Source organism: Oenanthe melanoleuca, chromosome 2 (genome assembly GCF_029582105.1).
Source record: "Oenanthe melanoleuca isolate GR-GAL-2019-014 chromosome 2, OMel1.0, whole genome shotgun sequence".
NCBI classification, from domain to species: domain Eukaryota; kingdom Metazoa; phylum Chordata; class Aves; order Passeriformes; family Muscicapidae; genus Oenanthe; species Oenanthe melanoleuca.
This window is the reverse complement of record NC_079335.1, coordinates 107,892,652-108,030,975: the sequence shown is the minus strand read 5'-3', so window position 1 is coordinate 108,030,975 and position 138,324 is coordinate 107,892,652. Positions and strand designations below refer to the sequence as shown.

The window sequence follows — 138,324 nt, the reverse complement described above, 5'->3', positions numbered from 1 at the left end:
TGCTGCAGCTTGGATGTTTCAAGTTCATTAGCTCTTTACAAAGCCATGCTTATACTGATTTGGAGAGAAAAGTATCTCCAGAGAAGGGATGCAAATCTGCCATCATGGTCTAGGGACCATGGTTGCCCCTTGCCTGGTTGCCCCTTGCCACAGCACAGGTGCCTGGGTGCTGAGCTCCGCTTGGGAACACAACATCTCACTGCATGTCATGGCTGAGGACACTTTATTGCTTTCTGTCAACACCCCAGCACTGAGCTAGGAAGTAATATGTGCTTCTAGTGGTGTGATCCCTCCGACAGCACTTTAAATCAAGCTTCTGTCTGTGGGGAGGCATGAGAGATCCCGTGACACCATTTTTATTTCAGGAAGAATAACGGCATTCATCTCCGCAACGTTGGATAGATTCACTGCCTTATCCCAATAGGGCATCTTCACATAAACAGCTGAATTAAACTGCAGTCTGGAATAGCAGTCAGGGGTACGAATCTCAGGCACTAATTTTACTTCTTCACTGAAACTATCCATGTTTTATTGGTCTGAAGGAGGGTAGCCAGCAACTTGTGCTATGTCTTCCAAATAATGGCACTACTTTTCCTCCGAGTTGTTTTTGTTTGAATGCTGATAACTGGTATTTATATTTTCAAGCCCAGTCACAACCAGAATTGTGAGAAGAAAATCAAAACAAGTTCCAGCCTTTATTTTCAAGGAATCTGACTGAGCTGTGGAGGTCAAACTGCAGTTAAAAATTTTTAAATGCAATATTAGTTCTAGGACAATTGCACTAAGACAGCCAAAAGAGGAATGGTGATAAAAATTTTATTACCAGTGGGGACAGCTGATTTGAATTAAGCCTCTTCTCTCAAGTGAGAGACAGCAGCCCTTATAAGGACCACAAGTCTGCCATGGTGGAGCTTTTCATGCCCATTCATAGTCATAACCTTCCTGAATGTCATGTAAGCTTTGAAAACATTATCCCAATTTTACACATGTGGGTCTGTGGCCCAAGATTTGGCCTGGGACCTCCCCTGAGAGTACTCAGCAATCTTGCAGTTGAGCTGTAACTTGTGAGAAACACTCCCATGCCCTTCTCACCTTCCTTGCCCTACACCAGCATCCTCCAGGCTGGATCTCACCCTCTGCCCCTTGGGTTGATGACAGCTGGACAGATGGATGTTCCTGCACTGCCTAGCTGCTTTCAGGCAGGGCAGAAGAACCAGCAAGCTCCTCTGGTCTTTGCACTGATTTCATTCTCCAAGCAGTAGAAAATAAAGATAAGGAGAAAAAAAAAATCAGTGTGCAGGGTAGAAAGCAAATCTGATAAAGGTTATAGAGTTGTATGCTCAACATATATGCTATGGTGTACTTAAATAACATAGCAAGGATTTTAAAAATCCAATCCTTTTATTTTAAAAGTAAGCATCGCTTGTGAATATACAGCTGTGTGAGTTAATAACTTGGTGTTATTTTTAGTTCTTTGATTTATTTATGCATTTCAAAAGTTGTCTCAGCCTCAGTGTCTAACAACCCCAGAGGACAGGAAAATGTAAAGTGTGTTGTCCTTGTATCTTTTCTCCTTTTTAGGTTTCGCATCAATCTGATGTTTTTGAGTCAGGTTATATTACTGTTGGATCTAAGTGTGCCCATCACCACATTGTAAAGATGCAAAGCCACGAATTCACAGAAGGTGAAGAAGGCCTTATCTCACCTTTTCACAGACCTGGCAATTTTCCTTATCGTTGGCAGCAACTGGGGATAAAATCAGCATGTGAACTGCCTACAGCAGAACCTACCCTATTCACCCTGTGGGATAGGAGTTCCCTGCTTTCCCTCTGCCTGCCCTTTGCAGAGTTTTTAGCAGCATCCTGGCTTCCAGCAGCTCAGACTACTGGGGTAAGGGAAAAGCTCTGCTCCAGGCAACCACTTCTCCCAAGAATTGCTGCTGGAGAGACACAGAGGCTTAGCATCTCCTACCTGGCACCAGGGTTATTTATGCAACATATTCCCTCTCCTTTTTTCCAGAAAGTTGCATCCCTCTCTCCCCACGACTGGGGTGACTTTGAGGAGCAGAAATCCAACCTCAGGGCTCCATCCTGCAGAAACTGTACCTTGCTGGAGACAAGTACTGCAGATGGCTGCAGCTGCTCAAGCCAACTGGGACGGCAGCCGCCGGCCCCCACGCACAGCCCCGCGGCTCAGGTGTCCCCAGGAAGGAGAGAATTAGTGAGGACTTTAATGCTGGATTAGGCTGCCCCAAGTTTTCCCTTTTTCTCCTACCACCAGCTCAACCCATGGAAGCAGGCGGTCTCCGGTGTGGGTTACAGCCTGGGACTGCCCCTCGGAGTGGCCATGGCCTCTCCTTGACCCACAACCCCCCTGCCTCTCCAAGCATTTTGAGGTGGCTGATGCCTTGGGTGTGCCCCAGGGCATCCCAAGGGGTGGAAGCTGCTTGAGGCTACAACTTACAACCCCACTCTGTCCTTCCCTGTGCAAAGTTTGGAGCTGAAATGGAGCGTTTTGCAAAGAAAAAAGGCTTTTACCTCTTCACTCTGTCTTTTTCAAAACACATCCACCTGAATATAGGTAGAGCCCCCTGCACCACACGTTCAAAATATTCTCCCCTGTGTTTTTAGGCATTCCCTTTTTCAATGAAACCTTTGGGATATCCCACCAATCTGCAGAGAAATCTGCAGCCATCCTGACAGACTTTAATGGCCCTTAAGCCCTGGAGGACTGAGCAACCCAACACTGTGGCCTTGCTCTTGATCCACAGAGAGAGACACATCTTCCCCCTGTGGTCAGAACTGCAACCATTAATACAACTACTGGGAAACTGGAGCTGATGACTTGTTGAGTGGCAGCTGGTGTAGGCTTCTTGGCTGGATTTAGACAGTCCAGGAGGCTGCCCTTTCACAGCAGTCATGTGGAAAGCCGCAGAGAAGATCAGGATATTGCAATAACGCTGTTTTTCTGAAAAGCCAGTTCAGTGGCTGAATGAGCTCATGTGGATTCAGAACAAAAATCCCATAGTCATGTATCACAGAAATAAGAATTATAAAAGATTTCATGTATAATTTATCCCTGGGACTTAGAGATTTGCCAAAACCACTGTGTGCCGAAAACTAAAAGAACATACAAGGATATCACTTTTACCCCATTTCTCATTTTTCCTTGAACATCTGCTACTTGTTGCTAGAAGGAGGTTTGGGATGAGGAGACACACCAGATCTGACCCACTACCATAATTCTTTCACTTTCTGCCATGCGGTATTCACTTTTTAACCCCAGCTGACTTTGAACAGCTCAGCAAGGCTTATCTGCCACCCTCCTTGGGAGCTGCTGCTCACCTTCTGAGAACTGCCCATCTGAGTTTCCTCCTGATAATTCATAGGTATTTCCAGAAAGGTAATTAAAAAGCTTCTGTTAACATCTGTCAGGTCTGCCTGCTGAATTGAACACACCTTGGAGGGTGCTGTCCTCCCATAGACTGATTAGCAGCAGGATTAACAAACCAGAAGGAATCCAACGGCTTTTTGTTGAGACACAACCTTGGAGAAACCTCTGGCCCTGGGGATTTGTTTTTCATTTTCTGCTCTACAGCTGCAAACAGAGCAGAGAAGCTGCACCCAGGCTGATGATTCCTGACTCTCCTCCTGCTCAAGATGTGAGGCAACAGGAGCCTGAAAATCATGGTTGTGATACATTAAGCAACTGAATTCCATGTGCTACAGCAGGAGCCACACTCTGTGCAGCACCACTTGGCTGCTGGCATATGAAGTTTCTCAAGGACAGCTGAAGCAAAATTCACACTTTGGGAAGCTGGTGGAGTTTTAGGAGTTCATGCAAAACTGCCACAGGAATCCATGGTTTTCACAAGAGAAGTTTTAAAGTGAGCCCAATTGTCCTTTAGTCACTATGATTCACTATGATTATCCCTCAGTATTTTCAGTCTTGTCTAAACCAGGCTTCAGGAAGGTTTCATTTCCAACAAACATTTTTCTTCATAGGATGAGTCAGAGGAGGTGGGGCAATCTCATGGTACAGACCCTGAACTGAGCTACAGGGTACAGAAACAACTCACAGCTCAGGCCACAGACTCTCCCTGCATGTAATTGTGCCACTCTGGGCAGAAACTCAAAGGAGATGGGGCACAGGCATGTTTGGCTTCTGTTGAATATGTCAGAGGTCCTGGCACAGATTTTGCATCAGATGCTGTGGGCACGGGCTTTGTGTACCAAAGCCCAATTCACTGCACACTGCCCATGTTCCTGCTCCTCTGCCATGCGCTCTGCAATGCTGCTGCTGTGCGTAAATGGCCAATGTCAGCCAAAGCTTTGGGAAAAACCTCAAGAAAAACATCCAGAACTCAGCTCACCAGCATCTGCTGGAGCAGTCACACTGCACTTCAGAACTCTCATCTGCTTGGAGGAGTCACACTGCAGATCAGAAGATTTGGGTCCAGCCTTCTCAGCTCGTCTTGGTGATCCTGTTCAAGCTGCTGAATATGCTCAGCTTGGGTGGATATAGGAGCAAGTTTTCCTTGCACCAGCAAGTCAGTTTCCTGGGAAAGTTTTCATCAAATTTCAGGAGAAGTTGCAATCTGTGGTAATAAAAATTCACAGATTTTTTCAGCCTGACATGAGGTAATCCTATGACTTCCAGGACTAACACATCCCCATACATTTCAGCAGTCATGTGGCTGACCGGACACTGTTAGGTGGACAACTCCTTACTACTCCAGTGGGAAGAGTGAGCCTTGACAGCCCCCTAAAACAGCATTCCTTACTCACCAGCAGCATGGGGCTGCTGTGCCAGGGTGTTCTAAGCCAGGACACACAGTGTTCAAGTCCATAAAACCAATTGTCGAAGCCTTTGGGGCGCCACTGTCCCTGGAGGGTCCTGGGAGCTCACAGGCATCTTGGTGGCAATGTCCCTGTCAGCTGAGGTACAGTTTGTGTGAGCTTGGGAACAGCAGCCCCTGAGCTCCCACATCCATTCCTGGGGCTGTGTGTGGTCTGGCACTGAGTGCTTTTAATTCTGATGCCCCAGACGTGGATCTGGAAGAGCAAGGGGGAGATGTGTTGGCATCTACAGTTGCAGCAAGAATTGACCAGTATAAAAGAATAAAAAGAATGATCAATCGATCCCATTTTACAAAAAGCAGGTTAGAGGGATATGAGTTCATTAAACTTGGGGTCACACAAGGCCTTGCCTTTCCTCCAGTGGGTCACAAAGGATGTTTTGGAGATGGTGGCCCACACACATCCTTTAGGACTGTGAGTAGGGATCCCTGCTGCCTGGAGACACAGTACACATTTGAAGATACCAATGGCCAGGAACTTCCCTGTGCTCAACCAGGAGTGCCAAGGGCTCATGCAATACCTGGTGTCTTCAGGTACCACTTGGCACCACTGGCCAGGCTAAGCCAATCTCCTACAAAAGTTTTTCATCAACTGGCATGAGCTCCCATCTGGGTCAAGAAACTTCGTACTGGAAGGGCTCAGTTTTAACTCTTTTTTTTTTTTTTTTTTTTTTTTTTTTTAAAGCAGCTGTTTGATTTGTATTTTGAGATAAAGTTTTTAAGAATCCTGAGGCAAATCCCACCTCAGATGACAGATCCTGGTATTGCAGATGAAGCAAATAACCAGTAGTAAATAACATGACATGCACCAGGTTTCCCACACATCATTATGGAGGAAGCCACGTGCCCAGAAAAGATTTACGACATCCAGAAGCAGAAAACTGCAGAAGTAGTGAACATTTGAAGCAGAGTTTAATAGATAAATCTTCTTAATTAAGGAAAAGGGAGTGTTATTCTGAATATACCCTTTCAAAGTGATTTTCTTGTATCAATATTTTGGATTTAAAAAAAAAATCTGCTATAGATCCCCATGCATCCATCCAGGATATTGGCTGATGGCAGGACAGGTTGTGCAGTGTGTGCATGCAGCTACTGGTGGGTCCTGGAAAACACTTGTTTTCTGTGTGACAGCCACCACCTCTCTGTGTGCCATGGTTATTTTGGGCAAGGTTGGGTGGACTGGTACAGAGATAAACAGCTTTGAAATCCTCCGCTCTGCTTTATAAGGAAGGATCCCAGGGATGCAGGATGCAGGAGGAGGGCTAAGGCACAGACAAGCCAGAAGGAAGCATTGGGAACACGGAGGTGAGAGCTTAATAGGATAAAAGTAGAGAACAAGGACAAACTGAGGGGACAAGTAAAATGCTAAAGACAGAGTGCTACATTGCTGGATACTTCAGACAGAATAACCATTCGCACCTCAGAAATGCCATGGTTTATTTAACATGTCATTTTTTTACCCTTTTGCCCCCAGCCCTGAAGAGGAGGGAGCAGCTGCATGTCATCCTCAGAAACCCAAATCCTGCCCCCTCTGCCTTCTGCAGAATAAATGGGTTAAGGGAGCTTTCCCTGCAGTATTTGTGCTTTGCCAGCTCCTGTATCTGCAGGTCAGGACATGGTGCAGATTTTGTCTGCCCCTAGGATGCTCTGAGCTGATGGCACCCACAGATTGGTTTTGCTGCACTGTTACACTTTCCTGCTGCAATAATAATTAAACCATTGAGTAAAATACTCCCAGTAGGAAACATGAAAATCTGCAAATGGAAAGCACGGGAAAAAGTTTTGTTGCCATGCCAGCCCCATATGTACTGATGAACAATGAAATACAGTGACTTCTGCAACATTCACAAATACAGAGTGCCAGGGCAGACTTAGGGCTGGCAGAGGCAGACAATAGTCTCTGTGAATCTTTGATTGGATTCAGAGGGTGGACTGTGTGCTCTTCACTGCACCAAAAGGAAAGAGAAGGCAGAATGTGAGTCTTGACTCATACCTGCACTGAACACATATGCACAAAAAAATCTTCCAAAGTTTTTCAATGTTATTTGAGCAGGGAAAAAGCAAAGGAGGATGGAGGGATTTCTCATCAGTTGGGAAAAATGATAACATAATTGCAAAGATGCAATATCCTCTATCTTCCCTGCTCCAGGTCTGGAGCTCCTAGCATGAAACGTGCTGCTTTTTTCTGTTATGATGAAGACAAAATCAAACAGAGCAGCGCAGCCATGTGGGCCAGCCATGGAATGCCAACACTTGTGGGCTGATGAAAGGCACCCACCTGTACAGAGTGGGGCTTAAGTACCCCAAAATCAGTGTGGCTCTGGCAGCTGCCCCCATGGAGGGCACAGCTGACCCTCTGAGTTGACTGCTGCAAGGAGAGGGATGGAGCCCTGGGGGCCCACTGGTGCTTTCCCCCAGCAAGGCAGGAGCTGGTTGCAGGCGGCAGGAAGGCGGGTGGGCAGGATAAAAGGAAGAACCCCCCGAGCAGAGGCCACAGCTGATGGCCGTGCCCAGGGCGCGCGCCCCGGCTGCTTCTGCTCCGGAAACGCCATCGGGGGGCCCAGCCAGGGCGAGCTGGGCCAGGAGAAAAGCAGCCTTAGAGCATGTCTAAGGTCATGGCACTTGACCTTTCCATTTCTTTTCCTTTTTGAAACCCGATTACATCTATTTTTAGGCCGGTGGTCGGGGAAGGAGGGGGAGCAGGAGTGGGCTGACCCTGCTCTGCTGTGTTCCCTCCCTGTGCCCGCCCCTGTTTGCACATGGCAGTGATGGCCCCATATACCCACGCACACTCCAAGCCACTGAGTGAGCCAAGAGTGGTACCAGGGTGCTGTCACCACCCCAAAACCCTGCAGACTGAGGTCTGCTTGGCATGTGAGGAACAGGGATATGTGTTACAGCTGGTTTAGAAAGGGAGTAATGCTCCATAGTGAGCAGCTTCTGAGGGAATTTGCTCTGGGTGCTGGGGGAAGACATGGTTTGGTACAAAGGACTGAGGTTGCTGCAGACCTGTTCTGAATTGAGATTACCCTTTGGGTGCTGCTGGTGAGTGAGGAGCTACTGGGAAGGTACGAGAGTGGAGGAGGGATGTGAGGATGTCAGAGTCAGAATACAGAATTTGCCAACTTTGAGACAGTTTATTGCAAATCAAGTTAGGCTTTGGGTTTTTAGCTTTAGGGCAGGCCAAATCACACTTGAAGCAACAAGGAAAAGGGTGTGAAATAATCATGGATGGTGAGAGGAAAGCTGGTTCCCAAGAGAACATTGTCTTCATCAAGTATAATGTCTATTTTATGTTATGATTTTAGCTTGTCTGAACAATAAGAAAAAAAAACAACCCTCCCCCATAACCTTCTGGCAGACAGTTTTGCCAGGAAGAACGTTTTTCTTCCACTTCAGCTGCCTGACTGCCAGGAGCACAAAGGGAGAAATCCAGGAGTTGGGAAGCCAGCAGCATAGTAGGTGTCCTGAAGTGGGGCTGGGCTTTCCCTTCTCTCCCCAGGACCTGGTGTTACTTCGCCCAGTATGAGTTTTGCATCCTGCCTTTCCCACAGCTCTGGCCAAAAGCAAGCTGGGAACAGCAGTGGTGAGAGTAAGGGGTGGGGGCTCTCCACTACTTTGTTCTGTTTTATACATATGGTGTTTGGAAAAAAATAATGGTAAAGTAGCTGATGACAGTGGCTGGGAGAGGGGTGGACTTGGCTCCCCAGGAATCAGTTCCTGTGATCATCAGCTTTTTGCCCTGCAGCTTTTCAGGGGAATGCGAGATCGTGCCCTAAAGGCACTCTTGCATGGAGAAGAACTGCTGCTTGGTCTTTCTGTATGGCAGAATCCCTCTCTCTCTCTCTCTCTCTCTCTCTCTCTTAATTTTTAAGCAAAGGTTATCCTGCCCACCCAAGGGCCTGACTTGTTTCACATCACCCATGCAGCAGCATCCCACAAACATTCAACAACAACAAAAAAATTGGTATCTGTTTTCCAATACGTTATTTACATGTTATTTCATATACCAAACACACACACACACAGACACAGACACACACACACACACACACACACACAGACACACAGACACACACACACAGAGCTTTCTGCTTTGTTTTTTTTCTTTAAAAGGCCCAGGGTATGGTCAACCAATTCTCTTGGCTGCTTAGCAACAGGCAATTGAGCCTGCCTATCAATTCTCAGTTTATAATAACCTGAGGCAGACCTAGATTTTTGTTTTCCCTTGAGCTTTTGTCTTCCCTTCCCTCTGTAATAAATACCAGAAATGTAGGGGCAGCATGTGTCAGAAATCCCGCAGTGGAATATCTTTCATCGCGCTGGCAGGGCTGCTCCTCTGGCAGGACAGAGCTCCAGATCTCACACACCCTACTCTCCTTTGTTAAAACATTTGAGAGATTCATCCTGCATTAGACCACACCCCATCATAGATTTATAATTTAAATTGCTAAGTTAAAAATAGACATTTTCTTCTTTGTGTGAAGAAAAAGACCCAAAGAGTTCTCCTGGACAGAGACTGAATGCAACCCTCAACGTACACAAATAACCTGGATATCTCTGTTTTGGAAGGTGCTATAAAAAAAAGACAGAATATAATTAATTTTACTGGCCAATGGAGCCCTAAACAGCATGTCCTGCACTATGACTTAAGGGGCTGGAGCTGAGGGGCCTGCCCCTGGGGGAAATGGCAATGGCAGAGCATGAATGGGTTGGGAACAGAGTTGTGCTGAGGAACTGCTGCCTTGTGTTGGAGGAGGGCAGCACGTGGTGGTGATGGAGAGGTGGGTATCCAGCCCATCTGACGGGCAGTGGGTGGAATGTGGAGGGGTCTCATGGCTAGCTTTGCTATAACAGCACACTTCTTCTGGAATGCTCTTGTTCTCCACTGGCAGCACCTTAGGGATGCTGCTTGCTGACTATTACTGCACATACTTGGGAAGGAAAAGCAACCTGCAAGGCCTTGAGATAAGGCAAACCTCTGGAGATAAAATGTGAGCAAATGGGAGGAGCCTATTCATCCACCTCTGCTCCATGAGCAGGCCTGTTCATAGAACTTGGGGTGGGAATTGTGTGGTTTTTAGATGCGACCCGTCCATACTGGCATGACTACAGCTCTCACAGTTATCCTGTACCAAACTTAGGCATTTCCATCACAAAGAAGCATTTCCAGGAGACTGACACATTTTTTACATGCAGGTGAACAGGAGTAGCCTGGCTACCCCACATGTCCTGGATCACTCTAGAAAGAATCAACATCCCTGGGGCTGGTCCTCAGGCTCAGCCTCAGCACAGCTCCTGTGCTCACACAGCGTGGTGCAAAGCTGCTGCCTGCAGCACTCCTGCCCACAGCCATGCTCTTCCTGCCCATGGTGTTCCTTGCCCAACCTCCAGGTAGCCTCCAGCTTTTCTGGCTGAGTTCCCCACAGAGGACAAACTTTTTCCCTCACGTGGGGAGTCCTGGCTCTTGGGGAGAGGCTTTGCACCATCCAGCCCCTCACGTTACCAAGATATCCCTGCCCAGTGTGGGTCCCTGCGCTCCCCAGGCATTGCTGGCCTGTGACCCACAGCAGCAGCAGATGCAGCATCAGATGATAACCAGTGTGACAAGAACATGGCTCAGTCCCTCATGACGTCCCAGCCTATCTGAAGGGGATGTGCAAACAACCTGTTGCAGGGAGAACTGAAATGTTCTCCTTTCACTCAGGTCTTTGCTAGTCCTGCAGGCAGACTCTGATCTTTACCTGGCCTCCACTGTAGGCACACCTGAGGACCAAGTGCCCAGAGCTCATGACCTGAAGGATGCTCAGAAACTGCTGGCACTGCCTTTGCTTTCTTGACCTTTCTGTGTGGACCAATGGGTTCTTCGAACTCAGGTTCATGCTGATTCCTGAGCTGGCAGAGATTATGTGGATGGAGAAATCCAGTCATATGCATGGATCTCCTCTCACCAGGCACCAGACCCAGAATGTTCCTCTTGTAGCATGAGTGGAGGTCATGCCAGGGAAGGAGAATGGGGGATCCTCATGGTTCCAGCACAGCTCATGTGCTCACAGTCCTCCCATCCAGGCTGGGAATTGTTCTGAGCTGCTGGATTATGTAATACCATCACTCATCTTTTGTTTGCTAGCAATTTAGCAGAGGATCCAGCTTTTTATAAACCAGAATGTCTGGAAATGAAACATAGGCCAGCTATAGAAGAGGACTGGCCTAGGCGTTCCTTAATTGTAACTTAATGGAAACAGCACATCCCTGAGAATGCACGTGGGCAGGACCTTTCTCCAAGAGACATCCTACAGGAAAGCTACATCCCTGCATGATGAAAATGCCGCCAAGTGAATTTGTCAGTGTGAAGCTCTTGGTATGGCTCTCCTCAGAACCTTCTTATAGTGGAAGGGAAATGTCACATTGCTTTTGTTGAAAGTTCAGTTAAAATTGTGCTGAAGAATGTACCAATCTATTGTCTCCTTCTTGTTGTCTCCTGTTAGGACAGTAAAATTACAGGACAAAGCAAGCTCTTCCTTTCAAAATAGGATATTAAGGAAAAAAAACCCAAACCAACCTTTTCACAAAATCTCTGCATTTGACCTGTTTGTAGCAGGAATTAAAAATCTACAAAGAAATCCAGGACACTTGATGCACTATTGTTGCAGCAGTAATTTCTGGATGCAAAGCATCCAACAAGGATTACAGAAGTACTACACAATCCTTCAGGAAAGGGGAAATATTATAAAATGAATTAGCTGGCTGTTATGTAAATGAGAATGAACTGCACTGAAGTCATACAAGGGCTTGTCACCACGAAATTAACAGCATTTTGAGTGTACATTTAGCTTACAGTAACTCTGATGCAATTCTCCACTGGAAACCCACTTCTGCAACAGTTAATAAACTTCTAAAAGTTCAATTATGGGTAAGAGTTTATGTTTAAGAAAATAGAACAACTAAAAAGAAAACAAAATAAGGGAACGAATACTCAGACGAGTATTTTAGCATCCTGAATTCAACTCTGTCTCTCAAAATGTTGACATTTTCCTGGACACACTCTTCCCATAGACCCTGGTATACTTATACACCTGTACATCTGGTGTACAAAGTGGAGTGAGACCCTTTCCCACAGCAAGGATGCAGCACTGGCAATATTTGAGGGAAACAGCTTTGCTTTACCAAAAAAGAATCAGCAACAAAGTCAAAACCAAAATAACACTGAGGACAGAATAAACACAACTGGGAGTGCAAACTGCTGAGAAAATGGTTCCAGTGTACAAGAAAATACTCCATACTGAAGCTTTGTGTGTCCTCAACTATTTATTATGCTCACACACATGGTGATAAATTAAAATCCTTGTTGGCAAAATGTCTGTTCAAAATTAAATGATGCTGTAGCCTCACCGCAAGGATTTTTGTTGTACCAAGTCACGTTTGTAATAAACTTTATTAAATGCGATAAAATATTACACAGCTCAATCAGAGAAATCCAACAGGGAAATCATATCCATTTTTGTTAAACTAAGTAGCAGAGCTTTGTCGTTGGCATTAGAACAGCTCTGAGCTCCACTAGAGATATGTTCTAGAAAATCTCCCCATAGCTCTTAATGAATAATTGAAAGCAATATATAACTGAGATGCTTGTTTGCTACCTCCAGAGTTGGATCCTAGAGGACCATTAAATTAATTTTTAATAACCTATGCTATGGCTAAAGTTATAGGACACAAATATTCATTCTAAACATACTAATCATATAAAGAATAATCCTGAGGTTATAACCTGGCTAGCAGGAGGCACACAATGACTAAGAAAGCAAAATAGGGAAACATTAGCACAGCTTACAGCTATTCCAAGTTATTTTTCAGATATTGTCTGTGCCTCTTAACCTACATGTCCCATGACTCTAACAGTGCACCATGGTGTGAATGCTCAATTTTTCCAGTGCACTTCTTGCTTTTGTGGTCACCTTTTCCCTCCAGAAGCTGGGAACTGATGAGGCCTTCTGAGTGTACGGGGTCTGCACAAGATCTTACCCATCTAAATTATTTATCAGTGAGGAGGCAATTTCTGTTGGTGCCTCAGGGTGATGCTGCAAATGTTTCACAAATTTATTACCCAAGAAAAATTCAGTATAATAAGTTGTCTACAAAATAAATTTGTAGAGAACAATGTACTCATTAGGAAATCCAGCCCATTTTAAGTAATTGCTAACTGCACCTAGGCCTCCATTAATCACTGCATAATTGAGTTTCACCTAATATTAACTCCATCCTCAAGAAAGGCTGGTTTATCTCCGGAATAAATGAACATAATAAAAAAAGGGAACAACAAGGGAATGACCAAATCAGAACAAACTTTACACCAAAAAAGAACAGAGGAGTTGCCAAGTATCCTGTGCCATGGATGACTCAGTATTTGTATCTTCTACAGTTTACCACCGAGATGAGCAGCATGCAAGACCAATTTGAAGGCAGGTAGAGTACATTTTGTGGGGCTATGATGGAGCATGAGGGTTAAGAACACTGTGTCTGTGACCAGCAAAGCTTTTGTTTTGTCAGAAGCAGAAAGCAGTTTTGGAAACCCTGGTTTGCAATTTCTTGTATGCAGATATACTGTGTTCCCCATACCGACTCACACAGTTTTACTTGGATGAGAGAATATCTGTTCATTTTGCTATTTGAGAAGTTATCTTCAAAAGATTTTTCAAATAAAGACACGATTAAATTTCAAGGCTTCTAAGAGAGACCCATGAGCTGAGAAGGTGCTTTAGGACTCCTTAAAGACATCTGAAGATACCTGCAAATGCAGTAAGGTCTGTATAGCTTTCCCCTGCCACTCAGTTAGGGATATGTTACTAAATTACAAGCAGAAATCACAGCTGCATTAGGAAGGAGGTGGGTAATAACTCGGAAATGCCAAGCTGAAACAATCCTAAACTTGTTCCTTTTCCTCATTTTTAGGCCAGAACTGAAGTGTGACTCCTGCCAGAAGATTACAGTTATGGTTTCTATACCCAGTAAAGAGGAAAAGAACCATAAAGTATATGTAATATTTTTATTTTTTTTTACCTCCTGACTTTGGCCATGAGGGGTTTAGACCTGCAAGGCCCGTTGTTCCACTCACTTTTCAACATCTCAAAACGAAGCACAGATTTTTGGCTAAAACCAGAATGCACATATATCCCTCAATTTACAGCACAGCTTATTTTCCCTCCAAAGTCTGTCATGCCAGGGCAACAAAGACCTGAGCAGTGAAGAAATGTTTGCAGCCATATGGACTTTTAAATTCTTATTAATTAATTTGATTTTTTTTTTTTTTTGTTTGTTTGTTTGTTTGTGGTAATACAGAGTGCAAGAGACCGAGCTATTCCAGCCATCATACAAATACTGACCAAGACAAGTTTCCCTCTTACTAAAACCTTGTGAACTGGTTAGTCACATCTAGATTAACACTTTGTGACCTTTTAGAGAAAGGTCTCACAAGCTCAAAGATTAAACAGAGAGGAATGTGCATCTGATCATTCAACACACTAGTGGCCCTGTGTTTAAATATCACCTGGCTGGAGGGATTGTGTATTTTGAAGACGGCAACATCATTCTCTGGGAATCTTCCCTAATTTGATTTATGTAAAATTGAATAAAAGAATTGACTCAAAACACCATAAAGTGTTCTCTCAGCACTGCTACAAACTTGGATAGCAATTTAAGAAAGGCCATTCCTCACTTTTGTTTCTGTGGTTATTTTTATTTTACTTATTTTTTTATCTTTTGTAGACAAGCAGGGCTCCTCAGGCCACTCTACCTGGAGGTTGCTGTGATCAGATGTCCTCCCCTGGGGCTGCACAGGCAGTCCTGATGAAGACAACATCAGCTTGCCCTTGGTAGCTTTGGCTTTTCTGAAACATCACCTTTACAGCATCCTGCTAGCAGGGTGAGCCCCAAATCACACAGTCCATGTTCAGCAGTGACCTGGCTGCCAGTTGGTGACAGAGATCAAATTAAAGTCACACCTAGTGCTCCTTGTTAAGTACTTTATAGCACTTTGAATTGCGTGAAATAGAACAATTTGCATTTATTCAACTCAATTTTTTTTCAGCACTGCTGTAAAAGTTGCAGCTGTATCTCAATGGACTGCCTGAAATCAAAGAAACCTGGAAACGGAAGTTACCCGTGCTCTTGGATGATAACACAGGATTCAAAAATTCAGTCTACAACCACAACCACTGACTCAATGAACTTGAAACATCCCATTAAAAAAAACCACAACTCTGAAGGAGTTCCCAGGAGCATGACAAACCAATAGGTAAAATAATGTGTGGGCTGGACAAAGCACTATCAAGGAAACGCCTTGATCTTGAACTGTGGCCACCAGATCACAGAGCAGTCTTGAGGGAGGACATCAGGTTCCCATCCGATTGCTGCTTTTATTAAATGGTCCCAGAATATCCCATTACAGAGAGAGGGTGCACACAGCTACCACAGGCATTAGCTGACTACTCAACTATGTCCCTGCAACATAAAAAAATCAAATTACAAAGGAGATGATGAAAGAGAAACAATCAAAAAGGAATTCAAACTGACTGGTATCTTAATCTACAGTAAATTGCCTTGAGTTGTACTGAGTAGGCAGGTAGGGATGCTGGTACTAAATAAGAAGAAAATGAACCTGTTCTTTTTATTTAATCTTGATGCTAAGAACTATTCATGTTGCCATTGCAGCTGCTACATTTGGCACAAACTTGGGCTGCTCTCACTTTTTGGAAATCTTATTCCCTGTTAAAATCCTTTACAGAGGGGATAAGCAGCTCAATTTTAGGCATGTTGGGGGAGTCTATAGTTAGCACAGTTCACAGCATAGACATTTAAACCTGTGCTCTTTTGGCAAATACATTAAGAAAAGCAGAAGGGTTAAAAATAATTTAAAATCACTAAAATACAGAGCCATATAATAGCCAAAAGCTGTGGAAACAGAAGATCCCAGAAAAGACAGTTTCAAAATATAAGAGCTGGCAAGAAAATATTAAATTTCAGCTCTACTAAATATCTTCTAAAGGTTTTTTGTCTTAAACACATTACTGAGCTCATAATCAATCAGTCTGGCTATTTAGACACAGCGCCCCACTGAGGATTTAGCAAAAATGAAGTACTAAATTATTCAGCATTTAAGCAATTGTATAAGGAATATGTAGCTGAAAAGGACAAACTGCAAAACAAGATTATTTCCCTGTTACACCAGTATGTGCTGTAGTTTTAACAGGGTTTTCCAGGGGAGAGATCTAGACATTTTTTCCATGCACAGAATTGAGATCCCAGCTTTTCGTCTAGTATTTTGAAGTCAAATTACTCTAGTATTTATATGCAGCTGAAAAGGATCACCTCTCTCTCAACTTATAAAATTAACATTTTGACTGTATTTACAACTATGTTTTCTCTTTCTCAGTTAGGCTACCTTTTTATAAAAAGTTGACAAATACTTCTGCCCTTCTACATTACAAATTTGCATAATATTAAGCTTATAAAGAAATACTAGGAAAGTCTCATCTTTGTATACATGTACTAGACACATATCATACATTAATCTGTCCAAGGAGTCACAGAGATAACACTTTACAGACAAATACTATATATTTTCAGAAAGACAACTGGAAATTACGAAGTAAAAATTTCAGTTTCCTCAGAAAGGTTTTTCAAGCTGTCATTGTACACAAACCAGATGAGATTTACATTTTCCATGAAGAGTTTTGATGAATTTTGGATATGCTTTGATACATCAGCTCTAATCTTCTGAGACACTTACCCTTTTTTTGTCTTCCTCAAGATTCATTATCAACCTTTTGAATGCTTTACAAAACATGAATACAAGACTACTAGTGCTGAGGACTGCATCCCAGCTGTTAACAGCCGTAAGAACAATGACAAAACGGGCACTATTGCACGTAATTTCATGCAATTTTCATACACAGCTGTTAAAACACAGGCAGGAGTTCTGTAACACTGGAATTCACAAGGAACTGATACTGTAAAATGTTACACCAACACCTGACAAAATGGAAAATGTTGTTTGCCAGTGCCTGCATCTCAAGGTCACAGTATTAAACAGCATCAAAATAACTTGTTAAGGTGATAAATTTTGTCTCAAGTCCCCATCTCTTTTATTTTAGCATTGAATTTCCTTCTGGCAGCTGCACTAAAATACTAAACCACTCTCAGAGGCTGAATGACACGATCTGGCTATCACAGTTTATTGACTCATGATGGATAACCAACAAACATTTCAATTCTTTGATCAGTGGTAGGGTTTCTTACTTACCTTTCAAATGTATGCTGCAAACTTCTGAACAGTAGAAACACTCAAATCTAAGCCAAACAATAATGATTAAAACAGCAAGAGATCAATTCCACCGGATTTAATATTAGGATTTTTTTAAAAGAGGATGCTTCTTGAAACTTCATAATAAATGTTTTTAGTTGTTGCTCACAGAGCAAGTAGGAGTGCTGTATTAGATAAAACTGCAGTAGATGTCAGTACTCATTCAAAAATATTTCCACAAGGTGACAACACTGCCTGTTGAACAGAATTGAGGTGTTCTGCACTATTTAAAAACACAAGAGTATTAATTCATCATCTGTTTCCATCCTGCCATAGTGACAAAGATTTTCAGATTTGTAACCCCTTGTATTTCCCCTGCCATATATAAAATGTTAGAAATCAAAATGTAATTCTGACAGATTTAACCCATATACTTTTACCTAAATGGATAACAGAAGTTACTTTTGGTCTTGAAAATAAATCAAACATGACCAAATAAGCACCTACAACATGCTTTCTAAGCACTGTTTTTCCAAGTACATTAAAGAATGTAAAGAGGCCCATATGTCTGTAAAAGCAATTTGATCATTCAGCAGCAAAACCAACTTACAGAAAGTGGGCTATAAAAAACCAGTTAAAACCCAGACCTTTCACTGCTGAATTACTGACCTATACTCAAACTTCATTTTTATATTGCTAGACCTCAGAGCAGTTTTAGAGATTTCATAATCATTACCTTCAGAACTCAGGAAAAAAAAAAAAACAACAGATGAGAGAAGGCACACTCCCATGGCATGTGACAACCATCTCCCTGGTGGGAGGGTGGCAGCACTGCAACTCTGGTTTATTGCACTGACCCAAGACCCTAGCCTGGGTCAGGAAAGTTGTCATGCTACCCTTTAAGGACTGACACATTCTGCCAAAGGATTTTGGCTATTTTCCCTTAGAAGGAACAGTGAGAGTCTTCAGATGCATCCCAGACCAGAAATGCTTTACAGCAACTGCCTCACTGCTTCTATACTTAATATCGGTCCCATTCCCTCTTGTCAAGCTTCACCTTCTTCAACCCCCATTCAACATCAGGGTGTCCATTACTTGAGAAACATTCCATGCTTTATTTCATAAAGGTTCTTTATGTCTTCTTCTCCAGCCAGTTCCAGTTGTCTGCTCTGTGCTGCAAAGAGAAGGTGCAGTCACTTCCAGTGACACTAGTGTCAGTCCTCACAGGATCACCTCAGGCTCGTTGCATCCACTCACCTTCCCTTAGACCTTTTATCACCTACTCTACAGTCAAACTGGACAGATGCTTCTTCCCTCAAGATCTATAAGGGGTCATTCAACTCAAGCAAAAAAAAAAAATCAAAACACTAATACAGTCTTTTTATTCCCAAAACCACCCTACTTTCAAAGAGCTGAACAAGGGAATATTGCTGGGCTACAGCTGGTGGGACTGGCTCACTTGCTTAGCAGAGGTAGGACACAGAGCATCAGCAGTGCTAGATGGACTGAGGGAGGGCATTGCCATGGAAGTTAACTACTTAGAAGAAACTGTCAATTCATCTTCAAAACCTCTCCAGGCATTGCCAGTAAATCCCCTGGATTGAAGGTCTGAGGAAGTCACAGCCTCTGTCCTGACATTTTAAAACAGACATTTTTGAGAACACAGTAGGGTTTTTTTCTTTGACATCTTAATGAACAACTTGATACTGAGTCTTCTAACAGGAGAAAACAGAGAACCACACCAATTTCCCCATTCATTACGAACAAAAATAAAAGGCAGGTAAGCATTCAGTAATTCTTTTTCTTTTTGCCAGTTATGGTAAATCCAAATCCAGAAATGTTAAGCAGTTGGTCTTTCTCAAATGATATGTTACAAAGCAGTAATCTAAATATGCATCTTGGCATATATTAAAATGAAAAAGCGTTGACATGCATTCACACTTTATTTCATTTTTTTTCAAGGAATAAAGTACCAATAAGGATCCACACATCTGCCATATTGCAAACTCCTTTTGTTCTTACTGAGAAGTACTTTACTCTTGCAGACAATCCCACACAAATCAGTGCTTCCTTTCCTTAGATGTCACATTAAACTCCTCTGGGTTTAACTGTTGTGTATGGGATTTGCAACCTGCTACAGTGTAAGTAAAGAGGATTGTTGGTATTTATGGAGCAAATGCCGGAAAACAAAGAAAATGACATCTGCTTTAAAGTAACTTTGAAGTACTTTAAAGTATAACTGATACATTTTGGAATTCTAAGGCAACAGTGTTGGACCAGCATGTAAAATTCTGCTGTAGACTCCAAGTTAATGTACTGCTGTCTTCTGTAAAGGAGAAATATTCCAATGTTTTTTCCCTTGTTTTTTTCTAATTTAGGGATAGGCAGCAATATGAAATGCCAGCATTGCTACCAGATAACTTCTATTCTTAACTTTTGCATTCAATGAACCCCTTAAGATACCATGTAATGTCAGGCTGGAGTAGTAAACTCTTTATTTAAGATGATCTATCTGGCGATATTCATGTACATTAAAAACACACATGCACATTTTTGCAGACTTGCAATTTAATGTATTTTCAGAATTCACTACAAAAATGCGGTTTCACAACTGTAACCATAAACTGGGACTCCTACAGTAGTATGGATAATGTACAGATGTCTTTCTCAGGACTATCAATACTGTGCATTGTGCAAATTGTCTAGGACTGCAATCCTTTCTCAGCAGCAGTTGGAAGAAAATTTGTGAACTGAATACTGATATCAAAATACAGATTTCAATAATTTACTCTCAAAAACAATTATATTTATAACCTCTTACAGAAAATAAAACAATTCATCTGATTATCAGATACACCCCTCAGTTTTTCCAGTTCCAAGGTATACACAGGTCTCCATCCTGCAGCACAGAGTAGAAATGTGAAACACAAAGGTGCATGCCTTGCAGGTAGGGCAACGATTCCTCCAGCAGCCTTTTACAACAATCTATCATCTGTGCACTGGAAACACTGGGCTCCTTATACAACCGATCCAAAGAAAATCTTTCCGTGGAAGTATTGATTAGCTCTTTCTCTGTAATCATCATCCTAGCAAATGGAGACAACACACAGTGGCAAAGTTACAACTTCATCTCTTAAAACCCCCACTTTGAAATAAGCATTTCAGTATATATTGAACATGTATTAAAACAAGAAATACTGAAATAAGTAGATTATATGCTTGTAAAAAAAAGTGCCAATTCATATACAGCTATGCTGGAGCTGAGATTTTTGTGCAGGTTGACACATGTGTCTCATCTCAGAAGTCAGAGTGAACATTCTTCCGTGACTATGGGCATCCCACGCCCATGGACTCACATTTCAAAGCCTGTGCCATGACATCTTTTTGCTCACTAAGTAACTGGGAAAAACACAATAATAAAAATTCTGCGAGGCTTCATTTTTAAAGTAAGGAATGAAAATACTTAAATAATATTGAAAGTTTAGGTTTTAAGCATAAAATCATGCTCATAATTACTCTTAATTAAACCAGTACTCCTTATGTAATCAAAACCAACAACTGACAGGTAAAGTAAACTAATGCATAATAAGTGTGTTAGTAACTTCCCAATTGCAGAACTTTGTTGATGTGTTAGGACTGAATGATCTTAAAGGTCTTTTCCAGCCTAAATGATTCTATGAATTTTGAATGCAAAGCTTGTAAATGATTTCTTTCCTTCACCTCAGAGAAACAAGACACCACCTGGCAAACCCAAACTACTGAGAAAGAAAGTTAATGTGTAGATTTAATTAAGTCACTGGAGCTGTGACTGATCAACTGATGAAGAGACAGTTCAGGTTCAGCCAGCCCCACCAGCTCGGGCACTGTGCCACACGAACACAGCTGCACTACCAAGCCAGCCTGGCTGCAGACACAGCACCACTGCTGCCCTACACACAGACCCTGAGCTGGACAGGGGAGGAGCGACAAAGCAGCAGCACCACTGGGCTGTGAATCAGCCCAAGCTAAGCACAGACGTCACTACTGAGGCTATCTGCCTGACATGAAAATGCTACTGTGTGGCCTTGCCACTACTCTCCAGAGCTCAGGATGGGACCTCTGTGTACTTGCATGGCACTGAGCTCTGCTGAGGCACTCAGATCACTGCCCAAGAGCCCAGCCCACTCTGGCAGTCAGCAATAAGCCAAGCCAGTGAGTTAACCTTACAGCAAGCCTGTCCTCTCTACAGGTAATTTCCATGCCACCTTCCTGAGTGCATTCCCAAATACCTAGGCACCAAGCTTTCCAGTTCTGTGAAATCCTAGGCTCCCTTGAAGGAATTCCAGTTAGCTGGAGAACTGCAGGTTTGTTTTCTGTCACTTCCACAGGGAGGTTTACACCTTTATCACCACACAAACCTGATACTTGAAAGAAGCATGGGAAGGAGAATCCTGCATGACTAGAAGACTGACATTAACCACAAAGACAACAGAACTTTGTGGAGCAGCACTGTTTGGATTTCCTTGTGCATGCAGGTCAGAATTACAGCCACTCTATGCTGTTTACTGCATGCAAAACATTCAAGTCCATGTGCAAAGTACAGCCAGTACATCTCAAAGTATTTTCCTTTATCTTAGGGCCTTTTTAACCACCATATGAGGCTAAGAAAAATCAGAAGGACGTTAATGAGTCCAAGGAAGCATTAAGTGGAAAAGGAGTTTCCAGCTTTGATAAAAGGCAAGTAAGAGGAAATATGAGACAGCTACAAAACAGAAGCAGAGGTGATACAGAATGACTGTTTTGTATCTCCTATCACATAAGAATAAAAGAATGACAAATTAACTCATCAGGCTGTGGGTCCATAAATCACAGAACACCTCCTCCCTCTTTCACATACAAATGCCTTATGTGATTCAAATACGCAATTTGCTGCCATTGCTATTTGGAGCCACAAAATGCAAATTGGCTCAAAAAGTAATAAGACAAGAGGGGGAGAAATAAAAAGTCTATTGAATGCTATTAACATGAGATGTTTCCAGCTTCAAGTATTTTCACAAGTGCAGTCAGACAGAAACTGGGAAGAAGTATTGAGTAAACGCCCACCACATTTTTTGCCCCATCCATAAAGACTCTCTGTAAGCTAATATATGATGGGGACAGACATTGTCACTCAGTACAGTTATTCTTTACTATTTCACACAAACCGGCAATCATCCAGCACACAAGATATGCATCTTGGCTCCTACATTCTTACAACACAGCTGCTTGTACTCTGAGGGCATGGTTTTCCTGGATTAGTGTCTTTATGAAGTGTGGTAGTGTGAGGTTTTTTGGAGAGTGAGTTACCCAGATGCAAATGCATACATTTGCTACAACATCCCTCCCAAAATCTACAGACAATACTTTCCCAGCTGTCACATGTGGATAGTTACACAGAGAACTATTCAGTAATTACAATTTATATGGCAAAAATCTAATTTCCAAGATGGACTAGGGTTGTGGAAAAATCCCAAAAAATCATGTTTACTGAAGTCCACCTGCAAAACATATCTTTCCAAGTAATGAGGTCTTAACAGAGCTAAAATCACAGTGCCTTCAGCAAGACTCATGCCTAAAACAATTTCACAGAAACATATCTGGATCTATACATCATGTATACATTCACGATAGTTCAACAACTCAAGAAAAGGTCTCCAAAGCAGAAAAATAAAGTTGCAATAACGTCCTCTGAAAGAACAAGTACCACCCACTTACTTGTAACAGTATTTTATTAAAAAAACCCAGTATCTCTACTTCATTCTCAAGGACACATACCGGGTACAAGGTCAAGAAACAAATTCATAGTTCTGATGGATATTCCAGAGCATGGCCCTAATATTTAGTGCTGTGACTCTCTATCATAGTCGCTCTTGTCTCACATCTGTGAGAGAGAGTACCAACAAGGTGTTTCTCTCACCATTCTTTCCCATTTTTTTTTCTTCCCCTTGTTAGGTACTAATTAATAGTTTTCTCAATTAACTGGCCAACAACTAGAAATAATGATTCTCTAGTTGGTCTCAGTTATTTTGAACTTAGATTTCACTGCTTTTTTGTCATATTTTAATTAACCTTATTAAAGATTGTTGCATTTCTTATTCATTAAGAAGGTGTTTTCCACCTCTTCTTTGGGGATGTGATTGTAAAAAGAATTATGCAATTTTGTCTTGTAAGCAAAGATATTTTACTTCTGAATGACATACAATTGTCTCTCCAAGTTGAAAGAGGGTATTTTCTAATAACTTTGCATTTACTAATGCTGTAATTCTTTACTTAGTAAAGCTGATGGGTAAAGTATAATTTTAGAAACAAAAGGGGTTTTTCCACCAAATGGTATGAATCCTTAAAATTCTGCTCCCTCTCCAAATAAAAAACAGAACATGCAAAGATTTTAAAGAGCTAAATGTATACAGTCACATGAACACTTACTCCTCTTTTCTTTTCAAATTCTCTCTTGCTTCCTGTGCTTTGGCAAAAATAAACCATTGAAGAGCTGCTGGATCACAGACCGTTGGGATCATAAAGTGTCCAAATTCATGTAAGCTTGGTGCATATCTGTCACTAATGAACCATGGAAGTAAAGAACAAGGTATATTTTTTTTAATGCAATTATTTATATAAATTACTTTCAGAAAAAAATCTAAAGATAAAAAAATATAAATTAATCATAATAATTGGTGAAGCTATGAGGTTTGGTTAATGAGAACAGATAAATATAGTAGGTTACTCTTTTTTAAAATTAAATTTTGAAAGCAGCTGGCAATAATAGTCAAAAAATACGAACATCATAATGACAGCACAAAACTTTTGATTTAACCCAGTAGAACACTCTAAAATAGACAGAACTCTGAATCCAACTTGAATGAAATTAAGCAGGATTTTCTTCAGTCTGATCCCTTTGTAACCCAAAAAATGCACTTAAAACCTTCAGAAACAAAAAGACTTGACATAATGAAAATTTGAGACTATATCACTTTTCTTCTTACTGAGAGCAATGAGCAGTGTAACAAAAAGAGTAAAAGAAGAAATCAACCTTCCCTGCCAATACCTACCTTTCCAGAATCATTTGCAAGCCTCGCAGACTGCGAGGATGAAAAGGTAGTCGGCTGTCACGTAGTTTATTATAAAAAGAGTTCAGAAGCTCAAAGTACTCTTCTAGAGTCAACAGAGGTTGCAGTTCTTCAATATATATTACTTGGATGCCTCCCAGGAGTTGGCTTATCCGATCTTCCAAGAGCAGCAGCCTTTTTTGAAGCTTATAATAATTTGGCAGTCTCTCAAAAATCTATGCATACACATGAACAAACATTTTCTATGTTACAGAGCTTAAATGTTAATTCTAATAAACTAAAAAATAACAAGAAACTATAAAAAAGACACTTAACAATGTAAACATGGAACCCAGGGGGAAAAAAAAAAAAATCAAAGAATACCACAGGTGAGAAATATCAAGTATATACATTTTGGGACACGATATAATCCAAGAAGCTTTTAAGTAGTTTCTGTATTTATAAAATAAAGGTACCAAAAGGACATAAAACCATGGATGGATGTCCTCTATATATTCAGAAATTAATAATCTCAGATAGAAGGTAAATATATAACCTCATGCTTATATAAAATATTTATCACCACAGTTACAGTGGTAAAGTTATTCCTCATACAGTAGTCACTACCTACCATCTACTCTGTTGATATTATTTTAAAGTAGTTTTTCATACAAAAAAAAGCTGCTGCTGCAACAAGTCAAGTGATTTCAGAACTATCTCTTTAGAAACCCAGAAAAAGAGCAGAATAGACAGTAGATAGTTCTGATAGTAGAATCAGAACGGTTTTTGGCACAAAAAAATTTGGTTTGGCATTTGCATTTGTTAGAGAGAAAAACAGTGAAATTCCTTTAAATATTGTAGCTCTGAACAAGCATTTTACAGACTGACTTGGACAATATTGTACTGCTTCATTCTTCTAGTAATTAGTAACAAAAAGCAATAGCACTTAGGACTACTTTCTAAAATGAGGCGGAATTGGACAAATATACTCTTTAGAAACTGACTCACCGACCTCATCAAGATCTTCGCTGATTTTCTGTGTAACATTTCACATGATCTTCAGTGCATTTCAAAATAAAAAGCCTTTGATTTCAGGTTCTAATATATACCACTCTTTTGTCTTCCCAAGCAAATACAATCACTATAACTAACTACACACATTGTTCCATTTGCATGGCACTTTGTGTGGCTTTATGATGGCTTTGGAAAAATCCGTAGCAAAGGCTAGCAAGATGAAGCATTTATCTTTTCAAGGAAGTCAACATTTATTTTAGTATGATCAGAACACTTTCATTGCAATGACTATCAATACTCAAATCTCAGGAATTTTTCTCTTAAATTCTAGTTTCATAGTTTAAATTCTTAGTAAATTGTTCACACTAACAAGCCATGGTTTGTTTTCCCCCCCTAAGCGAAACATATAAAGGCAAAAATTCAAACCACAACCAAAAAAAGATTGAGTGTTAACTTTTCATACTATTCACTGACTGGAATACAGAAATAGAATATTCTGATATTCCAGCAGGGTGAAATTTCCAACTATTAAATTCCACCAATAATCTCCTTTATGAAGAAATATTTTTTGATAGAACTATCAGTAATGTTTCAGTAACCGAGATGAAAGAAAAAATTCCTCAAGTGACATGTTGATAATGCTACATATTTAGTTTTTGGTCCTTTGCATACAATTTAGGATGTCAGAAATCTTATCAACTCTGAACTTTACACAAGCAGCAGCAGAATTGACATAGTTACTAAAGATAAAATTCTGCAACATTAGCTGCCTAAAAGAATAAAAGGGAGTGACAGAGCTGGTTAGCAGCATTGACTGAAATCATCAGTTCACAACTCCCTTTAAATCTCATATTTACAAAAGATCGGGAAAAAATCCATTAGCTCTTCATGGGAATGAGCTCTTTATGGATCACCAAGTATTCTGCCAGGACTGGAACAGTGCATAACAAATTAGTTTTCTTTATATCTAATCAGAAGTAGTACTGACTTACTAATGAAAGCAAAGATCTAGCAAAGACTGTTATTAGTAACTGCACACACAGATTAAATTTCAAATGCAGTGTACACCACTATGCTAAACACATTAGCTAAGTGTTTGCTTTAAATCACTCAACAGTTATTTGCACCTATTAACATTTTTGTTTATAGTTTTAAAAAGGATGTCCCAGCAAAGGGCAATTGCATTTAATCTGAAATCTTCTTACTTTGGTCCAGTGATGGTGAACATCCATGGTCCCCAGCATTATGTGACCTGCTGCACTCATACCCGAGCGGTCTGTAAATACCACCGTGCGTCCTAGAGATTGAACAAAGCTCTTTACTGATTTGGGTTACTGCAATCATTCTTTACTAAAGACTTAACCAGGCTGCTAACACGTCACAAGCAACACATTTCTGCAGCACAAACACATATGAGCAGGTGCTTCTCCTATTCTCAATATTTTGAAAGGTTCTTAAAAAGTCCAGTTTAAGAATTTTTTACATACAAACCTGACGCAGCATTTGCCTTCTCTCTGTTTGAATTCGATAGATTTTTATTTACTTGAACTTCTTTCTTATGACTGATTTTAAAATATGAGAAAATCTCATCAAATAAAAAAATCTCAAAGAATCTGTACAAATCATGTATAAAGTGGACACACATGCTATATGCTTGAAGCATACATAAATTAAAAGTTGCTGAATTAACTATTAATAAGGTTATTCAACTCTATTTCAGAACTCTCAGCAACATGCAAGCTGTAAGAAACACTTGGACATTATGTTTTCATTCTTTTTTAAAACAGAGACAACATAAAAGGCTAATTTTAGGTGGATTTTTAGGGGGATAAATCAGTTTTGAATGTATGTTTTTTTAAGTTGAGTACAAAGATCCTCAAGAATTCTTTAGGGTAAAATCACAGGCAAATATTTATCAAAATAAGCTTCCACAAAAGTCTTCAGTGTGATGTATTAATCCACAAGACAAGGCTTAAATAGAAGCACTTGCTCTCAAAAATCAGTTTTCCACAATCTCAAAGAAAGAGCAACACTGACTTCAATGCATCTAGTCCATCCTTGTACCCTAAGGCAACATCAACTGTACTTGTATAATTACTGACAGGTATTTATCCAGCACATTATTAAGTATCTTCAAAGATGGAGACTACGACAGGTTCACAAGACAGACTTCTCTAATACTTTCAATCTTTAGCATGCTCAGGAAAAGAAATTCATTTGAAATCTGATACAATTTGAAACTACTACTCATTGTCCTTCCTGCTCTGTCTTTTGGTAAAGGATTAGGTGAACCCTCAAATGAAAGCCACTCAAAACTGAGTATCGGCAGACAGGTATAAAATATGGAATTACAATTAGAGGAAACAGCTACTGCCACAGGTCAAACAGCTGTATGAGAAGAATGGTAGGTCAGGTTTACAGAATTTTAGTTTTTCCTGAGAAAATACCGACATTAATATAGTTATTTTATGGAACACACATGAGAAAAGAAAGCAGTAGCATTTTAAAGGTATTCTAGTAAATCCTTGCTAGGGTTAGAGACCTACTCACATTTTTGTCTTGGATCTATCATGGGCAATGATCTATTGCTATCTCCTCCCTTTGAGAGGTTCAGTTCAGATTTTTTTACTTTCATTGCTAATATTAAGTCTAGTGCCTTCAACAGACTCCACTAGCATTTATTAAGAAGTAAACTAGAAGCTGAGTGCAGTGTATAAATTCTAAGGAAAGACCACTTTTAAAAATACCTTGTAGCTTTAAATGTAAGTGTAACCAGCTTTTCAGTAAGCCTGACAAGTTTGTTTTTGCAGTTATCAAAAGAATTTGTAATAAGAACTAGAGCTCCCTTGTCACAGAAGGCCCATGCTCATTTCTGAATCAATACTATACTAGGATACATGAAACAAGCAACAGAAATACCTTTAACATTCTCTAATACTTCAGGTCGCTGCTGGACCAAGCGACCCAGACTGTGTAGCTGGCTACAGCGGTGAGCAATGCCCCAGCTCCTCTGCCACCTAAAAAAAAATGTAATTGAAAGCATTTAATCCTCAATATTATTAAAAACAAAATCACAGAAGTTGAGATGCAGCTCAAAGCCTTATAACACAAGCAAAGTAGCATCCCAAAAGCAATAAAAGCAAAGGCTACTCAAAAGCTGTCCAAGTCATATGTTATTTAAACTCATAAAAAGCCTAGATAAAATTCCAGTGTTTCTTAAATCGAGTCCCAAAGAACAAAGAAAACCAACACCAGGAAAAATAAATATAAAACTAGGTAGACAGAACTTGTAAATCTCACCCCCAGTAAGAGGGGGTTAGTAAGAAAACAGCACCAGACAATCCAGTATTTGATTTGGTCATGGAGCATGCAGTTTGTTTGGACACTGTGCAATGTTTGTCCAGAGGAGCAAATACAATATGTAAGGACATTGTCTTATTTTCTTTTTTTTTTTTTTTGGTTTCTAGCCCAAAACATTACTACGATTCCAACAGAAACTCGCTATGTATTATTCGTATTTTACAGGGAGTAATTTTTGTTAAACCATTCAAGAGCCAGGTGTTACCTTGCTGGCTGTAATACACACAGTTTTGACATCTTTTCCATCAAAGACTGATCAGACTGATTGCTAACCAAATTTCAAAAAGCATCTGAATTGCAAAGTTGCAAATGTCCCAGTGTATTGGAAAAATACTTTTAGTTGATATAAAACTGTCTCCAAGCGGAAAATTCACATTTTATTTTACTGTGTGTGCTTGGAATTGAATAAATTTTCTTCACAACACCCATATTTTATATTTTATTACGAGTGATCATAACACATCAGTATTTTGGCTATTGTGCAGTGCTGGCACAGCGTCCAAGTCTCATTTTTTCCTCCCACTCTGCCCCCCCACAATCAGCAAAGTAGGCTGGGGTGGACAAGATGCTGGGAGGGGACACAGCCAGGCTGGGTGACTCCTATTAACTAAAGGGATATTGCAGACCTTGTCATGTTCAACAATAAATGCTTGGAAAGGAGAAGCAAGGGAGACCTTCATGGTTATGGTGCTTGTCTTCCCAAGCAAGCATTACACATGCTGAGGCCCAACTGCCCAGAAGTGGCTAAACACTTGTCCATCAATGGGGAACAGAGAATTAATTTCTCCTTTTGCTTTGCTTGAACTCAAGAGTTTTGCTTCGCTTCAGCTATTAAACTTCTGCCTTAACCAACAAATTGTCTTGCTTGTGCCCTTCCTATTTTTTTCCTCCCATTCCACTGGGGGTGTATGAGCAAGTGGTTGTGAGGGTGCTCAGCTGCTGGCTGGGGTCACCCACATCATCTAATTTAGGGAAACCTAACTGGCAAAACCTCACTCATTGAGAGAATAGCACTATGCCACAGCATTTGTGAGGCAATTTAATATAATATAAGTAATTCAAATTATTTACTGTTACCTAGCAGTATCATTTTGCTTTCAGCAGCACCAGATGGCAGCTGAAAAAGGTGGCCATTTCTTCATCTGACCCAAACTTATACATGGAATAAAGCCAGTGACCCAGTTATTTTTCAGATCTCTGTGAACACTAGCACGAGACTCCAGAATCACAAGTAATAGTGTCCTATTAAGATACTGGTTTGTCAGATTTCCAGCACTCACATCCTTTTCTGAATTATAACAATGTAACTCATGGAAGATTAATAACTCTTCATGGGACACAAAAATTTTAATGTATTTTGGAAGAACAAACTATTTAAGAAAATTAAACCATGAATAAAATCAAACCTACGCATTTAATACTGAAGACTGTTTCAGAATGTTAAAACCCTCACCACAGCACAGTTACAGAGAATTAGAAATTGTGTTCAAAAAACCTGGCTTCAGCTTAAAGGAAACCAGGGTCTTTTGCAGGGTGAAAGGACAAAAGCAGGATTTTAGAAGCTCCAACTCTCTTTCCTGGTTAAGAAAATAGAACCTAACAGACTAGCCCTTGAAATAATCCACCAAAGTTTATTTTTCTATTTGTGAATACCTTCGCTGCCACTTTTCCCACCCTGAATATCTCACTTCACAACATCCTCACTCAAAGGCACAAAGACTAAAAAAAAATTTGCTAACTATTTTCTGGCAAATATTCTGAAGAATCAAGATCTCCAACTGCACTCATATTTTTCAAACAAACAAATCTCCTCTGGAGAGTGAGAAACTAAACACTAGAAGAAAGAACATTTTTATTAAGCATTCACAGGATGTCATTATGCACCATGTGCAAAGTTGCATTTTCACTGCCTGTCTAGTTATCTTTGTAGATATTAACTTGAATTCAGGAAATGCAATTTTAACCAGCAAAACACCCGAACTAACACATACACACCAGTTCTATTGCTGTGTATGCTTCAACTGAAGCCCATGTTTTCAGTTACAAACAGGAGGTCTCTCAGAGCAGATTGTAACAGGAAACTTTTGTCCCAGGACAATACTTCTAGAAATATACTCAGTGCAGTAACACTTCTTCATATATGAAATATAGCTGTTTTGCTGAAATAAGCTTTTAAAGTTCACAGCATAGTATTAGACAAAAACTTCCTTGCTTTGACTGTCTTAATCCAAGTTCAACTGATCTAATTAATTACCTGATATCTGAGAGCTGGAGTTCATGAGAAAGTTCAATTTTTAAACGTTCTAATTCTTTTCTAAGCGGCAAACTCTTTTTCAGCTTTTTTACTGCACTTGCTTCATTATAATCTAGCCAGGACCTGAAAGAGGAAAAATACTCAACGGTAGAAGCATGCTGCTATATGATCTATTATGTAAGCAGTACAGTTAACTCAATTCTTACTGCTAATGTAAGTGCTTCATGTCAAATTATCAGGTAAAGGGATTTTTTAAAAACAGGATAGAAGATGGAATGGCTAAACACTTCACCTGAAGATATCTACAGAGGAAACTCTGGCACTTAATGTCTTTGGAGGGGACTAAGAAATGAAAATCAAAACCACTGACAGTGTTAAAACTGTAAGACTTAGATGCGTGTGTAAAAGGCATGAAACAAGTCAGTGTGACTTCAGTGAAGATCTTCAGAAATCTGTGATTTAATTTACGGAATTTCCACATATGTGCCTTTAAAAAAACCCAAACAAACCCAAACACACCAAAACCTAACAAATAACCCCCAAACAAAGTGATAACAGTAGACTATCAAATATGGGAGGTGGTACTAAAGGGCTAAGTTAGGTAACTTTTACAGAGCTGACATGAACATAGATCAAACAGGTCAAAGTTTTATAGTTTTTTTGCCAATAATCACAACCAGACAAACATGACTCTTTGAGGACGTCTAGACTTTCAGTAGGTAATTCTGTTTCTAGGAAAAGGTTACTATTTAAGAGATTTAGTCTTTGTTCACAGTATAAACTGATTTTCATACTCTCACTTTTGCAAACAAATAACTCAATTCTCATTTGTATTTGAAGCAAAAAAATTCAAACTCAATTAAAAAGGGAGGCCTGATGCCAGCTGTCTATGTATTACAACTAGATTGTTAATATGTAACTGTCTATGGTATTTCTTGTAAATGTGTAAAAATAAGTAAAAATATTCTCAAGCTGTTAAATTTCAGTTAAGTGTTTTATAAGTATGTGTATTACAGTAGTTTTATTTGTGAGGTGGTATGCAGGACAAGGTGCATACTTTGCTCTGATGATCCTTCCAGCACTCATTTCAAATGGCACCTAAATTTCATTGCTCCAAAAAATTGTTCAAGGCCCCAAAATGTGAATGTGTCCCAAATAGAGCATGTATAAATTTTTTTAAATCACCAACTTTGCTACAAAACATACTACAAGTAATGCAAGTTCAGCATTTATAATTACATCGACATAAATATTAAGGTTTTCCTGCTGAACAGCAAATGAGAAGCACAACAGTAAAATACTATATATATTAAAGCCTTTTACCCTTAGTTTTCATGTATTATCTCTCACCCTCAACAGAATGTGATAATGAAATAGGAACAATAAAGTTAACAGCCATATAAGTTTGTGTTACAGAAGTCCTGTAAGAGGTAAGGAGCTATTTGAAGCAAGTGAAGCCCTTGTTTCCTTTTGAATTGCCACCAATATTCCACAAATCTGAAAAACTAGATCAACCAAAACTAGATTGACCAAACATGACTGCTGGGCAAAGAGACAAGAATGCTTCAGCTTTGCTGGCACTGTAGTTACCCCAGGAGCTCACTTGAACTCTAATTATAAAAAGCATGGCAAAATTACATGTTGGACAATAAAGTTTTGTATTGTTCAGAATGTTTATTGCCTACCTTTAAAAACTCAGCATTAGAATAAGATCAATTTAGGTTTCAAAATTTCAGTTAATGAAAGCATTACATACAGTAAAGTTGTTTCCACTCTCTGGGCTTGCTCAAGTTCCTCCTCAGGATCCTTGAATCCAGTAAATGAATAATAAGTCTTATCCCATTTGATAGGTCTGTTCACTGTGCTTTTTGCTTCCTTGTGGGGCTGAGAGCTCACATTCAAACTCTGAACATGCTCTGTAGATAAACTGCAGGAGTTGAGAATATCTAATACTGTGCTCAGGAGATCCCTAGTATGTAATGTAAAACTGACTGCTCGAAACCCTGCAAAAAACAAGTATCATTTAATTAAAATTATTTAAAATGCATTCCCATTTCTCTCCTCTTACACAAGAAGCTAAACAAGGCTCAGATAGTTGGAAATCATGATGATACTGTTATTTCAATACTCACTGCAAAATTTCACATGCACGTAGTTTAACTATGTCTCATCACTTAGCTACCAGACCTAATTTCACTAATTAGAAAGTAAGCTTTGCCTCAAGAGCAGAGGACAGCATCCAGCTCAAATGTTATGTTAAGGAGACCAGACATAACACTACCATTTTCTTGAAAAACAGCACGATTTTATTTTCTAGCATGAGGGTCTCTCAATTTGCTCAGGTGTTCTAACTGTCAGACTATAGAAGGTAAAGCTCTTCATAAGGCATATTGGCTGGAGACAAATTTGTAGAATAAAGTTAATCAAAAGCCAACATCCCAAGTTTGGTAATATTTTTCGTAGTCTCAAAGATAAGAGACAATGAACTAAATTGAAACTTCAGATATTATACAGCTTCTGCTTAGAGAGTAAGTTCCTACTGATTCTACAAGTGCCCTGACATTGTGTAGTACACATGAACTGCAAAGAGGACAAGAACCCAACTGTTGCTACAGTTAAACATGGCAATGGTATTAAAAGCAGAAATATTATCATTTACATCCACCTTTTTTACTTCCTTATACTGTAATTTGACCTGAGGGCTGTCACGTCTCATTCTTTCAAGGCTTTTTAAAGCTTAAGATGTGTAATTACTTGGGATGGTCCCATCTGCCTGATCTAATACATTTTCACACTTTGACAGGATATCGTTCAGTTGAAAAGTCGTTATGACTGCACAAGGGTAAGCAATGCTCTGAAGGAATTAAAATACAGGAAGATATATTCTACCCAATATAAAAGCACCTGAAGCACTGAAGGATTCCTGAACATTAGAAGAATTTGGTTCTCTTTCTCTTACATAAAAAGTAAGCTGAGTTGGTTTAAAGGAACGAAATCCTGGTTTCTGTAGGTTCTCCAAGTAACCATTTAGCCTCTTCAGAGAGTTTTCATTTACTTCCTGTTTTAAAACAAAAACAAACAAAAATTACAATTATAAATTTGGCCATATTTCGTCTAAACTGTTTAATCTTACATGCAGAATTAGGTTTCACAAAATGTCAGTTGTTTTTAACAAGCAGTAATATTATTCACATTCTCAGCATTTATAATTACTTGCATGAATAAATTTATATGGTGCACATACTTGTACATTTGTGTACGTTCCAAAGCCCAATGACTTTCAGGCTTAAAGAAATTCATTGATTCAAATATAATGCACAGCATTTCAAAAGGATAAAGTAAAATGTACTGGAATTAGCCTGGAAGAATCCAGTATTTTCTTTATAACAATTAGAAAATATGATTAACAAATCAGGGACTTTTACAGGACCTATCCTTGTTAAAAATTAAGGAAGTGCATCTTTTTGTTCTCTGGTACCAACCATAATTAATTCTAACATTACTTTTGTCTCTCTGACAGTAGGAAAACTAGAAAGTTTCCATCTTTGATATATGAAATATTTACAAAGAAAGTATACTAAAGTAGTTTTACCCTCTCTTTGGGATGCTGGCCAAAGAAATCTGGATGTACAGCAAAATAGAAAGGTCTGAGAGCATTGATGGCATCAGCACCTGACAAAGTTCTTGACTGAAGAACGCACTGCACCAGTATCTTGTCCAGACACAACCTAAAAAAGTAGTAAAATATTTATGCATGATGCTACCAATCAAGTGACAAACTGATATAATTACATTAAAATGTGACAGAATGGAGCAAACAGTCATAGTTCAAGTATAATAATTTAAAACTGGAGAATTTAAATTAGGAGTCTGAATTCTGGATCTTTCCCTTTGGGATGAACAAAGTTGTGTTTTGAGAGTGCCAATTCAACAGGTTTGAGGAATGGTGGATGCTAGTGGTTGAACAAGTCATGTAAATAAGTACAGGAATTTCTCTCTACTCTCTCAAACACGCCTCAAAAAATCCCCAGTCAAGTAGCTCAAATTGCAAATACTGGCTCTAGTGGCATTTTTTGTAGACATTGCTGAAGCTGCTCTTAAAAGCTAACCCTTATATACCTTTGAACCTCCAAGTTAAAAAGCCAAACCCAGTATTTTTAAAGCAGTGCCAAAAGAATATTAAATTTTACCCAGGAATAACAATCAGGATTCAGTGAAAAAAAGTTCTGCATTAGTTTCAGAGTTCCACACTTGTGTCCATTAAAAAAAAAAATTGACTTTCGTGAACATACTCTTTTACAGAAAACATCAAGTAAAAAGACAGTACTTTTTGCCCTTTTATCTTCACTGAATTACAATAAACCAGGACTAAAAGAAATTTAAGGGTAAGAGAAGAAGATTGTTTTACCTAAGATCAGAAGGAAAAGTTAAGTTGAAGAAGTTCTAGGAAGTTCAGAAAGTTCAAATGATTGAATGCCTGCAATTATGTAGAAATTAAACAACAGTTCTGTAACAAGCACATTTGTGTAACAGAAGACTGAAATGGAAAGAAAAAACAAGTCCTGCATTAAAAACCACCAAAATATCCTGCCATAGCTCAAAGGCAGAATTCAGGTTTAGCAAACTAAGAAACAAGAATGTATATATAAAAGCAGTAAGAAAATGTGAACTGGGAGATATAGAACAATAGGTTTGACCTTCAGCCGATTTCACAAGCTAACAAATTCAACAGGCCAATTTTGGTGATTTAAAATTAATTTTAGTTTGCAAATCAGAAGGGCAGAGACTCTGCTCTGTTAAGCAGTACAAAGCAGTTTCACTCCTCACAATATCATTCAACCCCCAAATAGGAAAATATACGGCAGATTAGAGACAAAGGTGCTTCCAACTCACATAAAACTAATAACTTTATTAACCGTAGTTAGCAGGACTGTTTTACAGAGAGCTATTTGTCCAGCATCCTAGACCAAATAAACATCCTGGACCCAGAAATGGGAGAGTTTCCCAACTGGTATCATTAATTGAAAAAAATCCAAAAATCCCCAAATTTGTGCTCAGATAATAAGCAGAATGTTTTATTTTGGAAAATGATAAATGACAACATTTGAGCTGTCAAGCAGAAACAGTGACCCTTACTTTACCTTTTTTCTGTCAACCTTCCCAGCTCTTCAATTAGAAACATGAAAGCAGTGAAGACTAATTTTTTCTGCCTAAGAGGTGGGCAAATATTTAATTAGTAAATCTTAAAAGTCAGCTTGCTGAAAACAGAAGTTATTGTAGAAAAGTGGGACAAAAACCCCATGATGGAATTCCAAATCCGCTATGACTTAAAAACAATTTTCATGCATGTAGATGAAATGTAAGATCAAAAAATAAAAAAAACCACTAAAATATACTAGTGGTAAACACTTCACCTCCTTGTTGGCTGCATCTCAGAGACTCTTAAGACTAGTCATCACCACATCCCATGATCCTACTCAAAACAGCAGGAGATGGTGAAGCAGTGTAATGCTATTAGGGAGAGTGAAAGCTCTTAATGACAAAATCATGCCACAGTTGCCCAGTGATGCAGGAAAAACACCTCTAGTAGACTAGGCAAAACAGGAAGCAAAGCACTCTGGAAAGAAGTACACTTGGTCATATGCTTTATCATTTTGGACCTGGAAGCACAAAATAATTGTCCTGCTGAGAAAAAATAGCAAATTTTTCTCTTTTTTCGGGTAGCAAGCAGATAAAAAACAGTAAAAGGAAAAAAAGTATTTCCAGCAAAGGAAAAAAGTAAACTAACTAGTTACCCCCTTCTGATTGCAGTTGACTGCTATGCAAGAAATTCACATCCTCCTAGACCAAGCTGCTAGAAGGAAGGGGAGCTCAGCTCTCTGTTCACCTATTTGTACACTATTTCCCACATCCACTCTCAAGCTACACTGCGTCATGTTTCCAGTAGTTCAGAAAAAAAGTTCAACATACCTGGAAACCATTAATCATACTTCTGAGTTTATTAACCATAAAATCCCATCTGTTATTCTACATGAAAAATGGCCAAGTATGGCTAACTTTAGTTCCCTTGTTTTGTATCTAAACAACATTGTCATGCTAGAAGGAAGGCTTAGGATTCCAGCCAAAAGTCTATTTTGAATTTGCTTAAAAGAGAAATGCTCAAAGGCCAAAATTAGTCTGCGTGACAGAAGGAAGAATTCACTCACTGAAGGTGAAAGACAGAACTCTGAGGCATCTTTCAAATGAAGTGACAAAGTAAGTGAATTAAAATGGATTTAGAGGGAGAAAACACAAGAAGGATGTTTGTGGCTTCACTCACAAGGAGCAAAGATTGTTCCAAGAGCTTCATTTAGATCTGAAGAGCAGAGACAGGCTTCGTATTAAAATCAAGGTCACAACCACCTTGAAGACAGCGTCTCCATGAAAGACATGAAACACAATCTCTGCTAGAACACATTATGCAATCATACTCCAAGACTGATTTAATTTATTGGTTAAATAAGTCCCTTCAACTTCCTTTTTCTTCACATCTCTCCAAAGTTCAACTTTTTGGCGTATAGCTTTGGCACTGAAAAGCTCTGTTAAATTAAGTTCATAGTTACAGACATATTCACACATTTTGAAGCACTAAGCTTTAAGAACTCAATAATGCAATAACTCAATATATTGGATATCAGATTCATATTTCTCATGATTAAGTCATTTTAAAACCCTTGTTTTCTTGATAGCCTTTTTAATGTCTCACTTGAGGAGAGGCATTTGGTTTTGGAGGGTTTTCAACTGTGGATGCTCTGCTGAAAGCTTCAAGCTGTAAAGATGAGAATGTCAAAGAAATAAGCATGAAACAAAAATACCAAACCAGTTTCACAAATATGCAAGTCATAAGCAAACACTAAAACATATGCTAAAGGTAAATTAGATCAGTAACATGCCATACCTTCTCACGGTTCTCAAGGAGCAAAACATTTCAGCAACTTAATGGTTGAGCCAAATTTCAGCCATCCACTAACTCACTTTAAAAAAATGAAAAAAAAAAAAAAAACCCTCTTAGAAATGGACATTGCTATTTTCCTCTGTTACTTATCAGTGCATTTTCTAAACCTTGGGTGATAACTTTTAAAGTCACAATAGCAATATAACTTTGAGCAACCACACACAAAACCTAAAGCTTTGTGTAAGAATGCTTCCAGTTTCCTCTACTAACAGTGAGTCTTGCCAATATTAAGAGTTGTTACAGCATCTTGATTTGAGAATGAACATTTAAAGGTACTCCAGTGAGGGAAGAACTCCAAAGAATATAAAAAGCAAACAAATAGAAGCTTTCTTTAAGGACTAACACATGGAATTCCATATAAACTTTTACTAATTCCTACACGCAAATATTAATACTTTAGAACACGTACCAACTACTTTATGGGAGGGTATTATAAAACCAGAGGGAAAATCACTGTCATACAACAATGCCTGGGAATCTTTATCAAAAGTTTGCTGACATTCATAAAAATGAATTAGCAATTCTTACCAGTAACTTCTGCACTAGGCAACTGTAGGCTAGAGTTTGCCAACAGGAGACAAACCACTTGGCATGCCAGAGTGCCTGTATACACCTAATTATTAGGAATTATGAGGTAAGCTCCCTATTGGCAATGTTTTCAAGCATTTTTTTTTAAATACACTTTGCACTCATCAAAATAACATGCCTGCTACATATACTGTTTTAAAGAACCCGAGATGAACAGCTATCAGAGAACCATCATCAGTGTTCCGATACAGCGTGACACTTCCTATGCCTACTCTGCAAAACACCTAAAGTTTCAGAAGTGCATATAACTAATACAAATGTATTTAACCAAGAATCTAATTTTTTACTAAAGGGAGATAGTGCGAGGAAAAAGCCATACTTGGCAAAAATAACCCCAAAACACTTGATAATTTTTGTCTTCTGATTTTCAGACAGGTGGGCAAAACAGTAACCAAGTCATTTTCACTGTTTGTAACAACAACCCTAATCATAAATTAAGTTAAACACATTAACAAGCCCTCTGGTCATAAAACAGTTTTCCCTCACTGTAATTTTAGCTTCAGGCATTTCGGTAGAGAATGGAAAAAACTCAACAATCTCACTTAATCCGCGGTGACGCTTTATATAACCAGACAAAAGCATCATTGTTTCTTACTTTAGATGCTCTATTAACTGCTTGGAAATTGGTACACCGCTTAGCTGAAAAACAAAACCTCCTGGGTCTGACTAAGTTTCACCTGCACCCTACCTCAAAGACAAACCCGCTGAAACAAAACGAAATATGAATTATGTCGCAGAAGCCTGTGGCACCAGAGGTCGCCCATCGCTGCCGCCCCCCCGCTGCTGTCTGTTCCAGGTGTTTACCTACACTAGAGGCAGCGCGGAGAAAACAGCGTGAAAATCAACGAGATGACAGCGCTCAGAAAATAAGCTCGGGCGAACGTGACTCGCTCGCTGCATGAAAGGAAATGAGCGGCAGCGGTCCGACCACAAACTACTTTAGCTACCGAACAGAGAGCCCCGGTAGAATTCGCCTTCAGATCCACTAAAGGAAAGGTCTTCCCAGAGGGCGGCAGAGCTGACCGCGATCCGGCTCACGGGCCTTTCGCACCCTCGTCAGGAACAAGGCGCGGGATGAGGAGCCGCCGATGCCGGGCCGGGCCGGGCCGGGCCGGGCCGGGCCGAGCCGAGCCGAGCTCGGCCGAGACTGGGTCCGCGCGTGCCCGCGCGCACGTACCGCCACGCGCGTGCCAGCGCGCGGGCAGCCCGCGGCCCCAACCCCGCCGGCGGGCACCGAGCGACGCGGCCCGACCTCCCCCAACACCGCCCGGCCCGGCCTCGCACCGGTCCTCCGGCCGCCGTCCGGGCGGACCCCCCGCGCAGGTGGGCGGTGGGCCGCGCTGCCTTCCCTCCCGCTCGCGGAGCGGCGCGCCGAGGGCCCCCGCCCGGCCCCGCTTACCGCCGCGGCCGGACAGCGCCCGCCGGGGCTCGGCCCCATCGCCCCCGCCGACGGCCCCGGAGGGGGCGGGCCCGGGGGGGGGATTCCCGCCGGGGGCGGGGCCGGCGCGCGCCTGCGCTCCCGCCCCCTGGCGGCTCCTCCGCTGAGCGGCCGCTCGGGCGGGCGGGGCTCCCCCCGCCCCGGCCCCGCCCCCGGCGCGCGCCCCGCAGGCCCCGCCCCTCAGGGGCGCCTGAGGGAAGCGACCCCTTCCCACTCCAGGGACCGCTGCGCCCGTCAGTCCAGCTACACCTGCAGCGGTTCCTCATGGATACAGAAGGAGAAAACCCCGACGGAAGGAATGCCTGCCTTTTTGCTGAGGGGATGGGAGCAACGTATGCTTGCGTGCGCTTTAGGTCGCCTTTTGTTCTGTAGAAAAGAACACCAAGTAGGCGAAAAACCAGGCATGAACTCTGCAGTCCCGAGGGGAATGCAAGAGCTGCTTTCCTGCAGTTTCACACAGTCAGGTTGGAAAAGACCTGAGATCACCGAGTCCAGCCTGTGACCGAGCACCACCCGGCCACTGGACCGTGGCACTGAGTGCCGCGTTCAGCCTTTAACACCTCCACGGACGGTGACTCCACCACCTCCACGGGCATTAGACATTCCAGTGCCTAACCACCCTTCCTGTGAAGAAACTCCTCCTATTGTCCAACCTAAACCTCCCCTGGCACAGCTTAAGATGATGTCTTACGTTAGTAATGCTCGATGTACAAATACATTTTCACACCTGTTTTTCTCCCAGGATCCTTGGTGTCAAAATGCAGCTGATACAGGGACATGGAACCTCGGAGCAAAAATACCTATTGCTGCCGGTGTTCGAGAACAAAGGGAGATTAGGGATTGGAGTTATTTGCATGCAATTTATTGCATTTTCAGCCAGAAAAGGTTAAAAAGAGAACTGTCAAGGTTTAGGAACTATCTGTAGTTCAGTGAAGCTTTAAATCGAGTTAACAGTCTCACAGCTCCTGGGGGATTTTCAGAATTTCCATAATGTGCAGCATGTTTTTCGCTTCCCAATAGAAGCCAATCAGTTATGTAAGCAAATTGTCTGGACAATTATGCAAATGGAAAAATAAATTTAATTTATTCAACAGAAAAGCATGTTGTTTGTTTCACCTGAAATTTATTTTAACTTGTTGAGGAATAAAATAAATTGGGAGAGGTCATCAGCAATTGCCAGTGCCAGATACCAGCTCCACTGCTTAGGGTACACACTTTCAAACAGAGCACTCCTATCCTGCCCCACCACAGGAATTAATTCCTGCTCTTTATCTAAGTATCACCATTTACTGTGCTGATGGGAGTATTACTGTGGCTTTATCTGGTCACCATATTCCCTATCCACACCCAGGACACGTCCCACTAGCTCAGCAAGAGCTGCACCGATTTCCAAATGGAAAGCTTGTTTTATACCAGATAAAATTATCAGCTGGAAAACTTTGTGTTTTGATGTCTTGAGTCCTAACAGAGAATTTAAAACATTCTTGCTACTTAATTCTAAGTTGCTACAAGTGGCAATTGGAACTGTTTTGTCCTTACTTGTTGTTTCCGTTTTGGTCCTTGGTCTGTGGAAGGTCAAAAGATAGCATCATTTTCTGCAATCCTGTCACATGCTATGGTCCAGAACTCTGAGACAATCCTGTCAGTATCATTCTGACACTACACATAATTCTAGTAATTTAAACAAAAAAAAAAGTTATGCAGGAGTTTTAAGACTGAAAAATATAGAGCTGGATTTGCAAAAAACCCTCTTCAATAAAACCACAGACACAAGACACATCTGGAAAATGTGAAAGGACAAGGAATGCGAATCATTGCTTTTACTATGGCTAAATTTTACTAAGCTTAGGAGTACAACATTGAGACTTTAGTAATTAAACTTCTACTACTATAGCAGAGACATTTAATTTTACTACTTCTCCTCAAGTGAAGCTCTCACTAACATCCATTTGAATTCTTCAGTGAACTGAGCACAGCTTGTAACCCTGGTTGTAGCCTCCACTTCCAGTCAGAGCTGGAAGCTGGCCATCTCCACAGCTGGGAGTTTCAGCCCAATTTATTCATGAGCATTTGCTACATTGTGTGCTCTGGTGTGATAACTGCATAGTCTGACTGATTTCACACTTTCTTAACCTCCTCATGCTGCATATCATTCTCTAGACTCTTGTAGTGGTTACAAGATATTAAACTCCATGTCTACTTCCCTACTTGCCTATCTTGTTGCATATCTAAGAGTGTTCATTACAGGAATCTGAATAAAAGAAAATAATTTAATAATAATACAGACTCAGATATTTTCAATGCTTTATATAAATATTAAAAAACATTTATTAACAACTTAACAACTACTCCAAAATGCTCCCACTTCTTTCCCCATTGCTCTTTATAAAACACCATAAAACTATCAAGGTCCTTTTTCCAGCTTCTCACCTCTGTCCCACATTTTGAAATTCTCAAAATTATCAATATTTTGAAATAAAATTGTGGTAAGTCTTCCAAACCACATTATTTTGTTTATTAGTTTGTCCATACCCAACAAAAATAATCTTTCCAAGAGCATAGTCTGTAATCAATGAAAACTGAAGGAAGATTTTCACAGAGGGAATTTCTCATGCATCTAACAGCATATTGAAGGAGCACAGTGTTGTCTACTCCAAGCTACTGAGCACAGCACAGCGAAGTTTTTATTTGCACATTTTCCTGTCTCTCTCTGCAAACAAGTAAACATACACTTTATTTCCTATATGAAAAATTATACCAAATAAGTTGTCCAATGTCAAACATAGAAGTTCTTTCAGTTTAACTTATACTGAGAGAAAGCAAAAATATGGATATTGTCTACTGCGTGGCTGGCTCTGCAAAACTGCATTGCCTCTGTTGTACTTCATTCTTCAGGATATTTTTTCTATCTTTTCAGGTTCATTTCCATTCCACAGTGGACAAAATCAACAGTTTTGTCCTGTTTGGCACATGGAATTTCTCTAACCAAAATACAGAGATGTTACTCAAGAAACCCTTCTGGCCTTCTGATACACATCAAAATGATGAGATTTGCATTGTATTTCACACGGACTCAGACAGAACAAAAACGTGAAATAAGGGACTTAACAGCAAAGTTGTTTTAACCGCCTACTGGTTTATCATGGTGATACAGGGAAAAACACTAAATTGACACTAATACCAGAAGCCTCAGTTGTAACAAAACTTCTGAGCAATGATGTGGGGAGCTTGCTTTGCTTGTTAATATAAAACATGACTGAGATTACATCCTATCAGCTGAAGATGATACTCAGGACATGGAGCCAAAACATTGCAAAAATTTTACACAGTTCCAAGTCAAGCTTGAAGGTCAATGATTAACCTCTTTCTGAAAAATAAAGCAACATTTGGAGTTTTGTTCTGGGGATGATCTAAGTGAAAATTCAAGGTTGCTTAGAGAGGAAAAAATTCTGCTGTCTCTAGAACATCCCTAGTTTTGAAGCCATATAGATTATAGAGAGAATGTTGTTCCTTCTATGTCTGTCAAACACACTATTAGCCACATCAGGTACCACTTGAAGAAACGTGGGATTTAGCTGAGAGTCAGCCTCTGTCTAATTCCAAGGGAGATTAAGCCACAAAGGATTTTACAAGTCGTAATTAGTCGCAATTACTTCATTTCTTAGTAACAGTTTTAGTTTGTTGGAACCTTCCAACCTTCCTTGCTCCTTTCACTAATGCTGGAGTTGCTGCAAGACCATCAATTTAGAGCCCTTTAAAAACCTGACTGAAATCTGACTACTTCTAACCCAGTCTTTCAGCTACTGGGAAGTAGAATCAGCAGAATCCAGTTGGATTTGACCAGGTGGATACCCTTACAAATGGCAGAACCATCTTCATGAATGTGCAGGGGCAGAATCCAATGTCTGTTTGGACTAGTGCCAACTGTATTCTAAGACTGAGGTGAATGGCTCCTACAGAAATGCCATCTAGTACCACTGGTACTGGATCTACCATTTTTTACAAGGCAGGCAGATGATCCCTACAGAAGAATGATACCCTGTGAAAAGGTAAGAGCCTCTATCCTAACAGTTCTCTGTACAGGTGGCACAGGAGGAAAGTAGTCATCCGATTCAATCCTTTCTCTTCCACTTGCAACTCCCTAACACACTGGATGAGATGTGGTATTGAAAAAGGTCAGGGCCTGGCCTTGAACTAATGATCAGATTCATGACGTCAGATTAACCCCATAAACCCCAAGAATGGCAACCTCCCCAAAGAGAAAAACCCTGGATACCTCGATACCAAAACCCTCCACACAACCATCCAGTACTAAGGTCATGATGGCTTTCATGATGTAGAGCTGCAAAGGACACCTGCAATAATGCTGCAGGAACTGGGAAGAGACTTACGCTACCCCAAGGAGAGACATTTTTCAAACACTGAGGTCCTGTGCCACCATCCTAATCTCACTTCTAAGGGAACAGCCTAAAAACTCATGAACTTCTATAGGTAAAAAAACTTAAGTGTGCAGAATAAAAGGCTTTAAAATTGATGGAGAGCAGGACCAAAAGAGCTGTATTATTGACAAGTTTGAGAAGGTTAGTGGTGGAGATCTAAATAACAACACTACAGAAGAGGCGAGCTCAGTATCAACTTTGACAGAGGCCTGTTTTGCTATGAGAATTTTTCTGATACTAAATGTTTGGTTCTTCTTATTCAGGCTGTAGAGTGTGACTTAAGCATCTCATGCTTTGAATGTGATTCAGGATTTTCAGCTGGAAAAAAGCAGAAATCCTGAAGAACCAGGAAGAGTGGAATGAGCTTACTAGAAGTCTCCATCTCATCATGCAGATGGCAGAACCTAAAAGATGGGCAAAACCATCTCTCTCTAAGAGCACAATCAAGGGAGAAAGCAAGTTTTCCTTTTCAGTGGAGGTATCCATATATACAAATGTGAAACCATACAAAAGCTATTATCTATATCAATTAAATATCTAATTAAAAGACCAACTAAATCTTCAGCTGTGAGCAACATTTAGGCTCTTGAAGAAAGGTATCCTGAATCAGGCATGCCTCAAGTGATTTTGTAATTATTTTATTCTCAGTGCTTTTTACTGGCCTTTTGGAGCAAACAAATCAAGATCTGAGGTGCAAAGATTTGGGACAGTGACCTCACAAGTTACTGTGAAGCAGACAAAAGAGAACAGGTATTACTTCTACAGACTATGAATGAATGTGAAAAATGTCTCACTCAAGAACAGTACATGCATTCAACCAATGTACTTTCATCTATGCTTATACAACAGCTATATGATTACCTGCTGGGAGAAACAAGTTAAGTGCTAATTCTTTGTAAGAATGGAGAATGGTTCTGAGGCTGCAGCTTCCTCATTATCTGGTGATGCCATTGCAAAACATCTATATAAGTCAGTGTGGCAGGGAAAAAAATTACTCTTTCTGTGCTACTATCTGCATTATCATCAATATAGTATTTAAAACCACAACTTGAGTTTGAAACCTTGCTGTAAATCAGTAAGACACAGTCTGAATATAGTGAAAACTATTTAGTAATTATTGAAACAGCCAGACCTTCTCAGCCCATTCCATATTTTCCTGAAGCCATTTTAGAGCAGATGAATGCTCCAGGCTGTAAACTTCTTCCATATTAACATTCATTGTCATATGCTTAAGAAAAAGCTTTGGATCAGATAATTGAGCCGCCTGGATCAGCTTCTCCACTGCCCTGTGATAGGCACTGCTATTCTGAACTGTATCTTCAGATCTGTAAGGGAATTTTAACAAATAAATTATTAGGTACCACACAGGCTCAGTGTCACTTGCCTAACACTTTATACTGGCAGGAAAAATACAAAAACATTAAAATAATGCCTTGTATTTTTCACTGATAAATATTATGCTAATTTCTAGACAGATTATATTATTGTTCTGAAGAATTAAAAAGTCACAGAAGGTTTATTTTTAACATATTTAACGGTAATGAAAGGTAATAGGCTTTAATGCCAGTGCAAAGTAGCTCTGCAATATTTACAGCACATTTAATGAAAAAATGTCTCTGGGCTGAAAAACTCAGTAAAGGAATGCAAACCATTTAATGAACTGGATATCACAAGAATTCATGTACATGCTTGAATCCATAAGGTTTACTCAGTTTTGGCATGTAGTCTCTTTTGGAACAAGGCTGAGCCCAAATGACATGCCTACATTGTTTGCAAGAGCAGAACTTACTCTTTAAGAAAATAAGCAGATGTACAGTAGCATACACATGGAAACAGGAGATAAAAATCTTCTCACTTATCCAAGAAACAAAATGAAGAGATATATTCTTAGGGAAGGATAAGAAAAACAAGATCTATTACTCACATGATCACATGAATAAATACAATCAAAACTGCACATATCAGACAACAAACCTTTTTAGTATTATTTGAAGAGCCTGACTAGTCCTCGGACTTTGAATATCACTGGCATTTGAAACAAGAAATATTTCAATGGTCAACAGCATCTCAACTTCAGACAGGTAAGAGGGAATGTTCAGAAGTTTGTGATATAAATTTCTCTGCAGCTCTGGGTAACAACCCAGTGATAAAGCATCTGTGAGTAAATGCAGAAACATAAGGAATTAGGATTACCAATACTAAACATAGATCTGTTTTCGTCTGTGTGACTAAGTGTGGAAAAACCCCAACCCCAAACCCGTAATGGATTTTCCTATTTCACCTATGAAATGGCCTGATTTGAGAACACAGCATTCACACATAATATTAATGGTTGTAAAATGTTTGGATTCTTTTTTTTTCAATGAGTTTTGTCAGCTATGATTAAAAAGTTCTATCAGAGGTCTGGGGATACTAAGTGTGTCATACCACAAGTACAATTTAGGCAGATCAGACAGAAGCTGTTAATCATGGCCAAACTGAGAGAACATTTGAACAGCATCTCCTGCTTTGCTCCCCTCTCTTCTGTCAAGTGATGCCAGCAACCCAACATACACAGTATTTCAGGGAATAAAAAAAAAAAAAAAAAAAAAAAAAAAAAAAAAAAAAAAAAAAGAGATAAGGAAAAACAGTAATTACAATGTTAACAAAACCAAGTATCTATCCTAGGAACGATGGAATCTTAAAGCAGTCTGCTAACCTCAACAATCCTAAGACAGAACCAAACAGTAAATAATGTGACAACATGGAGAGACCCTATACAGAGTGGCACTCCCAGTATTATCTTAGCTCAGAAATGGGGAGTTGAAAACAATTACAGACTATTAGCTTTTAATTGAAAGGAATTTTCTTAATAGTTAGGAAAAACTAATTAGCTAGACTTCTCAAATCTTAAATATTATACCACCACAGAGATGCTGGTACACTTCTAGAGAGAAGTATGAGGAAATCTAATTCGTCTAGACGAAAATATGAAGATGATGCACTTTTCAAATATTTCAGGGCTCACATAGTTGAAATTTGGAAACTGAATGTAAAAAAAATAATTTTATCGCAATTGCATTTATTTCATGCCAGGTAGTATGCACTGATTCTTATTTTCATCTCACCATTTCCTAATAAATATTTTGGTTACAAATAATTTCCTGAAAATGACACAGAAAATACCACTTTTCTTTTTACTCATACTGAAATGCTATGACCACATTATCTAAAGAATGTAAGGAGAGGATATTGCTTAAGAAGCAACTTACTTTTGTAATAGGTCCTGGCTTTGGACCATAAAGAACTTCTTCCCAAAGCCGTGATTAATCCTCTAAGTAAAACAAAATCAATAGCAATCTTCCTGGAAAGCATGAAGTCTACTGCAGAAGATGAGACTCCAAGGTTCTTGTTCTCAAAACAGGCATTTATCAGCTTGTTAAAAAGGCAGCTGTATTGAGAAGCATCTATAATATCTGAAATGAAATTAGGAATATTTGCTACTTAATTAATTCAAATGCAAATCTAGTTGAAGGATTGTTTCTCAGTAAGTACTTAAATCAGAACTCTTGTCCCTATCAGCAAGATGGAACAAGGTTGGGGAAACATGAATGCTTTATTCATTAGAAGTCTTTTCATACAGTACTTCATTTATATTGTGAAGGACAAGTGGTAAGGTTCAAGTAATAATTTGCTGCCAAAACCAATAGAATTAGCTAAAAATACATTTACCTGCTCAAGCCTATAAATACAATCTTCACCTTATCTCTCAGATTTAAGATTACCACCAATAAAAAACCCCTTGGTTTTCTGCTTCTCTTATTCTGAACTGTCTCCTTTTTGGCAGGACTGAGCAGCCTTGTATTCACCACGTAACTCAAAGAACTAGATCCTTTCAGTATTCTCTAAGTAGATGGTCTTCCATCCAACCTCTCCTAACATTCCTAAAACTGGCAGTACACAGTGAGACCTACACACAGGAATTAGCTGATGTTTCCTCAGTGGAGCCTAAGTAATTATGTATTACATCCAAAATTTGTCAGATAAACAGAGCCTAAATGAGCACTTGGTTCTTAACATGGTATATAAGAAGAGATGCTGAGGTTAGCTACCTCAGTTAAAGAAAAAAATTCTCACCTCATTCATCTGAAATTAATATAAAATAAAATTAAAATATCCCTATTTCATCTCACTGTATAGACTGTGTATGATCCTTAAAAAGTTAATGGGTTTTTCCTGTTGCCCTGCCTAGTAACTGAGCAAAAGCGGACAGGTGTGTGTGCACATCCAAGTGTGTGTGCACAAGTGCAGCAAGAACTGCAGAGCACAACACATACTTAAATGACACCAGACTCCTTGGAAAACAGTAACAGGTTTGTATAAACCCTTCTTCAATAAATTTTAGCTAGAAAACACTACAAGAACAGCAAAGAATCATCTGTTAAATTTTTTCTCTTTACACAGTATCTTTTTCTTTACTTACCAGAATGTTTCTGCAAACCTGGTAAGTTCTGCAGAACTTCAAATGCTTGCCTGTACAAACTCTTCCTCAAGTATTTGTGCACTATTGCACACAACAGATTATGTCGATTGAGGATGTCCATTTTATCACAGGGCCACAATGGTCCATCTGTAACCCACTCTGACTCTGTGGCAAACAACAGTGCAGTGTTATTTCTAAGAACTGGAACTTCTGGATGTTGAGACTTTGGGCTATTAAGAATGTACTGTAAACTGTACCATAACACAAACTTCAAAGTAGCACAGAAAGCTCAGCTCGACTTATAATTTGTTCCTCATGATCAATACTCCTTAGACTGATTCTCTGAACCTTTATATTATAAATCACCCCTTCTGTAAAATATCACTGCAGTAAAATGGACTGTCAGTGGCATATATAGATATGTATATATCTGTGTACAGCTATAAAATTGAACAGCAAATTTACATCCTCAGTATCACTTTACAGCATACATTCTGTTCTTTTTACTTCTGAATTTCTTCTCTTTTCAGCAGATCAGAGTTCCAAAGAGCCATATGTAATAATTGCAGAAGTATGGTACTGTTTAAAAGCAATTATATTAAATGGTGATACTGTTAGTCGCAAAGGAACATTGCACTGACCCAATCCAGGAATTTGATACTGAATGTCCTCCTGGTTCAAAGGAAAACTACATGGGACAGCATAATTTTCCAAGCTGCACTCCTCCTTCACTATGGCAGATTTTTGGGTAGAATGGTGTTGACATCTGAAAAAATTAGCTGTAATACTTCTTATACATATCAAGAATAATAACTAATAAGATGATCACCTTTCCTTTATTGCCTCAGTATTATTAAATGTATTTAGTATCACTCATCAGCTTGTAACTTTTATCTGAAATCTGTCATAGAAGTGAACTGTTCAAATTTAAGTCAAAATTTTAAGACAGGCTTACCTCTCAATACCCTAATTGCTCCATCCAAATTTCCAGAATGCAGAAAGATTTCTGTGGCTTTATTAACAATCTGACATCTGGATGCTGACCTCCCTGGACCTATAAGTCCTTTCAAGAGTGTAAAATTTATCTGTAGCTCAAGCAGTTTATCCAAAACCTTGCTTCCCTAGTATAAGAGGGAGAGGGTAAGGGGGAAGGTCAGAGAAAGCAATGGTATCAGTGAACACAGAGTATATTTACATAAAATAGAACAGATTTAATTTGGTGACACAGATGTACAGGTATCCAAACTGAGTCAGGGGTGAATTATAATAAAATTTCAAATGAGAAGTTTAGGGGTTTTTTTACTATGTAGACAAACAAATTCTACCAACCTATTGTCAAAGAGTTCCCAACACACTATTACCCATAACATTATTTCTATTATATAATGTCCAATACAATATTTTTAACATACTTTGTAATTAATTTGTATGTGCTTACTCTGGTTTATTAATACTTTTAGTTTTGATTCCATTCACCACTACACAATCTACAAAATTCTAAAAGATCATACAGAGAGTTTTCATTTTGCAGCCAAAATGTAATTGTTAAAATTTAAATAATTACTCCAGCGTAAGTCAAAGGAAACACTGATGATTATAGGCAGCAGGACAATAAACTGGAAGAAGTTGGGCCTATCTGGCCAACACTGTAACAACCAACAACTTTATCACTGGATTCCAGACTGATATTTAGACTGGTTTTCTACAGAAACTTAATCTTAACAACTTTTTGGCTGTCCCTTTCTGTCAAAAGTGGAAGAAAGGTAGCAGTCTCAAAGGTAATAGGATCTGAATCTAAAAAAGAGGATGACTGAGTCAAGATGAGATACCAAAATCATGTTCCCAGCAAGGCATGGCCAGGCAGAATTCAGCACTTGTCCCACCTGGCTGCACCTTGCTAGTCAAGCAACAAAGACAAAACTCCAAACCAGATGTATTTCAGCTCTTGCTTAGTGGGTTCATCAATGATGAAGTGGGTTACTAAAAACTGTGGTGTATGTGAGCATGCATTGTGGTGGCAGAACAAGGGCCATGGAGGCAAAGGGAAAGAGAGCTTTAGGAGAATGGAGAAGTTAGCAGAGAATTACTTATTAAGGAGCTAATTAAAAAAAACCAAACAACTTTACGCATATGTACATATATGCTATGGACTTGGTATGTGCTCAAAATTGGACACTTTTGATGGCCTACAAGTATCTGCAATCTTTAATCTGCAACATAATCCATAAAAAATACTAACATTAACTGCAGTTAACATTTAAGGTGTAAAGAACTGTAGATGTATGTGGCTGAAGGGGAAAATGCACACCAAAAAGACTCAGGTGAAACTTGAAATCTAAGTGCAAATCAGAAATAAAATATAAAATTAAGGAGGATCTGCATCTATTCCACACGTCTGGCAAAAGAGGGCCCACTATGAAGTGGTCTTTATAGGAAGATGGAAAGTATGCAGCTATCAGCAGGAAAGTGATCCTTAAAGGAAGGGCCCTCAATTAAAATGCAGTTGAGGAATGAGATCCTTAATTGGACTAGAACCTCTCACCAGTTCTCTGAAATATTAAAAAGCTGAGAAAAATAAACCATAGTGATGTCTTTCAGGAAAAAGTTGAAATAGGAAGTGGATGAAAGAGCTGCCAAAGGAGCACTGATGTTACAGAATTCTCTAAGAGTAAATATCCAGAAAGCAGTCTAATGTTGCTTGAAGACCTGTCTCCATGTAAGACATATTCCTGTTGCATGTTTTTTTTGGAACTACATCTGTTTTATGAACTTTCCTTGCCTCTTACAAAAAAAATCTCTTCAGAACCAAGCAACATACATGTTTTATCCCCAAGAGCTATCAAAGTTCTGCAATAAAGGCGTTTGGTGTTCTTGAAGGAAAAATGATATGAAAAGAACATTTAGAGTTTCAGGCAGTCCAACATATTCATATAAGAGCACAGGGCATATCCTAAAGCCAAAACTAAATTTGGGCAGATCAGGAAGAGCAAATCCATTACTACCTTACTTAATGAACCATCTTTTGGGCAAAAAGTAGACCATGAAGCAAGTAGATACTAGCCCATAAATTTGGGATTTATCTGATATATATAATGGAGTGAAACTGGTAGAAAGAGGTAAGAATGACAGCCTCCTGAAGCAGAGATAAATTTGGGATCTGCCAATTCTGATAAAATTCATTCAGTGCAGAGCCTCATTCACAATCTAATATGGTCAACATAGGTTGTCTACAAAGCTGTTTGAGGATCTTGTCAGTAATCTCTAGAGAAGTAGTTTTGATACCTAACACAACACTCTCAAAGAAACAAAGATCTTTTGCTCCAGACATGAAAGAAATCATAGTATTGAAAGAAGCATCTATTTTCAGTAACTCTTGTTATACAAGAACAACGCAACACATGCTTTTCACACCTTGCACCTCTGAAATCAGGACATGAAGATCAATCTTGAAATATCAGGGGTTGTGCAATCCAAGATAAGACTCTTCCTTAAGATGGATCTGAAAAGCAGCTAAAATGTCTGAAGGCACAAAAACATTAAATGCCAAAGATGACAGCCAAAATCCAAGCCAAACTGAACTCTTCAGTGGGCATGTGAGCACTACCACTCCTCAATGCCAAGAATTTAGATTCTCTTTTCTGTGGTCAGGTGTATCTTAACTGTTCTAACTGCTAAGTTTTATGGACCAAAAATGCCTGAAGAGTTCTAGTGCAGTATTACACAAGTGCTAGTGCAAAGACCCTCTCTCCTTCCCAGTGTACCACTCTGTGCTGCAGCTTGATATGGACCTGCTGAAGGCCATTCAACTCAAGAAGCTGATGCTGCAAAATGAATGGTTCATCAGAACAGGTATCCTGCCTCTAGACTAAGCCCCTCTATCAATATCTCCTGGGACTTGGCTTGACTCTGGAAACAGACTGAGCAGTGCACAGGTTTTTTACATAATAGAATTCCTAAAAGTCATCTCCTAGAGACAATCATACAAAAGACAATTTAATTCCTTGATGCGAACCAGAAAGAGTTCCTTGATGGTAATTCACAAAAAAAGCCAACCCAAAACCCCGACAGACAAAAGGGGATGGGAGCATTTGCTTCCGTTCATAGAAGAGCATTCTAGAAATCATCTTGCACAGAATTAGGAACATCCCTGTACAGCATAATCAGCAGCTGAAAGGATCAGGCCCAAGTTCAGAATGGGATCACTGACCAAAACACAATCTAAAATCACTGGGGATTTATATTACTTCGTATGCTATCACTTTTCATGTTGCTATCTAGAAGAGATTAAGTATGGTATTCATTGGTTCCTTTCTTCCAGATTTAACACTGAAATGATCTTGCTGCAGTGAAATATGACCAATACTGCCTGAGGCCTAAGAAATGTAAAACATCCAGTCAAAAGTCTAGTCTCTTAATCCTGACCCTGTGTAATATTTGACAGCAAATATATGACTGTAAAGGTATTTCTTTGTGATGTCTGAGTTTTGCAAGATTCACAGAACTTAGAAACTTAGATTCATTGGAAGAAAAGTACTTCCAGTAGTCCTGGGGAACAAGCAGTTCACCAAGCACAGCTATGCTATGCTGTTTTTGTGTCTTCCTGGCCTTATCCATTCAATATGAGGTCAGATGCAGAAGCACCAGCGCAGAAAATTGGCCTAAGTTCTCTAAATATCACTTCAGTTGGGAGGTCTCAGAATGCAGCATGACTGCCAGGTGGAAGAAAGTGATGTTTCTGGGAAATAGTCCCATCAGCACCTCACCCCAGAATCTCAGGAAGACCTGAGCTCAGAAAAATCACAAGATGAACATGAGCAATCAGTTTCTAGGTTGCAAGAACAAGTTATGATCAGCTCCACAGAAGACTACAGCTCAGAAAGGCGCAATAAAATGCTTTGGTTCAGCTGGACAGTTAGGAAGTACCAAGACAGCAGGGAGGCAGGTGGCACACCCAGTCATTCCACTAGAGAAACTAGAGTTTAATATCCAGAAGAGAAATTACTAATTATTTTTCTCTTTTTCTTGCAGTCAGGTTTCTGTAGCTCTGCATACCTTTACCCACTGCAGTACTTTGTGATACGAATACATTACGCTTATCCCAGTCCTTCCAATGAAAAGTCTGTCTGCTTTATTATGGCGTGAATTTTTCATTACTGGAAAGAACAAAAAAAAGGCTTATTTATTTATTTAACATGTAAATGCAGTTTTAAAGAAATTACACATTTCAAAAACACAGTAATTGTGAAAATACTAAATACATTTTTTGAAATATTTGCCATTGAAAGTAGCAACTTCCTAAGTCATCCATAAAATGCTTGGACATGTAATGGCCTAATTTAGTAATATCATTATTTGTAAAGTAAGCTTTACATTTTCTGGCACCACAAATAAATTCTGGTAATTGCAGGACTGAGTAATTACAACCTCTTTGGAAGCACTCTTAAAATTTTAGAGCAGCAGCCTCAAAGTAGGGTGTGAGCACAAAAATCTATTCAGCTGTGGTAAGGAAATATTTTTTGTACTATTAGAAAATAAAAATAAGCAAAATACTTTAAAATGTAGTGTTCATTTAATACTTATCTCATATTTGTAATTCCTGTTTTTGTGTATGGTTTATAGTGAATTTAATACATTGGTTTAGTAGCATATGTATGTAATATATAAATAAATAAATTGTGGGTGACTGCTCAAAAATGTTTTACTGATAGAGGTGCCTATCTGTTGGGAGACCATCGTTCTTGGGAAGACAGCTCCAACAAAATATTCACCCTGTGTAACAACTGGAACGTCTGACAGCTTTTTTATGCTATGAAAGTCTGTGGTCAGAAAAGATACGTTACATATCTGGAATAAATAATCATTATGTTTAGTGGATAATACAGGTTGAAAAATATCTAAGTAATCCTTTGCAAAACGATTTAATATCCCACTGACACTTCACCAAGCCCCAGTAATCTGCAAACTCATTAGGAAGCATGATACAGACATGCAAATTAAGGGACATAAGGAGGAAAGAGGCAAGAAAGCCTGCCAGAACTATTAAAAACATTGGGTTCTTGAGCACCTAGCCCTTGCAGAAACCCTTGGTTCTTTAGAGAATATAATAATTCTAAAAATCCAACTTACTAAAAAAAAATTATATACATGATGTAATCTGTTCAATGTATTTTAAAATACACAACTACATATATATATTTTTTTACAGCACTGAAGCTTATTTACGCTATTAACAGTGTGATACTTCACATGAAAATACTCAAATATATTTGCCGTTGTCCTGAGCATAGGCCATTTTTATTAAAAAGATCATGAATCCTGGGCTCTCTTTTTGATTTCACAATACTGTTTCTCCTTCAAAATCTTCCTTAAGTGTAAGCATTTTAGTTTTACTGGAAAATAGCTTCTACTGAACATTACAGCTGACTGAATTTGCAACTCAAAAAATTCAGAATATTGTAACATAAATTTAACTAATAATCAGAAAACTATATGCATTAATTTTTTATCTCTTTTAAAAACGCTTCAAAAATTACTTCTTGAATCCTAATTTTATTTACCTGCATCAGCAAAATTACAAAAAGGGACTCCTGGTTTGTCTGTCTCAGAAGCTCTGGTTAGAATTTCAGCAATAGATAAAAACAATTTCTGAAGATCATCAAAATGTTCACATCCAGTTCTTGCATTAAGATATAAAGCTCCCAGCTTAATCCAATCCCTTTTTACCTTGCAATGCTGTAAAGAAGGGAAAGAATAAATATAAGCAAACCTGCTGCCAGAAAACCAAACAGAAAATATAGTGAAATTTGAGATATGTACCCGGGATAGACTTAAAGGAGAAAAAAATGGAGATTAAATGCTACTGCCAAGAACCTTCATGTTCATATGGCAGTTACACGTTGCCAAACTTGCATGGATTGCTAATTACTTCTATCCCTCAAGAAATTAAATCCCTTTTTTCATGTCATGACCCCAGTTGAGGAAGCTTATAACTTATTCATCCTATTTAGAAACTGGCATTAATTCAGTATTTTTTTCCCCATGATGCACACTGAATTTATGGTTATTTCTATATGAATTAGTCTTTTGCTTGCCAGATCACTTGGTGACTTTGGTGTTAAAGGAGTAAAAAACATCAGTACTGTTTTTTGCCTTTTTATATTTCAATCTCTGAATCTACAAAGGATGTGTGATAATATGTAAACTATATTATAATTGCAGATAATGAGTAATCTGACCGTGAATATGAAAGACAAAAGTGTCCAAATGAAGAATGTTTTACAATATTTTCTTATTCTTTAAAATACTGTTTAATGTTGTCCATTGCAGCTTTTACAATTGTGTGTTTGTATACTAAATATGAATTCTATTTGCTAAATAACATATTAAATACATTTTTGGTGAGGAATGGTGTACTGCTACCAGTTACAAACACAACAAATGTAAAGCAGAGGAAATAATTGCTTAAAGTTACAAAATCTTTGAATTCGATGCAAAACAAAGATAAAAACTACAAGTATGCAAATTAAAATACTGACATTAAAGAAAGGCCAAAGACAGTTTTCTCCTGCATGTTAAGCATTTCCAAAAATGGCTTTGCATAAGCTCACTATACTAAATAATAATGCCCACAAATGTAAAAAACAGTCTAGAAATTGCTATTTCATGTAGATTTAAAAGAAGCAATGAAGAATGAACATACTGTACCTGAATTTCAGCCACTGCCAAGCTGAAGTCAAAAATCCATGTCTTTTCAAAATATCTTTCCTTAAATCTTCCATATGAAAAAAAGAATACTTAAATTTTAACACGTCTTACTGAACTAGCAGAAGGTGAACATCAAATTATCACAAATGAACATTAAACTGATGTGATTTTTGATCCTATTTGCTTCACATTACACTGAAAATGCTCATTTAAAATCTTGCCAAGGGAAGTTAGCGCATGTGGTAAACAAATAATTGAGCAGAGCTATTTTCACAGATGCTGCATATTTGGTTTCCACTATGAACCAAAGGTAGGTTTATGAACCACAAATTTAGTTTCTCAACTTGTGTGTGTGTGTATATGATGTAGATGATACAAAAATGAAAAAGGATCACAACCTTGTTCAAGAGATGGGGAAGTATCAGCAGTTTTTGAAGAGATTTGACATTTTGCCCAGCATATCCCAGCAGTACTCAAAAAATGACCCTCCTCCCTAGTAGTGTTGGCACAAATGCTTATGTAGTCACACTGTAAAAGAAACTAGAAAACTACTTCAGATTATAACTAATCCTAGAAGGGTTGTTTGTTGCAGAAATACTGTTTGCTTAAGTGAGCCTAAATGATATATTAAACCATGATGTTTCTAATTTGACTAGCTATATAAGCCTCTATCACAGCTGGCAGCAGACTGTATAATGATGGTTGATACGAAATCAGAATCTAAGTTTTGATTTAACAATGCTTGATCTTTGAAACACAGTAGATCGACCTTAAAATACACTAGCACTTTAGTAGCACTTTAAAATACCATTACACATGATATGATAGTATTTTTATCAACAGATATTTTAAAGATTCCACATAAAGTTATAAAAATAGATGCTGAAGGAGGAACTAGGCAGCTGTAATTAGAAAATAGCTCCTTAAAGACTTACCTGGATTTTATGTTCAACACAGTACTCATTTCCCAACTGGAAACATGCAATTGGTGAAGTAACTTAATAATGTAGTCAAAATGTTCTAACTCCAGGAAGATACCAGCATCAATGAGCTGTAATATCAGACAAGGTAAGAAAAGTAAGAATATATAAAGTTGTAATGACTTAATGCATCTTCAGAGGTAAGTGGCAAACAACATTGAGGAAAAACACATTGCAGTGAATCTCAGTCAGAAACAAAGGAATAAATGAAAACTGATACTACAGCTACTCACAATAACACTTTAAATATTATTTCAGTACTGTTTTTTACATTGGTATGTTCAAGTTTTAAAATAGGCAACATATTTCAGAAATTCCAAAAAGCAGCAGTAGTACAAATGAAACTCATACCTTACAGAAGGTACTAATTAATGTAGGCACAGCATTTCTGATATTCAAAGAAGCCACATGCTCAAAAACTTTCAGAAGAACATCTACAGCCGGCTAATATAGACAGAAAAAGCACAATCAGTTTTGCAACTCCATTCAATTAGAAAGCTTAGAGATTTTATAAGAGGGTATTCTGAATTACTCCCCTCACCCAAGATCTGAGTAGCAGACTAAAAGCAAACCTCTTTCTATAAATGGCACAGTGCTCAAAAAACTAAAATTATGAAACTGAGATTTACATAATATTACAAAGTCACCTACCAGTGTCTTGATTTGTACAATTACATCCAATATCTGAAATACTTCCTGCAACATACAGTTGCTGAGCAATGAAACAAGAAGATCATTGAGCACTTCAGAAGCAAAATCCACACCAGGAGTAACTTCTTTGTAATACTGCACAAATATCTGGACTGAAAAATCAATTAAATTGAATTTCACTTTGGGGTTAACTAATGCTAGCTATTTAAACAAGTTATTTCTTTACATTTTAGACACAGTGCAATAGTGCTTAATTGTCCAAGATATTATGGGACAGGGATATGGAGAAATAGGGGTGAAAGGAGCCAGTTTGAATACAGCATTAACCTTACCAGAACCAGACTATTCTGAAATAATGCTGTTTCATTAAGCTGAGCACTGTAAGCCCTGTAGGTTCCCAGAAAAGTTTAGCTGAATTGGTGCAGCACAAGAAGAATGCACAGACCCAGGTTAGATTTGGTACATGCATCAAGGTAGTAAGGCCTTTCCAGAGGAAGCTCTAGGAAGTGAAGTGCTGTGTTACAGTGCTGTTCCAGTGGCATCCTTCCTTGCTGGACACACACAGTGGCCTGCTGGTATCCAGAGTTGCCCACATTAAAACACTCACATGTTCAGCATGAGAACATGGCAGCACACAGTGCAACTGAATTCCCCATGCTCATTCTGCTACACTCTAACAAGCTATCAAAAACTTAAAGACTGCTCAGAACCAGAACAAAAGGAACCACTTCCAGAGTAAAAACAAAACAAAAGCTGTTTCTGACTGAACTCAAAAGCTCAGATGGATCTGAATGAACTACAGTCCCTAAAATATGTTCACGTTTGCATATATGGTGTAAGGACCAAACTAAATCTGTTGGGGATGCGTGCAGTAGCAACACTTAATTTCAAGAGCTTCCATTCTCAAGTTTTTGGGTTTCTGATGCTTTGCCAGGGTGTTCAAAAGCAACTTAATAAAATTTGAATTCTTTTAAACCTCTTCCATGTCTTATTTACATATTTCTACTCCCAAATCTAGTTGCAGTCAGGTTAAGTTCATTTTATCTGGAAGTAAGATTTCTAAGAATCTCCTGAGGTAAGTGTGTATGTAAATTGAATGTATTCTTTCATTTAAAGTAAAAACTTCTTATTCACTGCTGAAGTGGCAACCATTTCTCTCTCAACAGCCTATTTAATTTGCTTCAAATAAGCTAAGTAACAGCTACTGCTATACCATACCTGCACGTTTTAGGAGGCCTGACTCTTTGATACTGATGTATGTCCTAAGAATTGCCATGCAAATCTGTAAAAAAAGAAAAAAAAATTACAGTAAAATGTAACTTCAGTTTATGCCAAACAAAAGAACTACTCACAAACATGAGTTCTATTATATAATGAGCTTTACATTGCTTCCATGAAAGCCATACATACTGATAAATTGTATAAGAAGTTAATGGGGTCTGTAGGCAAAGACTCTGTCAAAAGGTCTTCTTTTGACAAATCAAATCAAACAGAAAAAATAATGCCGATAAAATGTCTGGGAAAGAAGCTTCTGGGACCACAAGTGTTAGCATGTGCATATACTCATAGCAAACAAACAAACAAACAAACAAAAAAGATGATTAGAAAATGCAGTTACTTCAGAATTAGTATAAATGTGGCAGACTGTAAATAAAGAAAAGGAAACGAAAAAGTGAAAGTGAAATATGGTAAGTAAAAATTCTGTGAATGTATCAACTAAGAAGTCAAAAAAAACACCCAAAAATTAAGCTGGTAACATTGACTGCCAAAAAGAATCATTCATAAGGACACAGATTAAAAAACTCAGAACTAACTTGATTTAATGACCCATTTCACCACAGACTGAACTGGCTAAAAAAAAAAAAGAAATCTACACCTATATATTTTAATGTTATTTAGTTGGAATAATTGGAACATTCTTGCCTTAACGTCCTAAATTGTCAGCTTTGTGATACTTAATCATTGTGCACCATCTCTGCAGATGAAGAAATAAAGACTACTGATATTGTATCTTGGAATTCCAAAAAAAACCCCATGCCCTTTTAGAAATTCCCTGTCACTTCTGGAACATTAACAGTCTTTCTGCACAACAATATAAATTGGTCATATTTAATACTATTTTGTGAAATAATTAAGTATCGAGAGAGAAAATGCCCTAAATTAGTAGTCATAGTACTACAGAACTGAATTAGGTTTATTTTTACATGCAACTTCAAAATGACACAGGATTCGCTCATGAAGCTTGTTAAACAGCAAATGAATTATTATCAAAGCAGAAGATACTGGTTTATGGCCAAGACATCTTTCTTATTTTGAAACTATTAACCTGTTTAGATCATCAAGCCAAAGAATACAATAAGTATAAATGAAGCTTATAGTTTTTATTTGGAAGCAGTATCACAATGTTGAGCTATACTGTAAGATATACCTTTTGGAAAACCGCATCAAATTTTTGATCATTAATATATGTGAAGTGTCACTTGGGAACAGATTAACTCAATCCAAATCTATAATCCCAGGTGGCTGAGGACATTCCCAGAATGAACTTTAGCACATGCTTACAGTACGGAAATTAGTTTGCTTTCTTTTGGAATCTGTTTTTCCTTTCTTTGGACTGACTCCCAAAAAAAGCCAAGAGTGCATCTGGAGCTCTTACTGTTCCAAGTATTAGTGAAATTGCTTGAACCACCACTTTTAGTAGTATTCAATCATGGGACATGCTGTATTACATTAATAAAAGAAACTAAATGTGTTATTAATTTACACCTTCTAGAAGGCTTCAGTTGATTTAGTTGTTCCAGTTTTGAAAGGTGTAACTGCACCCACACACTATGTAAAAATGTGAGAATCTTTAAATTTTGAGTTAGTTGTAATAGATTTTGAATGAAGATACATGAAAGAGATTATTCCTATTTTCAAAAGGCATTATAAATCACACTACTCTGTCATCTATCAGTTGATTCCATGACTCATTTAACACAATTTAATAAAAACCATAATAAAGGCCTCTGTAGCTTATACAACCAACCAACTCTTCAGTAAAAACATGGTCCTACTACAACAGAGGTGCTTATTCAGAAGAACAAGCACAGGAATTCACTAAATACTTCAGCACCTCCTAGTCAGTGTCCACTTTGTTGTTTAATAAGGGAGAACCCCATACTGCAGCCTTTATCTCAGTGAGATCAAAACCAGGATCCTTCTTACAGGAAGTTTCTGTACTCTGTGGAAGCTTTGAGATACACAATCCCTATTCAATGTGGCTGAAACTGACCAAAAGGTTCAATGGTCATTTAGTGTGGTTAGAGACAGTAATAAAAAGGACAGTGCAGTATCTCATTTCTTTAGGAAGCCACATTAAAAACACAAAATCATAACCCACCACAACAGAAGCATATATTCAAGGCCCTGAAGTTGTAAAACAACACTAATGAAGGCAGAAATCTTCCTATTTTATATCCTTCTTTGTTTCCAGTTAAGAGGTTCACAGGATCAAGGAAAAGGAGAGCATGAAGTCACAGAAAGTAAAATTTTCTTTAATGGATAGGAATCAAAAAAATTAATGAGTAAGGTTCACAAAGCTAAGATAAAATCACAAAGGGAAATATAGCTTGTATAACAACACGTTTTGAAACCAATCATTTAAGCATTAAATGACTGCCTGTGCTACACTCTGAAGTGCCATTTGAGCAAAACAATTTACTGTATTAAGCTCACTGTCCCCTGCCCTTTCACTGAGGACCACAGAGAAGAGTCCAGCACCACCTCCTTTACCCTCTTCTCCATCACTAACACGTATTGTTAAGATCCACCCTCCCTTTATATACTTGGGCAAGTATTGTATTTTGTTTACTTAATGCAACACAGATTTCACTGTTTGAAAATGAAAGGCATCTTTGAAAAAGAACGCCAAAAATTGGTAACTTGTACATCTTGCTGGGCTCGAGTATGCAGATTCAAAACGTATGATGTTTTTATGAGTTCAAGCACTGCTGTGTTGTGTGATCAACTACAGCTATAAAGTGCTAAATATTAGGAAGTTATGCCTTAAAGCATCAACTAGTTACTTAATGAAAAACAAAAAACATCATTATGGAGAAAGGTATTTTTCTTAAACAACTCTGGTAACTTATCACTGAGAACACAGTTCTAAGCAGATGGACTATCAGTCTGCATAACAGTTCTCCTGAAGAGATTTATTCCTCCTGTATAAGATTAGACTCCTTTATTGGTTCTTTACCTGTTTTTCATTTATGTACTTTGGTGCCACCATGAGGTGCTTGGCCTATTATCATTTTCAAATGGACAGGTCTAAAAACAAATTCATACACAAACAAACAAAACTCGGATGTATTTTCAGGCTACCAAGAATGTTTGTCTAGGTTTGGTGGGTAGAACAGTTAAAAGTGTGCTGGAAGGCTGCACAAGTAAAATCAAATGGAATGGATTTTTAATAGGTTTAGGCAAATAATTACTTAATGTGCCTGTAACATAATGAAGCACTGCAAACCACAATAGTTCAGATAAACTAGCTGAAAATAGTTACAAATATTCATTACAGCCTGCTAAACATATAACACACTTGAGAAAAAAGGAAAAATCTTCCATACAAAACTACTCTCAAATCTTAGTATTTTTAAGATATCACAAATAATATAAATTTTTAAAGGGTTTAGAAATCATTAACAAAAATATAAAGCAGCTTTTTTTGGATATATATATATATGTAAAGGAAAAGAGAAAACATTAAGAAAAATTGAACCAAATTACACTGATGTAATTTTAAAAATTCAGACGCAGTATACATAAGATATCAGTAAGATGGATAAGCTCCTTTAGATGTTAATTTTTTTTAGCAATTATGTCAAACAGGTTAACTGCAAGTTATTTTTTACATTTTGATTCTGAAATTTTTTACTTACTGACATCAGTGATAAAACTGCTCTCATACCAGTAGGATGGTAGGTAAGAAATAAATCTTGTAAGATCTGATGAGGACAAGTTTAGGCATTTGTTACTGGTTTCTTGCTTTGATGTTTTTGTTTGCTTCTAGTTAACTTACAAACTTAATAATCTTATTACTTGTCAGTACAGTTAGCTTGCCTTACACAGTTCTCGGAAGCATTAAATTCATAATGTCTCTGTTAAATTATTTGAAAACACATTTACTTTGCCCATACTGGAAAACTATTCTTGCTTGCAAATATGATGAGAGTTGCTGCTCTATTTAATGAGATTACAGCATCTTAAAACAAACATGCCCACTGTTGCACAAAACATGCAGAAGGTAATACACCATAGATGGCTTTCAGCTTTAACAACACATACAAAGTCTTTGCAAAGGGTGGCTTGAAGTCTCTGATGCTCAGGACAGAGATGTCTCAGAATCTGCCCATTCTACTACTCTATATTTGTACAGCCTAACTGATGATGCGTGCTCTGTTAAAGCATCTACTAGTTCAAAATTATACCATTTTAAAAAAAAATATTTTGAAGACCTCAAGAGGTAGAATTTCTGAACAATTTTTTCATCCATCAATCTCTGATTACTCACTTCCCATATATAAATGAGCAAAGGAGATGATGTTTTGGTTTTAAAAAGTGTCCATTTTTACAATCTTTTCCTTACTTCAATGGATCTTTTTACCTTTTCATCCCCATGTCCTGGAACGTGACAGAACCAACATTTTGTTCTTTCACACCCACGTGAAGTCATAAAATAGTATCTGCAGTATTTACGGGGCAAGTTAAGTGCATCAAGGATCTGCTGGACTGAATGACAAGCCTGGAATAAAAGAAAATTACAACAAGCAGAAAAAGCCAAATAATATCTCTTGAAAGAAAACACGGTCTTCGGTTTTTTTAGAATTTCAAAATATCTACAAACTATAAACAAAAGCAGAAAATATGATCTATAACTCAGCCTCTGAAACAACCCTCATCTCTACACTGTACCTGCAGCATTTCAAAGGACACAAAGATCAATCCCTTGTCATGTCATGTTAGCGTCTAAATACAACAAAAGCCTGTCTTGAAGACCACAAATAGGGATAATGCAAGAAGTTCTAAATGAGATGGGCAAAGAGCAGAGAGGAGGGAGAAAGGTGACAAATTCCTGCACAGCTCTGAGTAACCATCTGAGAATTTTGGGGCATCAATTTCCTTGACCATTTTTCAGTACTCAGCATCATGGACAAAGCAGGCTGTCCTATACATGTGAAACATGTCTGCTTTTCAGTTCTATAAGCACCTAAAGCAAAAATCATTATTTGATTTTGCTTAAGCTGAAAACAGAAATCAAGAGAACTTCACTGTGAATAGCAGTCCCTTCATCACTGATTTTGTTCTCGGAAATTATACTTATTCAGTGATAACACCTCTAAAGGTGTAAAAATATAAACGTATACAGATTCACAGTTTCTGATTTGATACATAGGGAACCGTCTGAACATCCATAAAAAATATAGTGCCACAGGATCAGAACTCACAATTGCATTTCTCTCCATCTTCCATGGCTCAGAATCTCCACAATTCCTCACTGGCAGTAAAGTACTTCTTCCTGAAGATTTGTAACCTAAAAATTAGGATGAAGGAAGCAAATCACATAATAAAAACGAATCATACTGAAACCACTCTCATTTATCTTATTTTCTTTTATATTTATAGCTCCTTCAAGTCACAGCAATGATTAATGAAAATTTGATTAATGCAGTCTCTAAAGCAGTAATTTAAATTACAGTTTTCTTAATTATCCTAAAAGTGAGACTTTACACAAACTTCAAGAGTAAGCACATTTAAATTAAAAACTTCACTACTTTATCCAAGGCTCCTGCTCTAACTTACAGAGATAAGAATAAAAATATCCAAAAGTCTTAATTTCAAAACCAACCCATTTTATCAGTAATCATTCCAACATCACTAGCCCTAAATTTAAGCTATTTTTTCAGAACTGATAGAAAACCTTTCATACATTTATGTTTTAAGCAGTGCAAGTAGCAAGTTTAAGCCCAGTGTAAGTTACTGGTTTCTTAACCATGAAACTTGTTTTTAGAACTTTAATTATTATTGAACTACAGTTTTCTTTCTTTGAAAAATGAATAATGTCATTGGAAGATAAAAGTTCAAATTTTCAACTCCATATCTAAAGACAAATGAGAGCTTCTGAATGCCTTGCATTCTAGGATTCCCATCTGGCCCCTTCAAAGAACTGAGTGTTCAAAAGACAGGGTGCTTAGGCCTTTCTAGCAAACTATAGTTTTTAAAGAGCATCCAATGAAGAATGTTCTACCAGATACTGGCACTAGGTACATGGTTCTTAATCTCCATGTCTTCCTACCAGATAGGGCTATCACAGGATAAGAAGGAAGACCATAATGTAGAACAATGAGCATTTAATGTTATGTATTGTCACACTTGTGAAGCGATGGTGGGCTACTCGATAAATTCAGGATTGGATACATCTAGTGACAAGACTGAGAAAACAGCCAACCACTACATACAGAAAAATGCCACTAGGAATTTGATCTTTCCTCCAGATTCTTGCCATCCCCAAGCACAGAATTTTTGACCAGGTCCCTTTGAGAGCTTGTACTCTCCCTTTCTGACTGTAGGTCAGACTTGTAGGGAAGCAGGCACTAAAGTGAAATAGTCAATACTGCCTGCACAGTTCTGGGAATAAAAGGATGTTTTGCCCTGTCCTAGCACAGAAACTCTTGCTTTGGCAACTTTCAAGTGACTTTAAGAAGGAAGGCAGAAGAACTCTTCAGAAGGTGTATATGCCTTGAAGGCCAAAGACATGAACAGGTTCAAACAACTGCAATCTGAAGACATATTCAAAACTGCTTTTTATAGCATGTGTTTCTTGCACTACCTGAAAATACTGTTAAATTACATGATGATAAAATTGTTCTACAAGCTCAGACCGACAGTATAATTTGAAACTAAACAAGAACCCTGTCACTGATCTTAATTCAAGAAATCCATGTTTATAAACATCCATATTAATCAATAATTCTAAGAACATTGATTTCCAAAGCACCTGTTGCAAAGAAACAGAATGCAGTATCTATCCACAAGTAATCGATTTGTTTTTTCTCTATCTTGTACGCCAAACAAACTATGCATTTATGCAAGGCTAAATGTCAGATTTGTTATGTGCAGTGACTAAAGCTCCATTATGACTTCTCTGGTGGCACAGACAATGAAGCAGTATCTGTCCCAGGTGTGAAATATACTGGGTCAACATGAAGTGGTACTTATTAAATCTATGTAATTATTTGGTCCAGTCTAGTGAATGCCTCAAAAACATTTGAATTGGCATACACAACAAAGTTCTGACCTTCAGCAAGGTGGGCAAACCACTCTAGCAAGTTTTATTGAAATTGACCAGTCCCATTCTCTGCAGTCACATTCTCTGACCACAAATAAAGGAGAACAAGTTACTTGCTAGTAACATGTCTCAAGCACAGTGTGTCAGACTACTAAACAGGCACTGCTGTACCATTAAAGTATCTGAGAGGCATAAATATCAGATATAATTGTCTCGATTTGACCCTACAAAATAGAATGCTGCTAAAACCCAACCCCAAACCTCTCACTAACCCACCATATGAGAGCTTGCAGTATTGCTTTTGTATATGCAAATCAGAATTCCAGCCAACATCTTCAGGAACTAAAGATAGTCCTTAAGATTTCATAGGCAAATAAAGAACAAAAAAACCCCAAAAATCCAAAGAGTTCACCAACACAGCATACAATACCATTTGTCCAGGATTTCATCTCTGTACTTCCACTGAAGAGATTTACTTTTTGGTCATTCAGTGGTAATCCTGATAGCAATTCACTGTTCACTTCGCATTTAGAGTCACTGCTGAATATTAAAAACCAAAAATCGTTAAAATTAGTTTGTTTAACCAAATTAAACAGGCATTTCTTTCATGTACTGCATGCCTAAAAAGAGGGATTAAGTGCATAAAAGATGAAAATTTCTTCAACACTTTACACAACACTTCAAAACTTGCCATAAATTTAAACAGCCAGCAGTGCCAACAATTTCACTTTCATTACTCTCATTTGCCTGGTTCAATATGATTATGATTTAAGCTGAGATTATTCTGCCCTAATGCATAACCATACGAAATTCAATAAAAAAGTAGAAAAGGCGTCTGTGAACCACTTCTGTCCCCCCCTCCGCCCACGCTGACAAGAAGACTGAGATGATTTCTGTCACCTCTGAAGAAATATCTACTTTACATTTATCAGTTATGTAATATCCACCAAAGGAGTAAACCTCAAGGCTTTTCAAATTGCATTTGAAGAGTAACAGTACAACTGTTTTCTTTCCTAAAAACTGCCTACAGGACAGAAGATTTAGGTGATTTCAAAGGGAACTCCAATTAAAGACTTTTCTGCTTTTATTCCCAAACATGTAAATTCCAGAGAATTAAACTACTAAAATGTGGTGTTTTCAAAAATAAGCTAAAATATTGCTAGTAAAATACTTGGTAATCTCTTTCATATTTGCAAACAAAGCCACAGGAAAAATATCATCCCCTTCCCCCTTCCAATTAATAATCCTGGTTCAGTACAAAGGACATTTTAACCTGCTTGATCCTCTGCAGACAGAAACAGAGTTGCTACCTTCTATAAGGGATTAAAGATATTTAATACTTCTCATAGTCAGGATAATTCAAATAGTTCCTAAAGTTTAGTTCCTAAACCTCAGGATGTTTTCAATACAATTTAAAATAAAAATGCTATAGTAAAGAAGAAATTCCATCTAACAAACCCAAATTTTTGAAGGTCAGTCTTTATTGTCATGAATGCATTTGAGTTGGTTTCCAGAGGGAATAAAAAATCTGAAGTTTCAGTTACTCAGAAATTTCAAATTACCACATAAAGTCTTCCTATGCTTCCTCATGATGCCAACCTCAGTTCTGACACAACAGGATTTTCATAGCAGTTTCCCTTCAGATTTCTTTAGTCTAGACATGAAACTACACACAATTTTGCTATGAACTGTAAACTATACAGCTCTTAAAGCATTTTTTTTTAGTAACAGCATCACTTGAAGCAGAGTTCACTAAATAAGAACAGCGACTATATTTTCTTCTAGACAAAACTGCAATGGTAACATTTTTCAGTGAAACTAGAGAAAACAGTTCAACTCCAAATGAAGGCCTCTTCTCTAACCACACAGAGTACTGCATTGCACAAACGTGTTTTATTCAGCATAATCTACTTATTCTATAATATAAAGAACTATTTATGCTGCTAAGGCAAATCTAAATGGGTATTTTTATAGCAGGAGGAGGAGCTTGGAGCTCTCTAGTGGACTAACAAAAAGATGCAGTATTCTCCACTAACAGACTTCTAGTGCACTCAAGTCTGTTGCAGAAATGTGAGCGATGCTGGAAAAAAGGCAGCACTCTCTTCTATGTCTGCTAAGGTTTCTTGGTTATTTTGAAAATTACTGTGTCTAGTTCAAGGACAGGATTAATTTTTGCAGCAGCTAATTGATGATTACTGCTCCTAAACCACAACATTCTAAAATATGTTATTTCTCTTCTATTAACTTAATTCCATCTTAAGTATCTCTTTCCTACAAAAACTAATTCTCTGTCATTTGTGGCCTGCTGATGAATGAAAACTTCTCAGCCTGACACTAATTCAGACTCGGACAATCACCCACCATAACAAAGAAAAGCGATGGAGTCTGCACCCAGGATGGGGCAACCCTGGAAGAACAGACAGACTGGGGAACAATAGGCTGGAGAGCAGCACTGTGGAAAGGGACCTGGGAGCTGTGGTTGATGGCAAGCTGAATGTGAGTCAGCAGTGCCTTGGCAGCCAGGAGGGCCAAGCCTGCCCTGGGGGGCATCAGGGACAGCATCACCAGCTGGGCAAGGGAGGGGATTGTCCTGCTCTGCTCTGCACTGGGGCAGCCTCATCTTGAATATTTTGTGCAGTTTTGGGTGCCACAACAAAAAAAAGGCATTAAACTATTAGAGAGTGTCCAGAGGAGGGCAATGAAAATGGTGAAGAGCCTTGAGGGGAAGCCTGGTGAGGAGTAGCTGAGGTCACTTGGTTTGTTCAGCCTGAAGAAGATGAGACTGAGGGGAGACCTCACTGCAGTCTGCAACTTCCTTGTGAGAGGAAGAGAAGGGGCAGGCACTGATCTCTTCTTTCTGGTGACAGGACCCAAGGGAACAGCTTCAAGGTGTGTCTGGGGAGGTTTAGGCTGGATGCTAGAAAAAGGTTCCTCACCCAGAGGGTGGCTGGGCACTGGAACAGGCTCCCAAGGGAAGCGGTCACAGCACAAACCTGACAGAGTTCAAGAAGCATTTGGACTCAATGCTCTCAGGCACATGGTGTGACTCTTGGGAATATGTGGTGGTGGGCCAGGAGTAGGACTTGACGATCCTTATGAATCCCTTCCTACTCAGCTTAACTAGGTAATTCTGTAAATCAGACTAAGAAATGATGTGTACAACAAGCAACACAAACACAGCTTGAAGCTAGAAGAACGGTAAAGCATGTGACATGTTTTTAAGCACCATTTTCTACTGCTGTACAAATATTTGTCAGCCTGAACTTGAATGAGATATTTCAATTCTTTCATAAGCAGAAAAGAAAAATGAAAGCTTCACGATTTATTTATTACTATTTTTTGGTTTTGTTAAGTTCTGGTAAGTGCTCTTGTGGCAAGAAAGGCATCTTATGCTACATTCACATTGAGATGTGAAAGTGAAACACTGTCATGAAGTTAATATAGTTTGCCACCAGTCAAAAGACAAAATAAGCCATATTGTCCTGTCACCCTATAACTTGTTCTGTACTTTGTACAGTGAAATTATATTATTTTACATCTATTTTCTACATCACATAGTTACAGTAACATGGAAAACTGAATTCAATACTGGTAGTGTTTAGGTAACAACATCATGTTTCATTTGTATAGTAAACTGGGGAATACCACAGGTTACATGAAGGACACACTATATGTACCTTTTTCCAGCTTCACTCTTGTTTTCTTCTTCAATATCAGGCACTCCATCTGCAAGTTTGAACTGTGAAGATATTTAAAAGTTATTTTCAGGTACAGGAAGGCACTACTAAGCCTGTTATTCTTTACAGACTTAAAACTGTTAGTGAACATTGCAAGGTATGATAAGACAGTCTTAACTGTAGAAACTGTAATTCAGTGTGTAGAATTGCTCTTACAACATCTTTGTTCATGGACATATTGCCTTTATACTCTGTGTTCTTTAAAATAATGATTGTTAATTGGAAAAAAAGGATATGTGACTGTCTTCACTTCTCTTTGCTCTCATGATAATCTCAGCAATTTTTCAGCCCACTGCCCAATTTTAACTGTCCTTGACAGATGTGTGGAACACCACAAAAGTTACTCCATCAAGTTCAATGAAATTTAAAACTGCACCGAGGAGGAATTTAAGCCTTTTGCTCAGCTCTACACAATTATGGATAGTTAAAAAAAATCCTCAATGATATGGAGAAAATAGATAGCACAAAATGTATTTGGAAGAGAGAATCTGAAATTACTAGTACAGAATGAAGTCACAGAATCCTAGCTTTGTTTTGTCCATTTTTCAAGAAGTAACTTAGAACTTCATATTCTAGCACCAATTTACTGTAGCCAAAGAATTAGAGCTGCATATGCTCTCACAGGATTTCTAAACTTTATTTTATCAGTTCCTGAGTAGTTTTAGCATTTTCTCCATGGTTAGTTTTTGCCCTTCTCACAGGATTATTAATTGAAAAAACTATCAAAAAAGCAAAATCTGAAAACTTCCCCGAATGGTGTAACTGCAATAACTGTTCTGCCATTGCATTCCCCCTGTAGGAGTGCACTGCTATTTTCTACCCACATACAGAACAGGTTTAGGTGGGGCATAGGAAGCATTTTGTGTTTTGAGTTTGGGTTGGGTGAGATTACTTGTACGTATTTTCTACTGTCCAACACAGCACAGAAAAGCAAGCACTAGGACACTGATTTTATGAAACCACAAGGGTATGAAACAACCCAACTGGGACTGACATGTTAATATTGCAACAAGTACCCCACCTTCAGCAAACCTTAAAATTTGACAGACTCTTTTTGTCTCTCCAAAAGATCAGGAAACAAAATGGCAGTTAACTCTGTGAGTCACATGTTAGCAGTCCCAATTCCATTTGCTGAAGGAAATGTTCCTCTTCTTTTAAACCATTTTGAAAGGGAAACTGATTCTCTGCTGTTTGATTAACTTCTCAATTACTTACCAATTTTTAACCATGCGAATTTTACAGTTTAACATAGCCAGTTAAAACCACTAGCCCCTCCAGAAGTAGTGGAAAACAGTAAATACAATACGAAAATACATATGAGTGGCAGAGATGTAAATTCCAATTCATTATCAAAGAAGCAAATAGTATAAAACTTCAGCAAACCTTAAAAGACCTAGACTTATTATCTAGAGGAGAGGAGACAGAGAAAGGTCAGACAAAGTCAGTGAGCACGGAAATTGTCTCATCTGAACAGCTAGAAATCTCTATGTTAAAGGCCCTTTTGCTCAAGTAACGAAGCCCAGAATGATTCTTCTACAATGCATGATGGCTGTGCAGCTCCCCAGCTTTCCAACATTGCCCCATCCTTCTGATACTGAGAGGCATTTAACAGCACCATTTAAAATTAGGTACATTATGTAAAAACGTCATACACGAAAAGCAGCACTCATAGGTGTACACTGGAACTGTAATTTTTATACCATTGGGAACACAGCATTACTGCAACAACTGATGTAACAATATCCCGTTTCACTTCAAATTTGAAGCTTAACTGTTGGAGACAAAAAAACCCACCAAGTTCTATTAAGCAAAGATTACACTGCCAATACATAGTAATCTATGAAATGCTAATATTCTTTTTTATTGCAGGAAATTTAAAATTTTGTTGATAAAACAGCATTAGTAATTAAAATTACCCAATCAAGTGGATTGTAATTTCTTATAACTATATAAGGAGAGAAAGCATAATTTCTCAGTACCTTTTCATCCACATCCAAACTCGTCAAAAGTTCATCTAGTTTGCTCTGTTGCCCATCTTTAATGAAGTCCTCACTAACATCTCTTGAAGGACTGCTTCCTCTGGAGGAGTTGTGAGTTTTCACATCTTCAGCTGAAATTGTATAAATGCATTGCTTTATTTGTTTCCTATGCTACTAGACAATAAATCTTTTATTTCCTAAATATTACAAAGGCTTAGAGCTAATGACATTTAAGAACTCCTAGGACTTCTCAAATGTGAAATTTACACAGAAAAATATTTCATGCTTAAGGCAGGAACCATTTCACACAAATATTAGGCTGAATCTGCAATTAAAATTCTATCCAAGCTGTAAGTTCTTTAATGGTCCCTGTAGAACAGTACAACAGGTTTATTTATAGAATATTAAATTTAGTATTTTAGAAATAAATTCAGTTAAGCTTTTTTATTAAAACACAGCCAAAGGTAAGTGTAGTAATTTGCTAAGCAAAAAGACTTAGTCTTTGTTAGAAAATGGTCTAAGTTAATCATACTGATATGATGCAACCTTGAATTAAATACAGAGAGCTCTGAGATTCCTCTAATTTAGCAAACTCAGTAAGAATTCAGTGTCAGGAAATTTCATCACCTTTTGCAGATGCCACAGGAAATGAACAACACACCTGGCTGCAACTTTCTGAAACAGCTGTATATGTACAACAAAACAGTTCTACATAGAAAAGAAATTCACTCCTGGATCCCATGAATGACTTCCAACTGCACTGTGTTGTCCAGACAGGAAGAAAGAATCAGATTAATATTGGGAAGGCTTTTCTCTTATAGCCAAGTACTGGCTGAAGACAACATACACAAGATTACCACTAGAAAGGTGAAGAGGATTGATGCCATCCAGAATATTTTAACTGTAGTACTTTTTCCCCTTCTTAAATGGTGAAGCCACTATGGCAAGGAGCCATGGCCTCACTAAGTACATAGGACACCAAAGCAGTAACAAGTATTTCTAAATAAATACATAAATAGTCAGCAATCAGTGTGGAAAACCAGCACAAGAGATACTATCAGAGACACCTTTCAAGCCTGAAGCAAAATCAACACGTAATGTCAGAAAGTCAGATTAACAACAAGCTGACAAACTGATACCAGAAGGGACACACCATGAACCTTCAAAACCAGTCTCAGCACTCTGTGTGCTCACCACTGTCATTAACAGGCTTCTATTCAAAGTCAAAACCCTCTTCCTCCAACCTATCTAGTAGAAACTTCTATATTAGGTATACTTTGCACAGTAGGTCTGGTATGCAAGCTATAGAAAACAAAGCAAATCACATTTATGTGCTGCCTAGCTGGACTCTTCTGCTTTAAATAGGAAGAAAAACTCCACTAAATCGTAAGTAATGTTATTTCATTAAGAAAGGGCATCCTTTCAAAACAAAACAGGGTTGCAGTGGAACGAGCATAGCATCCACAAAAACCCCCAAATTTTACAATCTGGAAATAAACCTGATCACAAAATTCTATATGTTGATGAACACAAGAGAAACTCCAAAGCAGTATCACAGGACTCAGCATCTTACTATGATCTCAACAACTAACAGAATTATTTGCCTAAAACTATCAGAGAAATCAGAAAAAAACCCAGAACCAAAACCAAACAAAAAAAACCCACTCCAACCCACCAGTATTACCAACAGACAAGTACTACAGAGAAGTATATGTTCCCTATATGATGCAGGCTTGTGTCATTTTGAAAGTGTTGACTCAATAGGCATTAAAAAACAAACTGCTGTTACAATAAAAAGATAACACAAAACCAAACAAGTTCCTTTTTTTTCCCCCCCCAGGGAAGGCAGAAAGCTTGATTTGACCACAAAACATCTTTTTGGTCTCTTTCTTCTTTTGTTTATATGCCAAAAATTAAAAATTTCCAGAGACCCTTACCTTTTAACATCAAATTACAAGAACTTTCAGTATCACTTGACATTCCAGATTCTTGCATGCATCTGTTTTGAACAAAAAGCATATTTAAGATTTCTATCTTGCAAAAAAGCAAAAATAACCTATCAGTTACATAAAATCAAAAGTGCTCAGTAATACCTTTAGCCATGGACAGAATCCTTACATCTAACACACTATTTTAAGATTCTTTTTAACTTTCTCTTTTGACTGTCATATGTTTATCCCTTCAGGTATACGCCTAAACATGTTAAGTAAAACCAAGACATTTCAAACCCCAAAATTTTCAGTAAAAGCTCATGATCTCATTTAATGTTTGCCCAAAATACTGGGAAGGGAAATTTTCTCTGTATAACAAATCAAGAAAATACTGTGCTAATGAGCCAATTCATTTGTTTCTAAAAAATGCGATTTATAGTAATTTTATATTCAAGATCATTTGCATAACAATGAATCCCAAAGAGAGTAACAAAAACAATCGTTCATAGGAAGATACTTCACCTATTTCAAGGATAAGTTGGCAAAAAATTAGTACTACTCCTTAGAAAAGCTCAGGAGGGACAAATAAGTATTTTAAGTATTACATATAGAATATATGATGATCATCACAGATTTTGTAAGCATGTACCTGGTGAATGACACCAAGTGTAATGACAACACTGTTCAGTCAAGGCAACAGAAAATGGGAAACAAAAGCATATGTGAAAAATTAGTTTTACTGCTCCATTCAGGCTTCAGGCCAGAATGTTTTCCCAATGCCTGGAAATGACCACAGCACTCTTCTCTATGTAAAATGCAAGAACCAGAGAAATAACCTGTTGAAGTCCCAGTTGTATTTGGTAAAACTCAACAACAAAAAAATAAAATAGTATGAACTAGTCATGATCTGATTATTACTTGCTGATATCATAAGTTACCTAATAAAACTGTGATAAGGTCTATTGCCTTATTTCAGTATTCTCATATTCAGTTCATTAACATGTTCCTGACTGCTACCAACTATGGTTAATCACCATCTAATAATCTTTGCATCAAATTATGGAAGGTAAAAAGCAAAATAAGAATTTTTGCCTGTTTCTTTAGCAGATCAAGGGGAAATTGTAAGAAAGAAAAACCATGAATTTTTATTTTCCTTAGCTAATGGCAAACAAATTCAACAGGTGCCAGAAAGAAATGAATACTCCTTCTAAAAAATTAACTATGCTGTAGCCTAGCTGCTTTGCAAGAAGTTGAATGGTCCTACTACAGGCTTTCCCTGTTCTCTAGAGGCTTGTTTTGGCAGAAATTTTATTCTATTAACATCGGAAAGTTTTATATTCTCATGTTCAAAGAAGTATTCAGCATCTCAAAGAAAACTTCATTCCTCTTTAGCACATACATTTAATGAAAAGGAAAGGTTAAGGAGAGCAGTGAGTTAAAAAAAAAAATTTAAAAAAAAAATGAAGTTATAAGGTGGTACAATCCTGAAAATAAAACTGAAGTGTTACTTAAAATACAGGTAACATAAAACCACTTAGACAGACCATGCAAAGAAAATTAAAACACCCATCCCAATAAAAAACCTAATCTTTGGAGGAAAATCTTGTATTACTTCTATCTAAACCTTTTTTATTTTTTTTTTGGTGGTAAAATGAAAAATACAATCTTAAAACTTTTTCACTGAAGACAAGTAAGAGGTAAAACAGACTAAACAATAGATGAGTTCATCCATTCCATGAAGAACTACTATATCATTACTAGATCATTTACAGAAGTCAGTTTCTACTTTAAAATTCTTTTCCTCCTCCTGTGACTTTTATCATCATCTCAAAACCCAGTAAAATATTAACACCTAATGATTTACACCAGGAACTTGCTGAATAAAGATGCAGGATCATAAACCTCTAGAACACCTTAGCCAAATCACACATCTAAAAAAAATATTTACATGTCTGGGGATAGGAGAAAAAGAGGGAAGAAGAATGGCAGAACAGAACACTACTGTAGTGTTCCATTTACTCTTAGAGATTCAAGAGAATAAGTTGCACCTAAAAAGTAAAGACAAGTCTAAGTATTATACCCCTTTCCAGCTAAGAAAACTGTCTTCAAAGGAATATCTGCTATCTCCAATCAGGTCAGATTAAGAATATTATTTTTAATTTAATATTTAATATTTGTTTCTGTTTTCATATTTCACTTCATTTAAATTAGCCCTTTAGGACTACCCTGCCCTACAATTCAGAGTTTATCCCAGCTCTTATGAAGAACAAATTAATTTATCTGCATTCAGAATACTGTCATACCTCAATCAAACTTAAAACACTCAAAATCAAATAAATAAATAATTTCAACAGAAATTAGTGAAGTTCTCTAAGGAAGCCTGATCACTACAACTAAAGTATATGGATATGAGATTAAAGTACTTAGAAATACCGTGATAGAAAAAGAATGATATGCATACCTAAAATTACTCTCTTCTGAGTATGTCTTTTCTGAGGTAATGGGAGACTCAGGCTTAATATACACCTTTGTGTCTTTAATGCAGTTTGCAGAGGATGCCTTCACTGGACTATTTTCACAGCGTGCAGGTGCAAGCTCCTCTTCATTACTGGCTCCAAAAAGGTCAGGGTCATCCTGAATCACATCAATGACCAGAACATCCTGGTTGTAAGCTTCAAGGATATCTGGCAAATTTTGACTTTTGTCTTGTGAAAAATTCCCTCTTGATTTTCTATTACCATGTATTTCCAATCCAACAAGGCGGTCAACTTCATTCCAAGAATGATCAGGGAAACTAGATTTCAGCACACATTCAGTGCCGTAGAAATCAGGCACAGATGGCTCTGGCTGTCTATCATGTGGATATGCACTTTCAGGGAGCACAGACACCTCATCAGAGAGGTTTACAGAGCCACTGCGCTGGAAGTCCTTACTGTCAATCTCATCTGCTTTTGTCAGTATGAAGGCTGGAGATGTAGCATCACTCATGACAGGAAGAGGACACTGCTCAGATTTTAGCAAGAAAGTCTCTCCACCTCTCTTCTGTCTTCCTGGACTAGTGCTTTCAAGAAGCTCTAGTGGACTACAAGTTTTGCTTTCAAATGAATGGACAGATTCCCATTTCTTGGACTCAGGTTTGTTTCTGCATAAAGGAATTTTGAATTTTCCAGAGGTTAATGGTTTAATTAGGCTTAAATCAGAAAATGTCTGTTTCACTACTGATACTTTAGGGCTGAAGTCTATACTGTTTGTGTTACTTGTACAAGTATCATTCTGGACTGCTGCAGGCAGGTTCCTATTTGTTACATCTCCTTCACGTTTATCCTTTTGTTCTGTTGTACCAATCCGGACTGTCGCAGGCAGGTTTCTATTTGTCGTATCTCCTTCACTTTTATCTTTTTGTTTTGTTGTGTCACTCTTGACCATTGCAGGCAGGTTTCTATTCCCTTCATTTCTATCCTTTTGTTTTGATGTGCTGTTTTGGACTGTCACAGACAGGTTTCTTTCTGTTACATCTCCTTCATTTCTATCAGCACTTCTATCTGTATTAACTGGTGATTCCCCATTTTCATTGCTCACTGTCAAAGTCTCATAAATGTCCACAGAAGAGGATTCCATTGCTTCAAGTGAAGCCTGACAGTCAATATTTGGATCAATCTTTTTATGCATAATTTCTTTTGTAATTTCTGCCAATGATGTATGCAAATCCACCTGTCTCACATTCCCAGTCACTGCACTATGTCCTACTGCTTTAATACTGCTTTTATCAGAGGAATCCTCAAAAGCAGCCTTTGAAAGTCCTTCCCCTTCTGAGACAGACCTACGATTTTTAAGAAACCATTCAGAAGTCCTGGCACAAGATTCAATGGGCCAAACTTTTTTACCAGTCATGGGTATTGTTCTTTGACAGGTAAACTGCTGCAATTTCTTATTAACTTGGTTCAAATTTCCTCCTGTCTTGCTTTTGTGACAATCAGAAACATCATAGATCTGAGCTAATGCTCTCAGACTATCTGAGGCAGCTGCATAATGTGCCACACTGCTTGAGTTTTCTCCTTTTACTAGTACAGATGTCTTCTTAAAGCCAGTTTCAAATGCAAGTAATTTGGTATTATTCTTTCTCCAGGCTGATACAGTTTGTACTTCATGAGTATTTTTTTCTGCATCAAAATCTGATGTATGATCACATGAAGCTGAGAGAATATGATTTAGTCCTGAAACTGCAAAGGAGCTTGACATGGCAACTGCTGCTTCTGCTTCTAACTCACACTTCTTGCATTTACTAGCCACATCTGCAGATTTCTCTGTGATTTTCATCTTTTTTCTAGGCTTTCTACCAACATTCCACTTTTTCCCCCTTAAACACTTACTGCTTTCACTCAGGCAGCATGTAATACTGCCTTTTTCATTTTCATTCTTCTCTTTATTAGATGATAAACCACCTTTTATGAGTGATCTCTCATTTTGCATTCTACTAGTGCTGCAAATTCTGTCATTCAGGTCTCTAGTACCATGGGCTACACGGAAGAATCCATTTAATTTATAACTCTGGGTTGTTCCACTAGCTGAAGGGTTCACTAATGTATTAATGTAACTACAGTCCTCTAACATCACAAATGGATTCTTATCAGTTGCACAGAGCAAGCCACAATGGTTTAGGGCATTATTGCAATGTTCAGCATCACACTTTGCAGATGTATTTATTACTTTCTCAGCTGCAGTCACACTTAAACTTTGCAAGTGCTTGATTTGCCCAGATCTGCGTTGTCTTTTTCTACACTGCGCACCAGGTTCTTTTGTTACAGTATGGCACAGAAAGTTGTTGCTTTCAGTGTCACCTGATGTAGAAACTGCAAAAGATCTAGAATAGTGAGATTCCTTTTCCTTAGAACCTTCTGCTCTGTTTTGCTTTGTCTTAACCTTCTTTACAGCCTGTGAAGTACCAGAGTCTTGCTCAATTGCTTTAAATTGTTCCTCTGCTGATTAAAAACACAAAAAGTGTCATTAAAGAAAACTCTAAGAGAAAAAGACTACACTATTTTATAAAGAGAACAAAAACCCCCAAACATTTAAAATTGCTAAAGACATGACTGTATAAGCTAAAATATTTTTGTTTGATGATTAAAAAAAAAAAACAACAAAACATATTGGGACACTTAAGAGTAAAAAGGATATATCACCTTCAGAAACAAAAGCACAGAGGAACAGAACCTTACAGTGTCATAAGGATATTGGAAGTTGTGTATTTGTTGTGTATTCCACATAGGTGGAAAACAAACTACAGCAAATCTGGCAAGAAAATGCAGATGCTGTCTGCATGCTCAGCCTTAAAAATCTTTTGTTCTCTGTAGTAGGATCACTTATTCAATCTTTCAGAGACACAGTCCAACCAAATGCATCAGATCGACCAAGAAGATCCAGAAAAATTGAAGGACTTGGATTTTTAGATACTACTGCTTTTTCTTTGAAAGCAATTAGAGATTATGTTAAAAACCATACATCTGAAAATCTAGACTAGAGAATGGACTCAAGAGCATACTAGCATAATGCTGTTTTTTTCAGACCTTTGTTTTCAAGGTAAAACACAATGTTAATACCTCTGGTTTTCAGAATATGGTTTTTTACATAAAATATTAATACCCTACAGTAAGCATTTGTCATTCACTTCAAAAGTAAAAAGAATATTTTTAGACAATCATCCTGAAAAAAAGACTTTTAAGACTCCTATTTCAAAATTGTTCCAGTTTGACTCCGCATTCTCTTCAAACATCAAAACACAATCATTGCTTCTATGTCTTTTGGGATTTTGCAAAAAATAGCAACTGAAAAGTTCTGAGAGCAAACCCCAGCATCCTATAAAGGCAGACAATGAAATAAGACAGCATCATACATAATCAAAAATAAACAGATAATAGACAGATGAATGAGGAATTTACTGTCTTTTACTCTAGCATTGCAGAAACTACTGCCCCCTTTTTTACTTGTGGCTGACCACCTCTGCAGAAATGGGGGATGCTTTTGAGGCAAACAAACTCCCAGCACCTAATACCAAAGGCCTGCCTGTTTCTACCCATACTGCTCCCTCCCTCCCTCTTCTCCCTCTTCTCTACCCCCTCAAAGACTAACTGCACTAATCTCCTTGGTGTTAAATAGGCTGCTCTTCTCCTTCAAGAAAAGCCTTTCCTCTTTCTGAAAATGTCTCCTTCTAAGACTGATGGTATTTACAGTACTGGGAAGCACACCCTGGCTTTTCTCAAACTAAGTCTTTAAAGAGGTCTTGCTGCAAGACCAATTTGGGAGCCAAAATTCTCTACCTGTACTTCTATAATGGAACTCTAACAGTGCTTACCATTTTCCCCTGAGTTGTCTGGTCCTTTCTGAGAGCTTGAGTTCTGCTGCTCTTCTTTCATGCAATGCTTCTTTCTTCTGGTTGTTGGTTGTTCTTGTCCACTCAGATCCTGCAGCTGCTGTGACAGCAATGCATTTCTATTCTTCATACTCAAAGCTCCTTTCCTGGACTCTGGACACCGTGTCTGCTGTTCTAGCAAGGCACAATCATCCCCCTCTTTGGGACCATGTACTTTTGGTTTCACCACTGGTCTGCCTTTCTTGCCCAAGCATCTCTTTTCTTTTTCCTGTGTTCCTAGTGTTCTTGATCCAACTAATTCACACCCATTCAACCTCTCTGGTATATCAACGTCTTGCTGAGGTTTTGGTTCAGGAACAGTTTCCCAAATGCCCAAATTCTTCCTAAAATCTGAGATTTGCATATTCTGCGTCATTATGGAGTCAGTGCATTTCACTTCAGTACTCCATGCGATCTTTTTGGGTTGAAGACCTCCAGGTTCTGGAAAACAGGATATTCCATGTTTCTCTGAACCCTCAATTTCCCCCTTTAAGGATGGGACTTCTAATTTTATTTCCATACAGGAATGTTTGCCTTCTTTTCCTGAGTTCATTGAACCCTTGTGGTAACCTGAGAAGTTCAGGTCTTCTGAGAAATGTTCATACCTTTGACTCCCTGCTGAGAACTTACTCTGCAAAGTAGTTCCTGAGAAAAACAGCTGTTGACTTTGACCTGTCCCTCTTAGAGTCTCTTCCCAGCACATTGCTGTAGCCGTGGCTGCTGCTTGCCAATCTTCACACTCAGCTGTGTCTGAAACTGCTGAACCTACACTCTTGCTTCTGCTGGGAGACTTCCTGCGCTGGATTCCCTTGGTTTTTTTACCTGGGAATTTCTGTCTGTTCTCATGTTGCTCCTTCTGCACAGGCACAGAAAGAGCAGAACGCTTCAAGGAAGCACCAGAAAGCCTGTCAGGTTGCAGAAAGGAAGGTAAGGGCTGCCCAGGCTTTCTCTTTGGTGCCAAGCGAGGGCTCCATTTGACTAGCAGCTTTTCCCCAGGCTCACACCCTGTCGCCGAAGAGCTGGGGCTGCTGACCTCCAGGTCAACCAGCTTCACCTCGCCGGCTCTCACCACTTTCCCTGACCTCAACTGCGGCATCTCGGTGGCGCAGACACAGCAGCAGAGCCCACAGAACCCACTGGCCAGGGCACCTTTCGCTGCAACCTCGCTAGCCCGGCACCCACCACGGGTGCAGGCCCGACCTGGAGCGGAGGACAACCCCTCCCAGGCTGCCGCCTCAGAGTACACCCGAAGGAGCCCAGACCAACAGAACGGAGGCCGAGGGCGACCACAGAAAAACCACGGCCACCGACAAGCCCTTCCTGACACCCTCACCCCCCGCCCGCCCCCAAACACACACCCGGAGCAACCTCTCACAGACCAGGGCGCTGACGGAAGCGGCCCCGCACCTCTCCACACTCAAGAAGGCCGCAGCCTCCCGCACCGCTTCCCCACTCTCTCCCTCCTTCACTCTCTGCCCGCGTCTACCGATCCGCTCCCCGACGCCTCGCCTAAGCGCCGCCTGCGCGCCCGAAGAGCGGCGCGGCCGGCAGGCAGCGCTGGGGCGGCGGCGTGAGGGCGGCTCCGCGGCGCGGCGCGGCGGGGCCGGGCGGGGCGGGAGCGGCGGGAACAGCCGCCTGCCTGCGCTCGCCTCTCGCCGGGCAGCGGTGCCGCCTGCGCGGTTAAACCAAGCGCTGGGGGCGGCGAGCGCGGCTTCTCCCGCGCCAGGCGGGCACGCGTTGGTTGGGTTGTGCTGCGCAGCCGTCGTGCTGCCCCCATGGTGCCCGAAGCGGCTGGCGGAGCTGCCGGGCCCGGCCACGGGCATAGTGTCGGGGGTGGGGCGCCCAGGGTACCGGGTGTAGAACTGCCAGAGCCCGTGAGCAAACCCAACTCGCCCCGGCTCCGAGTCGCGTGGGTGAGCACCCAGGCTTGCCCGTTCTATTAGGTGTTCCATCCCCCTGGGTGATGCAGTATTCCTTCCTTCGGGCACAGCGCTTCAGAAGCTCGCCGGCACTGAGGGGCCACGCGGTGGTTTCACAGAATCACAGAGTGGGTCGGGTTGGAAGTGACCCCAGTGCGGTCACCTGGTCCATCCTCCCTGCTGGGCCAGAGCAGGGCCATGCCAGAGCTCATGGCACAGGATTGTTGTGTCCAGAGAGTTCTTGAGTATCTCCCGTGAGGGAGACTCCACAACTTCTCTGGGCAACCTGTTCCAGTGCTTGGTTATCTGCACAGTAAAGAAGTTCTTCCTCACATTCCAGTGCAGCTTCCTGTGCATCAGTTTCTCTTGGCCCATTGCTGGGCACCACCAAGAAGAGCCTGGCTCCATCGGCATCTCCCCTTTAGATACTGGCAGACATTGATGAGCTCCCCTCTCTCTCATCTCTCCTCAAGGCTGAACAGGCCCAGCTCCCTCAGCCTTTCCTTGTGAGAGAGATGCTTCAGTTCTGTGATCAACTTTAAACCTCTCCACTGGACCTGCTCTAAGAGCTCTATATCTCTGTTGTGCTTAGGACACCAACTTTGTATTTCAGATAACACAGATTCTTAGGACTTGAATTAGGGGGAGAAAAATACTCAAAAAAGATGATATAGTCAGAAAACAATAGAAGTTGGTGTTTGAGCTCTTGAGTGGGGTGATAGTTTCAACACAGGTGAAGAACGCCAAAGCTTCAGGACCATCTGCTGCGTGATAATGCGAACATGTAGAAATTAGCTTAAAAAAAACAACGTTGTACCAAGACTGAAGGTGTTATGAAAATCCAGAGTTATTAAACTTAATAAGGTGGTATTCTAATGCCAATTTATTTCACTGTGGCTTAGTGCTTTCTGGTGTTCACATTTCATACATCCTAGCCTGACATCTGTGCAAAAAAATAAGTCACAACTTGCTAGGAGTGCAGTACTGTGAATGTAAAAGAGTAATTGGAAAAGTGTGTTTTACTGATTGGCATTGCCTCACTATATGGCTTCAGCCCATGTAACTCTTTATCTCTGTTTCTCCATCCAGAGGTAAAGGTAATACAAAGAAGTCCAAATAAAGACAGATAACATTTTGTTTTTGCTAAAATCTCTCCGTAGAAGAAAGAACAACAGGGAGGCTAGGAAACCGTTAACTTTCATTTACTTATCATCTTTTTAGATTGCACATACATGCTTAAGTACAGAAAGTCAGCAAATGGCTAACTATAGCTGATCAAAAAAGAAAATACAAATTTCTTAGGCAGTTTCTCCTGTGGCTCAGTGTTGTGCTTCTGGTCCTTGGGATAGAAAGGACCCAATAAAAGGGAGTTAACGGCACAATATTTATCATTGTCGGTGTTCTGCAAGGCTGGTATTACATAAAACATTCAGCTCTGGTGATATTTAACCATTTAACCTTTCAGTTCAAACCATCTCCAGTTTGTAACAGTCTTAAGTTTTATAACAAGATGAAGAAGAAGATAAGCTGAAAAGCAGTAATAAAGGCAATCTGGGAAAATGGCATATAAATTACCTTACTGCTAACTCTATTTTTTAGGATTTTAGTTTTAGTCAGTTATTTGCAATGATGAGAACTCTCCTCGGACCAGATTTTTATGAAATGAATAAAAATCTGCTTGAAATGAATACTGATTAAAGGCATTCTTCATTAAAGTACTTTGAAAAAAGCACTAGAGCTTCAGAAAGGACATTTTGAAGCAGCTGTGGATTATGTCAAAAAACAGATTGCATTCAGTTTACAATACTACTAAAAAGAGGTAGTATAAACATTGTCTTGCAAAGTGGATCAATTTACCATCTTTTAAAAATACTTGAAAGATAAGAGAATTTTAATATATAGGCACTGTTAAAGAAATCCTGTGTCAAGTGTTTATTAAAATTGTAGGTTATTAAAGTGGAAAAAACTTTAAAAAATCATATAAACAGCTTAAGAATGAAAAATTAGTTATTTTCACATTCCAACAACATTTGAATTAGTAATACTTCGAGGAAACATTTAAACTTTATTTTAAAATTATATCTTGTGTTGAAATAAAGATAAATGCTTGTTCTTCTTGAGCTTTATAGTTATCTATCTCAATGCCATATCTAAATTTTAGAATTAATTAGATTTTTCTGATCTGTTGCTTTGTTTCACTGATTTCTTGTTCATTCTAGGCACTTCAAGACAGTAATAGAAAGATGAGGTACCAGGTGTCAGAAAGTAAAAAGGGGATTGTGGTGCCCAGCATATTTTTTCCCGCAGAATTACCAGTATACTTAGAGATGCCTGGCAATTTTCAAGCAGGAGGAAGGAACTTGTGTCACTATATTTATGTAAAGTCCATTTTTTTTTTTTCCCTCAGAGAAGTGAGTGCACTTATCTCCCCAGCTGATGTAATTTATATTGCTACTGTGGAGAAATTGTGGCTGCAGATCTAACAATGATACATTTGAGCAATCTTCCACAAGTTTTTGAACGATTGAAATTTATAAACACATAATCCAGCTACATAGGTGAGCAAATCATATAAATTTTTTATTAGGCTGTATTTTAGACTTTGGTAATATACTCATCTAGCAACAGGAATTAAGCTGTCTTTTTTTTTAGCTAGGGAACTGGAAAGAATTAACTTGAAAATTAACTTTTTTTTAGTGAAGCAATGAGAAAAATGTCCCTTTGGACCACTTCTTTTTACACTGCTTGCATCTTTATGCTTGGCTGAGGGAGAGATTTCCTATCTCTAGCAAACCATGGTGAAAAGATTTTGGCTATGTAATAACTGAGACTGAGCTCTGAAGAGTGTGTTTAGTCTGTTGCATTCTTAAAACACACCAAAATGAAGCCCTTAAGTGATACAACTAAAAAGAAACAGAAAGGAATAGTTTCAGTCCAGTATGTCTAAGAAGCTATCCTTTTATAATGCCAAGGATTTATTACCAGTTTTGAGCTATTGGTTTTGCAAAGTTGGAACCCAAAGATAGTAAATAATGATATGATTTTTAAGTAATTTCTTTGTCCCCTGATTTCTGTTCAAATACTTGGGTGCTTTGGAAATAGGTATATTGCTGATCTGTTAAGTAAGAAGTTGGGTTTTTTTTCAAGCTGTTCATGTATATCCCTCTAAAATTGCTTTTGTTTTTCACTTCCAGGCTCTTGAGTCAGGAACCACCTTTGACATGGCATTTAATGAGAATGCTGCTAACTGCCCTTGTGTTGGGCTTGAGGTACAATGTTCGTGGTCAGCTCATGTCCTTGGTAGCTCCCATGTGTGGGTGTTGACCCAGTTCATACTGACAGCTGTTTCCTTGTCTGCCCTGACACTGTGAACTCGGGTAGACAAGGGCCAGCAGGGTGGTGAGAGCAAAGATACCTTGGTGAAAATACATAATCTGTTTTGTGAAATTGCTGGGTGATTACACTGCATGGCAGACTAGGTGAATCCAGTGAGTAGCTGGATTCTATTTTTATTATAGAGCTGTACAGGGCAGATTAAAGTAACTTCATTTTCCACCAGTTTAAAATGAGTCATTGGAGGAAAAAGGACAGCTGCTATATTTTGTAATGAACCATCTGGCATTTCTTGGTAGATCCTCTGATTCCTAATTTACTACTGAATTGTGACAGCATGAAAATCAAAATTATTGATTATATAGAATCAGCGTTTCCCTCTGGCAATTCTGTTTCTGTCAAAGGATAGTCATAGGAGGGATAAGGACCTCTTACACTGGGTTTTGCAAGCCTTGAAAATCATCTGTATAATTTGCCTTTTTTTGTAATTATGCTGCTTGACATTTATTCTGGAAGACTGACTTTCCAGATGATCACATCTGATTTGAACCTTACAAAAAGTGGCTAATCAGTTTTAAGGTTCCACAAGGGAACCCCTGTGTAAGGTTCGTATTCTGTTTTACTCCCTTTTATTCATGTGTCTTTTGAAGTTGAAGAATAAACTAGGTAGTTAGCTAGAATTAGAAATTTTAAAAACACACAAGCAATAGAAGATTAACTAGTCAAGTAGTTACACATTCAGTCTTTATTTATTTTTCAAATTCTCTAAATAAAATGTATCTTTGCTTTCCAATAAATAATGCATACTATGTACCTACCACTAAGTCTGCCTTTAGAATCAACACCTAGTGGGTGGATGAAAAAGAAGGAATTAGGAGGAAAGCATCTACACAGCAGCAAGTATGTGACACCTCCATCTTTCTGCCAAAAAGGGATTATAAAATGTGATTTCAAGATGAGAAAGGGAAAAAGAAAGGAAAAGAGGAAATTAAAGTTGAGTAAATCAGAGCTAGAAAAGGCATAGCATTAGAAATAGTAGGGTATGCACTAAGGTATAGATAGAATGCAGTAAACTAGTAGATAATCGGGGAAAACAGTGCTAGACAGAACACAGACAAAAAAAAACCCAAATGGCTTCAGAAAATCACTCTTAAAAGACAGAAAGGGGTGGTGAAGACAATAAACACAGCAATAGAAAACTTTCCTGTGGTTTAGACTGACTGAAGAAACAGTGGGGGATCGTCTTTAGCAGTGCTCTTAGGGAAAGTAAGGAAATCCTGAACTTTGAATAGTGACAGTGATCAATCGCAAACTGGGACCCCAATCTGAGACCTAATTCATCTTGCTGTTAGGCATTGAAAGTGACTGGCTCCTACATTCAATTTCTGGCTTCAATTTCTTGTGCCGTGGTCATCCATTAAGGCCTTACATCTTTGTCTGCTTAATAGTGTCAAGGTGGCTGACGTACTGAGTGTGAAGCCTCAGAACAACCTGCTGTGTCTTTTCTTCCTTGGGTGATTCATCCATAAGCATCAGGTCACTCCACATCCCCCAGTATGTTACATAATTTGTATATATGGTTTTGAACCTGAGGAGTGTATTTGCAGTTACTCCATGTTTTTAGAACTGCAGATCTAGGAAATGTCTGCTACTTAGATATTTATAAGTTTTTGAGGCAGTATTACTCTCTAGAAATGGAAGTACCTTCTACAGTTGATGAAGCCAGGCTGTTGTGCAGTGCACTAATTATATATCTGCCCTAACCAAAGCAGCATGCAGCCATTTTGGAATGTATACTGGCTTTACCACTGAACATTTTCCCACTGACATATCTGGGGTAATCTATAGGAGGAGTTGCATGAAAGCTGACATTATTGGTTCACATATACAAGAGTGCAGCAGCTTGCTGTGTAGGAAAGAGCAGAGTAGATCAGAGATTTACCTACATTTGCATTCATCTGCTTACTTCTTCACATGTCATTAATTATGCCATTTGAAAACAACCGAAAATGATCTTCAAATAAACCAGACACATACTAGGTGCTGTAGTGAGGGTTGGAGGTAAAATTCGTTGATATTGAGTCAAACCAAGGCACCCATTCAGCATGGGGTTTCATCCAGCACAAATTATTTGCTTAATATTGACATCACTTGTATGTATTCATACTTAGGTTGGCTGAGTGGCTGGGTCATAACCTCTGAGTGGTATCTCAGCTATTTGCATTTTGTGTATGAGAAAACAGTTTCATTTAAAATCTAAATACTCCTTGCCTGTGTGTCCTGCTGCTTAGCCAGCATTTGGGGACAGACAATTTCTTTTTCACCTCTTCACCTAAATAAATATTTTTCTAATCAGCATGAGGATTGCTGATGTGTTTGTGATGGCCCAGATTCCATGCTAACTCAAGAGTGTCCCCTCTTTGGTTTGGCTGTCATTTGGTGGGTCAGACTGAGCACATAAGTAATTGTGGAACATGTGGTTTCTGGAGTCATTGTCCTGCAAGCAGCTACTATCTTACTGTGTAGAGCTGATCAGAATATCTCCGTGCTTGCTGGTATGTACAAATACGTAATTACTGAAGAAATTAGATGTTTCACTGTTATAGGCGGAATTATTTGCTGGACTGCCCTTCAGCCTTGCCACTTTCAAGAGCAATTCCTTTGACGCAACACAGAGAAAACATTCTTTAATAATATAACACAACAGCGCTGAAACCCCTTTATGAGTCACGACTCCACTCTAGGTTTTCTGCATAATATTACTGTTACTAGTATGTTGGTAGAATTCTTAAGTGAGCAGTTATATTCCTTGTCCCCAGGCCAGTCAGCTGTGGACAATTGAATGACCCACCTCAAGTGCTAGTTTCATGAAGATGTGAAGACTTTCTGAGCAGAGACTGTACGAGGATGGCTTAAAGACTTTAATTCATTATGGTAATTAAAACTCTAGTTTCACATTCACAACATTTGGCGTGTTGCTCAAGATGAAACCTGGGGTGCTTTGCATTAATCATGGTGTGATGATCAGGTAGGAAATGAGGTTATGTATTCACACAGCACAGGGTACAGAAACGAAGAAGAGTGAATCGTCTCTGATGTTACAGAATCTGTGCAGAAGTACCTTCCTTGCACCTCAGGAGCTTTTCTTTCAAGTGCTGTAATTTCTTTCACCTGTAAGAAGACTGGCAATAAGCGATAATTCTCAATGAATAGCAATGTTGTTGTCACCATCCAACACACCAGTCAGAACAGCAAGGCAGTCAATTTTTTTTCTTGGCTGCAGCAATCGTGTTGCATTCACTATTTGTGTGCCTGCTTATACCAGTCATTCCTGCTTGGTCTCTGAGTAAGTATTGAGGAATTTTGCCTAAATTTGACTGTCATGGGATAGAGACCAGGGCTGTTAAGTTCCTGCATATTTCAGGAAGATGGACATACATGTAGATGAGAAATAATCCATGAAATAAAGACTCACCCTTTATTAAGCGCAAGTGAATCCACAGAAAAGAGAGATGTCAGATATCAGGTCTTGTCCCACTGCTTACAGAGCTAGGAATTATAAGATCTTGAACAGGGTTTCAGGCAAGACTGGGTGTCAGGGGTCATCTTGCTTGTGAGGGGAGAGAGCTTCCACAGGAGTTAAAATTACTGGCAGAGCTTTATGACCAGAGGGCTGTAAACGTTGTTCCTGAGAGAACAACTTCCTAAAGCTGGGGCACACAAGCTGTAAAGCAGCATTAATCCCTCTGTGGAATAATATGTTTCCATACATGACACATCTGAACGTTTTTCAGGACTGTTCCTTGGTCTATGGGAATTTAAAGGAAAATAATTTATATATGTAATTTATGTTGTGTAGTGAAATTTCAAATAAATGTAAACAATATGTTTATTTATGTTAGACTTATATAAGTCGCTTTTGTAAACGTGCAAATAGGTATTTATCTTTGCAGCTTATGTTTGAGTTTCCTACTCTGTTTTGAACCATGAAAAAAGCCGGGTATTTGTATTCATTTCACATGCTCAGCAGTCTGAAAAGAGACAACTGAAATCGGTCATTTGCCTTATGTGGGCTAAGAATGATGCTGGCAGGGATTCAGGTGATCAGAGCTGGGTGAATGCTGAACTAAACCTCTTCCTGTGCCGCAGGATATCCTCAGTACCTTGTCTTTTCCCCACTCATAACATTTACACTTCAGATAGTGGTTTGTCACATAAATCTGCATTGTGGTTTTCCTGGGGGCTGTTAGCTTGTTTTTCCTGTGTGCTGAGGAAATTAGTATGAGGAAAAAGCCAAAGAGTTATTTCCAATAAGGAATCTGAATGTTTTTAACTAACATCTTTTCATTGGAGTAGTTCTGTGAATACATTTCCTTACTTCATAGGCTGCATTTAGTAAAACAGAAGAGTGAATTAACAAATTGCTGCCTCATTATAAAGGTGAGGCAGTATATGCAGCATTTGCTTTTTCACAGACCTGTTTTCTGATACCCTCATCCACCTCTTCTCTTTCTCTAAATAAATGTTTTCTATGGAGTGAGATGGGAAAGTTACTGTAAATATTTCGGATCTGCACTGAATTCTTACATTCACTTTGGAATTTGTTGGTGCTGAACCTACTGCACAGCCAAGAGGCTACACATGGGGTTGCACAGAGCTCTGTGATGGCATTTTTGGCCTTGCCTGTTTATGTGTGAGTAGGTGCTAAGGGCACACCCCAATGTGAATGAGAACTGGCATTCAAACAACAAATCTCTCCTTGCTATAACCTCACCTTCTCCATGCTTGAGCGCTCAGCTGGGGTTTTTGTGTCTGTTTTTCACTTTCAGGGTGACAAGCAAACCTGCTTGACCAGTGCATGCTGGCCCCATGAGCTAGAGTGTGTGCCCTGACTTTCCAGTCAGGCTTCACACATGTACAAACCTCTGCATTTCCAGAGAAGAAAAATAAACAGGAGAAGTAGGAGATTATGGAAAGAGAAATCCTGGCATGCTCTGTGAGGACACTGCCATCTCTTTTCCCCTTGTCTACTTGCTGTTCCACCATGCATGAAGGCTTCAAGCCATATAATATGAATTAGTACATAGCCTATAAAAAAGGCTATAGTGTATAGCATGTTTTTGCTGTAAAAATCAAACTAAACCAGCGCATCTCATTAGTCAAATGGAGATGCAGAGGTACTGTTCTGAAAAGGAATTATATACAATAGTATTCACTAGCACACACACACCTGTACATTTTTATTATTCCCTTCCAGATAACGCTTCATGTCATCCTTTTGGGGAGGCTTGCCATTTAAACTGTAGGCCTTTGGGTCAGGGACAATTATTTTGGGTGTCCTTGATTCTCAGAGTGAGCCATCAGCTGATGGAGCCTGCAAGTTGCTGTGCCCTGTACATGTGAGATAACAGTGGTGACATTTGCAGGGGCAACTGAACAAAGAATTTTATCATATATGGCCTTTAAATATTGACTAATTGATTTAGCACTTGAGAAATATTTCGGGCTTGTGGATTTGTCTACTGAAACTGTAAATAGCTTCTGCGAGCAGTCTCCAGCTGGATGCAGAGAACACTGCTGGTCACAGTGACCTTCTCTCTTGTTCATTTTTTGTTACTAAAAATAGTTGGAAAAAAGAATTAATCAGGACTGTCAGGACTGTAAATTTGGATAATTCACATTATCTAAACTCTATTAGTTCCTATGTTAAAACATACCTTTTGTGAAATTAAACCATTTTTATAAGAAGGAAACTAAACAATGTTGAATTAAAATGTGAGAGGTTGCTACATTTAAGTATTTATATAGATTTATACACTCAATTTTCCCAGCTATTTTATGAAATCCTCATGATAGAAATTATTTTCCAAAATCATAACATGTTTTAGGAGAAATATAAGCTGTGGGTAGTAGATTGGATTTTTCAGGAATGAGTGGCTGCCCTGCCTTCAAATTCAGTCATGGAGCAAATGACACGGTGGCATAGTGAATTTGCAAAGCTGTGGCCAGGTAGCAATTAAAACCTAGTAGTATTTTGATTCATTGATAAACAGGAAGCATTTATTTGAAAAACATTATGGATAACCCTTTCTTGATTGTTAATCCATGACAACATTCTCAGTGAATAAAAAGTTAATTCTCAGCGAGTGTCTGAACACACAAGCAGACTTGTCTGTGCTAACTCAGTCCATGGGGTTACCAGAAGAAGTGGAAGAGTTTTTCAAACAAACTAGATGAATTGGCTCTCCTAATTGCCTCTGGTCTTTAAATCTCTGATATATTTTGCCACTTTACAGCATGCATAACTGGTTAGCTGATACTGAATAATGCCTACAATTCCACTGAGAATTCCTGGATGTCTTTCCTCTCTTTTACTCAATGTAAAGTTTATGCTTTAAGATAATATCATTTTAGTTCAGCTCACTCTAAGCTACATCATACTAAGAGATCCTTACCTTTCAGAGGTTTTGGGTTGCTTTTGAAGGAGATCCAAGAATTAAGGTTTTGCCAAAAATGTCCCACCCAAAACAGTGGAACCTCCAGGAGTATCACTCTGTATTTCCTTCTAGAAGCAAAAAGTTTGGACATTTTTCATTAATATCTTTTTGGCCATGCCTGTGCCATCAACAGGAAGGGATGAGGAGATCCCTGAGGATGGACAAATCAAGATATTTCCCACAATAGCAGCAGTATGGTTGTCTCAGTGTGTTGCCTACACCCTTTACCAGCCCTTCTGAGGTTATAGAAATTCTGTCCTGCAGTATATTGTCAGGATAAAAGTTTTCTGATTTCTGTCGAAGGTTCTGACTCCTCCAATGGAGGCTTTTCTGAGGGAAAAAATAAAAGCCTGCCAAAATTTTCCAGCTGGATCTTGTTGTTAATGTAGGGAGAACGCATGGTGTTTTTCATAGCTAATAAAGATGTTGATGTCCTGCTTTATAATGAAGCTTAGTTTTGACTGTGGAAATGTGACTGATTCTTGCACAGACTTAACACTGACATAATAACTCAGCAAGTGCTGTTCTCACTAGCTTAGATCTCTCACTTAGCAGCACTTTTAGCTGAATTAACCCTTGTCTTTTCTGTCTCAATTTTGAATGTCTGAAACCAGTCTCCTTTGCAGGGATTGAATACCCAAAAACATTGCTCACTCCATGGGGCCCTGCCTCCTGTTCCTGGCTTCATTTTGGCATCACTTACCTGTAACTGTATTGAAATGACTTCTGGAATGGGATCTTAAAGTGCCAGCTTTCTGTGCATCCTATTGATTTCTGCAAAGTCCTGTGAGCTGCCAGTTGCTCAAGTAATAGTCAGATTAGCCTGTGGAGGTTAATCACTTCATATTTGCTGAAAAGAAGGGCAAAAAGCAGGGGGGTGTAAATTTTCTCTGTGTGTCCTGTTTAGGACAGGTGGTGATGAGCACTGGTGGTGACGAGCGCTGGTGCTGGAAGGATTTGTCCAAAGTGTCTGTGTTCCCAGCAGATGGTGCTGCACTGGTGGCCACGAGCAGGGATGTGTCCAGGACTGAGCTCCTCGTTCCAGTACCATCCCTTCCCCAGCCCTGAGATGAAACTTGAGATGCTAAGTTTATTGAAGGAAAGGGATCCAGAGGATGCTGGAACTCGCCCCTGTGCAGTGTGGAAGTGACCTGTTTACACGTGTGTAGGTGCTGCGCAATCTAAAATTTCCCTTGTGGCATTTTATTATGTTTGTGTTAATCTTTAGTTCATTTGCACTATTGGCTTTGTATTGTATTCCCCCAAGGTTTGCATAATTTATCTAAATATGCAACTTACTTTCAGGGCTAGAAATCATGTGCACCTTCATTTTGTCAGTCCTTTTAGATGGGTCAGGGCAGTGCTCCTCTTTCATTCTTGATGAAAGAATTATAGAATCTTTCAGTAAAGAAAGAAAAAAAAATCTTTGTCTCACTCCCTTCTCACTGTTTTGGAGTGATCTGTAAATGTGAAAAGCACTTAGCAAGTAGGTAAGTAAAACTGCAATTTTTATAGTTTGCATTATAAAAATCACATTTTTGCCACAAGCACTGTAACCAGGAATTAACACTAAAAAAAGTGAGTTTTCACTAAGCTGTGGCTTGTGCTTCTCAAGCAAGAAGAGACTGGCAACAGTCAGAAATAATTTTGGAGATATCTTTTTCTGTGTAGTGACTAGTAGTGGATCAAAGGTCCTGAGCAGTGGGGAAGGGACCTCATAAGTGACCTCATGGCTGATAAGACCAGCCCTAGCAAAAGTAGCTTTTTAATGTTAAAGTCTTCTCACAGATTTTGTCTAGTAGTCTGAACAGACAAACTTTTTAGGGCAGCCTTCATATCATTGGCATCTTTTGTGCCTCATCTAAATATGCTTCATGGTGCTTAAATGCTGTGTTTTAAGTGTGTGGGAGGAAGAAAAAGTATGTGCAAGGTGCTGTGAATTACCCTGTGCTTTAGAATACAACTTGATTTCTAAAGACCTTACTACAAAGGTCATAGTAACAATATATTAGAACCCCTAACATCATTTATTATTTATTACAATTTTTTATATGGAGTCAAAAAACCTGATTGTCAATGTTGAATATAATCAGGTAGAATAAACATATAAGAAATCTTCACAAGCAACAAAGCAAACCAGCTCAATGTTTTTTCTCTTGCAAGGCCATGGTCTTTTCATCACATTGACCATGTAGCTATAGCAGGGCTTGCAGTATTTTCTTCTTTGCCTTTGTGATTATCACTAAGCAACTGCCACCTTACTGTTTCTGTGCTCAGATCTGGTTTAGAGAGATTTGCCTAATTTTGAACTTTTTCTCTTTTAGAAACTGCATCAGGAATTAATGGACTAAAAGGAAAATGCTTGGATGAGTGACATTTCTTTGTTGAAGAATTAGAAATTACATTATCTTCTCCAGCCGTCTATGGAGAGAACATGAAAAGTGCCTCTGCCACCCCCACAGCATCCTACTGCTGTTGAAATTCTGCAGGTTTGGAGGAGGTGAATTTTGGAGGTGCCTACAAACAATATAACAAATGTATGTGCTTGCACGTAAATGTCCTAGTTCAGCAGTTGAGTAAATCATATGCTGTCAGTGCAGTTCAGATGGTTTGCTACACTGCAGCACAAGACACAAGATACTTCTGTGCAGAAATCCAATTTATATAACCTGTTTCCCCCTGAGGATGAAATCTACTGAAAAAAAAGTCTTTCTGTACTGCTTCTTTTAGGTCATTTACTGGGAGGGGGAAGCTCTGTGTAATCTCAGAGTTTGAACTGCACTGGTGCATAGAATCACAGGCTCTTAGAATGTTAAGGGCTTGGAATGGACCTTAAAGGCCTTCTAGTCCCAGTGCCCCTGTCATAGACAATAAACCTTGCTGTCCCACTCCAACACGTGTGTTGAAGACTGTGGGACATCACAGGTCAGCTATGGGAGAAATAATTTTTAGATGTATGTCTAGATTTTCTTCCTAAACACTGGACATAAAAACAAGTACAATAAGAAGTGTGTCCTACAGTAGCTGTATTCCATGCTCACTGAATCTGCTTAAATAGAGTGGTAGCTTTTTCCAGAGATGCTATGCTCTTATATACTGCATCACAAATTTTCCAGAGTATCAGCTGAGTAAAGCCTTTTGTTAGCCTCTATTTAGTATCAACAAAGAGAGATAAAAGAAAATGATGTCCTGGAGATTTTCCTAGGGCACCTATTCCACCACAAAACGAAGAGACATCCCTAAAGGTACCACACTTTCATGATACAGGAAGGACAGAGATGCTTTGTAGTAAAGCAGCAAGATGCAAAAAATGATGTGCAACCCCATCATTATGAAATGGCATGTTTGTAAAATGGCTGTTGCTGACATGAGTTACCTGGTTAGTTCCTGGGTGAAGCTGACCACCTTCAGTGTCAAATATCTTCAGGGAATAAAGGAAAATCAAGTGACTCTCAGCATCTCTTCTTTTTTTGTGCTTTAATCCACTTCTGAGTGTCATGGAAATATGGGTTGCTGTGTAGCAAAACTCTGTATATTTAATTCAAGTTTTAATTCCATAAATTATCATGTTCTTCAGTTCATCCTTATACCAGACTTTCATTAATAAGTAGTAGGAAATTATTTAAGAAACGTCATTGCTTGATAGAGATGATTGTGGCAAGTTAATTGCTCGTTCAAAATTCCCCCCTTATGATTAAAGTTTCAGAGAGCCTCATGACACAGTTATGGGACACTGCTTTTCTTTAAGATTAGTTGTCTTTCATTAAAGACTAGTTTTACATCTTCTGGTATCGGGTATTTCATTTGAAGAAACCTCATTTTTTTCCCAAGCAGATAAGAGCCATTCTTCTCTCTCTGGTGAGACTGAGTTGAAGGGAGGTAATACTGTTTTATGAAGATGGTATGAAAAATCCCATTTCTGGACGACAGGCCTAAAAGGAAATGCCATTCCCAGATTCCACAGGCACACAAGAGAAAGCATGCTTTGGCCCCAGATAATCAAATCTTTAATTGTAAAGTTAATGCTGATTTATTGCAGACTACAGTGTGATTTTTTTTTTTCCCTTGGCACTTAGTCAGAGCAGCCAGGTCTCTCCCCTTTCCCTTGTGCCATTCCCCGTGAATGGCATACGCCATGCACTAAGGTAGCTTCGCTCATGCCTGGAGCCACAAAACTTCCCCTTACAGCAGCACAGCAAGCTACCATTTATTTTTAATTGCTCCCCACCGTGTAGGCCAATTAAGGATGAAGCCAGCAGGGCAAGGATCACTGGCAAAGCCTTTGAAGGGAGCAGACCCAGCATTTGCTTCGCCGGAAGGCTGCCATTCACACATTTGTGCAAGAATGCAAACAATTGGGCTCACTCAGTGGGATCAAGTGCTATCTAGTTCAGTCTGAGCCACTTTCTAGTGCAGATGGCAGTGAGAGTGGCAGCACCACTGAATATTATCCTCGGGGTTAGAAACTTTCCAAATGAGATTTCCATTCGTGACCCTCCCCATTTCAGCAGGAAACACCTGCTAAAGCAGCTTTAGGAAATGCCTCTCATTAGCAGCTTCTGTTTGAGCTCAGGTTTTCCTAGCCATTCGAGTTCAGCAGGCTTAAGAACTTGATCTTTTGATAATATGAAAGGAAAAATATTAGAGGATAGTGTGTACAGCCAGCATTTTGAGCTCATGTTTTCTACCGTCTTAGTTATTGCTTTAAAATCCTTGTTTGACTTATTTATTTTTCCTACCTTTTGAACCTTCTAGAAAAGAGGTTTGCTGGGCATCCTAAACTGCTTGGTCATTCCCAGGAAATCCTGGATGAAGGGTTTGCTGGTTAGATTGGAATTAGCAAGCCAATATTTTCAATGGTTTGGGAAAAGAATGAGTCTGCAAATTTGGTCATGGGTGTTGTGAGCAGTCTGTGCTTTCCTGCTTCTGCAGAAGAGACGCAGAATTTATGTCCATTTATGTTCACACAAAGCTGGGAAATGCCAACCAGCATGCACAAACCCAAAAATCACTACAGAAAAACAGGAAACTTAGTTTTATCCTGGGGAAAGTTTTCAGGAGGGCTTGCTGTTCCTTGCAGTGGGCTTTTACAAGCTGTCAGTTGTGGCTCACACATCAGCAAGGTTGTGTCTGCTCAGTGTTAGGGACACACAAATGCTGGGCTCAGGAGGGGTTTGACGTCCCTTCATGTCTGAATGCTCAACATGCAGGTAAATGTTAGTCAAAATAACCCCAAATTCTTTCTTTGTTCTACTGTTCATTGCATGAGGCACCTGCTGGTGTCTCTGTGAGCTGGTTTCCCAGGGAAGCTTTCCAGTTACCTACTGGTCAGGATGGTGAAAGCAGTGGGTGCAGCCAGTGCTTCTGGATGATAACAATGACCTGCTCTGCTGGTCATCTGCACATCTCAGTGATGCCAACTCCACAGTTTTCAACCTTTAAAGAAAAATTTAATTTATGAATGCCTCCATATTTTCCAGTGGAGGAAAAGACCCTATATGAGAAGTCTTAGGTTATTAACAACCAGCCTTTTAAGAATCACTTAAAATTCTGACCAAAGCTTATGTATATGCATAGGGGTCTATTCTAGATGAAGATAGCCTTTAAAGTGCTCATTAAACCATTTACCTGGGTGATTGTTTAATCATCTGTTTGGGGAAGCCCTGTATGACTGAAAGGGCTGATGTCAGGTTTAAATGCTGTTCTTTATACAACAGCAATGGCAAATGATGCAGCTGAACTGAGACTGCAGTTCCATCAATGAGTAGGCAGGTTTCATTTCACATGTATGCCATGCAGCCTGGTTTTGCATGTTGTGGAAAACAGCCACTCCCTGTGGCTTTGTCTGTATGTTGGATTTCCCCACAAAAACTCCTGCAAACATCTCTGAGGCAGAAGGCCAGTGTGGCTTGGGTTATTCCCAGCTGCTTCCCACGTCCCCGGGCCCCTGCAGCACATCTCCCTCCTCCCTCCTCTGAGTGCTCCTGCTGCCAGCACAGCCACTGCAGCCCAGCCAGCAGAGAAGAGGAGGAATTTCCTGACACATGCCGAGCCCCAGGAGCATCGTCTCCCTGGGCTGCCAGGCTCTCACTGACATGGCATTGATGCCGAATATGAGAGGACTGGCATGTCTCTAGGGCTGGAAAAGAAATAGAGCTTCTGTGATTACTTCTTTTCTGATCCTAGTTTCTCTCTCCCTGTGTGACTGCTTTTTAATATTTCCCTGAATGTAGACTTCTGGGGATACTGCAGCTTTCAGTGCCACATGAAGTCATTGTGAGGATCACTTACTGATGGCTTTTAAAGCAAGCCAGCTATTAACATTGCTATTTTCCTTTTTGTTGTTACATTAAATGTATTTCGGCAGTAATGTTAGATTTAAATTAAATTTCGTCTTTCATGACACCAAGAAAGTGCAGTTGTTTTACAAATTGTTCCCATATCTGATGGGTGTAACTTCATCCTAAATTTTTAAAAAACTAATAATTGTATACAGAATATGTATAAAACTAATTGCCACTTTTTTTTTTTTTTTTTTTTTCTTTAGATACCCATAACATTGCTGTCTTACAAGGATGAGAATTCTCAAACATTCTTTTCTGGAAAGAATTTAATCTTCTTAAAACTGTATAAATAATAATTGAAGGAAGATGTATTTGTGCTTTGCTGATAATGGAGTAATATGGTGCCTCTGTACACTTTAATCTGGCATTTGGTGATTGTACAGCACGGTGATCTAAGAGTCTTCAGATTTCAGAGCCTGGATTCAGCAGTACATGCAAAATTATTTTAAGCATGGTAGAGAATTGTGGTAAGGGAAGAGACAAAGCTGTTCAGTGTTAGACAAGAGTTTATCATACCTATTGCTAGTAGTGTATGTTTTGTAAGTTAGGATATGACTGAATGTCTATTTATATGGCAATTGCAGAAATGTGTGTGTGTGTGTGTGTGTGTGTGTGTGTTTGGAATGTGATTTTTCAAAAGCAAGCTGGATGTGCACTTCTGTATGTAGTTAATTATTTATCTATGATGCTTATATCATGAAAGCTCAATAATTGTGTTACAGCCCCCCCACAACTCTGTGTTCTCCACAACTGATAAGTTCTATGTTACATCAATGCATCAAAACCAAGTTTATATACTAAAATAGGAACCTGTCATTTCAGAGGGAAAAAAAACACATTAGATTAAAGTAAACTGCTTATATTCATCATTGCCTATCAGCTTTTAATAAAATAGCATCCAGTTCACACCAAATGCCATATCCTGCCTTGTGCTTACAATGCTATCTCAGCCTGGGGATTTGACTTGTTATATTTGCTTCCCATGTTTTTGCAGTCAGAAAGTCTTTGAAAAAAAACTTTTGTTCTGATTTCTTACTGAGATGAGAATCACTTTTCCGTCGACAGGGAGTGGCTGGCTCTGCAGGTGCTGCTGTAGCTTTGGGTATTTTTTGTGCCTGTGGTCTGGAAAGTGCTCTCTTGCATCTCCAGAGCCTTAGTAGGTGTTAGGGCAGCTGAGAAGAGAGAGTCAGCCTACCATGACTGTCCATGCTGCTAAAATGGAGTGTAGGAAACATAGCAGGTGTTGGAGGCTTTAGGTATCACACCCATTGTGACTGAGTCCTGGCATGCTGGGGAAGGAAGATGGCCATGGCAGTACAGGCAGGGATGGTCAGGGAGAGAGATTGGCCAAGCTGCAGGAAAGCAAGTACAGATGGAATGAACAATCACACTTTGGAAACAAGAGACAGGAAGAAAAGGTGGCTTTGGCTGTGATTGTGAGCGAGACCCCCAGAACCTGGGTTCACTATTTACTTTGGCTTGGGCTCCCTGTGTCATAGTGGGTAAAACAAGTGCAATATTTCTGTCTTTCAGTCATCCATGTGCACCCTCAAGGAGTTCCTCAAGGCTTAAGACTATCATAATGTAGAAAAACTTCTGGTCAGCAAGGTCCAAACACCTTAGTAATTTGAAGAAAGGAAGGAACACCTTTGTTTGAAGGAATTTCCTTGCTGGGGTTCTGTATGGTTCAAGCCTCTACCGCTTTTCCCAGGAGCTGTCTGTTGCTTTCAAAAGACAAGTTTGTCCTATCTGGGTACAAATATTTGCCTTTCAGTTTTCATCTGATTTCAGTAGATGGGCAACACCCACTATTCAGGAAATGTATGTTTTCTCTTGCTAGAGGGATTGCTTTTCTTTCCCCTGTTGACACCAATCACAGGATCAAACATGTTCCTGAGCCCTTGCTCGGGTCACAGAACTGTAAAACCAGGACTGCAAAAGAACTAGCATGAACCTAAGATTGTGCTGGCTCAAAAAAACCAGAGACACTCTCCAACCTCCCTTTTACATGCACAGTGAGGGAGAGAGCACAAAACTGGAATTACTGCATGTCAGCAAGTATCTGGAATAGAATGAATGAGGATGTGTGAGAGGAACCGGACATCTAAATCTCCAGTTTGTTTGAGATTTGTTGATCTTTCATGGTCATACTGAGAAGCAGTTGTACAGGGGATGGTCAGTGGCATGCCACAAGAACAGTCCAATAATACTTTTTTTTATCTGTGTATTTCAAATCCCTGCTTTTATCACATAAACACTAAAATTAGAAATGTCTTCTAAAAAAATCATTATGCCCAAAACGTTAGCAAAAATTACTTTTGCTAACAGTGGTGCATTTAGTTCTCCCTAGTGCAGCCCAGCATCTATCTTACTAGCCCAAATTTGCATTTGATGTAACTGCATGCCATGGATTTTGTCACCAATTATCATTCTTTTCAAGGGAGGATGTTTGTGATTTGGGCTGAAATATGCTAATTACTGAAAACCACCGACACGTGAAGAACTCAGTATTTCAGCCTACTCCCGATACCGGCGAGAGCGGTGAATGTGAAATACCACCTGTCAAATGCTTGCAGCAGATACAGCACATGTTCTGCAGTGTCCCACGGAGTAAGGGATGTGGGAAACAAAGCTGCTGGAGGGGGTGATGCTGTTGCCTCTACGGTCTGTGCACGGAGCAGCCCGGCAGCGTGGCGTGTCAGGAATTCCTCCGCTGAGAGGGAAAGCTGCTGAGCTCGGCAGTGCTTCCCATTCCATAGGGGGAAAATTGGCATGGGGATTTTTTTTTTTTTTTTTGTTTCTTTAAAAATCCATACTTGCAAACCAGCGACTTACACACAAGAATAACACCGAGGATTATTTTGAAAGTGCTTTAAAAAGATTGCGAGAGAAGGGGACTGCTGATTGTTCAGAGCCACGCAAAGCTGTTGCTGCCTATTCATTTCATTCATCCTAAACACCCAGTTACAGTTTAATTCCTAGATGTACTGTATGCCCTTTCGTGTATAATCAGCCTAATTTGTCTTCAGCTGCAAGCAAGTGAACCAAGATTCATTTAGTTAAGCAAGCTAAGCAAAAACATTCTTTGCTCACAGATGGGTAAGCCAGCCGATATCTTAAGATAAATGAAGGGAATTTTGTTTTCTTTTCTTAGCTACTGTAAGGACTCCTACGGACGGAAGAATGACAAAACAAATTTTGTCCCTCCATGTTTTTAATTAGTTAAACAGGGAAAGACTAATAGATCTCATCCTGGAATCTGGAATCCTAATTTGCAATATTGGATGTTGTTTTGACTTCAACTGGCACTTTTAACAAATAGACTTTTCACTAGAGGTTTTCAGAAGACCGCATGTAATATTAGATGAGAGGTACTTAATTAATGTAGGAAAGCGCCAACAAACTATCAGCCAGCACTGACTTGTCTTGGATTTGAAATAAAAGGTATTTGCTCTGTGCTGCCTGCCTAGCAATTACCATTAAATGTGTGTGGATTTAGGCCAATTCTTAATGAAAAAGGGGCCAGCTCACAATAAATGTCACCCATGTTGTCTTGGGTTACCCTGATAGCATGGTGAATGAACCAAACAAAATGCAAACATTAATCTGGCTGACCCCAGGGCAACCAGTGTGAGGCAGAGATCAGCTATGACCTCCCCTTATCCCTGTGCCCTGTGTGAGGGCACAAGGCAAGAGCCAAATCTGCCTATCAAACCTCCCACATAAGGAGCAAAAAGATTTGGAGAGTGGCTTCAATAGGACATCATGTTGTCAAAAGAGAGCAGTATATCCAGAGCAAAGTGCTGGGAATTGAAACACTTTTAATCCCAACAATCAATTTGCTTATTAGCAGAACTTCCTACCAAGAGAAGTGTGTATCCATTTTTCAGCCACATCCTTCCTCCTGACTGCATGCAGGTGCAAAGCAGGTGAGGTGAGGAGAAAAGTGCACCTTTCCAGGCACTGGCTTTTTTTTTTTTTTGGTAGAGGGGCAAAGTCCAAGACAATTTGGAACTGTCTCAGCCCTTCATCTCAGTGTCACATTCTCACAGAGTTAGAGAATAAGTGAGCATGAACTGCTCTTTCTGCTCATCTGTGTCTGGGAAAAATTCTAGAAGTTGTACGAGTAAGGGAGGACATATCCCGTTCTGCCCCCTGGAACGAAGGAGCCTCACTAACTAGGGATGCAGGGGAAACAGGGATGGTTTGCTGTAGAGTCGATGGAGAAGGAGGCTTTGCAGTGAAGAAGATGGTTTAGGAAAGAGGAGACTGTATCTCCCCAAGACTATAGAGGGAACCCAAAGATCGTGAAAACTGCAGAAATCCTAAGAACCCTTGTTGAAAGGATTTTGCTTGTTACAGGACTGGTGCTAGGGAGCTGGGTACCCTTTTGTGTTTTCCACTCTCTGTCATCATGAATGGCCCCCGTGAAGCTCCACTCCCTGATTTCTCACCCATGTTCACCCAATGGGCAGCATGGAGCAGGTTGGCAGCTCCCTTGAGCTTCAACATATAGCAGAGGTAAAAAATCTGCTAACTCCCCTGCATAGTCTCATGTCATCATCATTACCTTCCTTCTCTTCTTTTGAACAGTTTGCAAATGGCAGCTTAAGGTAAAGATTTTCTTTGCCACTGTCCTCTCCCTGTCTTCACCTGCTCCTGGCCAATCTCTACAATAGGCACTGCAAGAGACACTTTTTGAATATTTTTCTAATTCCAGCACTGTGCAAAAAGGAGTTCAGCCCTCCTTGGGGTCTGGTGTACCCTGCTGCTGGATAGAGTTTCTGCTCCATTTCAAGCTCCTTCAGGTCTTTCAGCTCCTCCTGGAGTGCCCAAAATCCAAAGCACACCCTGTGTATTGCCCCGACAAAAACGGGCTCATCCTGAAGCAGTTCAAGGTAATTACTTGGAAAATAAATTCTATTTAGAGAACTTGTTATTTCTTCAGGTTAGTCAGGCACAGAAGTCAAATGGGGATTTTCTTCATAATCTTCAGATCAGAAGTATGGGATATGCTGCAGTTATCTGGGAAGGTACAGTTATATTTTGCACTGGCCACTTGCCAGTGTAATCATGCCTTCAGTCTCACAGCCTCAGCTTTTCTGTGGTAGTGGTGCTCAGCAAGCCTTTCTCTTCTGAGCCAACTTCAGATGCACCAAAGGAGCAACCTTTGGTATCTACCTGCAGCCCTGGTTGCCTCCCATTAATTCCCTCTGGCCCCCTGCCATTTGGATGAGTTCTTTCTGTTATTACCTTTTTGTTTAATCTCAAAAAGCAATCAAATTAGTAATAAATTGAATTACTTTTTCAGTTACCTGGTTGTTTGTGTAATTGAAGGAAGTGGGTAATTTTTGAGCACAGTGGGGTTTTCACAGCACTAATATTAGTTTTTCTTTTGTTAGACCAGAGATACATGTGCCACTAACACAGTTGAGGCACAAACCAGTATTTAGATGAGAGGTGAGAAATGAAAAATGCATTGATTGACCAAAACCTTCTGTACCCACTGAACACTGTGCAGTGATCTAACTAGTGGTGAAACAAATAACTTATCACAGCATTGGAATTACATTCACGTATTGGGAAATTCTCTTCTTTTTTTGTTCACAAAAGGACTTGATCACATGCCATTATTCAGAGACTAGCTGAAATCTCTGCAGTCCTTTGCTCTGTAATCTAAAAAGCCCTTTGCTTTTACTATGGTAGGCTTTGGCAGCTACAAGAAAATGCAAAATGATGGCTGTGCTTGTATCGATTATCATCCTAATTCTGCTCTCAGTGAAGTCCATCACAAACCTGCCACAGCCTCCCGTGGGAGTGAGTGCAGGCTGTGTATAATTGCAGTTACTTTAATACAAATTTACTTACTTGACACTTGAAATTCTGCATTCTTGCTGCAGTAATGTTGTGAGCAGCATTAAATGAACTGTCTCCCAGAAACAGGCTGAGACCACTCATACTCACCTATGGCCCTGTTTTCCTCACCTATAGTCCTATTTTCTGCTGGGGGAGTGACAACCTCATGCCAGGAGCAGGTCCTGTAGCAGTGCAGGGCTTTCTTCTGCTTCCCCATGTCACCTGTGAGATACCTGTGGTGCACTGTGTCCTTGTGATGGATGCGCTGCCCACTGGCAATCACTCATTTTGATGCTCCGTGTGATGTCTCTGCTTCATATCTAGTCCTTATCGCCTTATTTGTTTTATCACCTCTCTACCCATTCTGATCTTCAGTCACTCCAAATTCTCTTTGTTGCCTACTTCCCCTGCTTGGTTTGCTCAGTTAGTAGCCTGCATCTGGTTTTTGGGTCACAGGGAATGAACAGGCTCTGGTTGAATGCCTCCTTCTTCAGGTGGCATGTATGTGTAGTTTTAAAGCTGTTCAGTGCCTTTTATGAGTTCTTTGCATTTTCCAAACTCAGCATGTATAGACATTTAGCTTTGCCAATAGGGCACCTTCAATTATATCTTTAATTCAATCTGCACGAGAGGGGGTCACAAGGCTGTGGCTTTTTGCAGTCTATTTTAGGTTTGTGGGTTGGGCAGATTAACAGAAATTGAGCAGTTTCTACCATCTCTTTACGAGGTACAGTGTAAACCTGAACAGCCCTGATGCTGTGTTGCACTGGGGAGGATTCACCTGCTCACAGCTGCTCTCTAAGCATGTCACTGGAGCAAAGCCTCTTGACAATAACCCATGATTTACCTGCTGTGTGCCAGCACAAGGTCAGGACCTGGTTTTAACCTCATATTAGATCTTAGGTGCCTCCATGTACCCACTTTTTGCATACAAGAATCAGCAACTTAAAAACTGGCTATTCTTCCTGCCTGCAGTTCACCAGCTGCCTGCCAGTGCAATATCCAAGAGAGTTTCTGAGGGAGGAGGCAGAGCAGTGTACCACAGCCTACTTGGTTTGCCTTTCAGAGAAATCTCTCTGCCCTGAAAGATCTGAAATGCCTCAAAGCATCACTTGCAAAAGTTACTCTGGATAGTGCTGGGTGCCCACGGGGTACAGGCATCCAGTTAAGTCTTTAGAAAATGTCTGTCCCAAAGCTGAAGTCTTAGATTTGTGTTCCCTATTGAACTTATGACCTGTTGCCAAGAAATAAATACTTTAAAGATCTCCAGCTTGTCCTGGTTTCAGCAGAGACAGAGTTAATTTTCTTCTTATTAACTGATACAGTGCTGTGTTTTGAACTCAGCCTGAGAATGAAGTTGGTAACATGCTGATGTTTTGGTTGTTTCTAAACAGTGCTTACACTAAGTCAAGGACTTTTCAATTTTCCATTCTCTGCCAGTGAGGAGGTGCACAAGATCCTGGGAAGGAGCACAGCCTGGACTGCTGCTCAGAAATGACCAAAGGGATATTCCATACCACAAAACATCATGCCCAGAATATAAACTGGGGGAAGGTGGCCAGGAGGTACCAATCTCTGCTCGGTGAGGGGCTGGACGTTGGTCAGTGGGTGGTGAACAACTGCAGTGTATCAAGCACCACTTGTTTTACTTGGGATTTATTTTTCTTGGGGATGTTTTTCTGCTTTCATGAAATAGTAACAATAATAATAACAAACAACAATCACCTCCATTATTATTATTATTATTATTATTGTTGTTGTTGTTGTTGCTATTGTTATTATTGTTATATTTTACTTTGTTTCAATTCTTATTAATTTTAATTATTACTATCTGAATGCATGAGTTTTTACTTTTTTCCAATTCTCCTCCCTGGATGACTGGAGCAAGGAGAAAGGCTAAGGAGGATTTTAGAAATTATGCTTGTACAGAGAGTTTGCTTCACCACATCTCCTCCAGCCTGGGAGCAAAGATCACTGATTAGGCTGGAGACAGTTATGTAGTAGAGATTGTGATAAAATCCAGTTTAAACAGGGAGAATACAGTGCATAATTTGCACCAAACTGTTTTTATATCACGATGTCACAGAACGGGTAAGGTTTGAAGGAACCACTGGAGGTCACCAAGTCCAGCTTCCCTGCTCAAGCACGTCAGGCTCATCAAGCTCAACTTGTCCTATGATCTAGGCTTAATTATCTTGTAAAACAGAACACAGCTGGTTTGCACCCTGTACTGGTGCTGCTGTGACTTACACCAGCGCACACTGACATGCACTTCATGGTAGTCAATCAGAACTAACTTAGAGGTGTCTTTTCTTTGCTATCCTCATATTTTCGCCTTGAGGTCATCAAATACACAAATATTAATTGGACAAGACACTTCTTAAATCTGACAGGAGAGGAGAGAGTTTGAGAGTGGGTACCAGCCTTACTGGGGCAAGTTACAGGCAGCTTTTGATCCGTAGCTGAGCTCTGGAGATGCAGGAGGGTAATGGCAACGTGTCAGACAGGGGCTCTGTCCCTGCAGACAGCCAGGAAAAGAAGAGGATAAGCACATGTATGTATGAAACTCAGAGCCCTCAGAATCAGACTAGGAAGATTTTCATGTGTGGCTGAGAAGCTGTGCTGAATCCATCTCTGCTTACATCTGTTGCAAATGAGTGATTTTACGAAGCCCCTTGGTGAAATATAAGCCATGGCAGGTTTGTTTTTCCCCCCACTCATCATGAAATAAGATTAAGGGAGTAGCAGAAGACATCAGATGAAATTGGGAAGGGATTCTGTCAGGGATTCCCCATCAGGGAAGGGCCTGTCCATTGCTGCCTGCACTAAGGAAGGAGGTGAAGGCACGGGTTCCATGGGCTTGTGTGAGCCCTGGTCTCTGGCTCCCATTCAGCTGAGATGTCTGCAAGCTCCCTGAACACTGTAGAAACTACAGGTGCTTCTCTGGTGGTTCAAAAGACAGCATGTTTTATTCCACTGCAAAATGGCCTACAGAGCTCATTTTACCTGGCAGTTGCACATAGACAAGAAATTCAATTTGAGAGAAAAAACTTCCTGTTTCAAGTCTTCCACCCTTCCCAAAGCAGCATGCTTGAGGACCAGTGTCCCAGCCCTCTCTTTCCCAAAGCTCAGGCACTGACTCACCTGCAGAGGTTGAGGCTGAAGGCACAGCTGATCATCTGTTGAGGCTGAAGAAACTTTTTCTGGTTGAGACTTTTGGTTTTTGTTCAGCTGACAAACAGGAATTATTGGAAACTCATTTGCATTGCAAGTGTGCATTAAAATGCATGAGGCGTGTAAGGCTGGGGCTGGTGGAAGAAAAATGTGTGCAATTTGTGGAAACTGTGGATTGTTATGACTCCTGAATTGGCATATTTATATGCTTCATTGTTCTTAGATTTGGGATTTTTGGTTTGTCAAATCTAGTGTGTGTGTGTGTGACATACATACCACGACAGACTTTTTGTTGTTTTTCTTTCATGGAAGACTTTTCAGTACAGCCAAGGCCATAGCACAGCCATCACTACTGGGCAGCAGGCTAGATGATCCAGGAGAGATTCTATCCAGCTCAAATCATTCTTTTTCAGGAATACAGTTGCCAAGCTATGATATTTCTTGAGAATTCATCATACTACAAATCACAGTTGGGGAATGAATACAAATCTTGTGTGATGTCTCCAACTGAGACAGTATTTTTAATCTTCCTTTCTCGGTTGTCTAAAGGCAGTAAAATTGAAGGCAAGATTAAGACCTGCTATGCACAGGATCAAAAAATGTTTTTTGAGGTGTAACATTAAGAGAGTTTTTTTGATTTGGGGATCTCAAAAGCAGAGGTGCTTTGGAAAGGTAATATATGCAGGCATGTACTGACAAGCTCATTTATCTTAGCCCTCTTTTTCAGAACACTTGGAGGAGCTTTACAGATTCTGAAAAACTACAGATTCTTGTAGGTAGAAAAATCACTGATGCAAAGAGAACAGATTTTAGATTCTTAACCACTTTTCACATGCTGCTCTGTGGGACTAAGAAGTCTCATAATGCCATAGCATGTAAAACATTATGTCACTAATTATATAAATTTTATTTCTTCTGGTCTTCAAAATACACAAGTAAAATTTATGAGACTGTATCCCAAGTTGGATATTGCCACATAAACATGATAGATACTGCTTTTTCATTAGATGCATTCAGCATTCCTCTCAGAGAACAGATTTATTGGATAAAGTTTTTTTTTCCATCCCTAGAATGATGCAGGGCAGCCTCACCATTACCTCCAGGAGCTCTGCAGACCTCCACTGTATCTGCTGCAAGCTCCTGGTCCCTGCCATGCCTCAAACCACAGGGCTGTGAGGTGGGTTACAGCACACATCTGTAGTGCCTGACAAAAAATGAGATAATTGGCAGCATGAGCAAAGGGTCAGCAGAAAAGGAAGAAGAAATTTAATATCTTGCAGGTTTTTTCATACAGGCAGCAGGACAAGCTGCCAAAGAAAAGAATGATTGACCGCTGCTGATGCTGTCTAATGCTGGACTTGGATTTCAGGAGCTGGGAATAAGGCAGGTGTGGGAACTGTGAATGGATGAGGAGAAAAAGGAGCCAGGGAAGTTCCTTTTGTTCAGAGCTGCTGTGAGGGAGGGGCCATAAAACTGGCATTCTCTTGTGTGACAGAGGTGGTGACAGAAACACCCCAGCTCTTGTGAGGGATAATAAAAAGGGAAGTTGTATCGCTTCAGGCAAGAACAAGTTATCCCTTAAAAACACGGGGAAAAATACAGTATATTTTAATGTTTGTGTGGCACTTTTAAGCTGGAAATTGTTATGAACGCTAAATATTATGTTCTCTAATGTGTAAAACGGTGACTAATACTATTACATTCTGTCATACAAGAGCCCTTGGGATGCAAATTCAAAGAGACGCAATAAATAACCGTAAAAGAAAAAAAGAGAAAGGGAAGAAGGAGAACAGAACGCCATTTCTCATTTCAGTGGGAATGTGCTGATTGACACCAGACTCATGGAGACATTTCTCCTCCCTGCTTGGGCTGCAGAGCCCTGCTCAGGGAGAAGGGGATAGCAGGAAAGTGGGTCTGGCTGGCACTGCTGTGGGTGGGTACAGTACCCCTGTGTGTGTAGAACCCGTGGTTATGGACCAGACTCTTCCTCATCTATTTCAAACCAGTGAACATAAGCAGCAATGCTGCCCAAGCCTTACACTTCTGAGCTGTTAAAGCAGAGCTCTTGGTGGGTTTTTGAGAGCCCAGCAGCAGCTTTTCCTACAATAGTTCTGTTTGAAATCTGCTGCTTGGGGAAAGTGGCATCTCACTGCCACCCACTCTCCTGACTCCTGCTGGACACTGCCAGAGCTCTGCAGGGAGGGATACAGCCCTCCTTCCTCCTACACTCTGTCTGCATTCTTTTTTTTAATTTATTTTTTTTTCAGAGTTTTTGCATCATTTGTATGTGCTGTTGTCAAATGAAATTGCTGCAGGCTGGGGGAAGAGTGGCTGGAAAGTAGCCCAGTGGAAAAGTACCTGGGGGTGCTGGCTGGCAGCCAGCTGAACACAAGCCAGTGTGTGCTCAGGTGGCCAAGAAGGCCAATGGCATCCTGGCTTATTTTAAAAATAGTGCGGCCAGCAGGACCAGGACAGTGATTGTCCTTCTGTACTCAGTGCTGGTGAGGCCACACCTCAGATCCTGTTCTGAGCCCTTCACAACAAGAAGCACATTGAGGGGCTGGAGTGAGTCCAGAGAAGGGCAGCAGAGCTGGAGAAGGGTCTGGAGCACCAGTCCTGTGAAGAGCGGCTGAGGGAGCTGGGATTGTTAAGCCTGGACAAAAGGAGGCTCAGGGGTGACCTTACCTGAAAGGAGGTGGTAGCAAGGTGAAGGCTGGCCTCTTACTCCCAGGTAACAAGCAACAGGACAAGGAAAAAATGTCCTCAAGCTGTGCCAGGGGAGGTTTAGGTTGGACAACAGAAAAAAATTTCACTGAGGAAGTTATTAAGCATTGGAATGGGCCACCCAGGGAAGTGCTGGAGTCACCATCCCTGGAAGTGTTCAATAAAACAGCTGGGTTTGACACTTAGTGCTATGGTTTAGTGGACATGATGTTATTCCACAAAAAGTTGGATTTAGTCTTGGAGTTCTTTTCCAACCTTCATGACTCTATGACTCTATGACTGGTTTGTAATCAGTTTTGGGGGGAAGCAGGATTGTGCCTGAGCAGATTGCTTGCTGTGTTGAGATGACCACCTTGGTCGCCAGGCAGGGGGAATGGTGGTGAATGCCATTTGTCCCTGCTGTAGCAGGTGTTTTTTTGACACAGTAGCCCACACCATCCTTATAGCCAAACTGGTGAGATGTGGTTAGAGGGTCACTTCTGGGGCTGCTACAGTTTCATGTTCCTACAGGTGAGCTGGGTAAGGGGACAGAGCACACCCATGATAAGTTCCTGGTGGCACTCTGGCAAGTGTTCTTACAGGCAGGGATGGTCCTGACTCAATGCCCCACACCATTGCTGACAGCCTGGCCAAAGCCCCAAACAGAAGGTGACAGCTGTGGATGTCCTGCAGGTCCTGCTGGTTGCTGCTGCTGGCTCTGCAGAGGGGCAGGGTGCTGAAGGCAACGTTCAGTGGGAAAACCCAACTGAGAAAGAGAGTAAAAAAGTAATGGGATTGCTTCCCTAAACCCAGATATAATAAGCAGAGCTTGATGAAATGTGCTGGGTGAGTGCATGCGGCTGTTTCTACGGGAGTAATTTTTTTCGTTTTGCTTTTAATTAGCCAGGCTTAAATTAGCAGCATCTACTGTTGATATTCCTCTTGAACAGCCAGAACACTTTCAATCAGGAGACTTATTAATATGCAAAAAGTGATTTGTTTTGATTTGAGTCTGGAAGGCTTCGCCCCCCACCCCAAGTTTCCATTTCCGTATCTTCTGTTCTAAAATGAAGGCCATGTAGGAGAACTTGGGCTCTCTGGGGAAAAAGGAAAGTCTTGATGGAGAGTTTCAGAAACTTCTTTGTTGGTTGGTATTTGTTCTGCTGTATTTTACTATGTTGAAACAACACCCTGCCATGGGATAGCAGGAGACTCACCCAGGCTGCTGTGCTCCCTCACAGGGTAATTAAAATGGACACCATATAAAAATTTTTTGCTTCCCAAAAGTACTCAGCTATCTCCTTCTCTCCCAATCTACAGTTTTGGATGGGAGGGAGGTGTAAGTTTTTTTGACTCCATAGCTCCTGAATCACTTCACCAGTATGTTTGCATCACTATATTTACACTGCAGATGACTGATGCTGACCTGCACATTAAAAGACAACCCTCAACCCTCACACATAGTGGATGGCTTCACTGGTTCTTGCTAAGAATGTCAGGTCCAAGCACCGTTTCCTTGCTGTGAGTTTTCTGGGCTGATGTGCCAGCAAACTGAATTTGTTTATTTCTCTAAGTCTTTGGAGAGGTGTAGGCATTAAGAATTAAACTGGGGAGGTGGCTGAGAGACAGTTTTGGGCTGTAGAGCATCATAGGTCTCCTCCCCACCTTGCAGTGGTGGGATTTGGTCAGCCTCTCTGTAGGCTCTGACCTGTCACAATAGCGCAATATTTAAAGACTACAGGTCTTTAAATCCATTTCTGTGAGACACCCAGATGGGGATGGCCTGGTTTTTTTATTATTACTTGTGTGAGTGTTTAAAAAACCCTGCTGTGGGTCATAACCCTGCTGTGTTGTGTGCAATGCATATACAGAGAAAGCTGGGCAAGTGCTGAAAGGAAATCTGAAAGGGGACAAATTTCTTGGCCTTTTCAGCTCCCTTGGCACAGCAGGAGTGGCAGAAGGAGAGACCCATGCCTGCCCACCCTGCTCCCTCATGGAGGTGACTTGGGGCACCCAGACCCTTGCCACTGCACCCAGACCCTTGCCACTGCACTGCAGAGCAAGGTAAGTGTGGGCAAGTTTTGCTCTCTGCCTTAATGCTTATTTTTGTCAGAAAAATGTCATTTAGAAAACGTTTGGATTTTTATTGTTCTCTAAGAAAATCCCAGAGTCTGTCACTGTTAATCTGGGTTATAACCAGTAACAGAGTGTTCGACTTTTTCTATCAAGCTGTTTCTAAATATGGATTTTTCCTTCCATAAACATATGGGGAAAAGTACTTTTTTTTTCCTTGATCAAATGTAGCTGAGACTTGGTGGACACCAGTCATGTGCTTACATTCAGAGACTTGATTCTTCAGATGCAGAGTCAGATTTGTCTTGGGTTTGAACCAAACAGATTGTGAAAAACAGTGATTTACCCAGTGCAAATCATCCAGCCTGGCACTACTTGCCTTAGGCTGGTTGTGCAATGACGAGCATTGAGTAACAGAATGTTACCTGATGTTCACACCACCTCCCCAACCAGGGACACCTCCCAGCTGGAGATGTGGGGGGCATGAGCTCAAGAAGAGAAAAGAAGCTATCCCAAGCTATCCAGAGTCAGAAGAGTAACCCCCAGTGCAGGGTGAAGTCCCTGTGCTCCCCTTAGCTGGGGACCTGCCTGTGAGGCCATGAGCAAGCCAGAGAAGCAGCCACTGAAATTGGGCTTTGGGTGACAGAACTGATGGGACAGATGGATGGACTGATGGACAGATGGACAGAAGGACAGAGGCTGTAGGTCCAGCGAGTAGAAAGTGTGCCAGGGTGCTACAGCCCAGCTCCTGTCTGTGCCCAGGGACCATTTAATACTCAAAAAGCCTGTGAAAAAAGGGACTTGGACTGCCAAACTGTTGCCTTCAAAAGAAGAGTTTGTGATTGAGAGGCGTAACAGCAATGCCTCTAGGTGACATTTGCTTTGGAGGATTGGAAGGACACACTTTCAATGTGTTTTCAGCGTGCCTTTCTTCAATTGCAATTCCTCCTGACTCCAGGGAACTGGAGCCCTGTGTGTCCCTGGAAATTAAAACAAAAACTGGCTTCAGTGGTATTTCCTGAAATGCGTTTTCATCTCATTGAATCTGTCCTAAGAGCAGCCCCAAAGCATCCAAGATTTCATTTTCATCTAGTAGTGATCAAAAACAACATCAGCAAGGAATAAATAGACAAAGCATGCTGCAGGGATATTAATTCACATGACAAGGCAGAGCAGTTTGCTTTATTAAAAAAGCAAGCTCATGTGAGGGTTTTCTTGGTCACTGAGTATTTCAGTCACTATGAAACATCTGTATTTTGCAATCTGGTATTTTTTGGGGTCTTATCTTTGAGAGAATAAATCTTCAGCTTCTTGTGAATGAAGCTGCAGCCCTGCTGAAGGTGCCTGAATTCTTGATGTGCCTGGGACACAGGCAGGCAAGGACAGGGACTGAGGGAAGAGCTCAGCTTCATCATGATGGAGGCATCAGTGTTAATGGTATTTGGCCACTGGGAATCTGCTTGCTCATCCTGGCAGGGACAGGGGCGCTTTTTGGTGAATGTCTCCCTTTTCACCAGCACAAATTGAACTCCTTTGTTTATAAAGGAGAAAACCAACCCAAGCCATGTGGGTTGTCTTTCACGTGGGTTAAAACAAGCCAACTCCACCCAAAGCTGCCCAGGACTGAGCCACTGTGGCTGCCCTGGCCCTGGGGCACGCTCCACCTCCCACGCAGGCAGCTGCCTGCCTGCTCGCTGCTGCACTGCTATGGGCAGAGAGGATTTCTGCATGTCTCTTTCCTGACAGCACACACATCTCCCCCATGACAGGATGAGTGATGCTGTTCCCTCTGCATGTGCTGTTGGGAGCAGTCACCAGCTCTGCTTCCCTTACCTTGTCATTAAGCAGCAGAGACATTGCCATTTTGAATTCAAGGCTCGAAGCCAGTATGATTTTAATTTGAGTGATAAAACTAGAAGGGCTCTTACAGCAACACAGCTTCCAGAATGTGATTCAATACTTTTGGGTTTAGACTAGCAGAAAGTGGGAAGAGATCAAAACCCATTCCTGGAGGAAAAGAGCTGCTGCTTCTCACCAGAGACTTATCACACACTGCAGCTGACATGGGAGATGCTGTCATTGTGTGATGAGTCTCTCTGGAGGTCCTCACAGTCGAACAAGAAGTTTATTTGGAGCAATAAACTAGTAAACTAGATGTGTTGAAATCCAGCAGAGGGAGAGGTTATGGAGTGCAGGAATACTTTCCCTGGTAACACCCTGTGGATGTGCAGCAGTTCCCCAGGCATTTGGGGATTTTTAATCTCCAAGAGTCTTTTGCAATTTATCTTTGAGTTGGGGTATGTGCTGACCCACATGGCTATCACTATGGAAGCCATTATTCTAACATAGCAAAAAATAGTCATGTAATCCCCCTAAAAAAGGCTTAAGCCTTTTGCCATTTATCAAGGAATAGGACTGTCAGGTGTATGGGGATAGCACCTTTTCCAGAAGACTGTCCTGCTCTGTATCAGTGAGGGTGGTGGGCACCTACCAAAGCCAGCACAAAGCTCTGCCTCCTCAGACCTCCACCAGATCTCACAGCAGCATGCTGAGATTCAGCCGGAGCTTTGGAAATGAAACACCATTTGCAGAGTTTGCAGCTGTTTCAGTCCACGGCTGCTATTCACATGGAGAAGCTGCTGGCTTTCCTGAGGAGCCCAGGGACACATCCCCACAGCTATACATCCCCAGTGGCAGACAGACCAGGGTAGAAAGAGCTCCCTATGCAAAGGAAGGAATTAAGGTTTTGTCATCTTAATAACCACTCCACTAAAGGCATATGGCAGGCAATGCATTGGAATGTTGAGTTTTTGACATATGCCAGAATTCTCTAAAATTGAGCTTTTGTTCCCAAACTTCCAATATTTTTAGCTGAATCATAGAGATGCCATGCACTCAAAGTACTAATATAGACCTCAGACATCTTCCCAGCTCTGTTTTTTTTTGTGCTATTCCAGACTTGGAATGAGCCAGACCATCCCAAGCCCTTGCCCCACACCTTGCAGAGCAGCAGCAGGGACAAAGCTGCAGTGGTACAAGGTGTACAGCCTTCCTCCTGACACCCAGACCATGTCCCTGTGAGGAGTTTTCCTGGCATGAAGTGGGTATCAGAGTGCAGCTGGCTGGATTGCTTTGCACATCATCTTTTTCAAAATGGTCTTTGACAGCAAGAGCTGCATGCATTAGGCTTGCATGCGTGGGCAGCGCTTTCCTGCTAATGCATGGTTGGAGAACTAGGTCCAATTAAATGCAATGTTAAAAACTCATTTATTGAGGCACAGATAGTTAGTCTTGTTAAGGAAGGAGGCAATTGTTTGTCAAAAAAGCATCATAATTTTTGGAATTTCCCATATTCATAAAGACAGAGTATGACACAGCAAAGTCTCTGCTGCTTTGGCTTTTAAGTAGAGAGAATCTCCATAGAGGATAGGTTATAAAACTTCTCTGAGAAGTTTTTGTGATCTTCAGAGACTGCTTGCTCCCTTCTGTTGTTTACATCAACCTTTGAGTGAAATTTATTTAGCCTTGGTTATTTAGCCTAGTGATTTTTATGCTCTTTGTGGTGCCACTTGACTGCACAATGGGGATGTTTCTGGCCCTTTTATATGCACATTTGAGGCCTGACTATACACTGTGAAAACTCTTGATTTTTCTAAAAATACCTAATATGCTATTGTGTTTAAAACTGTAGCTGTGAACAAGCCTCTCTTCCTCCTTCTTAATGTCACCTCTTGCTCACCATGTTAAGATGCCTGAAGACTGTTTCTGTATTTTCTCCCTCCCATTGTGAAGCTTTTATAGCACTGAAATAAAACCTGACTCAGGTTTGTGGGTACCGAAATTCAGCCCCACCTACTGTTTGCTTTGCAATGCTGCCTGAAATATCATTTTAATTTCACATTAGTTGCTTGCCAAAGAGGAAGCCCAATTAAAGAGAAGAAGAGGAAATCTGTTAATGGCACTTTTCATGAGGAACACCACAGTAAGAAAGCAGCATGCCTGCGAACGCAGAGAGATGCTGAGCCCTACTGTGCCTGTCAGCTTGGCTGTTGTATGCAGGGAAAAAGAGAACAAAATTTACAAGGCTGCTACTCTCTGAAGTGGTATGTGAGCTGCTGGAGAGCCCAGGAAGGAAACAAAAAAACCATTCAAAACAATTGAAGAACAGCGTGGATGGGCTGAGAAAATAAACCCATCTCACATTCAAATTTCAAAGGGTTCAAGGGTGAAATTAAATATTATTTGCTTAGATATAAGAACCACTTTTGGAATAACAACCCCATAAAAAAAAATCTCTCAAGAGACTACATAGCCCAGCATTTCAGGTTTGGTAGACTTTGCTCTTTTTTCTACCCCCATTGCTGAGCACAGTGTTTTATTAAGGTTATAAAATCACGCCTTTCAACAATTCTAATGGGGTATTTTTGCAGGGTAAACTTCCACTTTTTTTTAATGGTAATAGACAAATAGGAGAAAGGATTTGTAAAGCACCAAAAAACTCTCTGAGTGCACCCACACTGCAAGGGCCTCCCTTTTGAGGGGCTGTCCAGAAACCTGGTGAGAACTTATTTTTCCATCTCAGCAGCCAGGACTGGGGTTGACATGAAGGTGAACTGTAGGCGCTAATTAATAATAACACTCCACAAATATAAAACCTATACTGAACTATTTATTTTGTGCCTTCACCTTTCACTGCAGCACATGCCAGCTGCTGAAGGGAGCAAACAGAAATTGGTTCCATCACCTGAAGCTGACAGTCAGCTTTTCAACCAGCAATCCTCCTCATGAGATGACATGATTAGGCTGCCTGATGATACCAGGAGTGCTTGATTTTCAGTAGCAGAGCTGCATTATGGCTTGCATTAATTTACTAGGAAAATGCTTTAGAAAAGCATAAAAGGTGATGCATTCAAGTTAGAGTTGTAGTACAATAAAGGGTACCTTTGAAGTAGGCTGTTCCCATGAAATTCTTTAACAAAAGGAGCTGAAAATGACCCATCTCTACATATCATAGTTGAAGAAGTATGGGGATAGTTTATCAGGTCACCTGGCAGTGGATATTAAGCATTAACATATTTCAAATGTTATATATATTTACTGACAGAAGCTGAATAGGTCAAACAGGTTTCTGGCTCACAATAAAAGATGACATGGTGCTTAGTTCCATGTATGAATAGCTGCTCATGTATATTGGTGTGTGTGCATGCAAGGGTTGTAGGAACTATTTCCTTGATGCCTCTCCTGTTTCTAATTTGTGCATTGCCCCACGAAACAAACTCTGTAGAGAAAAGTTTCAAGCTTTAAAACAAGGTTATAATAAACAATGAGGTTACCACACAGAGCACACAGTTTGTGTTAGCAGAGAACAAGTTTAATAAGCCAGTGTTCTTGCAAGTTGAATTCACAAATTCATAGAAACACGATCTAGTTTTTCCTCTCATCAATGACAAAAACCCAGTGCTAGCCTGCATCCATCCACAAGTTGCCTTCCTAAGATATGAATGAGCCTCCCATGCATCTCTTACACTGTTCAAGGTATTTGACTTTTTGCTATAAAAGGGATTCAGGGCTACTTGTGCAGGGAGTCCACCTGAACAGAAAGATTAGGATAGGTCCAATGAAACCACCATTGTCACCTTTCATTTGCATTTCCAGGCTGTCCCATACTATTTCAGATCCTGATTCTCCCCTATGTCTATCTCCCTGCCAGCAATAATACATCCAGGATGGAATTTAAATAATTTTTACTGCCATCTTCAGTCAGATAAATTAGGATAATGACGAAAACTTTAAAAAAGCTTCATTGGTTCTATGTTACCTGAATAATTTCTCTCTGCACTTCTCCACCCTTTTCTTTAGACATATCTAATCTTTTATATCATACAAGGGAACAGACAAACACACCTGGGAGCATAGAGCCATCCTGAGGGGTGGGAAGAAGGGAAAACCCACCAAAGAAAACCTCATCCTGAGACCAAGAGCACACGCTTGCTTTCTGAAATCAAAACTGAACAGCATTTCGGTTTGACTTTAGGGATTGTATACCCCAGCCAGGAGGTGTGTGCTGACCTCCATGTACACGACCCAGATTTGGATGGAAAGCACTGCTCTGTAACCCACTCCTCTCAAACTAACATCAAACTGGTGATGTGGTACAAAGAGAAGAGCCTGTTCCTAAAATGTGAAATGCTTGGCACATATTACAGGGCCACATGGTTTGAGTGTGCCTCACTGTCCCTCTACACCTAGGAATTTATGAGGCACTGCTTTAGCAACTTTTTCTCTATTTTAAGGGCTGCAGTTGTTGGTACCACTTCTGGATGACGCTACTGTTTATTTTTTCATTCATCACAAGACACCTAGGGCTGGTTTAGATAGAGGCACGTTGGCAGAGGCTGACCAGGTTTAGTATCAATAGCAAGGAGTCCAACTTTTTCTTGGTACATACAGGACCTTTTACAGAGACTATGTGGTTGGGTGCAGAGATAGGGAAGGGATCAGAACAAGTCACAGGCAAGGACCACAGATGCTGCTGTCAGAGAAAACCACACATAGAGCATGCAGAGGTTTTTTTTTACTATTTTCCACAGCTTAATAAAAACTACCTGTTTCTTAACATTCATAAGGCATGTGGAGGGGCAGTGACCACACTGCTGACAGTGCTGCCCTGTGCCTGCTGAAACTCTGCACTGCACAGCGACGCAGGGTGTCGGGGCCAGACCCACAGAGATATTTAGGGGCCTAACTTCTATTTCAGACTTCAGTGGGAGGCTGGTGCCTAAATAGGAGTTGAGCACCTGATTACCTTTGCAGGTCTGGGCTTGCATGGAAGCAGCCAGAAGGTGCTCCCCGTCCCTTGCCTGCCCGCAGGAACGCTGCTGCTCCCCAGCTGCTGTCGAAGCGTGGTGCGGTGCGACCCTGGTGTTGTGAAGTAGCCGTTCTCCGACTGGTGACGGCCTGATTCACAACACCAGCTGCTGCACAGCACCTGAGGGGCCCTGGGCTGGCTCCCTGCTCCTGGGCTGGCTGCCTGCTCCTGGGCTCCTCTGCGCTCTGTCCTTCTCTGCAGTCCATCTTCTCCACCATCGAGCGCTGGAAAGCAAAGTGACAGGGTTAGATCCATTGATCCCACCACTTGCATACCCATGTCTGTTTGAAACACAAACATGTGAAGGGTTCAAAAAAAAGAAAAAAAAAAAGAAAAAAAAAAAAAAAAAAAAAAAAAATAGAAGTGGTAAACTGGCTTGGCACTCAAGATCTAAGGCTTCGCAGAGGTGGCCATTGCAGTGCAGCACTGCAAACGTGTACAGCTGCACTCCTGCAATTCATTCCCTGTGCTCATCTCATGAGAGCTGGAGGCTGGAAGGCGGAGGAAGCAACCTAGAAACTCAGCCAAGCCCTCAGAGACATGGGAGAAGCAGGCTGCTCTTTCAGAGATCCCAGGGTGTTGTCAAAAGGAGAGCAGTGCCCAAGGGACCATTTCACTTCCCGAGTGCACCGTGGCCATGCACCTTCACGCCTGCACTCTCTGCTCCTCGGAGGTGGGGAGGCACAGCACCTGTGTGGTCCATTCCCAGAAGCTTCCCAGCACACTGGCATCCAGGAAGGTGCTCCCCATCCCACAAATGTCCCAGCCTGCAGGCCTTTCATTCCCCTCCAAGGCACCCATCCCACAGGAGCTCTCAGGAGCTGAGGGACACACCCACTGCTGACCAGGAAAAATCAGCTACTTGTAAAATCATAAGGGGAATTATGGATTCTGGGACTCAAGGGAAAAAGAAATCTCCCTGGGCTGTGCAGGACTGACACTGGTGAGCACACCAACCATCACAGCATGCACACACCGTGTCTCTCGAGCAACACAAGGGCTCAGGGTTGCAATGCTGCACCACTGCAGAATTGGTCTTGGGGAGGACACAGCTCCAGGTGGTCCTGCAGCTTTTCCAGCATACAAAAAGAGGTGGAAACAGACATGGGATTCTTCCTGATTCCCCACAAAATGCTTCACTGGTGGTACAATGACTCACTCATCAGGGCTGGCTCATTCTTAAGGGGCTATCAACAACTCTTTATTGGGTTAACTAATCTAGATACTTGTGAAAAATAAGCAAATAATAAACCTGATCTTGTGTATTAGAGACCTTCCTCAGCAACCAATATCCAAAAGAAGGAAGAGTTTCTGTAAGTTAGTTCAGGACTATCCCTGGGATGAGGACTCATTGAGGAAATCCTTTAGCACATCGGACAGAAAGAAAATTATACGCAGCCTAGCACACCTCCAGGGAGAACTGCTGGTTTTTAGTAGCTCTCCTGAAATGGGCTGGATTTGGAGGCATAAGAAGCATCCCCCCTCCATGCCCACTGCCCAAGTTAATCCATGGGAAACTTCAGGCCTTGTCTTTCCCCTGCAGAGAAGGGAGAAATAGTCCCTGGGCAGAGAAGTGAGTAACAAATGCACTAGCAGAAAATATTCCAGAGAGACAAGTTATGCAATCTTGTTGCTGTAGAAAATGGAACTGGATTTCTTGACACCTGTGTGTAAAGTCCCAGTCATGTTGTACTAACAGAGCTTTAATTTAAAGAGCATATTTATTCAAAATTGTAACATGTTGAAACAAACAAAAAAGAGTATTTACATTTTACACGTATCTAATATTCCCATCAGCCTTCAAATCTGAAAGGAAGAATCAGAAAGCTGAACTTGTGTTGTAGCTGGTGCTGATCAATGGTGACATGCTGATAGTGCTGGATAAAGGGGAATCATCTCACCAGAGCAGATCTTTCACTGTCTGTGGTGGCACTGAGCACACCCAGTGAACCACATTGTGTCACACACAGAGCAATGCCAAATACTTTTAGTACATTCTCTGTTCCCTGGGAACACTAAAGTCTGCCACTAATACCGTGGGTGGGAAAAGGGAAAGCAAATGATATGAGCTTTTTTCAAGGTTGTTGAAATCCTTCTGAATCCTTTAATACAATCTGTGCTGAAGCATATCAGATTACTTTAAAAAAGCACACTACCATATATGCATGGCTTGTAGCCTGGAAGAAGCAAATTTAAAGGCCTTTTCAAGTTAAAAACCAGAATTACATGTTGTACAAATGAGAAATGAATGCTTAATCTACTTTCTCTCCCCTTAAAACACCAGAGATGGAGGTTGGCTTTCTGTTTCTTTACCCTCTTGGTCAAATAGCCAATGTAGCCTTAATGTACATCTAAAATTTTTTAAATTTAATATTTTCCCATTTTTACTTAACATGATTTTATTTAGTCATCTACTCAGGTTCTTTGGCACTACATGGTCTGAAAGCTTTTTTAGGATTTCAGCTCGATTGCACGGAGGAAAGTGTAGAATCTCCTGAACAGCTGAGGAACACACAGTGAGGGAACGGCATTCCCCCATGGCTGGCTGGGTCCAGAAGCCCTGAGGAAAACCACCAAACCCAAGTATTTACTTTAGGGTAACACTAATGCATTAGGAGAAGAAAGTCATCTTCCTATAAATAGGAAAACAAACTTCTCAGTTTGGGAGGAAAAAATTCCACCAACACAAATCCACCCAGTAACACTGATAATCCTGCCTAGGAATTAGCATTTGTGTGTGTGTGCGTATGTATACATTCATATATATATATATATTTAGAAACAGGAAAGAGTAATAAGAAGCCATGCCAATGAGCTGGTTTTTGTACACTGAGTTGCAGTTGCAGGCAGTGAGCAGGATTTGGGCATGGGGTCAGCACTAGACTCAGGGCATTAACTGCAACCCCACCCTGAAAGGTTATTATCGCCCCTAATATCCCATGCAAATAGATTTTCTTGCTTTGGTCACAGCAGTCTATTAATTCAGCCCTCTTGTCTGGTACATCTTTATCCTCTGCAGGTTAATCCTGCCAAATTCCCTTGCTGTAGTACATGTCACACAGCATATAATATCCAACAATGCAATTTTGCTAATCCTGTTTTATCAGCTTTGTTGCCTTGTCTGGTCAATCCAATAGCAAAAAACCGCACATAAGGTTTTTGCCAAGATCTCCCTCTCTTTTGCCCCTCCACCCCCTCCCTTTTGTGTGGTTTCAATTAAATAGTTTGAGAGCAGAACATAGCATTTGGATATCTGCCAATGTCCTTCAGAAGCAGAATGTCAAGGCACTTAATTATATAGGTCTCCCAATTCTTTCAGGCGCCCCACCTACCCAGTCAGCTGAATTTACTAAATGCAAGTGTAAAAAATCAGCTCAAATCTCCTTTTAAAACCCTCCCCATGCATTAAGGACTTGAAGATGGCTGAATAGCGACATATTTATCGCCCATTATCTTACTAAAAGATTAAACAAATGAGTAAAGACTGTCTCATTAACAGTTCTTTGTTGTCTTGTTTACTGTTTAGGGGACTCATTAACATTAATTATTAGAAGAGGAACATCAATTATTGCAATAACCTTTGTCAAGCCAAGCAAACTGACTGCTAAACAGCAAACAGCTCCTCGTTTACCAGGCAGGATTTGCATGGACAGAAAGAAGAAAAAGAAAAGAACCCCATAAAATCCTCAACATCACTCAGAAGCGGGAGAGAGCCAGTGCCGCTTGTTAAGCCTGGCATCGGCGGCACGTCCTGCTCAAGACCTCTAGACAGAGAATAAAAGGGTGAGTAAATTCTGAGGTTAACTCCACAAGACTTGCTTACCCAGCTCTAAGTGGCGAGATGTGAACAAAGGGATTCCTACTTCCTCTGGCGCTTGCCAGGCTGTATTTATTACACTAATTATTTTAACGCAGGGAACAGCCCTTTCTCTCTCTCTCGTCATCAGCGCAGTGCATATGCTTGTATAAATATAACGCACACTGCAGCATCGATTTCAGGATTCTCCATCAACACTGCTGGAGCTGTCGGCTTCACTGCCTCAGGTGAAGGGCATTCTCAGTTACAAGATATCATGGCTCAGCCTTTTTCCTCCTCCTTTCCCCTCTTCTTCTGATTTCTTTTCCCTTTTGAGAAAACCAATGCCAGGTGGAGATCTCCTCCTTGCCTGAGCAGAGATTTGATGTTGTAGCAGTATTTTAAAGACACCATATATTTCAGCAGCTCTGGCAGGAGTTAAATACCAGCAGTAGCACATCCATTATTTAAAATACTCTGAGGAAGAAAGCTGAGTCACACTACGCTGGATCTGTCACCTCTGAGTGCTGCACTTTCTTGCAGATGCTTCCACAGCTACATGTAGTGAGTGTACATGCAGATCTCTCCTTACACTAGGCAGGTTTTAGAGGACAAATCTTTGTGATTCCTGAGCCCCTGCCCTGTGACGGCTGCCCCATGCAGGAACCTTCCTCCTTGGCATCAACCAGGAGCCTTCCTCCTCACCCCCCCAACAGCAAGGTCCCCCAGCATCTTCCCCTTGCTGCCCCTCCTAGTACATTGACTGTGTCTGGATCTCCCTGCTAATTAAAATGTGAAACAATTAAGCTGTTTGCTAAATGGACGATTCTGGCCCTACAGCCTCCTGGCCAGAGAGAGAGGTCCGCAGAGACAGCATAGCCTGTTACCTCGGCATGAATTTGTGCTGACAGGACAGTCCATCCGTCTTCACATCTTTGGACAGCTGTGCTTACCTAGCAGAATGTAAACATCTCTGAACTTTGCTTACTGGATAAAAGGAAGCATTAGTTTCCTATTGCATTTCCTCCTACGAGATCAATCATACACACACGGGCCAGACACAGCATCCCTGTTTTGTAATTAATCTCGTAAAGGAAGAACATCTCCTCTCAATCGATTGCTATATTTGTATGCAGCCTTCCTGCAAGGGAGGGAGTAGAAGAAAATAAAAGCCAGTAGCAGAATAATAATGAGCTGGTTTCTTAATAAAGGCTGCTACGTGCTATATATGAACAGCAAGATGCTTTCTTAGGTGAGCTGATTCTCTGTTGCAAAAATCACCTTGTAATCAATGTTGATCATTAACATTAAGGACTGCAGGATTGCCTTTGGATGTCCTGAGAGTGGGAGTCTATTCGATCACAACAAAATCCAAAAAGATTTTTCTGATTTTTTTCTGATGTTCTCACTGAAACAATACATGTGCAATACTTCAAAATAATCTTTCAAATGCTTTATTGTCTCTTGCTAAGTGTTACTGATTGCAAACAACCAGACTGAACACTACACACTCCCTGTGTTCACTGTCTATTTGCTCACAGGAGACTCCTTCCCATCAACACATCTGGTCATGAAGGATGTCTCGTTCACGTTTTCCTTACTGTGTATGGGATGTTTAAAATCCAGACTAAGGAAGTATTTATTAAGAAATCAACAAACACCCCCACAGCACAACCAGCTAGATCATTCTCTTCATGAAAAGTAATTTCATGCCCTCTCAGAGAAAGATGTGTGTGTAAAGTTACTGCCCTTCTCAGGCCGACCAAGACTCAAATTAGTGGGCAGAGGGAATCAAATGCAGTGTTTAAAAAACAAACAAGGGTAAGCAAGGACTTTTCAGGGGTTCTGAGGACCTAGGCCTGCCTCTTTCTACTGTTTTAGATCCATCTGTTTCATTGCACAAAGTGCACTGAGCTCACTGACATTTACACTGGGCCAGAATATTCTTTATAATGAGAAAATAAATAGTCTCTGAGACATGTTCAGATGAAATGTACACTTCTGATAGGCACCATACTAGTCTAGGGTGCTGCTGCCCATTTTGATTTAAAGGAATAATATGAAGATTTGCTTGCTGAGTGCAATATTGAGACAAGTCAGTGCCCTCTTCCCCATTAGGCAAACAGCAGCAGGACAGAACTGCCACCATTCACGAGACAGCTCACTCCATGGTACTTCACACAAGCTGCTTTACAGGGTCTAATGCTTACATGATCAAACATTCAGAAATATCGAATTGTACATGCCTGAGAAGAGAAAAAAATATCTATATATTTTAGGAAACTGATTGACAGCAATAGAGAACAGCATCAGTATAATCACACTTTAAAATAAAATGCAGGTGACTGACTGCCAACACTGAAGACTCATCTGCAAGGCCTCTGAAGATCTGGAAGCATCCTTCTTCCCATCAGCATCCCACCATTGCATCAAGGAACAATGCAGTCCTTGCTAAATGCTCTGCTGTGGTACAGCCTCTTGCAGGATAGAGACTGATCATTTTTATTTTGTGCTGCTCCTTTCTAATTTAAACATCTTTTATCTCTACAAAAATGCAAGTTTTGCCTCAAAGGAAAAAAGACCTCAAATATCCACAAAATACCGAAGTGTACTATTTTCTTTCAGTGGACTCAAATTATGCAGTCTTCACTTGGATATATATATATATATATGATTTTCATAAAAGATTGGATGCCAACACATCAATTTTTGAATTTCTTTATGGGAAAATACATCTATGTGTTAACAAGTAGGCATTCATCTGGGAAATCTACAGCCCGTTCACTGTTTATAGGAACAGCCAGCAAAACCAAGTTACAAATCATTGCTCTGAATCCTCCCACCTCTATTTATCTGCTCCCTGCATGACAGAGAGACAGCCCTTGGACCAGGGGTGCTGGGGTCTCACCCAAAATGATGGATGCTTCAGGAAGAGTGTTTGAGTGGCCGGTGCTTTGAGTCTTCCTCCCTCCCAGCCGCAGCTGAAGGCATCTTCCCTCACCACCAGCAGGGAGATTTCCACAGCTGTGAGGTGAGCAGAGGCTCTGACACCTGCTAGGATGCCTCCTTTCTGCCCCTTCTTTAGCAAGAGAGTCTGGATGAAAAGTGTAGAGATGCTGTTTGCAAACACTGATCACTATAATTAAGGCGCTGTTCAAACATGCAGTGTTTGATAGGTGCAAAGAAGAGACAGTCTGGTCACAACTCACTGGCAATGTCAAATACAAAAGGGGTACCTACTCGACTAAAGACAAATGGTAAGCCCAGGGCTGGGTACTGAGTGTTAACCTCTGCCTTCTCTGTGTGCCTGTTCAACAGGAGACTTCAGACACTTGGCTGACTTGGAAGTTTCAATGCCTTGCCAGTTGCCTTGAGGGTGCAAATCTTAGAAGACGAGATTTTCCTGTGGCATTTGACTTTTCTGCCTGAAGCCCAGAGAGCTGAGAAGAAGAGAGAGTGCAGGTGAAAGTAACCCACTACAAATGATAATTCACTGTATGTTCTAAGAGTGCAAAAGGAAGGGAATTTTCCTATTCCCATTTCCTCCATATCCGTGCGACTATCACTGTCCTTTGCCCCTACATGTACTGCTCTCAGGCCTGCAAGACCAGTAAATGCAAATCATTCTTCAGGAAAAGAAGATCCCAAACTCCTTTAAATTCTATCTGCTGTTTGTTATGCTTTTTTTTCCACAACTAGCTACCCTTCTGTTGCCAGACCTAGAGAGGTTGGAGACACACATTTCTCAAAGCCGGCAGGAAGACAATAACAATTAACAGAATTATTCAGTTCTGTTGGAGCCAGATAAAAACCACGATCTGCATAAGAATTCAAAATTATATCCCTAATGAAATGTAGTTTCTGGTCCCAGATATTTTTCCTACAAAAAACCCCAAACAAACAACCAAACAAAATCAACCGACCAAACCTCAACCCCCCACACCAAATACCTAAAAAAAAATTCCCCCAAACAAACAAACAAACAAACAAGCAAACAAATGGAATAGCTCAAAGCAACTCCTAAGGGTAAGTATGCAAAACCTTCCCTTTCCTTTGCAGAGTCACACTACAAGCTATGCTAGTGCAACCCAGCTGCACAAAGCCACCCCCTTTTGTTATCAAACCAGTGAGAAAACATGAATCAAAGTGGAAATACTTCAGAGATTTCCCAATAAAGCTGCAAACTTGACAGAGAATCACATATGGTCAGTTGTACCACATGCACAAAGTCACAGTCCTAAATCCAGCTGGTCTCCTTCATCAGAACAGGATGTGTCTGTCTAGCAGTAGTCACTGAAAGAATGAAGCAATCTAGGATATGGAAGATACAAGCTGGAGGGAGGAAGGTTTGAGGATTTCCATTTAATTAATAGCAATAGATTTTATTATCCTTTGCCTCCAGTTTTGCTCTTCGTTCTTTTCATATTTGCTCTCTATTAATGAACAAAATATAATCAGGAAAACTAAGCATAAAAGAGTTAATTATGCTTTTTTTTTTTTTTTTTTTGAGAGGGGAGGGGGGAGGGGGAGAAGTCCAAACAAACCAGAACAACAAAACCTACAATAAAAAAAGCAAGACCACCGTGTATTTCGGATTCTTACTATACAATATTCATGTCTCCATGGGGGTGTGTGTTATTATGGCACTAATTTGTTTAACACAAACAAGCATAAGCAGCTGAAGATGAAAACCTGTACCTAAAGACATGGCTGACAAAACATACTCATATGTGCAAATAGGATGCTTGGGAATAACGCTAAGCTGAGGTTATTTGCACAAGTAAGAGGGTTTTTTTTTTCCCTTCCCCAGCAGAGCTGACAATAAAAGTACCCCTGTCATCACCATAGCCTCCTGCAATGTTAACATTAAATTCTTCTGTGTGTGCACGTGTGCAGGCAGCTTTTGTTAGCGTTTGTCTACAAAATCATAATAGGTGTCTTTCCTTGTGCACTGGCTTGTGTGATAGCAGTTTAAGAGACAAAACCAAGCCCTGTCTTTAATATAGTGTTATCAGAGGCATCTCCCTTGGGGAGGTGTTATGGCCATCTAGCAGACACCTAGATGAGATATGGGCTTCTTTGGAGAGATATTGCTACAAAGCATTTGAGAGAAAGAATGGATGCTTAGTTAATAGATGCGCATAATTACTAATCTGCGATGCTTCTTAATGGGAGATTTTGACAGGCAGTTTTGAGAGGTATCACAAAGACGTGCAATAGTGCTGCTGAGTTTGTAACTCATTCCCCTGGAATCCTCCAAGCTTAACTTTCATTAGCTGCAATTTATTTTTGTTTTCCACCTTTGATGATTGTTTGGACAACCCAGCCCATTGCTGCCCTTCCCTCCCAGGGATGTGTGTTAGAGCAGAAACGTGCATCCAGATTTCCCTCATCTGCTGGGCACAGGCACTGCATCACAACTGAGCAGGATTGGTTCTAGTGGAGGAGAACACTGCTCCTGTTGTGAGAGAGGTTAATGTGAAGAAGCTACTACAGAAATGAAAAGGAGTTAAAGTGAAAAATCTAGGGTGAGATGGGGTGTTAACACAGCAACACATCTTGGGAGGCCAATCACCCTAACTCAGGCTGAAAGTATAGGGGGGGACCATGTTTTACTCTCACTACTGGGAGCTGTAAAACCATAGGTACCAGTTGGGTGTAATGGAAAAGACCTGAAGAAGCTCAGAGGCAAGTGACTGGCTGTATTTCCCTGTGCCTTCCCTCTTCATCCCCGCATGCCAGCACAGCTGAGGGCAAGATTTCTGATTCTTGCTATTCCTGTCCTGGAGAGGCAGGGTGGCCTGATTCACTGCTCAGCTGGTTTTGCTCCTGTGATTTCAGGGGATGGCCTAGATGTGCTGCAAGGAATTAACCCCTTGCCCTCCTTCCTGCACATGCCATTTTGTCCTGAAGTGTAATATCGAAAGAAACCACTACACAACATGTCTTGCTGTGCGTGAGAACGATCAGCACAAAGCACAAAAAGCCCAAGCCATGCTTGCAGACTGTTTTGAGTACTTTAAAGCATTTGGCTTTTTTGTCCCTGTCCTTCCTTTGGAGTTGTATTGTACCTGAGCACCCTGGCAGGAGGTGATCATTCCTGCCATAATCCCCTCATTTGCCTCACTGTCCATCCAACATCAAAGCACACCAATGCTTTGAGCAAGCAACCCAGAAGCTCCCATATTAACAGAGCAAAATGTGGCTGAAAATGCTCATGAGATCACGGGTGTGACAGGTTAATGTGGACTATTTTTGAAGGTGAAACGGAGGCGTTGAGGTCCAAGGGCAGCAAGTGGCACGATCCCAACCGCAGTTTGTGATGAAACAGGCCACGGGTGTCTGCGGCTTTTCAGAAGCCCTGTCATGCATGGCAAACATATTTTGAAAGGTTTTATAAACAAATCCAAAGGAGGTTATTAAATTCATCATTCTGTGTGCAGAAGGCATGAAAAAACTGTTGTGAATCGGGTAAGTAAATAGAAGTCTAACAGCAAATAATAAAATGACATAAATAATACAAGAATGATGACTAGATTGCTGTATTTTGAGTGGATTTCAGACAGATGTGAAACAGGTGGTAATTATTTGCTACAGAGTAACTGCAATTTACTTGAATTAACTCCATAATACATTTTGGCCAGAAATCCTGGTATTAACGCAATGTTTTCTGAACTTCTTTAGCAAAAAACATCAGTTGTGTATCAAGTTGCATTTCACCACAGCACTCGTATTTTTTTTTATCATCAATAAAATACAAACATTAAAGCAGATCTCTAAGGTCATACAAGCAGCCAGGGCAGCAATGAGCAGGAGCTCTCAGCAGAAAATAGACACTGGCTCCATGCAAGAGCTCCCTTCCTTGGATTTCACCCCGAATTCCAATAGAGGAGCACACCATGTCTCCTGCTACTGTGTTCAGAAATTTCCTCCTGGGCAGCTCCATGGACCAAGCAACGGGATTGCAGGGCTCTGCTTCCACCACAGACATACCTACTGCATATCTCCTGGTTTCAGGCACACAGACTAATTAGAATGATGTTCCAGAGGAAACTTCCTCTTGGATTTGGCACACAATTCTTTCAGCACGTAATGATGAACAATCTTAATTTCCTTCAGATGATCCCATCAGCTGTATTAATAAATTAAAACGCCGAAAATAAGAATAGCAGTGTCTGAAACTCCAAGGGGAAAAAAAAAAAAAAAAAAAAAAAAAAAAAAAAAAGAGGAAAAAAGCATTAAGCAAAAAGTATTAAAACTACCTTGCGAGGCACGTATTTGCTATATTTAGCTTTTTTACCCTACAGGATGATAATCCTAAAGCGGAAGGAAAAATGTGCTGAATCACTATATCTAAAAAAATATTCTTCTTCAAGCAAAATGTACCAGCCATGTAACACTGAATCTGAGTGCTTTTCACCCTACATTAAAATACTTATTGAACCGAGAGAGATTAAGGAAAACCTGAGATCTTCCCAAATGCATGCTTCAGAGGACAAGGGAATTAAATCAGAATTCATGTAGTTGGAAGTTGGAGTTCAAATTGTTCTGAGAAAGGAGTGCTCTATCTGTTTTGATAGCCCAGAGCACCATGACTGCTGCAGGACACAGGCACTACATGAACATCAGATCCCAAACTGCCTACCTTGCTCAGGAATAAGGGCAAGAGACCCACACACATTATAATTTAGTCCTGCAAATCCTTCATTCAGTGGCAAAGCTGATAAAAATGTGGAGGAAAAAAATGCAGATCCTCACCATGATTTGCAAAAGTCTCGTTTATGAAACTTCTCAAACACACTAGCAATGTGCATGAACACAGCAAGCCTCTAAAAATGCAGGAAAATGCTGAATTTTTGAAGATGTATTTTAAAACAGGAGTCATATTTTGTCAGCTAAAACATGATTTTACAGAAACTGTTCCTACCTTGCTTGAATAAGCTATGGTACCATATGGCAATTTCTACCAATGGTGGCAATAATATCTTTTTATAAAAATAATATCCTTTTTCCCTTCAACAAGCTTTACAGATGAGCGTAGGAAAAAAAACACAGGTGAATTAAGCAGATGCTTATGACATTCCTCCTGGCCATATAATGTGATTTATTGAGTTATACTGCAGTCTTCGTCTTTTTAACCAGATTAAGGCTGAAAAAGAAGCCAGCAACTAAAACATTTTTCCTTTTTTATTTGTATTATATTTCGTTATGTTGTATTTTTAGTTAAATAAAGTTGTGGAAGAGTACAGAAGCTACAAGACCTAATAGCCCGGATATGTAATTAATCAGATTTGAAAAGCTAGGACCATTTATCTACATAAAATAAATAGAATCTATCCTATTAAGCTAACCCATTCAAATCACAAACCTGACTGCTGCTGGTGAGAATATTTTGCTTGGCAAGGGTCCTAAAGGTTCTAAAATTATGTATGCTATTTTTATTTCCTCCTTGGATTGGATTAGTTACTAAGCAACTGAAGTGTTCAGTTCTCTTGGTTAACAGACATACTGTATTTCATAAAATTGGTTACTGTATAGGACCTAAACGCCCGTGAAGAAAAGATATAATCGGGTTTTTGGGACTATTTGCTTGTGAATGGTTTTGTGCAATGGACTGTCCTGGCTCACAATTTAAATGTACATAATTACCATCTGGGTTGCAAGTTTTTTAGAAGTTTTATGTCTAGATTAGATTTTTAAGAAGAGAGGAATCTCCAAGTCAGCGTCCTACTTGACAAGGGAATTTGATCACTTTTCATTTCCTAAAGATGTCGCTAAGGAATTGGAGGTATATCATCAGTGTAATGCTCTTTGGTGCATTAAACAGAAATAGGACACAGCTTAATAAAAAGAGTAAAAAAGGTAAAAACCAGCAGGGAATATAAAGAAGTTGCCCTGAAATAGCTCTCCTTTGGAGTGAGAAAGAACAAGAATTCTGGCATAGAATACTGGCAACATTCTTTAAAGCACATGCAAAGGTCCTACCTTTAGCTGATTGTTGGTATAGCTTGTAAGTACATATGTTCTTTGCATGGTTATACTAGGGAGGAAAAAGTACTTCAGGCCTCCCAGGACTGTGCTGCTTACTGATGCTGAAGCCCTATAAGAGCTCCATGGTGCACAAACTATCTTCCTAGTGCCCCTTGAGCAGCATAAAATGTGGAGCTGATGGTGGTTTGGTGGTTGATCCCCGTGTTCTTGCTTCTTTGTTTAACCCCAGATGAAACCCCTGGCACCTAGAAGGAATGATATGCTAGCTTTTACATAAAGTTGCTCTAAAACAGGGCTTGGGAAAATGTGTACCACCAGACACACCCTGGAATCTTTTCTGAAATTAAAGACTGTGCTAGACAAGTCAGCCTCCTCTCTTTCTGAGCAAGCTTACTGCCATGTTTCCACACTGATGGTGTGGCTCTGGATCCCAAAGGTGCTCAGACAGTCCTCAGATAAGCAGAGCCCACAGATGCTTCTGGGTCAGACATGAAGAACACACACTTGTGTGCCCAGCTGCCACGATCAGATCTTCCCTGCTCTTCTTGGCCAGGTGAACTGCCTTTCTCTACAGCCTCCAAGAAAAAAACCCTGTTAAAGCTGGCAAAACATTTCAGAGCTCAGGGTGCACCAAGTACCTAACTTGGCTTGCTTAGTTGTGGTGCAGTGAGGAAAAGCCAAGCTCATGTGAAGAGGCTGCAAAGCAGGGCATTTCTTCCCTCTACAAATCCCTAGCAAATACCTGGTGAGCAGAGGGACAAAGAGAGGTGCTGGATTGTGTATCAGTCTCACAGCTGCCTATGCCATCCGTTTGTTCTGGGCAATGTGTTTAAGCTCATACACATAAATAGACTCTACTGGATGATAATAGAAGTAATTCAAAATGCTTAAAGCAGCTACTCCATAAATCATTTGCATTCACTGGGTTCCGCCTGGGCCCTCGCTGCACTCTCCTCCTTCCTCTGCATGGCTTGACAGGCAGAGCACAAAATGGGTCACTTTCTGTTCCCTTGAATATTTTATCACTAAAAAGGGAAAAGCAAAAGGTCAGTGTTCAAAGGGATTCCTTGTCCACATCTCTTTGCAACTTCAGCAATCTGGGTAATCTCAGTACCAGACCCTTCAAGATGCACACAAGACCTCTGACAAAATCACTGCCCTCATATCACAGTGCTTCCTCCTGTGTGGCTCCTTGCTGTCTCAAGGTTAATATGCACACACACAAGAAAATCTACTTGTAGGTGCTAAGGCTGACCCGCAGCATGTACTGCACTATTCTGGAAAGTAGTTCAGGCAATTCAGCACCTTCTTTCAACTGCAGTCTATTCTTTAAGCATCACTCTTCCACAAGTTTTAAAACAACACTTAAAAAGAACCATTAGTGATGCCTGTGTAGGTACCACTGGACTGCAATACAAAAAATGAACCCACCTTCTGCAGCACATCTGCACTCAAACCTGCTCGCTTAAGGACCCACAGCCTTTGCACAAGCAAAGATCTTTGCCCGAAATCTGACAAATGAGCTATTTCACAATCAAAGGGAAGGGAGAAAAATCCATAGCTGTGACAACTCCCACCTCTGTTAGCTGGCCAGCTGCAGGGAGAGTGGAATTTCGATCACTTCTGTGGTCCTATTTAAACCCAAAGCAGGCAGAGCTTTACCAGTGAGAGCCAACAGTACAAATGCCATCAGGAACAGTGATGCTTTTTTTCAACCAGATACTGCACTACAAGACAGGCTGCTGCATGACTCAAAATAAATGTACTTTGCTTACATTTGGGTGCAAAGCACATTTAATTTAAATTCTAGGAATGTCTCAGCTTTTCCATCAGGAATTCCTGGGGTATCATCCTGAGTCAGCCGTGAGGGGGACAGCAGATGTAGAGGATCCTGTAGGGTTGATGAGGGGGAAGATGCAGAAGGAGGGCGAGCAGTGCCTCAGCACTACCAAACCAGTGTCATCGTTTTAAATGATGTTTAAATACTGGTGTTGAATAGTGACATGAATGAAATGTACTGGAAAACACGAAACATTTAAAAATCAGTGGGGAGGTGAGATGCTGATCTGCAGTTCCAGTAAAGGACAGTCAGCAGCGTCGGTATGCACGCTATGCTGTGGAAGCACACCAGGACCCTAACACAAAGCAAAGCACAAAGCCAGTCCTTTAGTTAGCTTTTTAAGGGTCAGCTTCTCTTGCTTCACCAATCCTTTGCCTTAACGTGCTGTGACACAGCAGTTTCACCCAGAGCATAATAGCTAAGCAAAGCTAACACAATTTCAGGTACAGGCACAGTTATGCCCAAGAAATATCAGAACCAATGTTTCAACACCAGAATTGCCACTCTGCAAACTACCTGTCATACCATTTCTTATAATGCCACAAGTGCACAACGAGAAAATTCTTCGGAGATACCTTTTATTGGATGCAATCCTGCAAAAGCTTAGAGCAAAGCTGCTAGGAAGTCTCCATTTTTGACATGTGCATGGCCCTCCTGATTTCAGCAGAACTGCTAACTTCCAGGTCTACTTGATCTACAGCTGAGCTTCAAAACACTCCTTATTTTGAGGCAAAGAAATTAAATAAGGAGGTTGAACCTTACAAAGGAAGGAATTCTAATAGAAATGCCTCACCAAGTGTGAACTCTTAGACCTTCAATTTATTTTCCAATACAAGCCTATACTCCTGCAGCTTGCTCTTGTGGAGTGCAATGCACCAGTGACTTCTAGGACTTCTCTGCAGCAGGGGATTCTCTTCATCTGCTTCACCCTTGCAGCTTGAGCTCTGACTGCCCACCAGCAGTAATACTCAAACTACACCACAGAGGAGCTCAAACCACAATCTTTCCATCTCCCAAACCACAACCATACAAACCAGGCTGCTGATTTAAATGGGAATTCTTGCAGGTTTGCAAAACCAGGTCACAGGGAGGGGAGAAAAAAAATCCTGTTTTGTAATGCCTGGAGAAGGTACATGTGGGAGAGATGGGGTTTCTTTTCTAGGAAAAGAAATACACAGGGAAACTCAAGTAAAGGAAAATGAAGCCTCGCTTCTGAATTGAGACAAACGGCTGTCTTCCTGCCACAAGTAAATTAAAGGTGAAAGCTTTGTCAGGAGCTGTGCTCTGTGGAAGACAGCTAGAGAAGAAGAATTTAAGATTTCTGGGACAGGAAGAGTCACAAGAGATGAACATTGTATGATTTAATTATCCAACTGGAGGGATAAATTAAGCTTTTGACTTGGAGTTGCATATAAAGAGAGCAATTAGACTCCTCTTTAAGAAAATTAGCATACGGTTTAAGAAGGGAATAATAATTTAAAATGCTAGTATGAAATTGTTACTTATATGCAATGGTAATAGGTCTGTGTGCTAGACAGATTGAACTAGATGCTCCATTGTTTTATATCAATATTCCTTTTCCAAAGCCAGCAGACTGGAGCTGATTTTTACTGTTAGAAGATGTGCCCCAGTAAATCCACTTCCAGTGTGGACACAGCCTCCACCAAAACTCACAGAAGTTTTTCCCATGCCCAAACCCACACTGCTACTGTCTGTCTTGGATATGTATTATTCATATATTATTAATCCCCTTAAAATAGGTCTGTGCTGTGAATCTGCTCTTGAAATGGGCTTTACATATATGCACATATGCTTAGCTTAGGTTCAAGTTTTCATGACAGACTTCTGTCCAACAATGGTCTGTATGACTATTAATCCACTCTTCTTATAAGGATGCCTGTGTTTTTGCATATATCTGTACATGTGCACTTTTACTCTCCAGGCTCTGCTGGCACTGCATTAAACAATTCCAGTGAGATGAAGTTGTTTCAAAAAAACCCGCCAAAACAGCTCCATAAGGACTCAGATTTCCCAAGTGGGTAAATCAGTATGAGTCCTCTGACCAAAATCAAACCCTACCAATCTATTCTAGCTAGGGAACAAACCCTAAATAATTATAAAAATACTTAGTATTTTATTCAAAGTTTAAATTAAGTTACTTTCCCCATCAGAAGGATATATAAGCCTTTTCCTACACTGTGCACCAACTTGCAATAAACTATGCTCTCTGTTTGGAAACCTAACAAAAATTGTTGAGAGAGATTTCATCAGCACAGAGACGAGCACTTTTGACCCGTGTAAGATTCTGCTATGGTATTCCTATTTGAACAAGTAACAATTCTGAGGAAGTCAATGTTTGCTCTGCTATCATATTTCTATCTAGTAGCACTTTCTGGAGTGAAGAAATTGCTCTATCATGCGTGCAGAAACACTTGGCTTGCACATAAAAAGTCCCCAGAGGGTTAAAAAAACAACAACCCACCACTTTTTGAAACCCTATCAACATGCACACAAATTGCACACCAAAGAGCTGGCTAGTATAAATTTGAATGCATTTAATACCAAAGTGAGGAGAAGACAGTAACTCTGAAGCAACAATCCATCCTTTTTGCATACCTTACTGCCAAATAAAATCTTTAAAAGAGGATTAATTTTCTATTTATGATCTTTTACCAAGCACTTTTATGCTCAGATAATTAACTTCTCTAATAAAAAAAAAAAAAAGAAAAAAGGAAAAAAAGACAAAAATGGAAAAAAGAAAAAAAGTATCAGTGCAGGTTTTAGTGCATTTAAATAAGCATACATTAGTTTAATTTTCATGTTTGAAGCCCTGGGATCTCAATAGTGAAAACCTAATGTGATTTGACCTCTTTTATACAGAAAATAGGTCAATGAAAAGAAGATAAAACATCTGCAGCTCAACACATTTCCTACATTCACCAAGTTTTTATTGCTAGTAGTACTGCAGGGGAAAACATCAAGAGTAAACATACACGTGAAAGGTATCACTGTGTCAGTCACCAGTTAGGAACTCTATCCTATACACAATTTCTCACTATAACATACCACCAGAAATGACTGGGATGTACATTTACAGTGAAAAATAGCAGCTCTGCCTTCTATATATCAGATAGCGTGACTTACTCCGAGCTGAATTTCAGCTGTGAACATTTTGGAGAGTGTAAGAGCAGGCAGCATCGTGATGACTGAGGCTGCTGTGGGAAAGATTCCTTGGTTGGATCAGCTGCTGGGGTGGCACTGGCATTAATTGATGCTGATGTGGTCCTCATCTGCTCCCAGGGGACTGTTCAGTCAGGTGTAAATGTGTGTTCAGGCTGCAGCTCTCGGGGACACACCCCAAAAGCCTTGTGCCAGCAGGAACAGACCTGTTCACACACACATTACACTGGTGTTCCCCCCAGAACAGACCACCCACTGATGGGCAGGAGCAAGTCTTCAGGAAAAGGAGTAGTTGTGCTTTTCTGTTCCTATACTGACATTAGCTATTTGGAAAAACATTCAGGTGTTTGCTTGTTTATTTCTTTCTTTGTCTGTGCAAATCCTTGAGAACACTGCCCTTTGGGAGCAGGTGATTGGAACAGCTGCCCAAGATGACAGGTGAATATTTATCTCCCTGTGTGGTTCAGTATGTAACTACCCTTGTCTCCCACCATGCAGGTCAAGTTCATATTGCCCAGGCAGCACTTCTGAGGAAGCTGTAGAGAAGTGTAGGGAGCAGTCTGGGACTGCCAGATGGCCACATTATCTATCTATCTATCTGTCTATCTATCTGTCTATCTATCTATCTATCTATCTATCTATCTATCTATCTATCTATCTATCTATCTATCTATCTCCCAATGCCTGGTGCCACCCCATCATGCAGCATCAACTGTGAGCTCCAGTGGGAAATTAATTCTCTCCCCTGCTTCTTCTTACTCAGGGAAGTTGCCAGTCCCCATTTTAAGTTTACAGCTATGCATCACCAAACAAGCCCCAAGGAAGGGGAAGACAGCCAGACTGGTGTTAAATGTCTTGCTCCATGTCAAATAGCAGCCAGCAGCAGAACTGGAAACATAGGCCTGGGTTCCACATAGTGCAGACTGTAGCTATGTTTGCTAGTTTAAAGTTTGGCATACACTTCTGAAATTGAGTGCATGGTGAGGAGTACACTGGAGTATTCAGTGTTTTATATTGTGTTTTCTTCTAACAACACCATCAGTAGCCCATACTCAGACTTAACTGTTTTGAAAAGGCAAAAGATCACCTTATTCCCAGGTGAAATCAAAATTACTCCCCCACCCCTTTGTACATTCAGAAAAATTGACTTGAGTACAAAGTATCACTGACATAATTTAGCAAATACAGGTTGCACATACTTATTTAATACAGAATATTTATAATACAATGGCCCAAGCCTTTCTTTTGTTAACATTGTGGGATG

At 40.1% G+C, this 138,324-nt stretch overlaps 2 protein-coding genes across 6 annotated transcripts; both read right to left on the bottom strand.

Moving 5' to 3' along the window:
* Positions 1–18,824: 18,824 nt before the first annotated feature.
* Positions 18,825–39,919, bottom strand: TCAIM (T cell activation inhibitor, mitochondrial). 5 transcript variants are annotated; one of them, XM_056483496.1, is made up of 11 exons: positions 39,830–39,919; positions 37,786–37,861; positions 34,441–34,576; positions 33,753–33,906; positions 32,605–32,851; positions 30,849–30,971; positions 28,154–28,251; positions 26,440–26,531; positions 24,224–24,456; positions 23,601–23,732; positions 18,825–20,242 (listed from the first exon to the last, which is right to left on the bottom strand). In XM_056483496.1, exons 2-11 carry the CDS (start codon positions 37,812–37,814, stop codon positions 20,017–20,019), a joined length of 1,470 nt encoding a protein of 489 aa, XP_056339471.1. In that variant the 5' UTR covers positions 37,815–37,861; positions 39,830–39,919; the 3' UTR covers positions 18,825–20,016. The 5 variants fall into 5 exon arrangements, with proteins under 5 accessions (XP_056339471.1, XP_056339475.1, XP_056339472.1 ...); XM_056483500.1 differs by lacking the exon at positions 39,830–39,919 and adding an exon at positions 39,715–39,823; XM_056483497.1 differs by lacking the exon at positions 39,830–39,919 and adding an exon at positions 39,235–39,663.
* A 2,723-nt stretch (positions 39,920–42,642) lies between these two features.
* On the bottom strand, positions 42,643–82,056 carry TOPAZ1 (testis and ovary specific TOPAZ 1). The gene is made up of 21 exons (XM_056483484.1): positions 80,430–82,056; positions 76,542–79,059; positions 74,087–74,148; positions 72,150–72,280; positions 70,111–70,172; positions 66,864–66,970; positions 64,593–64,678; positions 63,752–63,889; positions 59,323–59,386; positions 58,105–58,256; positions 57,805–57,897; positions 57,409–57,524; positions 56,474–56,540; positions 55,327–55,501; positions 53,822–53,922; positions 49,725–49,890; positions 48,770–48,934; positions 47,559–47,762; positions 46,282–46,462; positions 45,440–45,632; positions 42,643–42,847 (listed from the first exon to the last, which is right to left on the bottom strand). Exons 1-21 carry the CDS (start codon positions 81,580–81,582, stop codon positions 42,788–42,790), a joined length of 5,994 nt encoding a protein of 1,997 aa, XP_056339459.1. The 5' UTR covers positions 81,583–82,056; the 3' UTR covers positions 42,643–42,787.
* Between the last annotated feature and the right edge of the window lie 56,268 nt (positions 82,057–138,324).

Excerpts from the sequence above, each read along its gene's own strand:
- TCAIM (XM_056483496.1), bottom strand. The coding sequence starts at position 37,814 with ATGTTTTGCTCCTTGAGAACCGTGAGAAG. Across the intron at positions 33,907-34,440 it reads GCCAGCATCCCAAAGAGAGG|GAAGTAAATGAAAACTCTCT; the intron begins GTAAAACTACTT and ends GTTTTAAAACAG. Across the intron at positions 30,972-32,604 it reads AGAGTGGAAACAACTTTACT|GTCCTGGCTAGATTATAATG; the intron begins GTATGTAATGCT and ends TTCCTCTTTCAG.
- TOPAZ1 (XM_056483484.1), bottom strand. The coding sequence starts at position 81,582 with ATGCCGCAGTTGAGGTCAGGGAAAGTGGTGAGAGCCGGCGAGGTGAAG. Across the intron at positions 53,923-55,326 it reads TTGTAATTTTGCTGATGCAG|TAATGAAAAATTCACGCCAT; the intron begins GTAAATAAAATT and ends TGTTCTTTCCAG. Across the intron at positions 46,463-47,558 it reads AGCCAGGACCTATTACAAAA|ATGCTTTATCACTGGGTTGT; the intron begins GTAAGTTGCTTC and ends ATTTACTCACAG.